This window comes from Salmo trutta, chromosome 26, assembly GCF_901001165.1.
Source record: "Salmo trutta chromosome 26, fSalTru1.1, whole genome shotgun sequence".
Lineage (NCBI taxonomy): Eukaryota > Metazoa > Chordata > Actinopteri > Salmoniformes > Salmonidae > Salmo > Salmo trutta.
In genome coordinates, this window is record NC_042982.1 from 11255373 (window position 1) to 11399551 (window position 144179).

The following is a 144179-nucleotide window of genomic DNA, read 5'->3' on the forward strand; positions in this document are numbered from 1 at the left end:
CAGATTGCGAGAAAGACAAGAAGAAGAAGAAGAAGAAGAAGAAGAAGAAGAAGACGAAGAAAAAGGTGAGTGCCGATGCATACAGATGTTATTTTGAGAAACCCAGTGTGCAGGGTTATGGTTAGAAGCCCACTGGTAAGTGAAGGAATTCCACTCTCTTCATTTTTCTTTGACAGGATTCCTGCTCATCAGACAGCGAAGACGATAAGAAGAAGAAGAAGAAGAAGAAGAAGGTACACTGTTCTACTGTTTGTCTTGGGGGAGGGTCTTTTCAATTTTGAAAGATATTGGAGATATCAAATTAAACTTGTATTGTGTGTCCAGGACGATTCTGACAGCGAGGAAGATAAGAAAAAGAAGAAGAAGAAGAAGGACAAGAAGAAAAAGAAGAAGAAGGATAAGGTGTTTTTTCAATTGTCCTGTATTGGGGAGGGTCCATGTTTTAAAGAACAGTTCATTTGAGATATCTGATGACTCCTGAATGACCAGAATATGTATCTTGTGTGTCCAGGACTCTGACAGCGAGGAAGACAAGAAAAAGAAGAAGAAGGACAAGAAGAAAAAGAAGAAGAAGGATAAGGTGTTTTTTCAATTGTCCTGTATTGGGGAGGGTCCATGTTTTAAAGAACAGTTCATTTGAGATATCTAATCATATCTGAATGACCAGCATATTTCTATTTGTGTCCAGGACTCTGACAGCGAGGAAGACAAGAAAAAGAAGAAGAAGGGCAAGAAGAAAAAGAAGGATAAGAAGGTAGGTTTTTTATTGGCTGTAAAACAAAATAATAATTGAAATAACTGTTAGTTGGAGATATCTAATGACACCTGAATGACCAGAATATTTCTTTTTTGTGTCCAGGACTCATCTGACAGCGAGGATGATAAGAAAAAGAAGAAGAAAAAGAAGAAGGTATTTTTTGAATTGACCGTCTTAGAGAGTGATCCTCAAACTAACGACAGTAACAATCAGAATGTGACTGTGGATCGTTTCTCCTGTGTACCCAGGATTCTGGTTCTGACAGCGAGGAAGATAAGAAGAAGAAGAAGAAAGACAAGAAGAAGGATAAGAAGAAGAAAGACAAGAAGAAGGATAAGAAGAAGAAAGACAAGAAGAAGAAAAAGGTATGTTACACAAATGTATTTGGAAGTAATTTATAGGCCCCTCAATGAGTTATGAGCCCAATGCACATAGTGGAGGCTAATAAAATAGGATAGTATTTCATTACCATATACTGTATTTATGTATGTCTAGGATGACTCCTCATCTGGAAGTGATGATGATAAGAAAAAGAAGAAGAAGAAGAAGGAGAAGAAGAAAGAAAAGGTAAGTCTCCATGAAGGTAAATGTTATTTGGAGATGCACAACAGTGAGATGAACACTGGAATCTGATGGACCACGTCATCTGTTTGCCCTGTAGGGTTCCTCTTCTGGAAGTGATGATGACGAGGAGAAAAAGAAGAAAGACAAGAAGGTAAATGTTATTTGGAGATGCATATGATACTGATTGGAACGCTGTCTTTCCTCCGGAAGTGACAAAGACAAGAAGAAGATACAAATAAGGGAGACAAATTCCTGGTAGACTTTTGTTATGTATACAAACATGTGATACCAAAATAGCTTATTGACTCATTCTCCTTAAATTTACATTGGTATTTTTTGGGGTCACAGGACTCCTGTTCCAATGTTGAGGGAGAATCTAAGAAAAAAACAAAGAAAGATGACAACAAGAAAGAGGTAGGTACAAGGTAGTGAATATTGGAATTGTATGCAAAGAGAAAGCCAAACCCTCAAGGTTTTCCCTGGAGTAATCCAATCATCTCCTCAATGTCTCAGCTCTAAAGCAGGTATGTAGGACAGTTTTGAAGTAAAAACCACTCATAGGTACGTGTCTGCGAGAATAGTTTCATTTAAACATATCAGTTCCATTCTAATAATATCCCATTTATTCCCTTTTAGGATGGACCTGAGAATGAAAAGTGTGGAGAGCTGAAAAAGGAGGGGAAATATGTAGGTGGCTTGGTGATGGGAGGAGGGTGCATGGATAGTAAACCATCTGACGAGGGATCAGCTATTCGCCCGAAACCCACCCTGAAGTTGGAGCCTTGGGGGCCGTCGGCAGACGCCAGACCTAACACTCGCTATGAGTCCCTTTATAGCCCTTCGCACTCTCTCAGTCCCAGGGAGAGCAGCCCCTCCCGCCCCCCACTCAGTCCCTTGGAGGCCCTGATGCGGAACCCAACCTGGACCAGCGACCGTGACCCAATGACCGGGAGAGGACCAGCCAGCAGCAGAACCACACTGCTCAAATCCAGTGATCTACTCAGGGGTCCTAAGCCTTATCAGCCTTAATTAACATGGAGATTGGAAAAGATAGGCCAAGATGATTCATGCTCATTACAATCAGGCTGAAACATGATCAAAAGGAATTCTGTCAGAAATAAATAAATAAAGGTACATTTTTGTGAATCTCTTTTCCAACTGAAGCTGGTCAACTTTTGCAATTAATACACTTTTGTCTCTTTGGAAACCTCACACGTGAGTGACATGCAATTTGTTTATCTAAAGTAAAGTGAGAAGTTTGAAAATAATTGACGCGAATGTGTCTGTGTGTACACATTCAGGAATTTCCAGCAGTGTTCATGCAGGCTTAGCTGATCAGGTGCACTATACTATGAATGTAGTTTGAGGAGTTAGTGAGGTAACTTTGGTCAACTCTGAGTTCAATCTGGGATAACCGGTACCATGAAAGTGGCTCACCTTTAAGCCAATTTGGTAAATCTGCTTCAGGGCGCAGGCTAACTCAGGGCTAACTACAATTATCTTGAATGAAGTGTCTGAGGTGTGAGTTGAGGACCAATGAAATCAGATTCTCTCCCTCTCACAAATATTATATAATATCATCATCCACTTCATTTGAGGAAGAAAACTGCTTAAATATTAATCAAATGTGGTTTTGTGTGTTAAAAAGTTACACATTTAGTAATGACAAATGCATTTGATACTTCACGTACAGTAAAAGTTTTGTATGACAATACAATTATTTTCTTTTTTAAGAGTGGGGAAAAAAGGTGCTGTGCATTGACATGCAGACCAAAAGCGACATTAACGATAAGTAATAAAATAAAGACACTTCAACAAGCCTATTTCACAACATAACCTGCTGAATTTGCAAGATCACTTTTCTTTCATTTTGATTTCGACGCAAATGAAAATGTGGCACATGGATTGATGTTTCAGTATTGTCTCAATTAAGAGTTCGGCATTCGACTAGCCACATGTGACATTAAAACAGTGTTGCCAACTCCTCAGTAAGGAAAGTAGCTATTGGCTGTCCTAAAAGTCGCTAAATGACGTTATCACCTAATTTGCATAATTGGCCATGTGCATGTAATTGTGATGGACGCTGTAGGAGAGAGGAATAACGTCATGTGAGAGACAAAAAGTGAGTAAAAAACACCCTAAATATGTTTAGAACTACAAATTAGCAAGCTGCAGAGAGTGGCACACACAGCAAATAAGAACCAGATATTTGAGGCCATACTCTTCAGCACTTTATGGACCCCATTGTTAATCCCCGTCATAACAGAGGCATTGTCAGTCCCTATCCCCAGGAGTTTCTCTTTTTTAAGACAACACTTCTCGAGGAAAGCCACAACAGCACGGGCTATAGATATGGCATCTCCTCCCTCCAACTCAACAAGCCCCAGAAATGTTGATACAATTGTCTGCTTGGTGTCACTAAAGTACCTTATCACAAGCCCCAGGTACTTAGAAACACATCTGTGGACTCATCGAGGAGGAGGCTGAAACACTGGTCACCCACATCTGCGACCAACTTTTTCAGGAAGTATGGTGCTAGAACACCATTAATCATTTCTGTGCACTTTGTCCTGTGCATTTTGAAGTGGTGTCTGAGAAAGCAGCTATACATGCTTCTCCAATGTGATCACATGCCAGCATGGAACAGTGTTCAGCGGTAGCTAATGCCATGGTGGCCTCAGCCTTTTTTGCAGAGTCAATTTTTTTAACCATAAATGGCAGCTTGTTCGATGCATGTGACAAATAAAATGTGATTTGATTGGAGACTGCTTGTGTCAATTAAATAACATTTCCTATGATTTTCTACCTGCAGCAAAGTAGTGGATAATGCCGAAAATACCAGTTAAAGAAAAAAAATACTGATGTTCATTTTATTTTATAATAAGAGCTACACCAACATAAATGTTTAATTCATAGGCCGACCTGTCCGGTAAATTGGCACAGCAATGTGGCTTTTAGTATTAGCTGACCAATCTGGACATCTGTAGTGCGGGAAAAAAGGTAGTTGTATAATTAAGAACAGTACCTTGCAGAATTCAATAGTTGGAATTGTAAGAGTTGTTGTCCTGTCCCTTTCTCTGTGATTGTCATTCTAATAGGATCCAGAAAGAACAAAACCCTGTCCTCAAACATTTACATTAAAAGTTGCAAAGTTAAAGGCAAAGACACAAAACATCCACATCAAATTAAATACTTTTCTTGATCAAATAACATGGATAACAACTTTTAGTGCAGTATTAATTGATTATCCTTACAAACCACTTCATTTCAATCAATCAATCAAATGTATTTATAAAGCCCTTTTTACATCAGTCAATGTCACAAAGTGCTATACAGAAACCCAGCCTAAAACCACAAACAGCAAGCAATGCAGATGTAGAAGCTCGGTGGCTAAGAAAAACTCCCTAGAAAGGCAAGAACCTAGGAAGAAATCTAGAGAGGAACTAGGCTCTGAGGGGTAGCCAGTCCTCTTCTGGCTGTGCCAGGTGGAGATTATAACAGTACATGGCCAAGATGTTCAAACGTTCATAGATGACCAGCAGGGTCAAATAATAATAATCACAGTGGTTGTAGAGGGTGCAACAGGTCAGCACCTCAGGAGTAAATGTCAGTTGGCTTTTCATAGCCGATCAGTTAGAGACATAAGGTGCGGTAGAGAGAGAGAGAGAGTCGAAAACAGCAGGTCAGGGACAAGGTAGCACGTCCAGTGAACAGGTCAGGGTTCCACAGCCACAGGCAGAACAGTTGAAACTGGAGCAGCAGCACGACCAGGTGGACTGGGGGACAGCAAGGAGTCATCAGGCCAGGTAGTCCTGAGGCATGGTCCTAGGGCTCAGGTCCTCAGAGAGAGAGAGAAAATTAGAGGGAGCATACTTAAATTCACATAGGACACTGGATAAATGTGCATTACTGTATTGTACATAGGCTGGTCATCTAGGTTTGGTCCCTGTAGACTTTCCATCACTATGAAGGAAAACAATTACCAATACAGTAATTGAGTACATTGAGACATCAAGTGGTTTGTTATGTGGCTCAGTTGGTACAGTATGGCGCATGCAACACTAGGGGTGTGGGTTTGATTCCCATGGGGGACCAGTACACTACTGTAAGTCGCTCTGGATAAGAACATCTACTAAAATGTAAAAGGAGTAAATAAACCATTTCAGTTTACACACAGAAATAAGTTGTGTTTGCTAAGTATTTCAAGAAACTGGAAAACATATCAAGCAAGTATTTTTATATTCCACAAGTATTATCAGATTAACTTTTGTACAGATAATTATCAGACTCAAGTTACAAATGCTGGTAAACACTCTAATACAAATACATTTAGTTTAAATGTTTTCACAAAAGTAGTGCATCGGATTTTTACTGGTCCTGTTTTTTTTTCTTCTTCTGCATGTTGCGGCCGATCGCTCCCCTACCTAGGCCTAGTGACGTCACATAATTGGCCGAAAGCCGGAAAGGAAGAGCGCCCTTCTCATATCAAACAGTGATCTGCGCCACTCGAATCTGGTCCATCGTCCACAAACATACAACATCTCTTTTCCATAAAATAAATGTTTGAATTTTTCAAACCAGTTTTCCTTGGGAAGGCAAATAAACACAGAATCCTACTCATTACTACGCGTGCTTGACTACGTCACTTTTGTGCGGTCTTTGCGGTCGGCTTGAGCCGGGCGCTGTTTCATCACTTTTCACCCGATGTAACCCGGGCCAGATAAGCGACCCCTCCCTCCGTGATGGCAGTCTCAGACTAAGTATCCTATGTAGCGAACGACACAGCAGTGGAATAATTTCGTTTGAATCGTCAGGCTAAAGGACTAAGACTCCACAAGGTCTGTTCCACACTGCCCCAACCAGGGGCACTTTCAAAACCGTAAAAAACGGGGAAGAAACATGAACATTCTTATTGGACAAAATCAGATCGTCCCGCCTCCATTTAAAAACCCTTGTGCCTTCTGAACAACACGAACGTGTTTTGGTCACGTGGTTGCGGGGTGGGGTCAACAGGTAGGTGCATCGCGTGACATTTTCCGTTTAAAGGGCAAAGTTGTTCCTGCAGGTTGTCACTACCGTTGTGTGCTCCCAAGACAACATGGATTTCGATTTGGCTTCAGGTAATTCTTGATTTCATAATTGCATTCAACTCTAAAATATTGTTTGAACTACAGTAACTACAGAGTATCCATTTCTCTATTGATTTGATGGTTATTAGTCTGATGCAAGCCAGGTCTTTTCCTATTATTTCAGCGGATTGAATGTGCATTTCACACCTGTCAAACATTGAATTATTCCAAAGACTGCCTTAGTTGAGACAATATATTTATGTTATTAATAGTAGAAGGCAAATGTGCATCAAAATGACATTATTAGTAATCTAGATTAGCAATCTAACATGGACAGGTGGAGTAGGCCTTTTGTCCTCTCACTTGAAGAAAGCATAGTGGAGAAATTGAGAAAAGGCACTGTCTACTTATTGCTGTTGAGGATGATTAACCTGTAATTTAATGAAATGGTTCTGGTCAGTTTATTAGGCTGTGATTGTTCATGTAAAGATCACTGTAAGCCTACATGTCAGGTATCTTATTTCCCACAGCTGTAGGTAAAGATGATCAGGTGAAAAAGGATGATGCCTCTGGCCAGGAACAGAATGCCCTCTTTGGATGGGGGAAGAAGAAGGACAAAGATGGGGATAAGGACAAGGTAAGAAACATACTGTTACCATTACCTAAACCAGTTGCTTTATTAGTGTGCCAATTATATTTCAGCCATCAATGGCAATCTGTGTGCAACTAATGCTGATACACACACTGCATACAAAGTATCCTGACTGTCTACCAACTTTTAGAGTGCATCCAAGGACAAAGTCAAATCAAAGGACCGCAAGGACAGTGACAAATCGAAGGACCATAAGGAGGACAAAGACAAGTCTAAGGAACATAAGGACAAGAAACATGGTGACAAGAAGGACAAAGGTCATAAGAAGAAGAAAGACAAGAAGCCCAAAGAGCATAAGGACAAAGATGATGGGCATGGGTCTTCTTCTTCCTCCTCGTCCAGCAGTGATGAGGTAGTGTACATTTAGCCTTGATTTGTTCAGTGTTTAAAAGAAAAAAGAAAAAAAACGTTTTATTATTCTTCCAAAGAATGTTCATGTATGACTGCTATAGAATGTGGTCCAACAAGCCGTGTTGACAACCACACCATTAGTTCAAGGGTTCCTTACTATCAACATGGGTAAGGCCATAGAGGCTGTACAGGCCATACCAACTGTGGTAGTTTTATCAGGCTAAATGCCCTAGTTATGTATGAGTGGTTGGCGTTGTCATTTACAACACTTGAGACTCAGAACTTTTACTATCAAATACGGTTCCGTGCACTTTATCAGCTAGTAAAACCATTTTAGAAACAGTTATCTCCTTCGCAGTCTTTATTGCTGCTGCATAGCTATCTGTTGTTGATAGGTACATGGACAAGACTGTAAGACTCATCAGACATTTTATAACCTCGGTCATGTCTTACTTTTTATGCAAACTAGGCTGACGTAAAAGAGAAAATGGACATGACTGCTCTGAGTTACTAGGTGTGTCTGTGAATACAGATCAGATAGGAGCGCAATAAAAAGGTGTTACCTGCCCTACAGTCACATATCAGGGCCTGACTGCATATTTCACTCAAAACAAGTGTTATTATTAGTACATGTAATGGTTCATACTGGCACCTTGATATTGTCATAATCGCTAGGGTTTTATGGCTTATCTTTTATTAAATGTATGTCTTTTGTCATTTTAGGATGAAGGCAAGAATAAGCATCACTGATTCTGGTGCTGTGAGGAGGTGCTACTGCCAGTCAACCCTGATCTCAATGTTTTCTACTGCAGTGTCGATGCATGATATTTACTGTGTACCGTTTCCTTGTTGTTCCTGATTTATATTTTGATGTGCCAGACTGTAAAGTAGTGTGTTTTACAACAGAACATTAAACACGACAACCAGGGTATATGGTGAATGTCAAGATTTTTTTTTTTTTAGACATCTTTCCTCCCTAGTGAAAAGTCTAAAGTCCACCAGAAGGGGGAGGTGTTTTTCATTTTAATATTTGTTTAATAGATTGAATACAATTGATTGGCAAACATTATGTTCAAGTTTTTTTGGATAAATTGTCCAGTTCAAAAGATTGAATTGCATTCTTTTTGTTTATTTTAGCACAATTTATGGGAAAACTCAATGTTCTTAGTTTGAAATATAAAGCATAAGGGAGGACAAATACCTAGGTGTCTGGTTAGACTGTGAACTCTCCTTCCAGACTCACATTAAGCATCTCCAATCCAGAATTAAATCTAGAAATGGCTTCCTTTTTCGCAACAAAGCATCCTTCACTCATGCTGCCAAACATACCCTCGTAAAACTGACTATCCTACCGATCCTTGACTTCGGCGATGTCATTTACAAAATAGCCTCCAACACTCTACTGAGCAAATTGGATGCAGTCTATCACAGTACCATCCATTTTGTCACCAAAGCCCCATATACTACCCACCACTGCAACCTGTATGCTCTCGTTGGCTGGCCCTCTCTTCATATTCGTCGCCAAAACCACTGGCTCCACGTCATCTATAAGTCTTTGCTAGGTAAAGCCCCGCCTTATCTCAACTCACTGGTCACCATAGCAGCACCCACCCGTAGCACGTGCTCCTGCAGGTACATCTCACTGGTCACCCCCAAAGCCAATTCATCCCTTGGACGTCTTTCCTTCCAGTTCTCTGTTGCCAATGACTGGAACGAACTGCAAAAATCACTGAAGCTGGAGACTCATATCTACCTCACTAGCTTTAAGCACCAGCTGTCAGAACAGATCACTGCTCCTGTACATAGCCCATCTGTAAATAGTCCATCCAACTACCTCATCCCCCATACTGTTATTTATTTTGCACCCCAGTATCTCTACTTGCACACTCATCTTCTGTACATCTATCACTCCAGTGTTTAATTGCTATATTGTAATTATTTCACCACTATGGCCTATTTTATTACCTTACCTCCCTTATCCTATCTCATTTGCACACACTGTATATAGACTTTTTCTATTGTATTATAGACTGCATGTTTGTTTATTCCATGTGTAACTCTGTGTTTGTTTGTGTCGCACTGCTTTGATTTATCTTGGCCAGGTCGCAGTTGTAAATGAGAACATGTTCTCAACTAGCCTACCTGGTTAAATAAAGGTGAAAAATATTAAATAATATATTTATATATATATATATATATATATATATATACCCAAAGGTTTCCTCAACAGGGGATAGTGTTAAAAGTGGGACATAGGTACAGTGCATGTTCAGTACAAACATATTGTACTCTGACTATGCAGTGTGAAGATAGGAGTCCATTCCTTGTCTAACCTGAATTGACCTAGTGAGCAGGTGCACTGGCCTGGAGTAAATTCATTCTACAAAACTAGGAAAAGCAAAGCTGCACAAGATGCATGACACAGCAAAAGCCAGGCAGTGTTTCCTTAACATGGCATCAATATTCAAGTGGACGTGAACTCTAACAGGGGTTGTCAGGAAAGAAGAATTAAAACATTTAACGTACATATCTTGCTTCACATTCTTAATCTTTTATATCGGACGGAAAAAGAACAATGGAGCGATTGCAAAATGTATCAATAATAAATCAGTGTCTTTGGATGCTTCCATTTCTGTATGGTAACTCCTCTATCACACTTGGCTGTATCCCGGTTGGGATGCATAGGAGTGGAGATGAACAGATGGGCTGTATATCTTCCTAGTGAACTTGTCAGCAGAACTGTAGGGTCACTTTTCATTTATGCTTTCATGGTTTATGAAATTAACATGACAAGTAGCTTCTAGTAAAAACACACAATGGTATGCTCATATGTACGGTGTCGGCTACTGTATACACTGTCACACTTGCATTTAAGAATAATTTGAGTGTTACTGCTTTCTCAAATCAGAAGGTAGTGACCAGGGGTGCTTTAAGATCCAGTATTCATAATATCTGATAACATACGTCAGGGTTCTATAAAATGGCGGCAGTATGTCAGAAATCAAACAGTCTGAATGGCCTCCGGTATAAATAGCTACTCCTTACGTTGCTCAAGTCAGGAGTGACAGACATATGCTTTGGAAACCCCTGCCAACAACCCCAGGCAGTACGGAAGCACTGGCCCTTGTCACGCCTTCTCATCTCCTCTCATACATTTTTAATGACTCAACAGTCAGAAAAGTTGAATAAGGGAAACATTTTTCATCAAATGTTTGTCTACAAAACCTTGACAGATTAAAAAAAAGCTGTTTTTTATATCTAGATTTGGCCCAGAAGTGCTCAGGCTTTATGCCTGCAGTGTTTTTAGTGAAACACAGGGAGTATTTTGTGCTGAGCTGTGTGTGGTAAGATCACGTTTTGTTCAAGAGAACACATTGACAGTTGCCCCCCTTTTGAGAGCTGTTGTTGTGTGTTGCTGGCTTTATAATATGGGCGGTGGTGACAGAAAACTGTCAGCTTGAAAAACTAAACTGTGTTGGTTTGCTGTTACAGGTATGAAGAAAACACCTTTTTTGAAATTGAATTGGGCCTGTACTTTCTGAAAAGCTTGTCACTTCTGCAGAATTAAGATGGGCATGAAAGCTGGATCAATCAATCAAGCAAAACTTTCAATAAACCAGATAAATGTTAACCTGGCAACTCCATAGCCTTTATCTACTTCATATCAGCTTTTATTCAGCACGTGAATTGCATGCATAATGCAGTACATCCTTATACATTGGAGCTGGCTTCAACCGTGCACTGCGGGATGCAGTTGCCTACCAAGCACATACAGTGGCTTTTTTTTTGTCACCAGAGGGGGGCATTACTACCTCTAGTCTAGACTGGCGTCACTGGTCTCCTGGCAACAGTACGGGCGAGTTCTCGATCAAGGTTCCAAATAGAATGCTGTACAGAAAAGGAGTGCATGTTTAGCATTGAGAACCATGGGCCTGCCTTGTACAAGAAGAAACAATTACCCTTTAAGAAATGATCACGTTTCATGTCTTCTGTGAATTTGTATATACTACATCAAGACTGCCGACAATTTTCAGAACGTGCGTAATTGATTAAATGGAAAATATCAAGTGCTGTCAGCTGACAAAATAGTGCGAGTGTGCGACCAACAAAAAAAACAACCCTGAAACGAAAAGAAAGGACGTCCAAGAAGGAGCAGCGGTTTAGTGTGGCGTTAGACTATGATGAGATGCAACCTTTAGTTGCTCTTTCTACTTTTAGAAAATGTAACATTTTGTTTTGCTACATAAAACGCATCTGATTATCGCGTAAACCACTGGGACTGTATTCATGTATGTTGTTTCGAGAGACCGTTACTTTCCATCAAATAAACTGTGAAATAACGATTTACTAAATCAAGAAGCCACACAAAACGACTTGCCAAGTACTTACGAACCATGATTAAATTCCATAATTCGGACCTATGGATTGCTTGGCTGGTTTTATTTTGCATGGAAGGTAAGACATTTATTACTTTAAAAAGTTTGTAGGCCTAACTACTTGTGTGCCATTAAACTGTCCATCCCATCGTAACACCATGAAGAAGAAAAAATATTATGAAAAAAATAATTGACCATAATTGATTATTTTTGACAAATAAGATTGGCCTACCCAACCATTTTTTAAATTAATGTTGTATTATATCAATGTGATCATGAGGAAATGATTGGGATACAATATTGCATTTGTGTAATCTATGATTGTAATATAGGCGAATTTGGAATTACAATTGTGCCATGGAAGCAACCTCGCTAAGAGCGCATGCCATGCTTGATCCTTCCCTTAATATTTGAATCTCTCTGTAAACCCCCTCCATTCCAGCACATTCTAAAGCAATGATTTAGAATTACTTTGTTTAAATATGTTTTCCCATATCGCATGAAAATCACTTTTGATTGCTTTCATATGCACACGATGGGCGTTTTTGGAACATCGGACAGGGAGCCCAAATCTGTATTCTCTTTTATAGACAATGCCGTGGATACGGACTGAAACATGTCGTGGAACATTCAGTGTTGGTCTGAGATAGAAACGAAGGTCCATCCAGACGGCAAAAAGGTGCAACCGATAATCCGCGCGATTAGGAAGAGCACTCGATTCCCTGTGACGACGCACCTTGGCCGCCTTGTTGTTGTAGCTGTTCAAGCACAACCTCATAAGAAGTTTTCAGAATATAGATGGGAACTAGGTGGGGGTAGACGACAATAATATACAAAGCTAATGATTCATATTTAATTAATCTTTATATTTTCAACAAAGTATGTCCAGAACAAATTGAAATGGCCAATGTTTGTGGAATATATTCCCAACATGTACCTGCACCCTCAGGATTCTGTCTCACATGTTTGTGTATCACAGAGAAGTGGCATTGTGAATTCTTGTTTGATCCAATTGAGTGCTAGATATTGAACATAACTACTATAGATTTAGATTTTAGTCATTTAGCAGATGCTCTTATCCAGAGCGACTTACAGTAGTGAATGCATACATTTCATACATTTTTCTTTTTCTGTGCTGGCCCTGTGTGTGATGGCTGCTGTCATCCTTATTCAATAGTGGACTGAGACAGAGCATCCTTCTCCCCATCCCTTCTAAGTCTACTCGTGTAATCAGTGTCTCACTTTATCTGCTCTGTGATCCAGTGGAAAATGCAAGAGTTCAAAGGATGAGGTGCAGCAGTTCTCCCTTGTACTCCAAAGAGATGGTTCATACTGCACAATGTATCCAAAGGAGACGCATAACTGAACATAAATTGTCAATTTACTTTTGAAATATGTTCTCTATCTAGGTGTTTGTCTCTATAAATACTCTAAACTGGCAATAGATTTCTTCTCTGATGTCTTCTTGTTTCTGCTGTATATTGATATTGACCTCCCCTGGGTGCAATGTGCATCTCACGAATCATCACTCATTGATGTGAATTGATCCGATCAACTCATTATCAACTTCCTGAGTTACATCTCTAGTATGGTAAAGCTAGGTCTGTTGATATGGTACTACTGGTTTGTTGGGGTAAAGTGTTCGGGTGAAGAGGAGAGATACAGTGCACTCTATTGGCCCGTGTTACTTCAGCGTCAATTTCCACTGGGCACAAACTGGTTGAATCAATATTGTTTCCATATCATTTCAATGTTGAACCAATGTGGAATTGACATTGAATTGACGTCTGTGTCCAGTGGGTTGTCTCCCTGTGCTGTGGTTTCTCTTCAGCTGACTGTGGCCGTTAGTTTTCGCTAGAACTGCCCTGTGTCTGGAAGAAAGCGTGTCACAAGGGAACTCTCCACGCAAGTGATGCCGGACAGTCCCCTTTACACTGTCGAGTTCACTGAAGGTCCCTTCAAACTGGCAGCCTTAGTTGGAAAAAAAGCCTGTCTTCAAGCAAAGCCTTCATACATAATGTTGCATTCCTGTCAATTAGCTAAGGCCAGGCAGACCAAGTACAGACATTCAGATACATGCAAAGCATAAAGTGATGCAGAAAAAGTTTGATGTTAAAAAATACTTTTCCAGAGCTGGTTCAAGGGACTTTTAAAAGGACAGAATAAATGGCGGATTGGTTCTGCTTGTGAAATGATGCCCAGGGCAATACCCAGAGTGTCTCTCCATGGCCGGCTCTAAAGATTTCACCAGATAGCTGGAGGGCTGGAGAACCAATCCGGCATGCTGATCAATTCTGCAAATGAAATGTATCTGAAGTTGTGTTCCTGAACTTTTCAACTAGTTGTTGTTGTTGAATATAATGCCTTTTAAATTGCCTGGTTCCACCAGTGCCCCAATGTAGTGGCTTCTCGTTTGAAGTTCTCCACACCCCATGATTTAAATGCTGTGTTGGGAAGATGAGGAGTCGGCCTAGGCGACACATACAACAAAAAAAGCAGCAATGAAAAAAACTCAATAGCAGTAAGGTACTTTATTTGCATCAATTTAACCCAGATTTCTTGGCAAAAAAGAGTTTCTCTGCAGGTACTGTAAGCTTTAACCCTCCAGATTATCAACAGGCTTTCTAAATTACCATAACCCAAGCAAAAGTAGGGGTGTTAACCGGGTGTCTTGGCTGAATTCCCTAAGCTGCCATGGCCAGTTTCCTCTACACTGCGACTCTTACCCAAGTCGTTGTGGTAATTTAGAATAAGTTCAATCAACTTACCTGCCAAAATCAAGGTAAACAAATAGAACAGACCTGAACAGAGAAATACGACTGACACGGCAGAGGTATCCCTGAAAAGAGAAGCACTCAAGGGAGAGAGCTGGGAAAGCAGTGCTCAGTGACGCAAAACAAACTGTCTCTGTAATCATCTGTGATCCTTCATGATGACTCTCCTTTCTAAATGATATTGAATATATGATTTCAATAATCAAGTACGATTTCTACTTTAGATATGTGCTCAAATAATTTGTTTGTTTTTCCCCACTAAAAAGGAGCAGCTGGAATGTGTGTAGGACAGATGGAAGTTTCCACCTCGATTATTTTAAAGCTAAAAATAGCTTCTCAAAAATTTAAAAGACCTTTGGGACTGCTTGAAAAGTTCATGTGCATGAGCGACAGAGACGAGCGAGGAGGACGAGCCTTCAAAAGAATGCTGTGATAGCTGGTTCTGGGGAAATGTATGAATTAATGATGGAGATATTTGAGAGAGAGAAAGCACTGGCAGACAGTTGCCTGCTTAGGACTTTACTAACAGTACCCAAAAGAGAAGCTTGCGGTGGTTGAGCCAAGTTAATGCCCAAACACCTCGGTCCAATGTGTGGTCATTGCTGTTTGGGATTCGAGGGTTTGGTAGCCTAGCTGTTAAGAGCTTTGGGCAAGTAACCGAAAGGTCGCTGGTTTGAATCCCCAAGCTGACAAGGTGAAAAATCTGTCGATGTGCCCTTGAGCAAGGCACTAATTGCTCCTGTAAGTCTTTCTGGATAAGAGCGTCTGCTAAATAACCAAAATGTAAATCTCATTAATGTCATCAAACCGAGCTGGGATTAAGAATACACACACTTCTATTGGCTAGAGATAGATAGGAGAGTTTGTGTCAGAAAGGCAGTGGATTCAAACCCTTGCCCGAGACGGCATGTGTGTTCTGAAGGTTGCGGCTCTAACCACTAGGCTGCATGCGTACGGTATGAGCATCTGTCCACAACTTCCTGTTTGGACGCTGTTGGGAGTGAGGTGAGGGACGCATTTGTGGTTCACACACTAACCTGTCTTTTAAATGTGGATTCCCTGTCCCCGTGCGTTGCTCCCAGGGGTTCTACATCTTTTAGGCGGATGTTGTCGTCCTGTAGTAGCATCCAGCGAATGCCCTCAACTTTCCGTTTTAGATTTCCAGCTTCAGTGGCTTGAAATTTGATGGCATTGCACGGGAGTGTTCGAGAAATGTCCCGTGTCTATCTATCTGTAGTACAGAGACAGTCTTGTACCGTGCTTTATGTAGATTGCTATTTTAGTGCTGTAACCTTGGTTCATAATTTTTAACACCAACGTAAAATGTTAAGCTTACATGGCAAGCATTTAAAGGCTATCATGAAACTTCCCAGGTACAATTCTTATTCATAACATTTAAACCTACAATGCCCATAAGACACCTTGCCTACTTGTGCGTTAGCCTATCATAATCCTCCAATAGTATCTGATAGAGGATTGTTATGTATCAGGGCATTAGCAAGGGTTGTTTGTTTAGAAACCGAGGGGTCAGGGGAATCAATGGGTCAGAAGGTAGAGTAGTGTGCTCTAATTCCCTTGGCATGGCAGTGAGTGAGCATCCCAAAGGTTTAATGCTCTCCTGCCCTGGTATGACCACATAGCTGCTGTAATCCACCTCACATACTGGCCACCAACCATCATCACTTTCTAAATGCATAGTGTCTGCATGTGAGCTTTTTCTCAGGTACAAGGAGTCATTCAAACTCAAACGTGAGTTTATTCGAATACACATTGCTACCATGAAATCCAAATCATCATAACCCTATAGACTAGAGGGAATAGAGACATGACCTCTTGAACCTGGTAGAGCTGACGATTGGAGGTTATGCCCCAGACCATAGTAATGGCTTCCAATTCCGAGAGTGATTTTATGTGGTTGAAGACCATTATGTCTGTGATGAAACAACTCAATATTACACGGCTCGAGTGAAAACAGGAAGACCAGGAAAGTGTATTGACCAGATAATTGCCATTCTCAATACATGGAGTATAATTCATATTCTTCTGAATGTAATTTAGAAAATTTGCACATAGCTGCACCCAGCGTGTCGTCTGGCGCTCTGTAACGGTGACTTCCGCGTTTCATCCCTCGAGGTACGGTTACGGACCTCCGTCAATAGCTTTCATGTGCCTGGGAAATACACTTTCACTTTAATATATTCAGTGTGCCAGCGTGAGGTGTGCAAAATTTAAAATGCTTTGAAAAGGTTTTTCTTTTTATTGTCATTTCAATGTTGGAAGCTTTTAAATGTTAACGGAGGTGGTGTGCTCTCACTGATGGCTGTTTGTCTGTATGTGATGCAGCCAATGGCTAGTGTATGTTTTCTTTTTACTCCAGAAAACCCAACTCAGGGGACACTGTAGGTCAACGTCAGTCAAGTGCCACTGCGCTACAAAATGCCTCGTTTGTCAAGATAAATATCACTTTTCAACCTCTGGAACCGGTCGTTCTATTGCAATTTCATGATGTTCCTCTGACATTAAACACAATTAATAGATATTTATACTATTCAAATTCGTATCAGATTAAACATAACACCAGTATTTTCTTTAATGTTGCTGTGATTTTCTGAAGGAAATCTGTAAAGGAATCATCTAGAGAGATCTCCAGAGAAGCAGCAGAATATAGAGACACTCTACTGCATTAAACATGCCACCAGCTTTTCACAGCCATAGGTAATTCATAACCTGACTGGGTGTTATGCCTCTCTCTCTCGCTCTCTGCTTAGCCCCATATCTTATGTTAAGCCTTACCAATCAATGCATTTGTCAAAATAAATGGTGTAGCTTTGATGTAGTGCTTCATAAAGCCATCGATTCGCAGGCTTCCACCTAAGAAGATGTATGTTTCCTAACCTAGAACTGAAGAATATATCTTCAAAAGATCTCAGAATATGTATACAGCACAGGTTCAGTCTAGTTCTTGAAATTCAAACTAAACATGAATTAGGTTGTAGCTAAGTGATAGACAGCGACTAGCAACGGTATATTTAGCATGCTGAAGAAGTTTATTACATGATATTTTACTTCTCCACAAGAGGACAGCTAGGTTAATGTGTGCTGAGTGTCTGAATTGATCCCTAGTGGTGTGTTGTCTACACAAAGTTTTCACAAGTTCCCTTTCCTCACCCACTTAAACACGAGCCAAAATGGCTTTCTTAGGCTGAGCAACATTACTAGAGTAGGAATGAGCACGTCAGGTCTGATACGTGTTAGAACAGCGGAGTGATGCTTGTTCGTCAAATTTCTGCCCTGCTACAGCTGCCCCGGTCAACTGTAAGTGCTGTTATTGTGAAGTGGTAGGCCACAAAAGCTCACAGAACGGGACCGCAGAGTGCTGAAGCACGTTGTGCGTAAAAAATAATCTGTCCTTGGTTGCAACACTCATTACCGAGTTCCAAACTGCCTCAGGAAGCAACGTCAGCACAAGAAATGTTCATTGGGAGCTTCATGAAATGGGTTTCCATGTCCGGGCAGCCGCACACAAGCCTAAGATCACAATAAGCAATGCCAAGAGTCGGCTGGAGTGGTGTAAAGCTCGCCGCCATTGGAATCTGGAGCAGTGGAAACACGTTCTCTGGAATGATGAATCACTCTTCACTATCTGGCAGTTCGACGGACGAATCTGGGTTTGGCTGTTGCCAGGAGAACGCTACCTGCCCCAATGTATAGTGCCAACTGTAAAGTTTGGTGGAGAAGGAATAATGTTCTGGGGCTGTTTTTCATGGTTATGGCTAGGCTGCTTAGTTCCAGTGAAGGGAAATCTTAACGCTACAGCATACAATGGCATTCTAGACAATTCTGTGCTTCCAACTTTGTGGCAACAGTTTGGGAAAGGACCTTTCCTGTTTCAGCATGACAATGCCCCCGTGCACAAGGCGAGATCCATACAGAAATAGTTTGTTGAGATCGGTGTGGAAGAATTTGACTGGCCTGCACAGAGCCCTGACCTCAACCTCATCAAGCACCTTTGACATGAATTGTAACGCCGACTGCGTGCCAGGCCTAATCGCCCAACATCAGTGCCCGACCTCACTAATGCTCTTGTGGCTGAATGGAAGCAATTCCCCGCAGCAATGTTCCAACATCTAGTGGAAAGTCTTCCCAGAAGAGTGTAGGCTGTTATAGCAGCAAATGGGGGACAAACTCCATATTAACGCCCATGAGTTTGGTGTGAGGTGTCCACATACTTTTGTTCATGTAGTGTATCTATCAGCTGTAATATTAGTAGTGTCCCAAATCCCTGGTCCAGTGGTGTGTTTCCTATTAGTGTGTGTTATCCCACAGCAGAAAAGATTTAGATTCAGGCTATTTGAGGGGCTTTAAGCTAACGTTGTGCACAAGTAACACATGGACGCAAGACAATGTGTAAAATATTAAAGTGCTCCTCTGTTTATTTGCCCCAAATCGTTCGCTAAGACAGGCTTTTCGGCAGATTACAACCCTCAGTTCCCCATGCAGTGATTTATAGATTATAGATAGCTTTGGGTTTATGTATTCACGAGACCCAGTGGACAGCAAGCCTCTTTGGCCCTACCTCACGTGAACTAATTATCACCTCTCTCTACCTCCCTTCGTGTTCTCCTCTTTCCCTCCATCTCTCATCTTTTCTCTCCAGCCACCATCATTTCTCTTTTTCCTCCCTCTATCGTCACACTTCCTGCTCCTCCCCTCTTCGCTCTCCTCCCTCTGAGCCATACTTCACTCCTCTTCTGTGGATCCCGAGCAAAAATGCATCACAATGTTGTGGCCGTGGGAATGAGCTAATGACTAGAGTTGAATCCCTGGTCCTGCGTGCTGTCTGTATAGGTCCTCTGTGGTTATTTTTCAGTTGTCCAACATGCAATACACAGTGTGAACAATGCAATTAACATCAATCTAGTCAATTTGGGTAATTAGCCATGCGCAATTAAGACTATCCCTGCATGTTATCACAACTGTAATTATCCCAAACCAACAATAACCATGCAATTACATTGTTGTCCCATCTTTCAATGTCAACACGGAGAGTAATTCCTCTGTTGATAGATATCGGAGGGAGTGTGTGTATCCCATCATGCATCACAACTGAGATGTCCCCTCTCCTTTTTAAAAGAGAAGACGTGTGCCCCAGTAATCTCTCCTTCTTCCTAAAGTGTGCACTCATTCACTACTGCCCACAAACTTAAAAGCATTGGATTGGTGTTGGAATGAGTTTTCATATACCTGTCATTTCCTTTTAAATCTACAAAGGGAATTTAGCAATTATTCTACTTCATATTCATCATCTCCAGCACCACCCCAATGTGAAAATGTTTATGTTTTGTAGTAAAAAAGACAATGGTTTCCAATGACATCATCAGTGTGCATCGTGTGACGTTTTTTGCCTACTAATTGGTTGATGATGTCATTGGAAATGCATCTTCCTCTATCTTTTTTACCCCAAAACATAGAAATGCACCATTTTCACATATGTTGATGTTGGAGTAGTGCTGGAGATTTTACATTTACATTTTAGTCATTTAGCAGACGCTCTTATCCAGAGCAACTTACAGTAGTGAATGCATACATTTCATTTCATACATTTTTTTTACCGTACTGGTCCCCCGTGGGAATCGAACCCACAACCCTGGTGTTGCAAACGCCATGCTCTACCAACTGAGCCACACGGGACCAACATGGCAAGATGGCGAATATGAAGTTGTACAATTTTGAAAGGTCCCTTTAAGTGCACAAGAAAGGACAGATTATTGGAACACAACCAACATCCTCATTTAGGACCTAGAGAGGAAGGCCTGTTCAGGTTCGTGGCCCATAATCAGTGAGTGAATAACAAGCGATCAATCAACCTCCCATGTGCGTACAAGGCTGACGTTTTCCCTTTTAAAAATAACATGGGTATTTCATTACACTCTCCTGATATAAAAAAAACATTGTTGTTCTGAGCAGGGTTTTCAATACATTGGAAGTTTGCTTCAGCTGTCCTATTGCAATTGCCTATTGACTTTTAGCTGTGATTAAAGCTTTAGGAGAGTGGTGGGTGGTGGGTGCAGAAAGTGATGGCTTCGCTATTAGAGGGAACATAATAGAAAATTGAGTTTAGTTGAAAACGGCAGAGAGCCCCATTGAGCCAACCGTCATTTTACTCCCACAGCCACAAGAGATGCTATTTTCAATTGTTAAAAATGGCGCCTAGATAAAAGGGTAAACGCTCGTTCAACCCAGCTATAACTGATTATATGGCTATGCATGGCAAATTTACTGCAATTTTAATGAATCCTTGTTTAACAGTCGGATGAAAAATGCATTACACATTGGTATGCAGATGAGCTCCTGTGATACTGTGTTATAGTCATAGTTAATAAACCATTAAAGGGGAGTTGGTTTTAGCTCAGGAATAAACTGCATACTTCCCTTTTGTCGTCTGACAGACACTCCTCAGGAGAGACCAGTTGATTGTAGATAGAGGTCAAAGTGAATCCTTTAGAAACGCATGCATGGTTGAGTCACCCACCGAAGCACATTTCACACACACGACTGCACAGCATGGTAAGGGCTGTACTGCCTCTCTGCCTCTATCTTGAGGAGAGTCAGTCAGTCCGTGTACTGGCACAGTGCAGCAGGATTACAAAGGAAGGAACTACAACACTTTGCTTGAGCTTCCTCTACCCACTCTACTTTCCTCCTTTGTGGTAACAGACTTGGGTTGAAATACTATCTGAAATAACTTCAAATACCTTAGCTGGGTGTCATTGAGCTTGCCTTTTTGCAAAGGAACCATTATAATAGCTTCGAAACGGCAAGCCCTGCCCATCTGGTACTCCAGGCAGGCTAAAGCAAACTCCAAACGTATTTGAATTATTTCAAATGGTATTTGAACCCAGGACCGCCGTGGTATTGGGAAAAACAACTCTAAGTAAACATCTGGAGCATACCAGCATGTGTTAAATCCTCGGCTCTAAGACCATTACCTCTCGTTTGCATGCTGTCAGCCGCCTCTGTAATTTTGGGCAGAGGGTTCCAGTCCAAATGCTTGATTATTTTTTTTGGGCCTGGGGAGCAGTGGTAAAAAATGAAAAGGCTTCATTGTCTTACACCCTGCCTACAGTACCGAGGACTCAGGTGGACTGTGCGTATAAAAATAGAAACGAACAGCCGTGACGTGTTTGGAGAAAATCACACATGCCACAGATGATATTCAAAACAGCATTCCAATACAGCCTTTTACAGTAGGAAATATACCAAGGGTAGCTGTGTGTTTTTCTTTGCTGAAAGACAGTCCTCTGGAAAGCCTCAGTTCGTTCAGAGCTTTGTGAAATCCTTAATACCCTCGCTGTCCCTTGGCACTGTCAGGGTCCCGTTCCAACTGGTCTCCTTGGCGATGGGTCTTTGAGAGAGGGCTAGCTGGTGCCAGGACACTGGGGGTTTTGATTGTCCTGCTGCATGGCTCATTATCATCTGAATACATCACGTTTCCTGCCACCATGGCACAGGAACAAGAGGCCCCCTGTTCCACTGGACAGAGCCTGGGTGAAGCCTGGACCCAGTGTGGTTGGTTGGTTTCTTGGCTGCTTGGCACTTTTTACCACATGTTTGTGAGCTGCTGCTGTATCCCGTCTCCTCCATTAATTCAACCTGTAGATCTGGTGCACAATATTAAAGGGATGGTTTGCTGTTTTGAAGTTTCAGCTTTTTCAACTTTCCTGAACTTTCCCTTTAACCTGTCTCGGTGGTGTTTCTCTGCCAAAGTGATGCTGTAAGTGCTAAAACACTACACAACCTTAACTTTAGCCTTATTAACTGAACCTACCCAGGGCCGGCTCCAGGAATAAGGTTCCCCGGCCCAAAGCCAACACTGTCTTGTTTTAGGAACTCAGTCAGGGTTTCAACTTACTGTTGAATAGTAGCAAAATGTAAGTTAGAAATTTGGTTGTGAATCAGCAATTTTTCTCTTGTTATGTCAGTCACTGACAATCACTCAATTAGTCATGTCAGCTAACAATTTTTAGATTGGTAAGTTTAGTCTAGCCAGTTTAGTCTAGCCAGTTATCTAAACTTGTAGTAATAATGGCTGTATACCAACCAGGCACGCAGGGCACGTGTCCAGGGGCCCTAACCTCCAGGGCCCCCATTGATTTTGTTAGTCACTCTCACTTAGATATCATTAACATGGCATAAGACATAGCAAAATGTGTAGAAAATTGCAGAAAATTTGCTTTAAAACTGTTAAACAATGGCAAAATGGATATAATGCAGGAAATTGGCTTTAAAACGGCAAAAATGTATCTCTGCCCCATGGCAAAATGAGTAGAATTGCATAAAATGTGTTATAAAATTGTGGGGGGGCAAAAGGCTAGAGCTGGCCCTGATCGTGCCGACAGTGACTAGTTCTCCTATACATAAGACAAACAGCAAAGTGGCCCCTGGGTACTGTGTGCATTCCCAGCCTCCATAACACTGTTCTATATATGAGGCTGTGGATTTGTAACAGATTGAAATGTTACACATGTCTGTCTACCATGCAGGTTAGATATTGGTGAAGACCGTCTATCTTGCATGCAAGGCATACAGAGTAGGCCTAAGTATTTCTTCAAAGTACCTGGATATGTTCGGTTATGTCCATGATACCAGGCAGATTTACTTCAAAATATCTTGTAGCTTTCATTCAGCAGAAAAATGGTGGGTTCCGTACAGGGAGCAAGTGGGTGGGCTTCATGTATAATTGAAAATTGTGTAGAATCATTTTATATTAACTGCAGATCTAGCACACAAGAGATAGAGGGTGAAGATGGTGCTGGAACCCAGAGACATAGGGGAGCTAGCAGGCACTGTGCATAATCATGCAGCATACACCACCCTGTGGGTTCCCTCTTTAAGCTTCATCTCCTGTGTCTGTGTGTGAGTGTGTTTGTCTGTGTGTGCGCATGCGTAGTTAAGTGCGTAAGGTTGTGTGCGCGTGCTTGTATATGTGTGTGTGTGTGTGTGTGTGTGTGTGTGTGTGTACAGCCAAGAGATTTAAAGCCCAAGGCTCTCTCATGTTCTGATCTCATGCTGTAATTAATGTTAACCTCTGATTAAGGCAAATGTAATCAGTCAGTCTGACTGGTATTGTGGGCTCCTCATCACCAGTCTTGGCAGATTACTTGTATCCCGTGTTCTCAATATTTTCCTGGCTGTGTCCAAGTCGGGGTCTCATTGACCTTTTGACATCCTTTTCCTTTTAGAGTCCTTGTTGCTGTTGATCAAATCAAACTGTATTAGTCACATGTGCCGAATAGAACAGGTGTAGACCTTACAGTGAAATGCTTACTTACGAGCCCCTAACCAACAATGCAGTTTAAAAAAATACAGATAAGAATAAGAAATAAATGTAACAAGTAATTAAAGAGTAGCAGTAAAATGACAATAGCTAGACTTTATTAGGGGGGTGCCGGTACAGAGTCAATGTGCGGGGGCACCGGTTAGTTGAGGTAATATGTACATGTAGGTAGAGTTATAAAAGTGACTATGCATAGATGATGATAACAACAAAGAGTAGCAGCGGTGTAAGAGAGGGGGAGGGGGCAATGCAAATAGTCTGGGTAGCTATTTGATTAGGTGTTCAGGAGTCGTATGGCTTGGGGGTAGAAGCTGTTTAGAAGCCTCTTAGACCTAGACTTGGCGCTCCGGTACCGCTTGCCGTGCGGTAGCAGAGAGAACAGTCCATGACCAGGGTGGCTGGAGTCTTTGACAATTTTTAGGGCCTTCTTCTGACACCGCTTGGTGTAGAGGTCCTGGATGGCAGGAAGCTTGGCCAAAGGGATGTACTGGGCCGTTCATACTACCCTCTGTAGTGCCTTGCGGTCAGAGGCCGAGCAGTTGCCATACCAGGCAGTGATGCAACCAGTCAGGATGCTCTCGATGGTGCAGCTGTAGAACCTTTTGACGATCTAAGGACCCATGCCAAATCTTTTCAGTCTACTGAGGGGGAATAGGTTTTGTTGTGCTCTCTTCACGACTGTCTTGGTGTGTTTGGACCATGATATTTTGTTGGCGATGTGGACACCAAGGAACTTGAAGCTCTCGACCTGCTCCACTGCAGCCCCGTTGATGAGAATGGGGGCGTGCTCGGTTCTCTTTTTCCTGTAGTCCATAATCATCTCCTTTGTCTTGATCATGTTGAGGGAGAGGTTGTTGTCCTGGAACCACACAGCCAGGTCTCTGACCTCCTCCCTATAGGCTGTCTCGTCGTTGTCGGTGATCTGGCCTACCACTGTTGTGTCATCGGCAAACTTAATGATGGTGTTGGAGTCGTGCCTGGCCGTGCAGTCATGGGTGAACAGGGAGTACAGGAGGGGACTGAGCACACACCCCTGAGGGGCCCCTGTGTTGAGGATCAGCGTGGCAGATGTGTTGTTACCTACCCTTACCACCTGGGGGCGGCCCGTCAGGAAGTCCCAGGATCCAGTTGCAGAGGGAGGTGTTTAGTCCCAGGGTCCTTAGCTTATTGATGAGCTTTGAGGTAACTATGGGGTTGAACGCTGAGCTGTAGTCAATGAATAGCATTCTCACATAGGTGTTCCTTTTGTCCAGCTGGGAAAGGGCAGTGTGGAGTGCAATAGAGATTGCATCATCTGTGGATCTGTTGGGGTGGTATGCAAATTGGAGTGGGTCTATGGTTTCTCAAAGCACTTCATGGCTACAGACGTGAGTGCTACAGGTCGGGAGTCATTTAGGCAGGTGGTTTGCTTAAAACATGTTGGCATTACAGACTCGGACAGGGAGAGGTTGAAAATGTCAGTGAAACAGCCTCCCGGGTGGCACAGTGGTCTAAAAGCACTGCATCGCAGTGCTAGCTGTGCCACCAGTGACTCTGGGTTCGAGCCCAGGCTCTGTCGCAGCCGGTCGCAGCTGGTTGCAGCAGGGAGGCCCATGGGGCGGCGCACAATTGGCCTAGCGTCATCCGGGTTAGGGAGGGTTTGGCCGGCAGGGATATCTTAACGACTCCTGTGGCGGGCCGGGCGCAGTGCACCCTGACCAGGTCGCTAGGTGTACGGTGTTTCCTCCGACACATTGGTGCGGCTGGCTTCCGGGTTGGATGCGTGCTGTGTTAAGAAGCAGTGCAGCTTGGTTGGGTTGTGTTTCGGAGGACGCATGGCTCTCGACCTTTGCCTCTCCCGAGTCCGTACGGGAGTTGTAGCGATGAGACAAGACAGTAAACTACTAACAATTGGATACCACGAAATTGGGGAGAAAAAGGGGGTAAAGAAAAAGGGGAAAAAAAGAAAATGTCAGTGAAGACACTTGCCAGAGTACACATCCTAGTAATCCGTCTGGCGTCCTTGTGAATGTTGACCTGTTTAAAGGTCTTACTCACATCGGCTGCGGAGAGCGTGATTGGACAGTCTTCTGGAACAGCTGGTGCTCTCATGCATGTTTCAGTGTTATTTGCCTCGAAGCGAGCATAAAAGTAGTTTAGCTCTTCTGGTAGGCTCGTGTCACTGGGCAGCTCTCGGCTGTGCTTCCCTTTGTAGTCTGTAATGCCACATCTGACGAGCATCTGAGCCAGTGTAGTACGATTCGATCTTAGTCCTGTATTGATGCTTTGCCTGTTTGATGGTTCTTCAGAGGGCATAGTGGGATTTCTTATAGGCTTCCGGGTTAGAGTCTTGCTCCTTGAAAGCGACAGCTCTAGCCTTTAGCTCAGTGTGGATGTTGCCTGTAATCCATGGCTTTTGGTTGGGGTATGTACGAACGGTCACTGTGGGGACGACGTCATCGATGCACTTATTGATGAAGCCAATGACTGATGTGGTGTACTCCTCAATGCCATCAGAGGAATCCCGGAACATATTCCAGTCTGTGCTAGCAAAACAGTCCTGTAGCTTAGCATCTGCTTCATTTGACCACTTTTTTTATTGATGTAGTCACTGGTGCTTTTTTGTTTGTAAGCAGGAATCAGGAGGATAGAATTATGATCAGATTTGCCAATGGAGGGCGAGGGAGAGCTTTGTATGCGTCTCTGTGTGTGGAGTTTTTTTCCCCCTCTGGTTGAACATTTAACATGCTGATAGAAATTTGGTATAACGGATTTAAGTTTCCCTGTGTTAAAGTCAGGAGCGCTGCCATTTTCTTGTTTGCTTATGGCGGAATACAGCTCATTCAATGCTGTCTTAATGCCAGCCTCTGACTGTGGTGGTATGTAAACGTCTACGAAAACTACAGATGAAAACTCTTTAGGTTGATAATGTGGTCTACAGCTTATCATGAGATACTTTACCTCAGGCGAGCAATAGCTCGAGACTTAGATATCATGCACCAGCTGTTATTCTCAAAAATACATAGTCCGCCGCCCCTTGTCTTACCAGATGCCGCTGTTCTATCCTGCTGGTACAGGGCATAACCAGCCAGCTGTATGTTGATAGTGTCGTCGTTCAATCACGACTCTGCGAAGCATAAAATATTACAGTTTTGAATGTCCTGTTGGTACTTTAATCTTGCGCGTAGGTCATCGATTTTATTTTCCAAAGATTGCACGTTTGCTAGCAGAATGGAAGGAAGTGGAGGTTTATTCGTTCGCCTACAAATTCTCAAAAGGCAGCCCGCCCTCTGGCCCCTTTTTTCCCACCTCCTCTTCACGCAAATCACAGGGATCTGGGCCTGTTCCAGAGAAAGCAGTATATCATTTGCGTCGGGCTCGTCAGACTCATTAAAGGAAATAAAAGGATTCTGCCAGTCCGTGGTGAGTAATTGCAGTCCTGATGTCCAGAAGTTATTTTCGGTCATAAGAGATGGTAGCGGCAACATTATGTACAAAATAAGTAAAAAAATAAGTTACAAACAAAAAAACACAATCGGTTTGGGACACGTAAAATGTCTGCCTTCTTCTCCGGCACCATTTTTCAGATCAATATCTTTTGACATTGGCAGACGATATACGGGTATTTAATGGCAGTGAAAAGGGGAAACACATGCTGTACAGTGATTTGTGTGTCTTTTGGTAGGCCTCTGGATTTACCATATTTTGCTATTTAGGATGCTTTTTATATACTGAAACATTGGCATTATGATTTTGCAGGGAATACTAGTCTGGGTGAAAGTTAATTTGGGGTGTGTTTTGGATTAAATTATTGGTGGTGCTGCCTGTCCACACAAAAACAAAGGAAATATTGCACAGTATATTTTTGTTAAATATGTATGTGTTCATTTAGGTGCAAATGTATTATATTTCAGCAATATTCAAAGGTCTGATCATCAATGATTAATAGTCGTTGTGCTGTAATCTAGGTTAGGCCCCAAGAGGGAGTGAAGATGAAAAATAAAACAAACAAATCATTGTGTATAAAGAAAATGTTTTACTATCCAGCCCAGATCCTGTTAATTATAAATAATAACATCACAATAATAAATGTACATTTGAATGATGAAATGATCAATAACGTGTTTACTGAGGGTTTCTGCATCAGACGACGTCATTACACACACACACACACACACACACACACACACACACACACAAAATTAAACAAACAAGTTAATACTTACTCCTGAAATAAACAGCTTAAATTTTGGCTCCTGAAAAAAAATCATGTGCAAACACCTTGGGTCATGAATTCATGTGTGAAACTACAATCAAGTTTTGCTAGTCTTTAAACGCTGTTGTTATTCTCAAAATATCTCCTAAGATTACAGGGGAACTTAACACGCAGGACTGTGTTTTACAGGATTCCGAACAGAAGTTGAAAAGAACTGGATGAATGAATGGCAGCATCCTACACAGTAACCAGTGGAGCATGACCCAATAGCCACTCATGCTATTGAGAAGATAGCTTTATAAACCAAACCAATGGGACTTGGTCATGTGCACCACATGGGATGTGCTTGCAGATGAGGGATGTGTGATCAGATCGGATCCATTGACAACAGGAGAGAGTGCAAGCATGAGAATGGTCTGTTTTTAGAAATGAAGGGTTCATGGACGAAGGGCATCAGGACAGGGCTGTCAATTCTGTGTTAATGACCTGCTTTAAGCTTGCAGGTCATTATACAATCTGGTCTGGAAAAGACTAAGGAACTGACCCGATAGCATCATACTGAATCTATTTATATTACTGTACCACCACACGGAATCCTGCCACTGCAGTTGTAACATGTTGATGGCCACTGTCAAGCTAAGATTTAATTTAACATGGTTTACCTGGCGGGGCGACCAACAAACACCAGTAACCTTTAAACCGTCTACCAAAGTACACTAAAGCCAGTGGCGTTCTCTACCTCTCAAATTATGTCTTTCTGTGCTGTCATTTGTTTACATTGTCTTGATTCATATGTTTTAATTTCCTTTTAAAACTTTACCTAGAGTACCTCTGTGAACCAAACAGTCAGCAAGGGATAATTTGCAAACAGATACTTGTGCTACTAATTACAGGACTGTTAAACATGAAAACAGATACTCAAAATGAAAACAAACAATATCATCAGTTTTGACGTTTCTTAATTTATCTCAGTGCTTCGTACTTGTAATTTATATTTTTATTTTTTTATTTCACCTTTATTTAACCAGGTTGGCAAGTTGAGAACAAGTTCTCATTTACAATTGTGACCTGGCCAAGATAAAGCAAAGCAGTTCGACACATACAACAACACAGTGTTACACATGGAGTGAAACAAACATACAGTCAATAATACAGTAGAAAAATAAGTCTATATACAATGTGAGCAAATGAGGTGAGATAAGGGAGGTAAAGGCAAAAAAGGCCATGGTGGCAAAGTAAATACAATATAGCAAGTAAAACAATGGAATGGTAGATTTGTAGTGGAAGAAAGTGCAAAGTAGAAATAGAAATAATGGGGTGCAAAGGAGCAAAATAAATAAATAAATACAGTAGGGGAAGAGGTAGTTGTTTGGGCTAAATTATAGATGGGCTATGTACAGGTGCAGTGATCTGTGAGCTGCTCTGACAGCTGGTGCTTAAAGCTAGTGAAGGAGATAAGTGTTTCCAGTTTCAGAGATTTTTGTAGTTCGTTCCAGTCATTGGCGGCAGAGAACTGGAAGGAGAGACGGCCAAAGGAGGAATTGGCTTTGGGGGTGACCAGAGAGATATACCTGCTGGAGCGCGTGCTACAGGTGGGTGCTACTATAGTGACCAGTGAGCTGAGATAAGGCGGGGCATTACCTAGCAGGGTCTTGTAGATGACCTGGAGCCAGTAATGTGGCGAGGAAGTTAGAGCCAGGGTTCTAGCAGCTGTCTCCATGGTAACTGACATTCTCTTTAAGGTGCTTGGCTGTTAGCGGAAAATTGTTTGCCTGGGTAATGGCTTGAAATTCTCACAAGTGCTTCAAAGGTCGGAATTAAATTCAAAAGGGAACTCCAATGAAAATTGCCTTGTTCGGTTTCTATTTAGAAGGGCTTGTGTTTCAGCCTGTGATTGTCAACTGTTTTCAAATGTTCACGTTTGCAACCCTGTTCTTTAATGTAATTTTGACCACCAGAAAAAAGCACTTTTAGACATTCTACAGTACATTCACATTAGGCATAAGACTGACACACCTGAAATAGAACAGGTCTGATGATGTAAATGCTGGAATGAGATTTACACACAAATAATTATTGAACGTTAAATCAGAATTTGTGATCTAATTCTGAGTCATACGATCACATCTCTGAATATCCAATGAAAACGACAGTGATTTCTTATGTTTCATTGCAGTTATCATTCATGGTAGAAGACAGCGTAGCTATTTGCTCGATTTGCACCCAGTAATCTACCGAGATTCCCTCTTTCCCCAGCAGCCAATGCTCTTGAAGATAGCCTATTTCAGTCAGAGCACTCTGGCCCGCATGACAGATGATGAAATGATTGCCCCTTCGTCTCTGAAATGAGAGCACTTTAGCGATACAGCAGGTACTATTAAAAGCAATGGTGATAGCCTGTGAATGTTCTCAGTATACGAGAAGCGAGGCAAAACGTCAGCTTTACATCTCGTTGCAGAAAATCTAGAAGATTATTAAAGGAGTCTGCTGTGCTTTAGGTGAATGTTCCACTCCTGGAGCCATTGGGGTTTCAAAATGCTCATTTACATCATATGGGGAATTTCTGACAGGCATCAATTGAACACTTGAAGATGCCCATGTCCAGAATATGATGCTCCAATCTTTATCCAATGGTTGACTATATTTTATTTCACATTGATTGTGTAATGGCATTTGAAGTGAGCGGGAAGCGTACCTTGCATTGGAAAATAATAACATTATCTCAAATGCAGTGTATTATTTACATTGATACCGATTTCTTTGGCTGTCGACGTGGAAAAGGGTGATGGAGAAGTCATTTGTATGATGCTCCCTCCGTTACACAATACAATAGCTGAGAGTGGAACATTTCCCTTAATAAAAACCCACAATGGCGCTCTTAGGGATCTAGAACATGCAGTGTTTAGATGGAACGCCTAATGCGCTATAGGGCTGTTATTGGTATGATGGGGCTCATTCCAGTTTCTAAGGATTCCACTCTAGGACTGTGCGTTTCAGCTCGGCAGAGAATCAAAGGTTCTGTATACTGTCCCACAGAGCAGGGTTCAGGAAAGCCAGTGTTTCACATGATTCCGTTCACTTCATCCAGGCTGCCTCGGTTAGAGCCAACCAATGTAGATGTTGTGTGTTCTCCTGGGCCGTTGGATCTATTGGCGCTGCGTGTGGGAGGGCACTTAGAGAGGTTCGTTTAACACCAGTGGAGAGAGCGGTGAAGACGTCACCATATTGCAGTCTAGTTAGAAACGTTCTAGTGTATCATAGGAGAAGAGCCTGTTATTAGCCAGATGTATCAAGCAGCATGCAAAGCTTTATAAACCACAGGAGAGCTTTATCTCTCTCTTCAGCTGTTACTGTAACTACAAGTAATATGCTGTTCGTTATAATGCATCTCTAGATTAGGGAAATGTTAATTTAGGGAAGATGGGATAAAGGGGAACGAGAAAAAATGGGGTTGAAGAAAATATCCTCCGTTGGCAACATACAGTTGAAGACGGAAGTTTACATACACTTAGGTTGGAGTCATTAAAACTCGTTTTTCAACCACTCCACACATTTCTTGTTAACAAACTATAGTTTTGGCAAGTCGGTTAGGACATCTACTTTGTAAATGACACAAGTAATTTTTCCAACAATTGTTAACAGACAGATTATTTCACTTATAATTCACTGTATCGCAATTCCAATGGGTCAGACGTTTACATACACTAAGTTGACTGTGCCTTCAAACAGCTTGGAAAATTCCAGAAAATGATGTAATGGCTTTAGAAGCTTCTGATAGGCTAATTGACATAATTTGAGTCAATTGGAAGTGTACCTGTGGATGTATTTCAAGGCCTACCTTCAAACTCAGTGCCACTTTGCTTGACATCATGGGAAAATCAAAAGAAATCAGCTAAGACCTCAGAAAATAAATTGGAGACCTCCACAAGTCTGGTTTATTTTTGGGAGCAATTTCCAAACGCCTGAAAGTACCACGTTCATCTGTACAAACAATAGTATGCAAGTATAAACACCATGGAACCGCACAGCCGTCATAACGCTCAGGAAGGAGACGCGTTCTGTCTCCTAGAGATGAACATACTTTGGTGTGGAAAGTGCAAATCAATCCCAGAACAACAGCAAAGAACCTTGTGAAGATGCTGGAGGAAACAGGTACAAAAGGATCTATATCCACAGTAAAAACAAGTCCTGTATCGACATAACCTGAAAGGCCGTTCAGCAAGGAAGAAGCCACTGCTCCAAAACCGGCATAACCGGGGGGGGGGGGGGGGGGGCAATGCTACCAAACCGGTGGGGGGGCAATGCTACCAAATACTGATTGTGTATGTAAACTTCTGACCCACTGGGAATGTGATGAAAGAAATACAAGCTGAAATAAATCATTCTCTCTACTATTATTCTGACACATTTCACATTCTTAAAATAAAGTGGTGATCCTAACTGACCTAAGACAGGACGTTTTTACTAAGATTAAATGTCAGGAATTGTGAAAAACTGAGTTTAAATGTATTTGGCTAAGGTGCATGTAAACTTCTGACTTCAACTGTAGGTGGTATTGCATTAGCTTGCATTCCTCTGCGATGCATATTAAATATGAATGTTCTAATTCCCATAGCATACATTATTAAACACTTATCAAAATGCAGATGCAATGTATGTAATAAATATTTGTTATCATTCACTTTGTGTATACAAGCTGTTGGGTAGATTGATATCAATAAGTATGATTATGAAAGCCCTCCAGTACTTATAGAAACTAGACTTCATTTCCCGGTATCATGACGCCTGACTTATGCCTGTAAGGTTAACTCACAATGTGGTCAATTGCAGCCAATCGTAATGGTGATGGCACTGGTCATTGTATTGGCACATTGTGGAAAACCAGTCAGTGGTGCCATCGAGTCATTTTGATCTGTTTGGCATACGATTCACTCAGTGGTGCTTTTTCCCCATTTGCAATGTGAGCTCTGGGATAATGCGGGTGATGGGGGCAGATCTATGAACTGTAATTACATTACCTACTGTACCGGGAGACGTTTTTAATTAAGTATCCCATGTCAAACAGCATATGGAAAATACATCTATGTATTCTGACGGCAACAAATAGAGCAGGGTGCATTGAGTTAGCCGTCAATTAGTGTTCCTTTCTTTTTCCAGGGCTCTAAAATCTGACTCCCTTGACTGCATGAGCTCAATAGAACAAGAACAATTACACTTGACAAGGTGCCCCACCAGGAATTCACTGCAGACAGGGTTGCATTGCCTTTTGAAAACCAACATCTGTTCGTGTTCTTGAAATCCATATTTGCATTACTTTATCTTTACAGTGTAAAGGCCTGAGCTCTTTTACATGCATGCTTGGGTTTGCTTCAATACTCATTACGTTATTTTCTTGTTATCTTTTCTCAGGTTCAAGATTTGATCTGCACACAGGAACAGGTACCTTTTTAAACACAGTTTTAGATTATTATTGAATAAATACCACGATGATCATTGATTGTGCAGAATCCATTCACTAAGAGTAGGGTGAAGTGGTGGAGACGCATTGGAATGCATGTCAAGATGAGAACGTCGCTCGGATGTTCAGGGTGTGACACTAGTACTGTCAAGGGCACTGTTTGAGTTAAACCCTTTTTTAGGAATGGTAACTCATTAATTTGATTAGGAATTAGTCACATTCTTCCCCTATGTAATGTTAAAGCACTAAACTTTATATAGCCAGGTCTATAATTATTGGCACTAAAAACAAAGGTCAGCAAAAAATACTTTATAAATAAATATTACAAATACTGAGCTATATTGTATGCTCAACATATAAAATAATTATATTATTTTATACTATTGCAATTGCCCAGAGCAAGATCATTTGTTTAATAAGAAGCAAAACAATATCTGGTCCTGGGGCCCTTGTTAAGGTAAACGGCATCACAAAGTTGACCTAGTATTAGGACATTTTACCCAGAAACTTGATGCTTGGTCATAAGTGGATCTTTTCCAACAAGACAATAACCCAAGCACTAATCAAAATCCACAAAGAAATGGTTAATTGACCACAAAATCTACATTTTGCAATGGTCATCTCAGTTTTTGGATATGAACTCCATTGAAAACCTCTGGTTTGAATTGAAGAGGGCAGTCCATAAGAGCAGACAACGGATCTGGAAAGATTATGTATGGAGGAATGGTCCAATATCCTTCCCAATGTGTTCTCCAATCCCATAAAACATTTTAGAAAAAGGCTCAGTGTCGTTATCCTTGCAAGGGGAGGGTGCTAGAGTATTGAAAACAGTGGTGCCAATCATTTTGACCTTTTTGAGATTCGTTTTTATTACTTGTTAAACAAAATATCTTTCTCTGAGCAATTTTATTATTATAATATAATATAATTTCCCTATTTTGTTTGTTGCATATAATATATCTCAGTATTTGTATAATTTATTTTATACAATCTTTTTTTCTCATGTTTATCAAGGGTGCCAATAATAAAGGACCTGACAGCACACATTCAGTATGTAAACAGCCATAATCAGTTAATTCACATTGACTACATAGTGTGAATCATGATGATGTTTGCTTTAGTATAGAGCTGGTCCTAATCTCAGTAAATGAAGAGAATGTTTGTGTGGATAGTTGTAATAGTGCTCTAACAATTTGTAGGGACAGTCATAATGACACTGTTGGGAATTCCCTTCCCCTCTCTGCTCTTTAGTTCCCCTGGGCACGGCTGTTATTTTCATATTATTACCATTAGTATTTATTGTCGTTAATGCCTAACATTCGTAACGATTTATTTAGGTAATGAGTCAGCACGGATGGTGTGAGGCAAAAAAATAAATAAACAACAGGAATATCTATAGACGCGGAGGCACGCTAGTCGATTTAACAGTTCGTCCTGCTTTTATGGGTATTTGTAGCAGATGGAGTCTTGTTGCGATTTATGTCTCTGGCCTCCCTCAGTGGATCCCAGAGTATTTTAGTCCCGAATAATCCCCACCATCTGCTGTCTCCTGTACTATGTTTTAGCACCCCTCTCTCTCTCTCTGTATATATACAGTTGAAGTCGGAAGTTTACATACACCTTAGCCAAACACATTTAAACTCAGTTTTTCACAATTCCTGACATTTAATCCTGGTAAAAATTCCCTGTTTTAGGTCAGTTAGGATCACCACTTTATTTTAAGAATATGAAACATCAGAATAATAGTAGAGAGATTTATTTCAGCTTGTATTTCTTTCATCACATTCCCAGTGGGTCAGAAGTTTACATACACTCAATTAGTATTTTGTAGCATTGCCTTTAAATTGTTTATCTTGGGTCAAACAATTCGGGTAGCCTTTCACAAGCTTCCCACAATAAGTTGGGTGAAGTTTGGCCCATTCCACAGAGCTGGTGACAGAGCTGGTGTAACTGAGTCAGGTTTGTAGGCCTCCTTGCTCGCACACGCTTTTTCAGTTCTGCCCACAAATTTTCTATAGGATTGAGGTCAGGGCTTTGTGATGGCCACTCCAATACCTTGACTTTGTTGTCCATAAGCCATTTTGCCACAACTTTGGAAGTATGCTTGGGGTCATTGTCCATTTGGAAGACCCATTTGCGACCTAGCTTTAACTTCCTGACTGATGTCTTGAGATGTTGCTTCAATATATACACTTACTTTTCCTCCCTCATGATGCCATCTATTCTGTGACGTGCACCAGTTTCTCCTGCAGCAAAGCACCCCCACAGCATAATGCTGCCACCCCTGCGCTTCATGGTTGGGATGGTGTTCTTGCAAGCCTCCCCCTTTTTCCTCCAAACATAATGATGGTCTTTATGGCCAAACAGTTCTATTTTTGTTTCATCAGACCAGAGGACATTTCTCCAAAAAGTATGATCTTTGTCCCCATGTGCAGCTGCAAACCGTAGTCTGGCTTTTTTAATCGCAGTTTTGGAGCAGTGGCTTTTTCCTTGCTGAGCGGCCTTTCAGGTTATGTCGATATAGGACTTGTTTTTACTGTGGATATAGATCTTTTTGTACCTGTTTCCTCCAGCATCTTCACAAGGTCCTTTGCTGTCGTTCTGGGATTGATTTGCACTTTTCGCACTAAAGTACGTTCTCTAGGAGACAGAACGTGTATCCTTCCCGAGCTGTATGACGGCTGTGTGGTCCCATGGTGTTTATACTTGCGTACTATTGTTTGTACAGATGAACGTGGTACCTTCAGGCGTTTGGAAATTGCTCCCAAGGATGAACCAGACTTGTGGATGTCACATGGAATGACGCTCGAGAGACGAAGCAGGTACGGGGGGTCAAACATTTAATAAGGAACGGACATGGAACGAGACAGGAACAGCGTCAGCAAAAGAGTAACACAAACAATTAATGCAGAAGCAGGGAACAGAGCTGGGGAACTGACAAAATGTAGGGGAGGTAATAACAGGTGATGGGTGAGTCCAATATCGCTGATGCGCGTGACGAGGGAAGGCAGGTGTGCGTAATGGATGATAGGAGTGCGTGATGCAGGGCAGCTTGGTGCCCTCAAGCGCCAGGGGGGTGAAAGCGGGAGCAGATGTGACAGTATCCCACCCCGGGGCGCCACCCGGCGTCCCACCTGGGCGAACCGGCCGAGACATGGGCGCTGGGCAAGCCGGTTGGGGCGTGGAAGCTCAACGAATCAGCAGGAGCGTGAGAGCCTGGCGAACCGGCTGAGGCAAGACGCCTGTCGATCCCGCTGCAGAGAGGGAGCCCGAAGAACCGGTGGAGTGTGACGTGGGATGGGAAGCCACCGAGGCAAGGAAATCTCTTGAGCCCGACGGACTGGTCTAGGCACCCCTGGTTTCATCGGCGGCGCAATCCACCCCGATGTCACAAAAACCCCCCAAAATCTGCTGGACCGGCTGGGCGAACAAGAACTGACGATCCAGCTGAGGCCCAACGTGGGATGGGCGCCATCCGAGCCAACCGGGGCAAGGAAACCTCTCGAGCCAGCTAGGGTGTGGAAGCCTGACGAGCTGGCTAGGCACCCCCGGTTCCATCGGTGGCGACCCAGAGCCGATGTCACCATACCAACCGGAACGCCAGTACTCCCCGATGCTTCGTGTGTTGGCTGCTGCATTCTGTCACATGGAATGACGCTGGAGAGACGAAGCAGGTACGGAGAGTCAAACATTTAATAAGGAACGGACATGGAACGAGGCAGGAACAGCGTCAGCAAAAGAGTAACAAAAACAATTAATGCAGAAGCAGGGAACAGAGCTGGGGAACTGACAAATATAGGGGAGGTAATAACAGGTGATGAGTGAGTCCAGGTGAGTCCAATATCACTGATGCGCGTGACGAGGGAAGGCAGGTGTGTGTAATGGATGATAGCGCCAGGCTGGGGGGGAGGGTGGAGCGGGAGCAGATGTGACAGTGGAGGTCTACAATTTTTCTTTCTGAGGTCTTAGCTGATTTCTTTAGATTTTCCCATGATGTGAAGCAGAGGCACTGAGTTTGAAGGTAGGCCTTGAAATACATCCACAGGTACACCTCCAATTGACTCAAATGATGTCAATTAGCCTATCAGAAGCTTCTATAGCCATGACATCATTTTCTGGAATTTTCCAAGCTGCTTAAAGGCACAGTTTACTTAGTGTATGTAAACTTCTGACCCACTGGAATTGTGATACAGTGAATTATAAGTGAAATAATCTGTCTGTAAACAATTGTTGAAAAATTACTTGTGTCATGCACAAAGTAGAGGTCCTAACCGACTTGTGAAAACTATAGTTTGTTAACAAGAAATTTGTGGAGTGGTTGAAAAACGAGTTTTAATGACTCCAGCCTAAGTGTATGTTAACTTCCGACTTCAACTGTATATATATATCTCTCTCTCTCTCTCCCTCCACCCCCATCCCATCCCATACTATTGAAGATCCAGTCTGGAAATATAATTTGGCCTCTGGTCTGAGTATTGTTTCCTCCTGCCAAACCTGTAGGCCCCTTACTCTGGGCTCCTGACCAGTAGCATGTTATTGTGCCTGGTGCTTAAGCCTAACTAATGTCTGATGTCTGTTACTGTTTTATCCAGTAGCTAGATTTCTTTTCAGAATTGAATTTAATGTTGGCTTAGTAAGCATCATTTTGCTACATTATCAAGTAAACATTTATGGCTGTCAGGGAGAAACAAAACAGTCAACAATATGACCTTATGTGTACTGCTGCAGTGTGGTTTGCATAGGCTCAACATATCAAGAGTCTGTATCAAACGTCAGACAGCACTCTAGCATGAACCTATCATAAACAATGGCTGACCATGCACAGGATTTAGTATTGTGGATTTCAAACGACCAGGGATCCAGGCCTACTGTATACACGCAATACCTTACATGTTTGTCCTCCGCGTTCATGCTCTATGGATTACTAATGGTTTTGAATGGATTATGGAGGAACGATCAAATAAACTAAGGGTGACTCCTAGGTTGGGGGCATGTGAGTATTTGATAAAGCCATCTATACCTCAACAGAGATAGACGTCTCATCATCAGACACTGCTCTGCTAATGATAGATATCCACTCACAGGGAACAGTCTCTTTGCTCCCTGTTTCACATTGGCTTTTCTCCGGATAATTTGCTTTTTCCTGAAATGATATGATAAACCAGAGACCGTCAAAGAAAAACATTAGGGCCTATAAGCTTTTGCGGTGCAGATTGTGGATTCCAACTGCCTACAGTAGCTAGCTATCCAGCGAACCCATTGCAGTTGAACAAAGGCCAATATCCAAATGACGTAATTCCGCTTGCCGTACAGCAACACGAGTTAATTATCCTTACAGTGATTTGAATGTCGGATTATTGTAATAGTCATTGGTAATTGAAAAATATGCTCCTTATTGAATGCTGAAAGGCACTTTTGAGTAATCAGCTTTCAGCTTGGATATATTATAATGTGGAAGTTCTTAGTACAAGGAACCCATTAAATCTTTATTAGGACTCAATTCAACCACATTTAATTGTGCTAATCTGCAGGGACAATGGGCACTGCTGCCAAAGTGAAGCAGTGTTGCAGTAATGAGGTGATGAATCCTCTATTCCCAAAATTGAAGTCGGAGGTGTCAGACAGCCGCTCCGCTTAACACATTGTCTGTCTGAGATTGAAATACGGCTGCAATAAGTTGCAAATTCTCTCTGTTATACAGTGTGTATCAGCACATTGGTAGAGAACAGGGGAAAGCTCCGCACAGGAGGATTTGATGATGGAAAATAAACTGTAGAAATCAGATGCTTAAAATTTACCAATAGTTTTCAGAGGAACTGTATGAGAAAGGTTAATATGGCAACATTCGTAAGGATTCGTTCCTTGGTAGCTGAAAGCCACATACCGTATCTAAATTCCTTAGCACACCATGTATTTGCTGCCATCTCTGGATGTGTCATTGGTAGTCTAGCAGACTGTTAGCAGAGGTGCTACTTGGCCGTCTCTCATACCACTCATTCCTCACAACTCTGACCCAGACTCTGGAGAGAGGAAATGTAGAGCAAGACCGCTTGACCCAACCCACAACACACTGTAGATCACAGATAGACTCGACTCCTGGGAGCCACTAAACAAAACCAACATACCACTCAACCAACCCAGCGCCAGATCCTACTGGAAGAGGTTACATACAGTAGAGAACACGACCTACATAGACAACAATACAGTTCACCACTTCCTTTTTGATTACTACTAGTGGATACAAAGATCAGATACAAAGATCAGAGAGGAAATTGATACAGGATGTATGGTGTGTGTTTAAAGGAATCACTATGGTGCTTTGTTCTCCCGGATCAATCGGTCATAGATCTCTGTTCTCAGGAGTATATGTCTGACTGGGACTTTACAGTGCATACATTTACATTTGCTTCATTAAGCAGACGCTCTTTTCCAGAGTGATTTACAATCAGTACATTCAGCTAAAGTAGGTAAAACAACCACATATATCACAATATGTGAAATGCATACCACGCATGCCACTTACAAATCAAATATTGAAGTTGTATGAGATCCCATGAACCGTAAATGGGCATCGCTAGCTAGCCATAGACCCTCTAGGCAGTGCTAATTAGCCATAGACCCTCTAGGCAGTGCTAGCTAGCCATAGACCCTCTAGGCAGTGCTAGCTAGCCATAGACCCTCTAGGCAGTGCTAGCTAGCCATAGACCCTCTAGGCAGTGCTAATTAGCCATAAACCCTCTAGGCAGTGCTAGCTAGCCATAGACCCTCTAGGCAGTGCTAGCTAGCCATAGACCCTCTAGGCAGTGCTAGCTAGCCATAGACCCTCTAGGCAGTGCTAGCTAGCCATATACCCTCTAGGCAGTGCTAGCTAGCCATAGACCCTCTAGGCAGTGCTAATTAGCACAAGCAGATACCAATGATTGCAGAGCAGAACAAAAAAATGTCCTGAATCTCATGAATCATAACACCTAAGTCTGTGTACCCACCCGAGTCAAATAACAAAGACTTGGGCCCCACTCGTTAATGAACACATAATGTACACTGTCGGAAATAAACATCTGCCTTCTGATGATTAGATGAGCAGTGGCTTCTTAAATATCCACCTTTGTATTTGGATTTTATAAAACCAGATAGCAAGTAGGCCTATAATTGAGCTTTTAGATTTATTATGTACACTATATATACAAAAGTATGTGGACACTCCTTCAAATTAGTGGATTCGATCATTTCAGCCACACCCGTTGCTGACGGGTGTATAAAATCGAGCACACAGCCATGCAATCTCCATAGACAAACATTGGCAGTAGAATGGCCTTACTGAAGAGCTCAGTGACTTTCAACGTGGCACCGTCATAGAATGTCACCTTTCCAACAAGTCAGTTAGTCAAATTTCTGCCCTGCTAGAGCTGGCCCGGTCAACTATAAGTGCTGTTATTGTGAAGTGGAAACGTCTAGGAGCAACAACGGCTCAGCCGCGAAGTGGTAGGCCACACAAGCTCACAGAATGGGACCATTGAGTGCTGATGCGCGTAATGCGTAAGAATTGTCTGTCCTCGGTTGCAACACTCACTACTGAGTTCCAAACTGCCTCAGGAAGCAACGTCAGCAGAATAACTGTTCGTTGGAAGCTTCATGAAATGGGATTCCATGGCCCAAAGGCCACACACAAGCCACACACAAGCCTAATATCACCATGCGCAAAGCCAAGAGTTGGCTGGAGTCATGTAAAGCTCGCCGCCATTGGACTCTGGAGCAGCGGAAACGTGTTCTCTGGAGTGATTACTCATCTGGCAGTCCGACAGACGAATCTGAGTTTGGCAGATGCCAGTAGAACGCTACCTACCCGAATGCATAGTGCCAACTGTAAAGTTGGGGAAGGAGGAATAATGGTCTGGGGCTGTTTTTCATGGTTCAGGCCCCTTAGTTCCAGTGAAGGGAAATCTTAACGCTACAGCATACAATGACATTCTAGACGATTCTGTGCTTCCAGCTTTGTGGCAACAGTTTGGTGTAGGCCCTTTCCTGTTTCAGCATGACACTGCCCCCGTGCACAAAGCAAAGTCCATACACAAATGGTTTGCCAATATCGGTGTGGAAGAACTTGACTGGCCTGTACAGAGCCCTAACCTCAACCCCATTGAACACCCTTGGGATATATTGGGACACCGACTGCGAGCCAGGCCTCCCCAATGCTCTTGTGATTGAATGGAAGCAAGTTCCCACAGCAATGTTCCACCATCTAGAGGAAAGCCTTCCCAGAAGAGTGGAGGCTGTTATAGCAGTAAAGAGGGGACCAACTCCATATTAATGCCCATGACTTTGGAAAGAGATGGCCGACGAGCAGGTCTCCACATACTTTTGGTCATGTAGTGTGCATTAGTATCAAATGATGACATAATGATGACATTATCAAAGACCTGGAGATGGGGTTGTCTGGCGTTCACTGGGGTGAAGGTGTACAGCTAACCATCCTGCTTACCCTCGCCCTCTTCCCTCCCCGCCCTCTCCCCCCTTACCCCTCCCCATCCTTCCCTTCTCCCCATGGGCCCCACCTGCTGCTGGTGCTGGCGGTGAGGCTTAACCTCACAGCCAGAGCTCAGAGACGATTAGCGTCGCGCTAAGGGACAGCTAATTTAGAGCCTGCCGCGTCAGAGTAATAGGATCTGTAAACAAACTGCCTCCACACATCCCCGGACAGCAGCATTTAACTGGAGCACCTCCCCCCTCCTATCCAGAGATCTGGAGGCGTCTGTCTCTGGTGCCTCTGTGGAGAGGCCTGGTAACGGTGTGCTGCAGATCACAGCTCCATTAGGAAGTTCCTAAGTGCCTCTTCCCCCTCAGGAGGTTGAAAAAGTTTGGCATGGGCCCTCAAAACCTCAAAAAGTTCTACAGCTGCACCATTGAGAGCATCTTGACTGCTTGGTATGGCAACAGCACCACCCTTGATCGCATGCTATTTTGAGGGTGGTGTGGACAGCCCAGTACATCACTGTGGCCGAGCTCCTTGCCATCCAGAACTTCTATATCAGGCGGTGTGAAAAGAAGGCCCAGAAAATCAAGTCTGACACCAACAGGCTCCTGAAAAGCTTTTGTCCCCAAGCCAAAATGACTGCTAAATAGCTAACAAAATGGCTACACAGACTATCTGAGTTGACCCTTATATTCAGTTTTTATTTTTGCACTGTTTCTATGCACACTCACAGGACTCTACACACGTACGCACACTGAAACTCCAACACACACATAACATGCACACATACTAACTCTATACACACACACACACACACACTCACATACAATCTTAATTTACTCTGTATCATATGTCCTGATGCCTATTCACCTTACCCCATATACAGTTGAAGTCAGAAGTTTACATACACCTCAGCCAAATACATTTAAACTCTTTCACAATTCCTGACATTTAATCCTAGTAAAAATTCCCTGTCTTAGGTCAGTTAGGATAACCAATTTATTTTAAGAATGTGAAATGCCAGAATAATAGTAGAGAGAATTATGTATTTCAGCTTGTATTTCTTTCATCACATTCCCAGTGGGTCAAAAGTTTACATACACTCAATTAGTATTTGGTAGTATTGCGTTTAAATTGTTTAACTTGGGTCAAACGTTTCGGGTAGCCGTCCACAAGCTTCCCACAATAAGTTGGGTGAATTTTGGCCCATTCCTCCTGACAGAGCTGGTGTAACTGAGTCAGGTTTATAGGCCTCCTTGCTCGCAACATGCTTTTTCAGTTCTGCCCACAAATTTTCTATGAGATTGGGGTCAGGGCTTTGTGATGGCCACTCCAATACCTTGACTTTGTTGTCCTTAAGCCATTTTGCCACAACTTTGGAAGTATGCTTGGGGTCATTGTCCATTTGGAAGACCCATTTGCGACCAAGCTTTAACTTCCTGACTGATGTCTTGAGATGTTGCTTCAATATATTCACATAATTTTCCTCCCTCATGATGCCATTTATTTTGTGATGTGCACCAGTCCCTCCTGCAGCAAAGCACCCCCCACAACATGGTGCTGCCACCCCCGTGCTTCACGGTTGGGATGGTGTTCTTCGGCTTGCAAGCCTCCCCCTTTTTCCTCCAAGCGTAACGAAGGTCATTAATGCCAAACAGTTCTATTTTTGTTTCATGAGACCAGAGGACATTTCTCCAAAAAGTACGATCTTTGTCCCCATGTGCGGTTGCAAACCGTAGTCTGGCTTTTTTATGGCGGTTTTGGAGCAGTGGCTTCTTTCTTGCTGAGCGGCCTTTCAAGTTATGTCGATATGACTCGTTTTACTGTGGATATAGATACTTTTGTACCTGTTTCTTCCAGCATCTTCACAAGGTCCTTTGCTGTTGTTCTTGGATTGATTTGCACTTTTCGCACTAAAGTACGTTCATCTCTAGGAGACAGCACACGTCTCCTTCCTGAGCTGTATGATGGCTACATGGTCCCATGGTGTTTATACTTGCATACTATTGTTTGTACAGTCGTGGCCAAAAGTTTTGAGAATGACACAAATATACATTTTCACAAAGTCTGCTGCCTCAGTTTGTATGATGGCAATTTGCATATACTCCAGAATGTTATGAAGAGTGATCAGATTAATTGCAATTAATTGCAAGTCCCTCTTTGCCATGCAAATTAACTGAATCCCCAAAAAACATTTCCACTGCATTCAGCCCTGCCACAAAAGGACCAGCTGACATCATGTCAGTGATTCTCTTGTTAACACAGGTGTGAGTGTTGACGAGGACAAGGCTGGAGATCACTCTGTCATGCTGATTGAGTTCGAATAACAGACTGGAAGCTTCAAAAGGAGGGTGGTGCTTGGAATCATTGTTCTTCCTCTGGGCTTCACAGGCAAGGATATTGCTGCCAGCAAGATTGCACCTAAATCAACCATTTTATTGGATGATCAAGAACTTCAAGGAGAGCGGTTAAATTGTTGTGAAGAAGGCTTCAAGGCGCCCAAGAAAGTCCAGCAAGCTCCAGGACCGTCTCCTAAAGTTGATTCAGCTGCGGGATCGGGGCACCCCCAGTACAGAGCTTGCCCAGGAATGGCAGCAGGCAGGTGTGAGTGCATCTGCACGCACAGTGAGGCAAAGACTTTTGGAGGATGGCCTGGTGTCAAGAAGGGCAGCAAAGAAGCCACTTCTCTCCAGGAAAAACATCAGGGACAGACTGATATTCTGCAAAAGGTACAGGGATTGGACTGCTGAGGACTGGGGTAAAGTCATTTTCTCTGATGAATCCCCTTTCCGATTGTTTGGGGCATCCGGAAAAAAGCTTGTCCGGAGAAGACAAGGTGAGCGCTACCATCAGTCCTGTGTCATGCCAACAGTAATGCATCCTGAAACCATTCATGTGTGGGGTTGCTTCTCAGCCAAGGGAGTGAGCTCACTCACCGTTTTGCCTAAGAACACAGCCATGAATAAAGAATGGTACCAACACATCCTCCGAGAGCAACTTCTCCCAACCATCCAGGAACAGTTTGGTGACGAACAATGCCTTTTCCAGCATGATGGAGCACCTTGCCATAAGGCAAAAGTGATAACTAAGTGGCTCGGGGAACAAACATCGATATTTTGTGTCCATGGCCAGGAAACTCCCCAGACCTTAATCCCATTGAGAATTTGTGGTCAATCCTTAAGAGGTGGTTGGACAGACAAAAACAAACTCCAAGCATTGATTATGCAAGAATGGGCTGCCATCAGTCAGGATGTGGCCCAGAAGTTAATTGACAGCATGCCAGGGTGGATTGCAGAGGTCTTGAAAAAGAAGGGTCAACACTGCAAATATTGACTCTTTGCATCAACTTCATGTAATTGTGAATAAAAGCCTTTGACACTTATGAAATGCTTGTAATTATACTTCAGCATTCCATAGTAACATCTGACAAAAATATCTAAAGATACTGAGGCAGCAGACTTTGTGAAAATTAATATTTGTGTCATTCTCAAAACTTTTAACAAAGACTGTACAGATGCACGTGGTACCTTCAGTCGTTTGGAAATTGCTCCCAAGGATGAACCAGACTTGTGGAGGTCTACAATTTTTTATTCTGAGGTCTTGGCTGATTTCTTTTGATTTTCCCATGATGTCAAGCAAATAGGCACTGAGTTTGAAGGTAGGCATTGAAATACATCCACAGGTACACCTCCAATTGACTCAACTGATATCAATTAGCCTACCAGAAGCTTCTAAAGCCATGACATAATTTTCTGGAATTTTCCAAGCTCTTTAAATGCACAGTCAACTTAATGTATGTAAACTTCTGACCCACTGGAATTGTGATACAGTGAATTATAGGTGAAATAATCTGTCTGTAAACAATTGTTGGAAAAATGACTTGTGTCGTGCAGAAATTAGATGTCCTAACCGACTTTCCAAAACTATAGTTTGTTAACAAGAAATGTGTGGAGATGTTGAAAAACGAGTCTTAATGACTCCAACCTAAGTGTATGTAAACTTCCGACTTCAGCTGTATATATCTACCTCTATCACTCCAGTATCCCTGCACATTGTAAATATGGTATTGTTGGGTTTAGAACTTGCAAGAAAGGCATTTCACTGTATTTGTGCACATGACATTGCAACTTGAAACCTTGAAACGTTGATCAAACCGTAGACCCTTCTGGAATCGGAGAGCAGTTAGCGGTAAGCTAATAGCTGTGTTCTGTTACTAGGCAGGCGGCTTAGTCCCTGGTTGTCAATATCCATGTGTTGGTGATGGATATGAATCATAGGCCACTTTACAGAGGCTTGCGGCTGGAGATTGCTGTCAGATCAATTACAGGTGAATGGGGTTTTGGTAAACCCTGGGCCATTAAGTAAGACTTGTTCTTAGGTCAGGAAGACCCACTCAGCCTTGCATCCGAGTCAGTGCACACACATCCACACTCGCGCACACACAAACAGGCTGCTCAGCGCAAGTACAGGAATAACATTTTTGCACTCCAATAAATTCCTACAAATGTTTCATAAATCCTATTATTCCAATCATTTGTATGCTTCGTACATTAATGTCCAGGCCCCGAAAGAAACCCTGTAGTGCCACAGCATAAGTAAAACACACAGAGAGGTGGTGGTGGTGGTTGTGGTCTAGCCTGTTAAGTGCCTTGCTGTAATTTCAGAAACCCAGCCAGTAGCTTTGTGCCGCCATGTGCTTTAAGCCTCAAGTCATGGTCTGCCATATCTTATCTGGGAGGGAATGAGTGATGTCAGGCAACACATTGATATACTAAGTAATTATGAAGCAATTTGTTTTGAGGATGATTTGGACCACGCCATGCCATAGTGGAATCTATGAATAATGCATGTCCTCTGCAGCACAGCAGGAGAAAAGCAATAAACATTTGTATTGTCTATTATTCTTGGTGGGAAATTAAAAAATATTCCCTTTGAAGCACAGACCCATGGATCATGTTTTCCAGTCATTGTTTTTGATAATAGCTAAACATTTGCGTGCTATAATATCTGCTCAAGGCAGGGATTGCATTTGTCAAAGTCTCTGTATAGCGAGAAAGCAGCGTTCTGTTTTAAACAAGACTATCCTCCTGTGGAATACAAATTGTACAGAAATGTGTTTTATGGATTAGTTTGGATGTCACGATATGCGGAAATTCTCATTACTCAGCAAGGTAGTTCATGTTACATAAAAGCTTTTGGGTTTTTAGGTAAAGGCTACTGAACATGTTTTATTTAGTCCCCATGCATTATTCAAGCATTATTTCTAGATGGAAGCTGCTACCATCTTTTGAATGTTATTCTGATCTTTCTCCTCTCTATGTATTAGCCATGTGCCTTTAGGCTTGAACATTTCCAGTAATCGCACAGGGAATGTATCGAAAAAGATGGTGCGATTTAGTCACTTTAGTGTGGAAGGCTGATTTGGCTCCGTTGCTTTTCCTTTCCAGCAAGGCCCGCGCGGTGCCTTGGCGTCGCCAGCCTCTCTCTGTCACTCGTGACTCCCAAGTGTATGTGTATGTGAACATTATGCGTGCATGCTCTCTCTCTCTTTCTCTCTTTCTCTCGGTTGCACTCTATTCATTTCTCTTTTCATTTCTCTACCCTCTTACTCTCCTCTCTGGCTTATTGAAACAATCTATCTCTGTCTCTCGCTCTTGATCACATTTTTCTTATTCTGTCTCTCTCTCTCTTCCATCTCTCCCTCTCATCTCTCAATCCCCTCTTTCACCCTTCCCCTCCTCTCTCTCTCCCTCCCATGTTTCTCTATCGCTTTGATACCTCTTTCCACATTTCATTTCACTAAAGGCATGCTGATCTGACCACAGGACAAGCATCTGTCAAAGAAAAAGAGCTTTACTAATGTTTTAAGTGTCCCCTCACAATCTTTTTTGAGATTTCTGTGGACAAGGGGGTATATTTTCTGATCTGTATGCACGTGGCACCAACCTGTCAAATGCCTGCACTCAGCAGTATCCTGTTGAAAGTCATCTGACAGTGAGACCTCATGCACCAATGAGATCTCGTCGAATGGCTGGTTGCTAGTTGTCGAGTAAGTGCAATTTTGCATAGCAAGTCTTAAATCAACATTTGCGGTGTAGCGTGGATATCGGAGCAATAGAGTTTGCCAAACTCCCTTTTATTGTGATACTAAAAACTGCTGGAGAATATTTCTTACCTTTTATTGTGACTATTGCATTTGTTGAATTCTGTTTGCTTCTAGATCAAGCAAATACACCTCTTATCATCAACATCTTAACCCCTTCAGACACTGAACTGGTATGATCTTCAGATGCAGCCTCTCCTCTTAATCAAACCCTCCTCCCTCTCTCCTCTCTTCTGCCTTATCCTCCCATTATCAAGCTCCTCATTCCTCAAACACTGAAAAAAGAAATATGACAGATTACCTGCTATTTTTAGGGAGTCTCACAGTGGATCATGCCATGCATCTCTCGGTGCCCCAAGCCACTGAACACGCTTTATGTTTGGATGCAATCTGTTTTTCCCAAATGCAAAACCCAAAAGCTTTCTGCAATTGCCTATCTGTCTGTAGGATTGCAAGGTCTCTTAACTCTTAACAGAGAAATACAGACAATAAGACATTCATACCATATTTCTCAGAACAACACCCTTTATAGATCATTTCATTATTGGTGATCTTGAAGGTGATATGTTTATCATTATGGTAATACAGTATAGTAGGGCAACATTTGGATTCTAATTTTCAGCGGAGTGCCGCACAAATTATTTTCCATATCAAATCTTAATCAAAAGCATTTTGTTGACCAGAAAAAGTGCAGTTATTTGAAAACGTATTAGTCCATTTGTCACGACTTCCGCCGAAGTCGGCTCCTCTCCTTGTTCGGGCGGCATTCGGCGGTCGACCTCGCCGGCATTCTAGCCATCGCCGCTCCATTCTTTTCATTGTTCTATTTGTTTTGTCTTGTTTCCTGCACACATGATTTACATTCCCTAATCACACTGCATGTATTTATTCCTCTGTTCCCCCCCATGTCTTTGTGTGAAATTGTTTTTGTCGTGTTTTGTGTTACGCGCCAGGCTGGGTTTTCCCCTGTATTTCCGTGGTATTTCACGAAGGATGTTTAATTGTTAAACATTTGCTTATTTTTGTGCCTTTCGCGTCTTGCACTTTTTACTTTTGACGCAGTGGCGTCTGTCTGTTTTATTGCCTCTGCCTAAATAAAGTGTGCGCCTGTTCACAACTCTCTGCTCTCCTGCACCTGACTCCTCCACCAGTAGCGAACAACCTTGACACCATTATAATTTCTATGCACTTTCTATCTAGGTTTAGACGTTCAAGAGTGGCATGGAGTGATTTGCAACCCCAAATAATTCCCCAGATTTTATGGGCTTTGCTTTATCTTGGCCATGTCGCAGTTGTAAATGAGAAATTGTTCTCAACTGGCCTACCTGGTTAAATAAAGGTGAAATAAAAAAATAAAAAAATAAATTACAAGGCAAAATAATTTTGCAATATTTGTCCCCCCCACCAGAACAATTTGGACAACACGAGGGATCTACTCAGTCAAAAACAGCCTCTTTTTAAACTATCAAAAAGTTTTCACCAAGGAAAAATAGGAACATATGTTGGTAATAAAACAAAGTAATAATAAGATAAAAGCTTTATAAATAGGTCATTATGGCCTCATAAACTACTTAAATCTCCAAAGATAATGGAGTGACACAACTGTACACATCATCACATCTGTTTTTTTCCTCTTTAGAGGAGCGGACAGAGCTTTTAGGAAATGATTTGTCCTGATACATTTGTGTACATGCAGGCCATTTGGCAGCAAGCGCACTACATAGCTTTTTCTGAATACGGATTATTACTTTACATTACAGACGACTTTACTGTAATGTCTGTTGTTTTACAGTCTCCCGTGTCTGTCCCCTATGGTCAGTGTATATTATGACAGTGAAGAGTCAGAGCTCGCTCATAACAGATGAGCGTACAGATGTAGGATCTTCATTTGATCACCCTGTTGCAGAACTTTCCTGCAATACAGGAAAACGTCTAACTTGTAGTGTATTTAAGGTTTAAAAAGGCTTCTGAAGTTCATAATTTCCACTTTGAAATTAGATTTTTCCTTACAAAAAATGTATCAACCCCTACAAAAATGTCCAAAATGTCCATTAATTATAATCCACATAATATCACATTTCCTGTTGTTTCAGGATTATTTTCCTGCTGTACCAAACTGTCTTGATTAAAGATCCTACATCTGTACTCATATTCCTCTCTATATGTACTTGTTAATGGTGAGGCTGCCTGTGATATTTTCTACCCTTATTTCTATTCAGCCCACATTTAGAAAATGGTGCTTGCTGGGATTTCAGAGGAGTTATTCCCCTTTGTGTCTCAGAAGAAGTATCACTCTGCACATCATCTCTACGCATTGTAATCCTCAGAGGAGTGTGTTAGACTGAAATGGAGAAACTCCCCCGGGAGGTAATTGATGTTATCGCATACATTTTCATCAAACCAAGGTAAGGCACTGTATGCCACCTTTCTCTTGGAATCCTAGAGATTAATACAATTGCTACATTTCAAATTAGATTTTTGTTCTTTGCCAGAAGCAGGGTTTCTTTTTTTCCGCCAGGATTTTGTTAGAGTGCAAGAATATGCGATGGGCCAAGAGACATATTGAAGGCATGAAACTATTCCTTTTCAGGCGACACAAGAAAGGAAGCTCTGTTAACCCTTGATTTTCAACTTAATTTGATTCATCATGGGATGCCGCACATGCACGGTATTTCCAGCTGAATACACGTACTGTCTACTTATCGAACAAGGTTCCTCAGTTCTCCATATAGGCTAGTGGTCAACACAGAGATGGTGAGCTGGGGATCCATATTCCAAATAACTGCATAGCATATTTCAGTAAATCTGTTCACTGTTGAATAGTACAGTCAGTTTCTATCCGAGGGTAGAATCAGTGTCATGGACAGTACTGATGGTACAGTACATTGGCACCAAACACAGTCTATTTGTCTGCTTGCTGTCTCATGACTCATGAACACACTCGTTTGCATGCGGAGGCTGCCAAACAGTGTCAGTTCATTTACCAGGCTGTGAAAGATCTTAGGGAGGTCCATGCAGTATGATATGACATTGGATTGAGTGTGATTGAACTTGAAGATGAGATTTGAATATTCGCTCCCCTGACTTTGATGACAAGACAATCTGTGAAATGTATCTGTATAAATGTACTTCATGTCAGTTGGACGGAAGGAAGGAAGGAAGAACCAGAAAGCAGACTGTCTTTAGGCCTCATATTGGTCAGCAGTGTCAATGGAATCAATGCACAGGGGTACTCTCTGTCACTGATCAGACATTGACAAACAACCTGTAGTGAACAATGGGGAATACAGCTTTTCAGCAGCCAGTCCATTTTCACTGTCAATATCAAACAACTTCCTGTCACTGTCATCCCAAAGAGTTAGGATGGAGAATTTGCTATTGTACTCCATGACAACCCACAAATCCATGTAATACTCAAACAGAGATAATCAGAACTAGAACTTTAGTGTGACTCTGTCTACCCTGAACCTTGTTTTTCTCATTTTGTATGTTGAATGTTTCTCTCTGTGTAAATAGAGACATGCAGTAGGCTTTATTAAATCCCAGTGGGATTTATATAAAATCAAATCAAATTGTATTAGTCACATGCACCGAGTACAACAGGTGTAGACCTTACAGTGAAATACTTACTTACAAGCAAGTATAACCAACAGTGCAGTTGAAAAAATACGAATAAGAAATAAAAGTATCTACCTGTAGGAAAATGACATGTTTTCAATTCAACCCCCAATGCTCATTTGTGGCATGGCAGGCTTCATATGGGCATCAAGGGCGCTGGTGCACAATAGAAGCCTGTTGTCATGTCTTAATCAACTCTGATCCAATGACTCCTTGTGGATCTTGTGATCTTAGGAGGACATTCACACATCATTTAACGTGTGTGTGTGTGTGTGTGTGTGTGTGTGTGTGTGTGTGTGTGTGGCGTGCATTAGCAGTACTCTGTTAGCCACTGAACCAGAAAGTGTGTGGCCTTGTAAAGTAGGACTGTCTCTTTGCTGTACAGTTCATGATGTAACACCCATGTACACCAGCCAGTCAGTGCCACACATTTAATCACTGTGACTTGAGAAATATGCTAGTTTTATCCTGTTATTTTTACTATTGACAAATTCAAATTAGGTCATTGACATCATATGAGCATTTCAATGTACATGAATAGCCTACTGTACATGTTAACGAATGACAAACTTGCATCAATTTCACAACATAATCATATCACTCTTTTGACTGTATTTTGATGTTGTGATCTCTTGCATCCTTAACACATCTAAAGCAGGGTTCCCCAACTGGTGGCCCGCGGGCAGAATTTGGCCAGCAGTGGATTGTTCGACACAAAATGACTAAAAACACCTCTCAAGTGATTTAAAGTTGGAAATATGTTCCAAAGTATTCCCACGCATAATAGAGAGACACAGTTGAAGTCGGAAGTTTACATACACTTAGGTTGGAGTCATTAAAACTCGTTTTTCAACCACTCCACAAATTTCTTGTTAAAAAACTAATAGTTTTGGCAAGTCGGTTAGGACATCTACTTTGTAAATGACACAAGTACATTTTCCAACAATTGTTTACAGACTGATTGATTTATTTCACTTATAATTCACTGTATCACAATTCCAGTCGGCCAGAGGTTTACATACACTAAGTTGACTGTGCCTTTAAACAGCTTGGAAAATTCCAGAAAGCTTCTGATGGGCTAATAGACATAATCAGAGTCAATTGGAGGTGTACCTGTGGATGTCTTTCAAGGCTTACCTTCAAACACAGTGCCTCTTTGCTTGACATTATGGGGAAATCAAAAGAAATCAGCCAAGACCTCAGAAAAAAAAATTGTAGACCTCCACAAGTCTGAATCATCCTTAGGAGCAATTTCCAAACGCCTGAAGGTACCACGTGCATCTGTACAAACAATAGTATGCAAGTATATACACCATGAGACCACGCAGCCGTCATACCGCTCAGGAAGGAGACGCATTCAGTCTCCTAGGGATGAACATACTTTGGTGAAAAAGAGCATATCAATCCCAGAACAACAGCAAAGGACCTTGTGAAGATGTTGGAGGAAACAGGTACAAAAGTATCTATATCCACAGTAAAACTAGTCCTATATCGACATGACCCGAAAGGCCACTCAGCAAGGAAGAATCCACTGCTCCAAAACCGCATAAAAAAAACAAATTACGGTTTGCAACTGCACATGGGGACAAAGATTGTACTTTTTGGATAAATTTCCTCTGGTCTGATGAAACAAAAATAGAACTGTTTGGCCATAATGACCATCGTTGTGTTTGGAGGAAAAAGGGGGAGGCTTGCAAGCCGAAGAACACCATCCCAGCCATGAAGCACAGGGGTGGCAGCATCATGTTGTGGGGGGGCTTTGCTGCAGGAGGGACTGGTGCACTTCACAAAATAGATGGCATCATGAGGGAGGAAAATTATGTGGATATATTGAAACAACATCTCAAGACATCAGTCAGGAAGTTAAAGCTTGGTTGCAAATGGGTCTTCCAAATGGACAATGACCCCAAGCATACTTCTAAAGTTGTGGCAAAATGGCTTAAGGACAACAAAGTCAAGGTATTGGAGTGGCCATCACAAAGCCCTGACCAATGCTACCAAATACTAATTGAGTGTATGTAAACTTCTGACCCACTGCGAATGTGATGAAAGAAAAAAAAGCTGAAAGAAATAAAAGCTGAAATAAATTATTCTCTCTACTATTATTCTGACATTTCACATTCTTAAAATAAAGTGGTGATCCTAACTGACCTAAGGCAGGGAATTTTTACTTGGATTAATTGTCAGGAATTGTGAAAAACTGAGTTTAAATGTATTTGGCTAAGGTGTATGTAAACTTCCGACCTCAACTGTATATGTGATTGTATACAAATGCAAGCAAGGTATGAAATGATTATCTTTGAGTCAAATGTTCTATTTGGGCTTCTTGCAGTCAATTTGCAGTCTACACATTTTTAGTATACTGAGCAAAAATATAAATGCAACATGCAACAATTGCAGCGAATTTAGTTTTTTTGTTTCATTTATTATTTTATATGTTTTATCATTTTTTTTTTTAAATTTTATATATTTTCGTTGTTCTTATTTATTTATTTATTTTTTTTTTTTTTTTATCTTCATATTTTTTTTTAAATTTTTTTTTTATTGAGTTACAGTTCATATAAGGAAATCAGTCAATAAATTCATTAGGCCCTAATCAATGGATTTCACATGACTGGGCAGGGAGGCAGCCATGGGTGTGCCTGGGGGGGCATAGGCCCACCCACTGGGGAGTCAGGCCCAGCCAATCAGAATTCGTTTTTCCCCACAAAAGGGCTTTATTACAGACAGAAATACTTGTCCGTTTCAGCAGCTGTCCGGCTGGCTGGTCTCAGACGATCACGCAGGTAAAGAAGCTGGATGTGGAGGTCCTGGGCTGGCATGGTTACACATGGTCTGCAGTTGTGAGGCTGGTTGAACGAACTGCCAAATTCTCTAAAATGACATTGAAGGCATGGTAGAGAAATTAACATTCAATTCTCTGGCAACACTTCTGGTGGACATTCATGCAGTCAGCATGCCAATTGCACGCTTTATCAAAACGTGAGACATCTGTGGCATTGGGTTATGTGACAAAACTGCACATTTTAGAGTTGCCTTTTATTGTCCCCAGCACAAGGTGAACCTGTGTAATGATCATGCTGTTTAATCAGTTTCTTGATATGCCACACCTGTCAATTGGATGGATTATCTTGGCAAAGGAGAAATACTCACTAACAGGATGTAAAACATTTGTGCACGAAATTTGAGAGAAATAGCTTTTTGTGCATAATATAGAACATTTCTGGGATCTTTTATTTCAGCTCATGAAACATGGGACCAACACTTTACATGTTGCATTTATATTTTTGTTCAGTATAATTAAATTCTATGCGCCTAAACATCCTCTCAAGAAAAAATTGCCCCACAGCTGAATCTAGTTGATGATTCCTTATCTAAAATGTTCCTCTCCCTCCTTTCACCTCCACTCAATCTTGATCTGTGCAGAGTGTGTATCTCCCACTAAGTGTATATCAGAGTCAGACAGTGGGAGTACAGACAGAAACAGCTTTCACAGTGCTATATTCATCACCTTGAAGTGTAATGAACCCAACAAGGAGGGAAAGTTATGAGAATAGCTCAGCTGTAATCTCCACAGAATGTAACAAAGTACCATTTTCACACTACTGAGCCCAGCCAAGCTGTACTAGGATGGCCTGGTTATGCATCCAACGTAGTGGCTGAAGAGGGCATGAAGAAAAGAAAATATCTGAGCCAGCACAGTACAGTTCGGGTCAGCCCTATAGTGGGAATCAAGCACAGGAGAATGGATAAGCTGCAGCCTATTCTCTGTAATAGCAGGAGTTGAGGGTCAGGTGAGGACTCCAGCTGGTTCTCCAGTTCTAGATGAAAGGCATCGTAGATGACAGGATATGCACAGCTGGTTAAGCCTCCATCTTTTTTTCTGTTGGTGTCAGCTTGACGTCAGCTCACGCATGGCCTCCTCTCAACAAGTCCCCCAAACTGAAACATGGCACAAAGAGCAAAGTAAGTTCTTAAAAGCAGCTCTATTTGTTTTTAGTTTTTTTAACGCATTGTGTTTTTTGATTTGTTACACACAGTTGAAGTCAGAAGTTTACATACACCTTAGCCAAATACATTTAAACTCAGGTTTTCACAATTCCTGACATTTAATCCTAGTAAAAATTCCCTGTCTTAGGTCAGTTAGGATCACCACTTATTTTAAGAATGTCAAATGTCAGAATAATAGTAGAGAGAATTATTTATTTCAGCTTTTATTTATTTCATCACAATCCCAGTGGGTCAGAAGTTTACATACACTCAATTAGTATTTGGTATCATTGCCTTTAAATTGTTCAACTTGGGTCAAACATTTTGGGTAGCCTTCCACAAGCTTCCCACAATAAGTTGGGTGAATTTTGGCCAATTCCTCCTGACAGAGCTGGTGTAACTGAGTCAGGTTTGTAGGCCTCCTTGCTTGCACATGCTTTTTCAGTTCTGCCCACAACTTTTCTATAGGATTGAGGTCAGGGCTTTGTGATGGCCACTTTGTGATGGCCACAAATACCTTGACTTTGTTGTCCTTAAGCCATTTTGCCACAACTTTGGAAGTATGCTTGGGGTCATTGTCCATTTGGAAGACCCATTTGCGACCAAGCTTTAACTTCCTGACTGATGTCTTGATATGCTGCTTCAATATATCCACTTAATTTTCCTGCCTCATGATGCCATCTATTTTGTGAAGTGCACCAGTTCCTCCTGCAGCAAAGCACCCCCCACAACATGATGCTGCCACCCCCTTTTTTCTCCAAACGTAACGATGGTCATTATGGCCAAACAGTTCTATTTTTGTTTCATCAGACCAGAGGACATTTCTCCAAAAAGTACAATCTTTGTCCCCATGTGCAGTTGCAAACCGTAGTCTGGCTGTTTTATGGCGGTTTTGTAGCAGTGGCTTCTTCCTTGCTGAGTGGCTTTTCAGGTTATGTCGATGTAGGACTCGTTTTACTGTGGATATAGATCCTTTTGCACCTGTTTCCTCCAGCATCTTCACATGGTCCTTTGCTGTTGTTTGGGATTGATTTGCACTTTTCGCACCAAAGTACGCTCTCTAGGAGACAGAACGCGTCTCCTTCCTGAGCTGTATGACGGCTGAGTGGTCCCATGGTGTTTATACTTGCGTACTATTGTTTGTACAGATGAACGTGGTACCTTCTGGCGTTTTGGAAATTGCTCCCAAGGATGAACCAGACTTGTGGAGGTCTACAATTTTTTTTCTGAGGTCTTGGCTGATTTCTTTTGATTTTACCATGATGTCAAGCAAAGAGGCACTGAGTTTGAAGGTAAGTCTTGAAATACATTCACAGGTACACCTTCAATTGACTCAAATTATGTCAATTAGCCTATCAGAAGCTTCTAAAGCCATGGCATCATTTTCTGGAATTTTCCAAGCTGTTTAAAGGCACAGTAAACTTAGTGTATGTAAACTTCTGACCCACTGGAATTGTGATACAGTGAATTATAAGTGAAATAATCTGTCTGTAAACAATTGTTGGAAAAATGACTTGTGTCATGCACAAAGTAGATGTCCTAACCGACTTGCGAAATTTATAGTTTGTTAACAATACATTTGTGGAGTGGTTGAAAAACGAGTCTTAAGGACTCCAACCTAAGTGTATGTAAACTTCCGACTTCAACTGTATGTCTTGTTTATGTCAGCGTGTTTTATATACTGTACAGTAGGGATAGAAAGCCACCACCCCTTTTCAAAATGTTCACCTTTTGTTGCCTTACAGCCTGAAATGAAAACGCATCAAATCAGACTACACAAAGTAATCCACAATATCCAATTGAATAAAAAAATATCTAAATAAAACAGAAAAATGTATTACAATTAAAACAGTGAACACCCCCCTGAGTTAATACTTGGTGGAACCACCTTTTGCTTGAATTACAGCCACGAGTCTCTTTGAATACGACTCGACTGACTTTGCACACCTAGACTGTGCAATATTTGCCCATTCTTCCTTGCCTAATTGTTCTAGCTCAGTCAAATTGCATGGTGACCGCTCATGGACTGCATTCTTGAAGTCTTTCCACAGATCAATGGGATTTAGGTCGGACCACTGACTAGGCCACTCAAGGACATTCACCTTCTTGTCCTTCAGCCACTGTACGGTTGCTTTGGCGGTGTGCTTTGGGTCATGTTGAAGCGTGAACCATCTTCCCATTTTCAACTTCCTGGCAGAGGGCTGCAGGTTATCCTCAAGAATCCGTCAGTATTTTGCACTGTCCATTTTCCCTTCTATCCTGACAAGTGCTCCAGTCCCTGCTGAAGATAAACACCCCCACAACAGAATGCTTCCACCGCCTTGTTTTACTGTAGGCATGGTGTTCTTAGGGTGGAAAGATGGTGTCGGGTTTTCGCCATACATACCGTTTTGCGTTCAGGCCAAAAAGTTCAATTTTGGTCTTATCTGACCACAGCACCTTTTGCCATTTGGCAAAGCTCAAACAAGACTTGATGTTGCTTTTTATGAGAAGTGTTTTTTTTTCTTGCCACCCTCTCATAGGGGCCAGATTTGTGGAGCTTGTGATATTGTGGTCACATGCAGACATTCACCAGTCTTTGCCATAAAGGCCTGAAGCTCCTTCAAAGTCACCATTGGCTTCTTGGTAGCCTCTGATCAGTTTCCTACTTGCCCGGTCATCCAGTTTGGAGGGACGGCCTGATCTATACAGGGTCTGGATGGTGCCATACGCCTTCCACTTCTTAATAATGGCCAGAACTGCTCTGAGGGATAGACAAAGCCTTTGAAATCTTTTTATATCCATCCCCTAACTTTATCTCGTAGATCTTTTGAAAGTACCTTTCCTACCCATAGTGGATTCTTTGCTTTGAATTGCACTACTAAACAGTGGAGTCCTCTATGAACAACATGTTTTTATTCTGAACTAATTAAAATCACTACTGATGGAAGCCAATTAGCTTGATTTGTGATCTGGAAGGTGGTTGGTTATACTATAGCAAGTTTGCAATTGCAATTCTAAGGGGGGGGGGGTTCACTTATCAAAATAGGGTTATTTACTGTTTTATTTTAATACATTTTCAGAGTTTTTTTTATTTGTATTTTATTTTTGCACTTGGAAATATGTTGGGTTACTGTGTGTAAATAAAGCAGGAAAAAGTCTACTTTTATGTGTTTTCATTTCAGACTGTAAGGCAACAAAAGGTGAACATTTTGAAAGGGGGTGGTGACTTTCGATACCCGCCTTGTCTGTGGTTGCTCATGGCTTTTATTTAGTGGGCTATGGAATGGAGCGATGCCCAGCTCTGTCAGGGTGTGTTGGGTAATATACACACACAGTCGTCTGTCTTGCTGGAGGCATTTCTTCTGCTTGAAGTGCTTGTCCTCTAACTTGCTCGATGGAGACATGTCGTTTTACAAATTCATTCTACGATAACCCTGTTTACTCTACCTCTCCTTCAAGTGAGACAGACTCTAACCCAATCCCATACAGAACTCTAAATAGATCTGAACAAAGTCGTTGTCTGCAGTGAGTCTGTTCTCTATTATACTTCCTACCACTTTTGCGTTTGATCAGAATTCTAAATGTAAAAATAGAAAATGAAAATGTAAAAATAGCTAATAGCTCTCTTTCTCACTCGCAAACGCACACAGACACACACACATACCTTGAATGACTGTTCTCTCTAATTACAATTGCATCCTTATTCCTTGCCTTGCTGTGGTGTGCCAGACAAATATCATTGAGAGTTTCACACCTGAGCATTTCATTACTTTTGCTCGACAAGTGGTTCTGTTTATAGCTAAATCCCCACTTGATCACACGTGTGTATATATAGCCTAGTTGACAATATTTTGAAAGCGGTTCAGTCCAGCCAAGTTTATAACCAAGGCAGACTTTTACATATTTTGCCTGATGTTAGCGCACAATAATAAAGTGCCCTGAATTTCAACAAGTACATGTTAGATTGAAAATGAACACTTATTTCATGGGCATGTTCTCCTGGCCTATTTAATACCCACGGGACAATTTTGAAGTTTGCACTTAAGCTGCAAGTTGTCATCGCTTCATACTTAGTTTTTCCTCAGTCAGATGCTAGACTCTATATCCTGACTATTTCTCATCAACCCTCAGATGCTAGACTCTATATCCTGACTATTTCTCATCAACCCTCAGATGCTAGACTCTATATCCTGACTATTTCTCATCAACCCTCAGATGCTAGACTCTATATCCTGACTATTTCTCATCAACCCTCAGATGCTAGACTCTATATCCTGACTATTTCTCATCAACCCTCAGATGCTAGACTCTATATCCAGACTATTTCTCATCAACCCTCAGATGCTAGACTCTATATCCTGACTATTTCTCATCAACCCTCAGATGCTAGACTCTATATCCTGACTATTTCTCATCAACCCTCAGATGCTAGACTCTATATCCTGACTTTCTCATCAACCCTCAGATGCTAGACTCTATATCCAGACTATTTCTCATCAACCCTCAGATGCTAGACTCTATATCCTGACTATTTCTCATCAACCCTCAGATGCTAGACTCTATATACAGACTGTTTCTCATCAACCCTCAGATGCTAGACTTTGTTTGCTGACTGTTTCTCATCAATCATCAAGCTGGGAAGGTAGTGAATTCTGTATGTGGCACATGGAGCTCCAAAATGCATTTACAGAGGATAGTCTAAAACCGCTCGTTTGTACCGATGTGGCCCTCCAGCTATGAGACTAGTGTGTACGGTATTGTAGAGTACATCAAAAGTACAACTGAATCTTGCCCATGAATAGCTTTTGTGGCTGTGTATAGCTCTGCCAAAGATGTCCGGGGAGGGGAGTGGAACAAATATTAATTAATTGGCAAGTGTTCCATTCCAACTTTGGAATGCACTTCAAAGACTAGGGCTCATGTGTTAAACAATTAGTGCCTAAAGTGAAATAGGTTGAGAGAGCACACACTTGAGGATGACTGCTGCGCTTGTAGGGGAAAGGCAGAACACACGCGGCTGTTGTTGTTGTTATTGTTGGAAAAGCCTTCAGGAGGCATGAATTTGCTCGCTACATGGATCATTTAACGCCACTGAAGCGGCAGCAACTTAAAGCACTTATATTGAGTTATTGGTTAACTAAATATGCATGTGGGTAATAGAATGTTTTGTACGGAATGATTTGTTTTAGAGATGACTGTTTTACGTAGTTTTGTAGTGGAATTTGAAAAGGAGGTCAAAGTTAAGGAACGTTTGTATACTGGTATAACAGCTGCCCTATGCTATTTGACAAAGAACAACATTCCATACAGAATTAACCCAATTATACAAAATATTTAAAGGTCAAAACATTTAGGATACTAATGCATGTGATGATTTACATTGATTCCCTAGAATGTAGTTAGGGAGAAATGATCTACTTCATTGTATAGAGAGAATGGCTTAGCTGTAGCCTCTTTTTCAGCAAGAGCCAGTTCCGTCTTTCTGGCAGTCAAGAGGTTACTCCAATTTCCCTACCATTAGCCTACTGTTCCTGCTTCGTGTTTCCCTGTCTGTACCTCTGACCCAGCTGTCCCATGTCCCTGGCCTCTCTCTCTGGCTGTGGCTCAGAGTGGCTCTGTGTTACCATCACACCTGGGTTCAAATACAATTTCAAATAATTTCAAATACCATATCTGTGCTTGATTGAGCTTGCCTGAGGCAATGGCACCAATAGAAAAGTCTCAAAAGTGCAAACCCCGCCCACATGGCATTCCAGGCAGGCTAAAGCAAACGCTCAAAGTATTTGAACATTTTTGAATAGTATTTGAACCCAGGTGTTGTTACGATAGAACTGTTTTAGCTGGGCGTTGGCGCACATCTATTCCAGGGATCTGAAGAAAAAGGTCAGCCACGTAATCTACAGTCTGGGCAACTGACTGACGTGGGTCACATAATTGGTCACATGACCTTTGATCCCTCCTCAGTCCACTGCCTGTCCAGTGGTGCCAGCTGTCGCTTTAGTGTGAAATAGAAACAGGCCAAAAGCGAACATCTCTCTCCCTCTCTCTCTCTCAATCCTCAGCACACGCTCTTCTTCATAACTCACTATAATTTCATTCTCTCTCTTTAATTCCTCAGTGCACGCTCTTCATCATAACTTACTCTAACTTCCCTCTCGCTCTCTATGTCTCTCTCTCTCTCGCTCTCGCTCTCTCGCTCGCTCAGTATAGACTCTCCACTCTGGGCTTAATTTCCTCTTACCCCTGCCTGACAGACCCTCTCTAGATTTGTTGGCTTCTCAGATGACTATTGGTCTTCTCCCTTCTGCTCAATGAAAACTCTTTCCCTGAAACCTCATCAGAGCAGAGAGTGATTACTACTCTAGGGCTGGAGGGGTTTATTTTTAAAATATATGAATATACATAAATAATTGTTGATTTGTCTGTTCAACACACCCCAATCAAGTAAGAACCTTAAATAACAGGTGTTAAGTGCATATGTTTTTAACAGTTTAATATTTAAGCCATAACTATATATTTTGTGGTTTGTAGAGCTGGCAGATAAGCTCCAACTGATTTAGACAGCCTTCAGGAGATTAGCCAGATATATCTTCCACAATTCGTAATGGACATTCCAGGAACGGTATTAGTATGTCAGGTTTTAGGTAGCCATTTGATTTAGTCCACATTTATCAAACTCTGCATGTTTTCTCTCCTCTCTTGTACTTGATGAATTAAGGTCACTGATTTAGTAAGGAACTCCCCTCACCTGGTTGTCTAGGACTTAATTGAAAGGAAAAACCGAAAACAAGCAGACACTAGGTCCTCCATGGAATGAGTTTGACACCCCTGATTTAGTCCAACAACTATTCCAAAACAACTGGAACTGAGGATCATGAAGCATGTTGATCCATTCTATTTCTACCCATTCTACTTCTACCCATTCTATTTCTATACATTCTGTTTCTATACATTCTATTTCTACACGTTCAATGCTGGTGACCTCTCGATTGCCCTGTGGTGCATTTTGCTTATCTTTTGGAATGCACAGAGTAACACTAACAGGAATAAGCTTGATATAACAGACAGGTTATCAACTGATTTCATGCGAGTATAAGCTGCAAACACAGCACACAGTGTATTGGAGAAAGCCAGTATGGTCCTGTGCATGCATTTTCATCCCGGCAAGCTAAGTTACCATGCGTAGCGTTGCCTTTCAACTGTAAGTGACAGTGTAAGCTTCACAAGATAACAGAGAATGATGAAAGATGATCAAACGCATCTCATTTCAGCTAGCTACTAGCCCGAAAAGAGATCAGATATATTTAATGAAGTAGCATTCTATCATCTCCTTATGTGTGACTTAGCCTAACATTTTCGAGACACCTCAAGACCGTTTTTTTTTATCCCAACAGCTGTGCCATTTGAAAGATTGAGAAATTGTGTCAACAGTTATTTACAGGAAAGGCAACCAGGAAGGCAGGGATCAGACTTTGCAGGCCAAACCACTGGGGTAGGACCAGTGACTAGTGACTCCCCTGCCCGGCCTGTTATGTGAAGCCAGGGAAGATGGAGTGTCCCATGTCTCTGAGTGAGGGGGCTATTCCAAGAGCCCCACGATACGGTTTCATCTTTGTAATGTTCAAATACCAAGGCTCTCTCAAGAAGTGAGTTCTAATTCGGAGCCCCTTCTCAGACAGTGTTACATGCCAGTGGGTGCGTGTTAAAAGGAGTTGTCTCTTTCCGGGAATTGCACTTTATGAGAACGAGTCCGAGTGGGGGAATTGAGGGCGTCAGTCATAGTGTGTCAAGGTGCTCTTGGTCGGTTCCTAATTGAAATGTAATCCGTGAATATCGCCTAGCTGTAGCCATTATATGTGCCGTTACATTTTAGGATCTTGAGTGGCGCAGCTACAGACCCGGGTTCGATCCTGGGCTGTATCACAACTGGCCGTGTTCGGGAGTCCCATAGGGCGGTGCACAATTGGACCAGCGTCGTCCGGGTTAGTGGAGGGTTTAGCTGGGGTAGGCCGTCATTGTAAATCATAATTTGTTCTTAACTGACTTGCCCATGAGGCCTAACAAGCAGAAATGATTCTGATACGTGTGGAACAGTAATACATAAGTAGGTTGTTCAATAGGCCTATATCCTTCCCCATATACTCGGCCTATACCATGATCAGCCAGATTGTGCTACAGTATTGTGCATGTAATCAGGTCACGCTTGTGGCATGTCATAATGGAATAACCAATCTGCATGTCATGGTTGATGCGATTGTACGACTACTCCCCTCTGGGCGCAGGTACAGGGCACCCGTCAGCAGGAAAAACACAACTGTGCCAGGTGTGATATCCCTCCTAAATAGCTTGGGCTACTGTTCCTATCGACTCAGTAAGGCCAGCAGGGTAGTCTTTACAAAAAATTATGTTTTATTGGCATGTAACTGTTATGAAAGTTGTATTGTCAATTTTGTTTAAACGTGTACATGACACTGCAACAACATTTCCCTATGGGGACAATAACGTCAGTAAGTACGTATGTAAATATTGCAACTTAAAGCCCCGTATTTGTCAATTAATGGACAATTGCCTTGATAAAATCCGTCTTGTACTGAATAGGAGCCTTTTGACATGATCCATTCTGTTGTTTGATGATTATGACAAAGCTGTGAGAATTGTTTTCTTGGATTGATCCTCTCTTTAGGTCTTTGAGAACTGCGGTGCATATGATACGATTTGCAAGCGAGCGCTTTTAACCATTTGCGCTGCATAGACAGAGGTAGCATTATGCACCTCACGTCAGCGGCAATTAAGCCAGTGCATACTGGAGCCCCTTAAGTGTGATTTTTCAGAGGGAGCGTGAAATCCCGAGGATTAGATCCAAATTACACCAAATCTATATTCAGACCCTAAACCTAGCTACTGCTCTTATACCTCCGCATGCCTATGAGTCAATATTCCCCACATGTCCTTCTTGAAGCCCCTCACTACCATAAAAGTATATCTGCTCTGCTCTCTGGTGACACCCTGGATGAATGGTCTGACAGGTTCTATGGATAGTTTTCCAGCAGATTCACTGGATGGATATTCTCAAGTCTTTTCATGTTGGTAACTCCGTGTGTATTGTGGTTAGCTGCGTTGGAAACTGACAGTATTTTTAGACACCGTTTCTTCTCAGATATCTGATTGCACTAACGGTGTTCACGCCAGTGGTATCACACACCGAAGGGTGAAGGTCTGAGCCAGGTGTGTGTACACAGTACGTGTTTCCAGAGAGAGACGGGACTCAACATGTGATTAGGAACTAAAGTGTCTTAAATGATTTCTGTACTGTTGTGAGTGATCGTACAAGGCTCGTTAAATTGTGAGGAGACACGTTTTCCTATTTGAAATAGTATCAATAACAAACAGCCTTTAATAGTTGACCTTTGCCTGAAATAAAAAAAAGACATTTGTCTTAATGTTCTGTCCGGTGTATAGGAGGTCATACAGGCTGAAGAAGTCTTATCTTCTTCCTCTGCCCATTCATTACAGCAAACCGTAGACTTTCTATTGGGAAGATTCCGGCAGGTCCCTCCCAGTTTCATCCTGTTTGCGTTCCTTTGTCCAAGTGAATACATCCCAGAACTGTGTTCTTTAATAAGACGGCATAGCCCTGTCGAATAGACTGAATCATGGGACAGTCATGACCCAGTCTGGCACCATGAATGAAGACAACAGAACTATTAACCAAAGAGGACAGTGGGACTGTCATGTGGAAAGAGAAAAGGACTCTATGGGCTTTTGTGTTCATTCTTGGCTTGGATTTCAAACCAGTGAATATGCTGCTGAGTGCTTGTCACAGATGTGTGGTATGATGGAGTATCCAATAAGCAACAGAAACCCTTGTAAAGATGAAACTCTAGTCTGCCTTATGTTGATCAAGATAGGAGTGCAGCGGATGTGCTGTTTACATAAATTCCTATTAAAACTGCTGATCCTTTTGGTCTCCCTCCTTCTCACGGTGTAATATGTGTTGGCCAGATTCATAATCCTCACTCTTAGTACCGTAACTGTGGCGTTCTTGCGATAACCCATGGGTCAATCATGTGAATGATCTTTCATTTAAGAAGAGTGGCCTCATTGTCCGACACCCACACATCCAAAATACATTAGTTACAGTCCACAGTTTTCAAATACTTTTTTCTTAAAATACAAAAAACTCTCCAAACCTCTTCTCGTTATTTAAAATGGGTGGAGGACAGAATTGAAGAGAATCAGATTATGCTAATTGATATTCTAAATTTGCACACCCCATGCCGTAGGCAAGGCCAATTTCTATTAAATTATTTAAGATAACTACCAAAACTCTTTTTTTGTCTATCTAAGCATACTTTTAGATTGCACTACTTGAGTTCTTCTTAGCAGACTACCTCCAGAGGACAGAGTCCTTCACTTATTTCTCTCAACAGAGTTATCATCAAGTTTTAGGAAACAATCTTGAAAATAGACACTGAAATGGCAAGTTACAAGTTACCTTATAACTGGCAAAACCATGACGAATAAAAAAAAAGCAACCTTTATTTAACTAGGCAAGTCAGTTAAGAACAAATTCTTATTTACAATGACGGCCTACCGGCGAACAGTGGGTTAACTGCCTTGTTCAGGGGCAGAACGACAGATTTTTACCTTGTCAGCTCAGGGATTCGATCCAGCAACCTTTCGGTTACTGGCCCAATGCTCTAACCACTAGGTTACCTGCCACCCCTAAATAGCCAGATAAATGCTTGAGTATTGTAATATGAGTCCAAAGTTCACCTCAACATAGCCCACATGCAGTAAACAAGTTGCTGTAGTTGAAGAAAACAATAGATTTTCTTGTACTGTAATGTCGTTTCCTAAAGTCTGAGAAAGACCTTCTGGCCAGAGTCTTGGCTATAGCTGTGGGCCAATCTGTGCCATTATAGTGATTTCCAACGTGATCATTAGCCTGCTAGAATAGATAGGTAGCTATTTTGGTAAGACACTGATGCCATATATTCAGTTAGTGTAATTTTAGTGTAATTTCACTATGCGTGGATGGCCTTATTGCCTTCCCAAGCTATCTCCAGCTGACTCTTTCTAGGACTATCCCCAAGACAAGCCCTCTCCAGCTGACTCTTTCTAGGACTATCCCCAAGACAAGCCCTCTCCAGCTGACTCTTTCTAGGACTATCCCCAAGACAAGCCCTCTCCAGCTGACTCTTTCTAGGACTATCCCCAAGACAAGCCCTCTCCAGCTGACTCTTTCTAGGACTATCCCCAAGACAAGCCCTCTCCAGCTGACTCTTTCTAGGACTATCCCCAAGACAAGCCCTCTCCAGCTGACTCTTTCTAGGACTATCCCCAAGACAAGCCATCTCCAGCTGACTCTTTCTAGGACTATCCCCAAGACAAGCCATCTCCAGCTGACTCTTTCTAGGACTATCCCCAAGACAAGCCCTCTCCAGCTGACTCTTTCTAGGACTATCCCCAAGACATGACCTCTCTCCCAACTGTTCCAAGGTCATCCATTTTCTTGCTGCCTTGACAGCTCCGTGGTAATGATATGGGTCAGGGTGTTAGAGCATGTGCATTCTACCCACTTTCTCTGACCTCACAAGTGCCAGCGTAAAAAATCAAATCTATTTTTGGTCTCTGGATTTCCTGATTGGTGTAAATTTAGACTCTGGTTCACCTGCATTAATTGGAAAGGAGATCTGGAAAATCTCATTGGTTTTGATAATGAAGCAAATTTTATTGACATACTATGGTGTCAAGACATGCTCCTACCATAGAAATTCTAATTTGACATGTCCCACTAGATTTCCTGCATGTCATTGTCCATCATCCCTCAAATCCATCTTTACCAATGGCATCTGTCATTTAGCCACACACTCATTGTGGTTGTTATTAATCAATGATGTAATGCACACTAAACAGTGATTTCAACACTAGACTGTAGTGTTGACTCGTCTTCTGTCTTACCACATAATAGACACACAGTACCCATGAGTCCATTATTAGAGAGCAGTGAATGGAGACGATATAGCCACGCACATTCCAGCTTGTTTGTTTAGTCCATTTGTCATTGTCCAAAGCCGTAGATACCCGTGTGTTCACGTAACTCTGTGAATTTAATCAGTTTGTCTCTTTTTAACAAGTAGTGTACTTGGATGAATGTGAATACACTATTATGGTAGTCTATCGTATAACCATTGGGCTAAAAGGGAAGATTCATCCATTTTGAATGTTATATTGTTTTTTGTCCATCTCTGAGCGATGTTCTATCGATTCCCGGGGTCATTTCATGTTTTCATGACGTGGCACTGTGAGAAGTCGCTCTCACTACACTGGAAGTTAATAGAAATATGACTTTTAGATTGCGAAAAACATCTATCATACATGTCAGATTTCAATACTGGCCAATGTCATAATGTGGGAGGTTGTCTTCTCTCGAATGAGCCATTGATCATGTTTTTGCGAAGTTCCTACCTTGAGAAATGTATAATTTAACAGAGGGTTCACCACATTTGTCCTATTTGTCTGCCTCTTCAGTCCAGGGTGCATTGCATGGTGCCATTGTGAATGTCAGACTTCAATCTGCGAGGCACATTGATCTGCAGGTTGAACATGGTGAGATTGTAGGCTCCTAAATTAGTGCAGTTTGTTTAGGTGATTTTACATGCTGATATTGAATTTGGTATTTTTGTTTGTAGCTACGTTTGCTTGTTTGCTTGCTTGTTGCTTGCCAGCCAGCATTGCATTGTGGGTTTTGTAGTTGACATTAGCTGCAACTGATTTCCACAACAATTTTCACGTTGCTACCAACCTTATTATAACGACAAAATGAAACATTTGTTCATAAAAAATATTGTTTTCACATTAAAGGAATAAGTGGTTTGGGGTGGATTCTTCCTTTAAGATTGATCCTAATAAGTATAAACTTTAACAAACTCGTTTACAGTCTTATCATATCCATATACAGTGCATTATTTTAGGGTAAATCCTCATTTGCATCACTAAGTAGAGGAATTTTAATATTTGCTTGAATTATAGTGAAATATTTTTTCCTTAAATGTCCACTTAAAGAAGTTTTGTCACATGGAGGGGGGTGTATCGTAAAACAATCCAATTAAATATCTATGGATTATCTTAGAATATCATTAAAGGCACACGTGAATGATTCATTTCGGAGTCTCTCTGAACATAAATACCATTCTTCTCCATAGCCTCAGTTTCTAAATTAAACCAGCATCTATCGATTCAATAGACTTGAGTATGAAATGGAAATGAAATCCTCATTGAGTAGCTAGCTGATTGTTATCGTGCAGATGGATGGTGGGAAGATTGAATAGCAGATAATTGCCTGTTCCTGTGTGCATCTGGCTCTTAGGCCTGGGCCTATTCTCTGGTTCTCCAAGAGCAGATTTGTACTGTAGCCTCTTGTCCTGGTTCTGTAGTGACTCAGAGTGGTTCTTTGTGTTCTTAGTGTTTTTCAGAGGGAACCGAGTCTAATGGTGAGTCTAATATGTTCTTGTTTATTACCCTCTACGATCATGCAGAAAAACCCTATTAAGATCTTGGAGAGCGCCTTATCTTTCACATTCCTTGTTCTGCTCAGGATGGACTATGTAGAGTATGTATGGATTGAATGCGATATGCTGAATAACCAAGTACGCAGTGTAGAAATGCTTGTAATATGTATTTTTTTGTCATTTAACTAGGCAAGTCAGTTAAGGACAAATTCTTATTTACAATGACGGCCTACCCCAGCCAAACCTGGACGACGCTGGGCCAATTGTGCACAGCCCTATAGACTCCCAATCACAGCCAGATGTGATACAGCCTGGATTTGAACTCTAGTTCGGACTGTAGTGACGCCTCTAGCACTGAAACGCAGTGCCTTAGACCGTTGCAACACTCGGGAGCCCATGTTTGATTCAGATGTTGTCAGTGATCTTGGAAGAAAGCATTTTATTTCACTGGAAGTGGGTTTGTGTATACTGAACAAAAATATAAATGCAACAATTTATAATATTTTACTGAGTTACAGTTCATATAAGGACATTGAAGTCAATTGAAATAAATACATTCATTAGACCCTAATCTATGGATTTCAAATGACTGGGAATACAGATATGCATCTGTTGATCACAGATACCTTAAGAAAAGGTATGGGTGTGGATCAGAAAACCCGTCAGTATCTGGTGTGACCACCATTTGGCTCATGCAGCGCAACACATCTCCTTTGCATGAAATTGATCAGGCTGTTGATTTTGGCCTGTGGAATGTTGTTCCACTCCTCTTAAATGGCTGTGCAAAGTTGCTGAATATTGGCGGGAACTGGAACACACTGTCGTACACGTCGATCCAGAGCATCCCAAATATGCTCAACGGGTGACATGTCTGGTGAGAATGCAGGCCATGAAAGAACTGGGACATTTTCAGCTTCCAGGAATTGTCTACAGATCCTTGTAACATGGGGTCGTGCATTATCATGCTGAAACATGAGGCAATGGCGTCGGATGAATGGCACAACAATGGGCCTCAGGATCTCGTCACGCTACCTCTGTGCACAACATTGGATGATAAAATGCAATTGTGTTTGTTGTCTGTAGCTTATGCCTGCCCATACTATAACCCCACTGCCACTATGTGGCACTCTGTTCACAACATTGACATCAGCCAACCGCTCGCCCACACAACGCCATACGCGTGGTCTGCGGTTGTGTGGCTGGTTGGACGTATTGCCAAATTCTCTAAAACGACGTTGGACGCGGCTTATGGTAGAGAAATTAATATTCAATTCGCTGGCAACAGCTCTGGTGGACATTCCTGCAGTTAGCATGCCAATTGCACTTCCCTCAAAACTTGAGACTGTGGCATTGTGCTGTGTGACAACACTCTATATTTTAGAGTGGCCTTTTATTGTCCACAGCACAAGGTGGACCTGTGTAATGAGTATACTGTTTAATCAGCTTCTTGATATGCCACACCTGTCAGGTCGATGGATTATCTTGGCAAAGGAAAAATGCTCACGAACAGGGATGTAAAGAAATTTGTGAAAAAAATGTTGCATAAACTTTTAAGTAACATTTCTGGGCACAGACATGGGACAAACACTTTACATGTTGCGTTTATATTTTTGTTCAGTGTATTTTGGCATTTTGAAGATGTATTTTGAAGTTTGAGGAGGCATATACATGCTTTTGTTCTTATCATATTGTTATCTGTCATCTATTTAGGCATATTTTATAGCATACTGAACTTTTATGCGATCCTAACTCAGAAAGCATGTTCCGAGTTACGTAACCTAGAGTTAACTTCACCATATCAATTTGCAACCTCATCCATAATCCAAAGGAAAAACATTAGCTAGCTCTCTCATGTCTAACTAGACTACGTTCAGACTCTCTGACTGCCTCTGCACTGTCCCAGGCAGTGGGGATCCAGAGGAGGAAACATAGGAGTAGGAATGGATCTTCACTCAGTTATCCAAAACATTATGAAGGGGGGGAGACAGGTTAAATATGTTTTTTTTTTTTAATTCTTCAGACAATTGAGACATGGATTGTGTATGCGTGCCATTCAGAAGGTGAATGGGTAAGACAAAAAATGTAAGTGTCTTTGAACAGGGTATGGTAGTAAGTGCCAGACGCAAAGGTTTGTGTCAAGAATTGCAACGCTGCTGGGTTTTTCACGCTTAACAGTTTCCCGTGTGTTCCAAGACTGGTCCACCACCCAATGGACATCCAGCCAACTTGACACAACTGTGGGATGCATTGGCGTCAATGTGGGCCAGCATCCCTGTGGAATGCTTTCGACACCTTGTAGTTCATGTCCCGATGGATTGAGGCTGTTCTGAGGGCAAAAGGGGGGAGGTGTGTAACTCAATATTAGGATGCCGTTCCTAATGTTTGGTAAACTCAGTGTAGGTGTTCACTATGTCAGTGATTAAACCTCTCTCTCTGTGTGGTGTGCTCCTGTGGATCCGGGTTGGTTGGGCATCCCTCCCTACACACTCCAGGGTGACTGCACGTTCCCAGCTATGATGAGATTACGTAACAACAACGTTGCGGAACCTTAATAGTTGGTAAACCCAGCTTACCGTGGATTATTTTCCGCAGCCCCCCCCTCCCCTCTCAGTGGTCCTCTGTATGGGGAGGAGGTGGAGGGGGAGGGGGGGGGTGGGCCCGGTGGTGAATGACGCCGTAAACACGAAAGCCAGATGGGACAGGCCTAAGCTGCTTAGAGTCACATTAATCATGGGGCTAAGTTGCCATCAACGGTCTGGCATCTCATGCTAGAAGGGGTACACAGTACTCACACTCCCATGTCAGTAGAATGCTAGAGAGAGGGAAAGGGAGCAGCGCAGAGTGGCGGTAGGTACAATCAAGACACTGTATTAGTGTGTGAAAGAGAGAGAGAGGGACAAAAGAGACAGTATTATGCTGATCCTCATGCTACCAAGATATGAGACACAACAGTGTGGGAATTCCGTGGTGGGTGTCACGCTAGAAGGATGAAGACCTTAGGGAATGGACAAAATCAATAATGTTTTGTCAATAGCAATCTGTTCTGATTTTTGGTTGGAGATAGAACGTTGAAAAAAAATCCAATGAAATGTCCTGTGACTCCAGTCCTCCATCCATTCCACAAATAGACAGCGGACATGGAACATCAAATCACAAGTCGTGTTTTTATGTGCCGACTTCGTTGCATAGACACATGAACTATAACATTTCATAACATGGGTAGCTTTAAAACATGTTTTTTTTACGTGCATACCTGCTCTGAGAGCTTTCGCCATGGAAAAGCTGCAATATCCACGAGACTGCGTTGCATGAATGGATTTACCTACATCAATATTCAAAAACAAGGCAGTAGCACTTCACAAAGGGAAGTAATCACTCATTTATTTATTAGTGTTTTTGACATGCCATGCAATCACACATCACTGTCCTCAAGCTCCCCAAAAGCAGTATAGGAAATACGGGGGTTCACAGTAAACTGACCGATGTAAACAGCACTATAGTCTATACTACTATAGCCCGCTAAATTTATAGCACTTTTTAATGGTCTGTGTTTATAGTGACTGAGCTGCCGGAGAGTGTCGTAGTCTTTGAAGGTAGGATGACGACAACCACTCCCCTCTCCCCTCATTAAATATGCAGCTTGCTTTTGATGCTATTCATTTGAATACAAATGTCCACCTGATGAAAAGCTCTCATTGCCTGGGTTAAAATGTTACCGCAGTAATAGTAACACACTCATTATCCTGGAGCTATTGGAGATGTAATCTCACATTCGTTAGCAATGTCCTCAAGCAGACAATTTGATTGAAAATCAACAATCTGTATTGGAATTAGTGAACCCATTAACGCGCCTTTTGTAATGAAATACCTTATCAGTCAATAGAATTGGTCAATTAATGAATCAATAAATGTTTGAGTGTTATTTCTTAATTTTCTCTCACAAAGCCATAGGGTCTAGATGACATTTTGTCTGTATCAAAATCCCCAGGGAAAGATAATATGAAATGTCACAGTGCTGCTGTTCACTGTTACATAGAATACCTATTGCTAGCTAGCTACATTGCTTGGTTGTTGTAAGTGAAGAGGTTGAAGTAGGTGTTAGTATGCAGTTGTCAACATTTTATTAGTAAGTTCCCCATTTCCTACCATTCTGTGTAAAACGACTACAGTACTCCTGGAGGTTTTCTAAATCTTTCAGTTGACTCCTGAATTCAAAGCTCTCAGGTGTTCTGTACTTTTCATCCTAAGGCTTTATCCCCCCTTCCTCACCTCCCTTCATGTCTTACCTAGCCCTCAGGAGTTCTGTCCCCTGTGTCGTCTTCTTCTTCTTTGCCCTCTTTCACTCCCTCCTCAACTTGCTGCTTAGTAGAGCGCTTTTCTTATTGGGCTTAGGTTGCATGCTAACTTGCATTTCACCCCCACTTCACCTATGTTATCTATCCTCCGCTCCCTCCTTTCTCTCACTCCCTCACTCTCTAGGGTCTCCTTCTAGATTATATTGTGGTTATATCAAATTCGATCATATACAATTTATATTTGAAGAAGTGTATCCTTCTATAACCACAATGTATCACTATGTATGTTCATTTGATTGTAGGAGTCATCCTTCTGACCTGCTGGGGATCCAGCCAACAGGATATAAGGACTCTCATATAGTCTGCTGCACCCCAGGCTTGTCTCTTACCTATATTGATTCCACCTATCATCAGGTGGTGAAAGCACTCCCCTATTCACCCCACCCTCATATATCACCTGGCATGTAGCCTTCACATCTCATATCTCCTCCGTTATGTCATCATATCTTCAGGATGATGGGCCCTTCACTTTTTACCTCCATATTTCATGTGAAAGTATCACACTTCCTGAATCTACTCTTTTTAATCCGTCCAAAAACTGAAGGTATTGAACATAACCCTTTTTATAGTTCAGTCAACATTATAAAGTCTTACATCTGCAGTTATTTTTTCATTTCCAACGCTATGGATTTCCATTAGATAAATAAATGAGGGGAAATGGTAAATGAATGAATTTGGACTGAATCCTCAACGTTGATACTCAGACTTGCTACTGAAGAGGCTACGTCCTTGATATCCTATAGACCAGGGATCATTAACTAGATAATTTTTTTCTTGAGCGTATGGTCGGGGGGCCGGAACATGATTTGTAGACCGCACAAAGCCCAAACAGATATGATATTTAACTAAAACTAAATCATTTCAAACCTTGCTTACGTTTGTATAATATCACGTGTCTCTCTATTAGGCGTGGGAATACTTGGGAACATATTTCCAAAATAGCTGATTTCCTGGTGTTTTTAGTTTTTTATGTCCAACAATGAACAAATATCCCCCAAAATTATTGGGCTCAGAACTTTGGGGGCCAAATAAAACCACCCCCAGTTGGGGTACCCTGCTATATACATTTTTTAAGCGATTGCGTTTGTTCTCTCTGGCATACGAGACAGAAATAGAATGTGGAGAGTGACTGTGTGTATGGTAATTACAGTATGAATGCTTTCACTCCTGCAGGAGATGAGTGTGAATAGCTCAAGTGATTATTGAAGACTGTGTGATTTGAAGGAGATGAAAACAAAAGGATTTGTTGAGACTTGTTGAGAGCACAGTCAGCCACAGCAGTGTTAGCAGGCACAGCTAACACAGTAACTGGCTTGGTCATCTTACGGTCAACCATCAATGCGGTGCAGTTATAAAGTGTCATAGACATCTTATGAGTGGTCATAGAGCCCTCTGACTTTAATATCCCACCACAGTGCTGTTTATATCTATTGAAACATATGCATGATTTGTAGCAGCACAGGTCTTGTACTTGTGTAAAAGGGTGTAACATATCACGCCTTCAACATTTAATCCCCAGATTGGATTGAAGCCACATTGATAATATCAGCGAAGCATAGCTGCTCGCTCACTATAGATTTTCCTTCAAAAGGTGGGTGAAATAGTAGCCCCAACTCTGGTGGAGGGCTTGGAGGGCTTGGTGCCTGGCCTAATAGGGGCCTATATAATGGGATTCTGTCAGCTCTGACAGGTGCGTTTGGCAGGTGATAAGCTAACTACCTGTGGAGGCTATGAATGCTGGGTAGGGAGGTTTAAGAGCCAGATCCTGCTTTCTGGGACCCCCAGGGCCCTACATCAGCATTCCTAGCCACCCGTCTCTCGTCTCCCTCATCCCCAACCCCCAAGCTCTCAGTCCAACAAGCTCTCACAATCTCACTGCAGAATTAGACGTTTATCCACTTTTCTCCAGACATCAAATTTCAAAGTGTTTTTGACACCCTGGGTTGCTCTGTATTGTCCCATTTCTCCAAACTCAAATTCTGGAGTTGAGGGTTAAGTTTAGGCTCTCATTACACGTGGTTAAGGTTTGGGATAGGGTAAACACACTGGGATTGAATATGCAACCTTCTGATCCAGACTCATGGGATTACGCCCATCCACCATCCCCATCCACAATGCCCTAGCAAAATAGTGCTCACTGTTGCCCATAGTGGTGGGTTTTGAAGGCATTTTCCGACGTCAGTCTTGAATGATCTTCCTGCTCAGCCCCGTCTTTCTGCCTGTCAGTGAGATCCAGACCCTCAGTGGATCTGAATCCTCCGTCCCTCACTCCGCTCATCCACCTTGGGGCGGATCGATGGAGATGAGCCTGCGTTTATCCAGCCCTCACTGCCCATCCTCGACAGCGGCGGCTGCTTATTGATCTCGGCAGCGTCTTCATCGTGAGCCCTGGGGCTACAGAGGGAGGAATGGTTACACACACCACCATTGATAGAACTGCACTTCAAAAATATAGTCAAAATAAATGGCGAACATAAAGGTCGATACACACTCTATTTTTTTTTCTCCTTCTAAATGGATTGTTCTAATGTATGTGCATAGGGTCCTTTGAGGGGGGATGGTTGGGTGGGCAGGTGGGTACAGTAGATGTAATTTAGACAACCTTTGATTCATCTGGGCTACAAATTACAGGAAATTGGAGGAGCGTTTGTCTATTTCAAAGTGAATACAGGTTACTCAGGTTCCTGTTTCCTCTCTCTCATTCTCTCTCTCGCTCTCTCTTCACCCCCTTCCCCCCTCTCTTCCCCTCTCGTCTCCCCCCTCTACCCCCCCCCCCCCCCCCTCTGTCTCTTATGCGGTTGAGGAGTGCTTGCCAGCCATATGGCCTTGCCACAGGCTCCGGAGCAGATGTGCTTGGCATAGGGCTCCACAACCCTGTGCTGCACGCCTGTTACCGACTGCAGAGGTCACCCACTGACAAAAGCCCATACTACTCCACTGCACAACTTGTCATGTTCATGCAGAGCAAAGCACATAGTGGCCAACACTCATTAGCTAGCGTCATAACAGGAAGCATTTTCCTCCTCTAATAGAAGGCTATACACTGAACATAATAGACAGTCAGACGCAGGAAATTGTGTGCCAGTGAGTGTGCCAGTGAGTGAGTGGTTTATGATGTACCCGGGAATTGGACGTCTACTTTCTGTGTTGGCTCCATACAGTGTTTTCTCATTCAGTTTGGGTTGTAGGCTAACAGGCTAACTCATTTCTGGTGGGTATGTTTTAGAAAATATCCAAAGAAAGTGTTGGTAGTTTCCCTGTACTTAGAGTAACAACCAGTGCAGTCAGAGAGATAGCCGAGTCAGCTTATTTGTGTTGATTTTCATCCCTGCATATTGCTGAATACTGGAGGGAAAGGAATGCAAATTTTGACCAGCGTGTGGAATGAGAAAATTTCCCTGAGCCGTTTGCTGAGGCAGCATTTGGCCTGCAGAACCCCAGAGCAGGTAGGGTGCTAAAAACCTTAAAAACCTCCTCATGGTAACATTACATTTACATTTAAGTCATTTAGCAGACGCTCTTATCCAGAGCGACTTACAAATTGGTGCATTCACCTTATGATATCCAGTGGAACAACCACTTTACAATAGTGCATCTAAATCTTTTGGGGGGGGGGGGGTTAGAAGGATTACTTTATCCTATCCCAGGTATTCCTTAAAGAGGTGGGGTTTCAGGTGTCTCAGGAAGGTGGTGATTGACTCCGCTGTCCTGGCGTCGTGAGGGAGCTTGTTCCACCATAGGGGTGCCAGAGCAGTGAACAGTTTTGACTGGGCTGAGCGGGAACTGTGCTTCCTCAGAGGTAGGGGAGCCAGCAGGCCAGAGGTGGATGAGCGCAGTGCCCTCGTTTGGGTGTAGGGACTGATCAGAGCCTGAAGGTACGGAGGTGCCGTTCCCCTCACGGCTACGTAGGCAAGCACCATGGTCTTGTAGCGGATGCGAGCTTCAACTGGAAGCCAGTGGAGAGAGCGGAGGAGCGGGGTGACGTGAGAGAACTTGGGAAGGTTGAACACCAGACGGGCTGCGGCGTTCTGGATGAGTTGTAGGGGTTTAATGGCACAGGCAGGGAGCCCAGCCAACAGCGAGTTGCAGTAATCCAGACGGGAGATGACAAGTCTGGATTACTGCAAAGGGAAAGCCAGGCCTCAATCTAACATCACTTGCTGTACATACACTATGCACTCATGTCGTAGAAATATTGGTCCAATAATATTTCTCAGATACCGGAACTTGTGAATTCAAAGTAGACTTTATTACAAGGTAACAAGCCGAGCTGGTCCATGGATCAACTGTTTTTCCCAGCCTCAGCACACTCCTTTTATACAGTTTCATCTTTACATCACATACATAGTTACTCCTCTTTATGTTAATGATCAACTCTTTTTGGCTTCGCGCCACTATTGTTTCCCACCCTAAGTTCTTTCTTTGAGGTGGGCTTTTTCCCACCTCTACAAATCGTTAGAGACTTTACAAATCACTGAACAGATTATATTGGTGGCACAACTGTGACAGTTTGGTTGAAAAATAATATGGTCCCCTACCAGGCTGCAGTCACAAGTACATTCATTATATAGATTATATCAGCACCCACCAGGCTATAGTCATAACTACATTCATTATATTGATTATGCCATTTCTTATCCAGGCATGCATCTGGATTACAATGTGTGTCTATTTATTTTGTATATTGGCTTTTCTTATGCTATACAGGTTTGGTTACAGGTTCTTTTAAAGCTTTTAATGATTTTGTTTTATTTCATTATTATTTCACAATATGCTACTGAAAAATCACCATAACTTCCATCAAGTAGCGATCATATACTGTACATTGCCCGTTATATGTACTATATAAAGTGCATTCTGAAAGTATTCAGAGCCCTTGTCTTTTTCCACATTTTGTTACATTACATCCTTATTCTAAAATGGATTAAATCATTTTTCCCCCTCATCAATCTACACACAATACTCCATAATGACGAAGCTAAAACAGGGTGTTAGACATGAAATATTACATTTACATAAGTTTTCAGACCCTTTACTCTGTACTTTGTTGAAACACCTTGTCACGGATCCCTCTGGAACTTTCATTGGGCACACCTGGCCCCTATTCCCACCGATTGTATTTGTATAGTTTGCAGACAACACTACAGTGGTAGGCTTGATTACCAACAACGACGAGACGGCCTACAGGGAGGAGGTGGGGGCCCTCGGAGTGTGGTGTCAGGAAAATAACCTCGCACTCAATGTCAACAAAACAAAAGAGATGATCATTGACTTCAGGAAACAGCAGAGGGACCAGCCCCCTATCTACTGTGGTGGCTAATTTCTGCATTACCAAATGAGGAGAGTTACAAACACACCAGTCCGAGTTAAACTACATCTTTAATACTTAAGATACTTTTGCAAAAATACTTGATCCCCAATAATGCACTCTCTCGAATGAATCATTGAATGAGGTAATGACACAATGGCTACAGAGATCTTTTATAGCAACAATACACCCCCTTCAACGTACATTGACAAACCACAGATACTTTGTAACAGTTCACAAAGGTTAGGTTTTGTATGACAGATATCCATAAAACACATCAGACAGTACCTGCTATGTCAACAGGATTAATGGTATAGCCCAGTATCTGGTCTCCTTAGAACCGTCCCTCCCTGGTATGGTATAGAACAAAAACACAATTTCATCCAATGGCATATATCAATTGTCAACTCTAGATACTCCCATCTCAAGCAAACCCCCTCTTGACCCTACTCCTGGACAGGCTCACTGGGGAGTGAGTCTCTAGGCCATATATTATCACAGGATAAGTGCGAGATCTAAGAGAGGACATACAAGGGTCCATTTACTGCCATAATCCTCCCCACAATAAAGAAAAGGAGGGAGTGACTTGCTCACAGACATTGTGGAGACAAGTCATTGGTTCCCCATTAATCACGCCATCCCTTCACATGGTTTAAGAATAAGTAAAGACACATTCCCATGACGGCAAATCTGACCTCTCCCCTCTCTGGGCCCCAAGTGTCTGAGCCCCAGCTAAGGTAGACATGCAACTGAAAAGACACCAGAGTCCAATGGACACTTTCTAATGACAAGTACCTCAAATAAGCATATTATACTAATAAAACATCTTAATTATCTTTGTTACCCAACTAATTCTGATTCGTCCACGACACTATATTGACAGGACAGTAGTGGAGAGGGTAGAGAGTTTTAAGTTCCTCGGCGTACACATCACGGACAAACTGAAATGGTCCACCCACACAGACAGCGTGGTGAAGAAGGCACAGCAGCGCCTCTTCAACCTCAGGAGGCTGAAGAAATTCGGCTTGCCACCAAAAACACTCAAAAACTTTTAGATGCACAATCGAGAGCATCCTGTCGGGCTGTATCACCGCCTGGTAAGGCAGCTGCTCCGCCCATAATCGGAAGGCTCTCCAGAGGGTAGTGAGGTCTGCACAACGCATCACAGGGTGCAAATTACCTGCCCTCCAGGACACCTACACCACCCGATGTCACAGGAAGGCCAAAAAGATCATCAAGGACAGCAACCACCCGAGCCACTGCCTGTTCACCCCGCTAACATCCAGAAGGCGAGGTCAGTACAGGTGCATCAAAGCTGGAACCGAGAGACTGAAAAACAGCTTCTATCTCAAGGCCATCAAACTGTTAAACAGCCATCACCAACATTGAGTGGCTGCTGCCAACATACTGACTCAACTCAAGCCACTTTAATAATGGGAAAATTGATGTAATCAATTTATCACTAGCCACTTTATATTATTTATATTAGGTAATGTTTACATAACCTACATTATTCATCTCATATGTATATACTGTACGCTATACCATCTACTGCATCTTGCCATCCTGATGTAATGTATCACTAGCCACCTTAAACAATGCCGCTTTATATGTTTTCGTACCCTACAATACTCATCTCATGTATATACTGTACTCTATACCATCTACTGCATCTTGCCTATGCCGTTCGGCCATCACTCATTTATATATTTTTATGTACATATTCGTATTCATTCCTTTACACTTGTGTGTAAAAGGTAGTTGTTGTGGAATTGGTAGATTACTTGTTAGATATTACTGCATGGTCGGAACTAGAAGCACAAGCGTTTCGCTACACTTGCATTAACACCTGCTAACCATGTGTATGTGACAAATACATTTGATTTATATATGTGCCCTTTGTTCACCATGGTGCTGTCGATTATTGTTACAATGTGCGTTGATGCGTGTGAGTACCTGTGCCCTGTGTTTTGGGCGTTCGTGCCCTTGTGGATTGCGCAGATGATTACGGGTCTCATCCTGTGTGATAATCATTGTGCACGTGTGAATTTATTCGAGGTTCTCCTCGCTCTTTTGTTAGGGTTTCAACCCTGTGTTTTGTGTACGTGTTTTGGTTTTTATTAAGCCCAAATTACGGCGTACCGTGTAAAGGCACGGGAACGAAGACCAAACAAACACGTAACAAAACACAGGGTAGAAACCCAAAACAAAAGAGCGAGGAGTTCCTCGAATAAATAACACTCGCGCAAAATGATTAACACACGGGTGTCACGACGTCCACCGAAGGTGGCTCCTCTCCCTGTTCGGGCGGTGCTCGGCGGTCGTCGTCGCCGGCCTACTAGCATTTTTCCTTTTCGTTTGTGTCTGTTTGTTTTGTCACACCTGTGTTTCATTTAGTTGATTTCGGTGGGTTTATTTACCTCCACTGCCTGCTAGTCTTTGTGCGGGATTGTTTGTATGTGTTACTATGTTAGGGGTGCGTGTCTGTACCAAGGGGTTTTCTTTTCTTTCGGTAGTGTTACCGTTTAGATATTTGTTTAGGAGTAGAGGTTTCTCCTCCGTGTGTTGCATTACTTTCCCTGAGTGTGGCGACTTCGTTTTGAGCGTGTTTTCCCCCATGTTGTTGTTGAGTGGGACTGCTTTAATAAACGTTTGTGCCATTGGGACTTCCTTGCTCTCCTGCTCCTGATTCCTGCACCTCCCTCCTACTTGGAGGCTCGCAACAACGGGACGAGATCTGCCTCCCGAATCATTTATACCAGCGTGACACACCTTTGGCTGGCAGTGATTACAGCCTCGAGTCTTCTTGGGTATGACGCTACAAGCTTGGCACACCTGTATTTGGGGGGTTTGTCCCATTTTTCTCTGCAGATCCTCTCAAGCTCTGTCAGGTTCTATGGGGAGCGTCGCTGCACAGCTATTTTCAGGTCTCTCCAGAGATGTTCGATCGTGATCAAGTCCGGGATCTGGCCGGGCCAATCAAGGACATTGAGAGACTTGTCCCAAAGCCACTCCTGCACTGTCTTGGCTATGTCATTGTCCTGTTGGAAGGTGAACCTTCGCCCCAGTCTGAGGTCCTGAGTGCTATGGAGCAGGTTTTCATCAAGGATCTCTCTGTACTTTGGTCCGTTCATCTTTCCCTCAATCCTGACTAGTCTCCCAGTCCCTGCCGCTGAAAAACATCCCCAAGGCATAATGCTGCCACCACCATGCTTCACCATAGGGATGGTGCCAGATTTCAAAAAGGCTTTACGGCGAAAGCATACCATGTGATTATCTGAGGACAGCGCCCCACACCAAAATACTTTTTCAACCAGCACAGGCGTCACAAAATCACAAATAGCGATTAAATAAATCACTTACCTTTTGAAGATCTTCCTCTGTTTGCAATCCCAAGGGTCCCAGCTACACAATGAATGGTCGTTTTGTTTGATAAAGTCCTTTTTTATATCCAAAAAAGTCTGTTTAGTTGGCGCCAATGATCTCAGTAATCCACTCGTTCAACATGCATACAAACGAATCCAAAAAGTTACATGTAAAGTTCGTCCAAACGAGTCAAACGATGTTTCTAATTAATCCTCAGTTACTCTAATATCGCCCTCTCTTCGGCAAATCAGATCCCGACTCCATTTAGCACCTCCCTTCCTATAGGCAGAAACTCAAACAGGTAGTACCCGTGCTAAGGTCTATTCAACGCTGGTCTGACGAATCTGAATCCATGCTTCAAGATTGTTTTGATCACGCGGACTGGGATATGTTCTGGGTAGCCGAGAATAACATTGACAGTTACACGGACCCGGTGACTAAGTTCATCAGGAAGTGTATAAGGGATATAGTTCCCTTGGTGACTATTAAAACCTACCCGAACCAGAAACCGTGGACAGATGGCAGCATTCGCGCAAAACAGAAAGCGCGAACCACCGCATTTAACTACGACAAGGTGACTGGGAATATGGTTGAATAAAAACAGTGTAGTTATTCCCTCAGTAAGGAAATCAAACTGGCATAACGTCAGTACAGAGACAAAGTGGAGTCGCAACTCAACGGCTCAGACACAAGATGTATGTGGCAAGGTCTACAGACATTCATGGATTACAAAGGGAAAACCAGCCAAGTCGCGGTCTCCGACGTTTTACTCCCAGACAAGCTAAACACCTTCTTCGTTCGCTTTGAGGATAACATAGTGCCACCGATGCGGCCCGCTCCCAAGGACTGTGGGCTCTCATTCTCCGTGGCCGACGTGAGTAAGACATTTAAGCATGTTAACCCTCACAAGGCTGCCGGCCCAGATGGCATCCATAGCCGCGTTCTCAGAGCATGCGCAGACCAGCTGGCTGGAGTGTTTACGGACATATTCAATCTCTCCCTATTCCAGTCTGCTGTCCCCACTTGCTTCAAGATGTCCATCATCGTTCCTGTACCCAAGAAAGCAAAGCTATCTGAACTAAATTACTCTTCGCCCTGTAGCTTTGAGAGGCTGTTTAAGGATCATATCACCTCTACCTTACCTGACGCCCTAGACCCACTTCAATTTGTTTACCGCCACAATAGATTCACAGACGATGCAATCACCATCGCACTGCACACTGCCCTATCCCATCTGGACAAGAAGAATACCTACGTCAGATTGCTGTTCATTGACTATAGCTCAGCCTTCAACACCGTAGTACCCTCCAAGCTCATCATTAAGCTTGGGGCCCTGGGTCTGAACCCCGCCCTGTGCAACTGGGTCCTGGACTTCCTGACAGTCTGACCCCAGGTGGTGAAGGTAGGAAACAGCACCTCCACTGTGCTGATCCTCAACACAGGGTCCCCACAAGGGTGCGTGCTCAGCCCTTTCCTGTACTCCCTGTTCACCCATAACTGCCTGGCCACGCACGCCTCCAACTCAATCATCAAGTTTGCAGACGACACAACAGTAGTAGGCCTGATTACCAACAATAACGAGACAGCCTACAGGGAGGAGGTGAGGGCCCTGGCGGAGTGGTGCCAGGAAAATAACCTCTCCCTCAACGTCAACAAAATAAAGGAGCTGATCGTGGACTTCAGGAAACAACAGAGGGAGCACGCCCCCTATCCACATCGACTGGACCGCAGTGGAGAAGGTGGAAAGTTTCAAGTTCCTCGTCGTACACATCACTGACAATCTGAATTGGTCCACCCACACAGACAGTGTGGTGAAGAAGGCGCAACAGTGCCTCTTCAACTTCAGGAGGCTGAAAAAAATTGTCTTGGCCCCCTAAGACCCTCAGAAACTTTTACAGATGCACAATTGAGAGCATACTGTCAGGCTGTATCAGTGCCTGGTACGGCAACTGCACCGCCCGCAAGCGCAGGGCTCTCCAGAGGGTGGTACGGTCTGACCAATGCATCACCGGGGGCACACTGCCTGCCCTCCAGGACAACTACAGGAAGGCCAAAAAGATCATCAAGGACATCAACCACCCAAGCCACGACCTGTTCACCCCGCTATCATCCAGAAGGCGAGGTCAGTACAGGTGCATCAAAGCGGGGACCGAGAGACTTAGAAGCTGTTTTTATCTTAAATAGCCATCACTAGCCGGCTACCACCCTGCTACTCAACCCTGCACCTTAGTGGCTACTGCCCTCTATACATAGACATGGAATCAATGGCCATTTTAATAATGGAACACTAGTCACTTTAATAATGTTTACGTACTGCTTTACTAATCTTAAATGTATATACTGTATTCTATTCTTGTCACGACTTCCACCGAAGGTGGTTCCTCTCCTTGTTCGGGCGGTACTCGGCGGTCGGCGTCGCCGGCCTACTAGCCATCACCGATCCATTTTTCTTTTTCCGTTTGTTTTGTCTTTGGTTCATGCACACCTGGTTTTCATTTGCTGTAATTCCTGTGTGTATGTTTACCCCTGTTTCCCCGCTTAGGTTTGTGCGGGATTATCATCATGTTGCTTGTGGAGGCTTTCCTCAGTTTATTCACGTGTGTTTATATTAGTAAGGAGCGTTGGTTTATTCTCCTTCCGTGAGTAACTGTGAGTTCTCATTGTCTTGGGTATTTTTTTTTTGGTGATTGTGCCTGTACCGTTTTTTTGGATTTGCCTATTAAAAGAAACGCTACATTGACATCTCTGCTCTCCTGCGCTTGACAATTCTACTGTATTTAGTCAATGCCACTCTGACATTATTCATCCTACTATTTATATATTTCTTAATTCCATTCTTTACTTTTAGATTTGTGTGTATTGTTGTGAATTGTTAGATGCTACTGCACTGTTGGAGCTAGGAACACAAGCATTTCACTACACCCGCAATAACATCTGCTAAATACTTGGATGTGACCAATTCATTTGATTTGATTTGATGACCTTTGCACTCTGTACATTTAATCAGAGGACTAGATGGCAGTCAGAGACGCAGACAGCCTTTTGCTTTCTACCTGCTACCTACCTTGAAATGATCACTGATCTGATGTAATTGAGCGAGGTTACTACAATACCAAATTACTTTGACTAGTTGAGTCAAGTCAGATGAGTGGGTTGTTACCTCAATGAACGAATGAACGGAGAAGGCATTGTAATAGTATCTGAACAGGGCCGGTGATTTCCTCTCTGGGGTTGAATAGTGATGACCGTTGGGATTAAATGGTAATGTCCATTGTCAGATTATTTGGTTGGTGGCGTTGCCCTTGTCTGACCAACAGTACCTGTGCACTTTTCAGTCCTCTGACTCTCTTCTGATCTTGTCCTGTACACTCTCAGCCTCTTTTCCATTCTCTCAGTCAATTTCTCTGTCACTCAGTCAATTTATTTTTCTCTCAAAATAATAAAAAGCTGCGACCTTCGTTACAGGCATTTTCTCCCCAACTTCCCCCCTCTGTCCTGCTTTTGACATCTAGTGCATTCACAGGCTCTGTCTAACAATCACTTACATTTTTCCCCCGTTTGACAGAGCGTGGGGATCAGATAGCTACTCCTCCTGACTTATACAGTAGTTTCCTCTTGTCTTACTCATGTATCTTATGCCATTGTTTCAGGTGTCTAGTAGCTAGATCACTAGCAGTTTACCCGTCATGGAAGTTAAGAGAAACAACTTCGACATGCATGCTAGGCTTGACTAGTCCATGAATGTGCTGTTACAATGCATAAAATAAGCAGGAGTTGAGATTGAGTTCATCGAAGAGTTAATGTAAGATGCCGATCAATTCTGTTGGTTCTAACAACTTGAGCACTACTGATCAACTCACCTGCAGACAGACAGCCAGTGCTGTGCCATCCCAGGCAGGCAGAGCTCTTTATCGGAGGCAGTGAGAGGGAGAGACGAGAGGTCTTTTACAAGAGGGGCTATTATCTTCAGGCAGTATGGAGGCCAGCCAGAAAGGGAGGGAGGGTTTACCTGCAGGTCAGGCAGCAAGGAAGGAATAGCCCCTTATCTGCAGGTGGTGTGAGGGCATGCCAGGCCAAGAGTCGAGAAGAAGTGGCTTACCTGTCCTGTCCTGCAGACAGACAGTGTGGAGGGGAGGCCCTATCAGTTACCAATGGCAGAAGCCCCAGTCCTGGAGTGGTTGGCTTGGCAGTGATATAGGGAAGTCCTTATACCGACCAGCCATTGGAGGAGGAGACGGAGCTACTTTAGTCACGTCACAGATGACGCAAAAGCCGTGCTGACCACTGCTAGCTGCTAGGATAATGCTGTGCTTGTTCAAGGCATGGCCTCTCTAGAGACCCAGGAGCGCAAGGCACCAACACGTTTGTTTTTCTGTTGTTGGGTTGCCTCACTGTTCTGATACAGTGGTTGTATGTAGGCCTATTGTTTTATATGTTGTATGTATTAGCTGTATTACAGTATGTACTACTCTACCCTGTTTGCCTTCTGTAGGTGGGGCTGAAGATTGGTGACAAATGTGGTGGTCTTATAGTGATAACTGTACACTGTACCACTGCACAAAAGCAACGTAGTCAAGGTAATAATGCTCATGCACACAGACAATGTGTGGCTGTGCTCTGTCCAAGTTGCGCTCCCAGTGTCAACAGTAGTGCTAAGTAGCACTGGCCTACTGCTGTGTGTGTAAAGCCGCAGACACTCTCTGGCCAGGCTGCATCTGCGGGTGACCGAGCCATCTGTCTGCAGCTTTAGCCTTCTTCTTTTCCAGCGCTAGCTAGCTGGGGTTAATCCGGCCATGAGGGGCCCTGGCCTACTTAAACGTTCTGCTCACACACTGTCGCTGGTCACTCACTGTCCCTCGCTGCAAGGCTCTTGTGTTCACAGTCACACAGGCCTGGAGTGCTGAGAAAGACCAGGACAGAGTGGCTGGCTGGATGCAGTCCCCTGGGAGAGACTGTACAGTTTGGAGAGAGCTCTGTCTCGTTCCACCCGGGCTTGTGTTTACACATAAACAACATCGCTCACAAATGCTCCTCTTGTCACTGATTGTCAATAATATCAGTGAAAGGGGACATCATGGTCGAGTCCTGCACTAGTAGGCTACGTTTAACTGCAGTGATGCTTCAGTTCTATCCTGTGCATGGCTACCAGCACTTTCTCACCAACCACCACTGCCTGTTTTCTCTGACCTGTGTGGAGACTGGGGAAGATAGCCTTCTCAGTCCTGTGAGGGCTAGCACAGTGGTGTGTATTAGCGTGTGGGCTACTGTGGAGCGGGCTACTTTCAGTGTAGGTGGAGCGGAGTGTCTGTGTTAAGGACTGGTTGGTCATTTGGTCTTACTGCTGAGTAGTAGTAGTTGTACTGCAGTGTAAGGTGAGGTAATATGGGGCAGTGACAGTGTTTACAGTAGCAGTGTAGGGCAGTATTACCCTAAGCTATGTTGAGCAGGCTGCTTCAGCGTGGAGCAGGATAGGGCAGGCAGTATGTGGGCTGGTAAGGGGGATGGCTGTGGCTGGGGTTCACGCGGGCCAGGGCCGGGCGGGGGAGGGTGGAGAGGGTTTATGGTTCTTTCATTGGGCTGGGCTCAGCGGGAAGAGAGGGGCAGCTGGATTAGGCCTGGACAGTCATGTGAAAAGTTCTGGCAGACAGCTGACATCATCCGGTGACCAGCTGAAATCCCCAGCCAATCAGCAATGATGTTTTGCAGGGCAGACTGAAGACACTAGGCTAGGCTAAGCTGTTTTGCTACAACCCAGCCGAGGTTGTGTGCAGAAGCTATGGGGACACCTTGTTAAAATATGAATTTGTCTCTTCAATGTAGTCCCTCAGGTGGCTTCAGAGGCTTGAGTCTCATCCCGACACTGTTCTGTTCTCCACATCATGCAAGGAGCTGTATGTTCCTCAGAAACAGCCTCAAAACAGCTTCTAGAACATTGTTTTTCATGTCAAACATTTATGCCACTTTACTGTGGAGGAATTCTATGATGAGGAATTAACAGGTTTCAAAATCAGGGACAAGATGGGTAGTTGTAGTCCATTCATGGAGAAGTTCCTTTATATAGAGGACATCTTAAAGGTTAGCCAGAAAAGGACCAGTGAAAAGGTTTGAAAGACGTTAGCTAAAGCAGAGACGAAGCAAACAGTGTTGCTTGTTAGAAGAGTGCCATTTCAGAGAACTCTTGTGTTTTTTGCCCCTCTCTGCAATGCTTTGAGCGGAGTCATTTTGATAGTTGCCAAGAAGCAGCTGGGCCCAGCTACCACCTGAGTTTCACATGGTAGGGCCTTGCGGGGCTCTCACAGATCACAGGCTCTCTGTGTGAAAGCACCACGCTGTGAAGCCCCTGGGGCCCCAATAAAGCCAGGGACAAATAACCCTCTGTTTGTGTGTGGCTCCATATTTCTGTCTCATACTGACTTTTTTTGTCTTTAGGAATGCTTTGGTCTGGTTGCTGTCGTTCTGTTGCTGTCCAGAGGTTCAACAGTCATGGCAAGGCCACTGGGAGTGTGTATGAATTCGGAATTGGTGTATATGTGAGAAAGTATTGGGAAGATAGGGATGTACCCTACACAAGCAACGTGCTGCCATTCACATACTTATGCACATCTCTCCTTCCTTTCAGGAGAATTAGAATAGCACTCATTTTTGCCATGCTGGTAAAGACATCCCAAAAGGGACTGCGTTTCATAAATGAATCAAAAAGGGACTATGTTTCCCAGCTGTGTGATGAGGTCAGATCTTTCCTCCATCCTCGAGTGCAGAGTGTTTGTTTTAGCCTCAGGCCACCCAGTGATGTTACAGCCGCAGTGTTCGCCAGCCAGCCCAGCAGCAGTAGATCAGAGCATCAGGGCATCTGTTTGAAACAGAAATAAAAGTAGCGACATGAATAAAAGAAAGACATGAGTAAAAGCACGGGCCTGGGATGCAAATGAGTCGGCTGGGAGTAGAGGACTTTAGAGTGAGGCTGGCTCGCACAGACAGAGGTGCTACTGTGATGGCGTGGAGAGCTGCACACAGAGAGAGAATTACATGCTTTCAATTCTGCCCCCTATGCTCATTTGTAGCATGGCAGGCTTCCTATAGGCATCAAGGGCACTGGTGCACAATAGAAGCCTGTTGTCATGTCTTAATCAACTCTGATCCAATGACTCCTTGTGGACTTGTGATCCTAGGAGGACATTCTCACATCATTTAACCACTGTGTGTGTAAGAGAGAGACAGAGAGACAGATCTACTCTCAGTGGTATGGTTCCCATGCATTAATAAACAGGAACTTTTAACACACGGCTCCTGGATGAAAGGAGAAAGCTGTTTTAAGCGAGCTGCTCGCTGCAGGCTCTTTTAGGACTGCCTAAGGTGCCTTTTTCCATTAGAGTTCCCTAGGAACACAAACACAGCCTCCCTCCCACTGTCACTGAATGAACATATATATAAAGTACAGTCGGCCTCCAGTGAAGAGGGGTAGTGCATAGTAAAGTCCAGTTAACGGTAGTAGTGGTGTCCTCCACATCCTTCCAGGCTGGCTCCGTGGCTTTAGTGGTGGAATGGAAGACAGGATGTCTATTAAAAAATCATGGGACGAGTGGGGTAAACAAAATGGGTGTGACATTTTAGCTCATTAGCATTACACACTGTCCTACATAAGCCGAGAGAGGGGGAGCACATCGAGGTAAAGTACTTAGGACTCAAGCGTGAGTGGTTCAACTCCAAACTACAAGACTCGGTTGAGCAATTCAACATGTACACCAATGCTTTTTCATAAAAGGACGGTTCCCTTACTCTTTCTGTGGACAGTTTTATTTACGCATGAGCATTTATTTCCGAGCCTTTTGGAGCTTCCCCACTGGGCACTGACATCAACTAACGTGAATTCAAAGTGAAATCAACAACAAATGTCACCATGTCAGTAGATTTAGGTTAAATGTTGTGTGAAAAAATAAATACAAATTCTTACGATTACTTTTTGCAAATCCAATCAGTTTTCCACATTGATTCAATGTCATCACATAGAATTTTTGGGTTGAAATTACGTGGAAACAGTAGGTCTGGTGCAGCGCTCTCTCTCACAGAAAAGAGATACATAAAAAACAAACACGTGTGAAGTGGTCAACTGATTATTCATGTCGTTTTTGAAACAAACATTCACATACATTTTCACATTCTGGTGACCTTATGAGGGCTTAATAAAATGGGCCTACAGGATCCATTTCCAAACTATAAAATTCTATTTTTTTCAGGTGGTTCTTTACATTTCTCCTTAGATGGTCTCTTATCTAAGGATGGCGGGGGAATGGGTGTGGGGGTGTATTCTGGCAGGTATGCTGGGGCTGTTCTGACTCATCATCAGCCCATTACATTTTAAGACATACCACTAAGTACTTTTAGTAGTCCATTATCAACCATTAAGTACTCAAGTTTTGGTATACCATTTTACAGTCCTGGATATGACCATTTCACTTTTCCACCAACAGGTTAAGCACTGCAACACTATCAGGCATGCCAGCCGATCACTTTGCCTTCCTTTGGCGAGAGATAATGGCCATCTAGCAACTCAAATAACACTCAATTTCCCCAATGCTTTGTCTGTCCCCAAGGGATGGCCAGGCCATGTGCATACATCACTCCAGGCAGTAAGATTTGAGTATGGTGCATTCTGCAGTCACGAGGGCTTAGGCTCTTGAGCACTTGTCCCGTAATCCAGTGTTTTGAAAAGGAGACTCCAGCTGTTCAGGGCAGAAAGCTGCAGCCTTGGAGGAGTTTGGGGAGATAAGCGTTTGTGCCTTCCATTTTGCCTCAAGGGCCTTTTTCTTCTCGCGCTACTTCCTTTCTTTGCACTGCTATAGCTACGATATAGAGTTGAGCAAGTTTAAAAAAAAGTATGTACATCATGTCGTTTGGGTTCAGAACAGACCTGGGTTCAGATATTATTTGAAATCGTTGAAATACTTTGAGCATTTGATTGAGGCTGCCTGGAGTGCAAGATGGGTTGGGTTTGCACTTTTGGGACAATATTGTTGGCTCCTTTGCACCAGGCTAGCTCACTAAGTGCAGCTAAAGTATTTGAAAGAAAACAAATTCTACTAGAATCCAGTTTGGTTGTTTGGGTTCAGAGGTTTGTTGTTCCATTGAAATGGGACCTCCATGGCTTTGAAAAAGTCTCCAATAATAGCCTCCTGACAACCACGTTGTAAAGTAGAAGCAAAGCTTGAGAGCAATTTAGTGGCAGTAGCCACAACATCTTAATATAGCTTATGTCATCGCAGAGAAGGGTTTCATTTACACACCCATTGGATTCAAAGGCCCAATGCAGACGTTTTTATCTAAATATGAAATCATTTCTGGTTAACAATTTAGTACATTACTGTAATAGTTTTCCATTCAAATGGTCAAAAATAAACAAAAATAGCTTTTTAGCAAACAAATATTTCTTAAGCAAGAATTTCACCAGGACTGTCTGGGACTGGTCTGAGTGGGGAGGGGAGATCTGAAAACGAGTTATTATTGGCAAAGCGGTTTGGAACTCTCTTTGTTATTGGTCTATTAAAACCTATACCGCCTGGTGTTGGCACCAGGCAAGAAAAACTCCCTCATGCAAAACCTGCTGATTATAACATCTTGTGTAGATTGTATTTTCAACCAACAACTATCAGGAAATAACACTGATATAATGTTTTCACACTTTCACAGTGTTAGTTTCAGCAGATGTACAATATGATACAAAACCAAGAAAAAACACTTTTGACTGCACTGGGCCTTTAAAACTCTGTTGCTAGCCTGTGTGGTACACTATCTCTCAAGACGCGCTCACTGAGATTCTCCTGTTTCTCTCCTTCTGGAGCTTGGGCTGCGGGCTGAAGTGTGCTTGCCAGCGGAACAACGCGTAGGAAGTGGTTTTAGTCAGACAAGGAAGGAGCAACGAGCAATGTGTCAGTGATAATAACGTGACAGCTGGCTACATGCATACTCCTACCTATATCATTGGTTTATGTCAGTATCATCATCCTGCATTATGGCAGACAAGGACTCAGGACATGCCTAATTTCTTTAAGTTGATTATGGGCATTGTGTTCCTCACTATGTTCAGATAAGATTACTCCCACTGGGCGTTGAACATAGATGGATGCATTTTACGGTAGGGTGTAACCCAATTGAGGCTTTAATATGTTTAGTGGTTCCAGAAATAGGTTGTTGTATATCCTTTCCCCCCATCTATCTATTTCATGACATATAAACAGGATAACGATTGGTTCATTTGGGATGATAGCACCTTATCAGTATTAGACATGTTCTTCCAAACCAATCCTACTGTTAGTATAGATAGCAAGATCAAATTGTATTTGTCATATGCGCCGAATACAACAGGTGTAGACGTTACAGTGAAATGCTTGCTTACAAGCCCTTAACCAACAATGCAGTTTTAACAAAAAAAGTGTTAAGGTATTTACTCAAATAAACTGAAGTAAAAAAAAATACAAATAATAATAATTAAGGAGCAACAATAAAATAACAGTAGCGAGGCTATATACAGGGGGAACCCGTACAGAGTCATTGTACGGGGGCACTCGTTGAGGTAATTGAGGTAATATGTACATGTAGGTAGAGGTAAAGTGACTATGCAGGGATAATAAACAGAGACTAGCAGCAGTGTAAAATGGGGGGTGGGGTGGAGACAATGCAAATAGTCCGAGTAGCCATTTGATTAGCTGTTCAGTCTAATGGCTTGGGGGTAGAAGCTGTTAAGAAGCCTTTTGGACCTAGACTTGGCACTCCAGGTACCGCTTGCCGTGCAGTAGCAGAGAGAACAGTCTATGACTAGGGTGGCTAGAGTCTTTGGCAATTTTTGGGCCTTCCTCTGACACCGCCTGGTATAGAGGTCCTGGATGTCTGGAAGCTTGGCCCCAGTGATGTACTGGGCGGTACGCACTACCCCCTGTAGTGCCTTGCGGTCAGAGGCCGAGCAGTTGCCATACCAGGCGGTGATGCAACCAGTCAGCATGCTCTCGATGGTGCAGCTGTAGAACCTTTTGAGGATCTGTGGATCCATGCTATATCTTTTCAGTCTCCTGAGGGGGAATAGGCTTTGTCTTGGTGTGTTTGGATCATGATAGTTTGTTGGTGATGTGGACACCAAGGAACTTGAAGCTCTCATCCTGCTCCACTACAGCCCCTTCGGTGAGAATGGGCGCGTGCTCGGTCCTCCTTTTTCTGTAGTTCACAATCATCTCCTTTGTCTTGATCATGTTGAGGGGGAGGTTATCCTGGCACCACATTGCCAGGTCTCTGACCTCCTCCCTATAGGCTGTCTCATCGTTGTCAGTGATCAGGCCTATTGCAGTTGTGCTTGGCCATGCAGTCATGGGTGAACAGGGAGTACAGGAGGGGACTGAGCACTCACCCCTGAGGGGCCACTGTGTTGAGGATCAGCATGGCAGATGTGTTGTTACCTACCCTTACCACCTGGGGGCGGCCCGTCAGAAGGTCCAGGATCCATTTGCAGAGGGAGGTGTATAGTCCCAGGGACCTTAGCTTAGTGATGAGCTTTGAGGGCACTATGGTGTTGAATGCTGAGCTGTAGTCAATGAATAGCATTCTCACATACAGTGGGGGAAAAAAGTATTTGATCCCCTGCTGATTTTGTACGTTTGCCCACAGACAAAGAAATGATCAGTCTATAAGTTTAATAGTAGGTTTATTTGAACAGTGAGAGACAGAATAACAACAAAAAAATCCAGAAAAACGCATGTCAAAAATGTTAGAAAATGATTTGCATTTTAATGAGGGAAATAAGTATTTGACCCCTCTGCAAAACATAACTTAGTACTTGGTGGAAAAACCCTTGTTGGCAATCACAGACGTCAGACGTTTCTTGTAGTTGGCCACCAGGTTTGCACACATCTCAGGAGGGATTTTGTCCCACTCCTCTATGCACTCCTCTATGCAGATCTTCTCCAAGTCATTAAGGTTTCAAGGCTGACGTTTGGCAACTCGAACTTTTAGCTCCCTCCACAGATTTTCTATGGTATTATGGTCTGGAGACTGGCTAGGCCACTCCAGGACCTTAATGTGCTTCTTCTTGAGCCACTCCTTTGTTGCCTTGGCCGTGTGTTTTGGTTCATTGTCATGCTGGAATACCCATCCACGACCCATTTTCAATGCCCTGGCTGAGGGAAGGAGGTTCTCACCCAAGATTTGACGGTACATGGCCCCGTCCATCGTCCCTTTGATGCGGTGAAGTTGTCCTGTCCCCTTAGCAGAAAAACACCCCCAAAGCATAATGTTTCCACCTCCATGTTTGACGGTGGAGAGTTGATGTCAAAGAGCTCCATTTTGGTCTCATCTGACCACAACACTTTCACCAGTTGTCCTCTGAGTCATTCAGATGTTCATTGGCAAACTTCAGACGGGCATGTATATGTATTCTTGAGCAGGGGGACCTTGCGGGCGCTGCAGGATTTCAGTCCTTCACGGCGTAGTGTGTTACCAATTGTTTTCTTGGTGACTATGGTCCCAGCTGCCGTGAGATCATTGACAAGATCCTCCCGTGTAGTTCTGGGCTGATTCCTCACCCTTCTCATGATCATTGCAACTCCACGAGGTAAGATCTTGCATGGAGCCCTAGGCCGAGGGATATGGACAGTTCTTTTGTGTTTCTTTCATTTGCGAATAATCGCACCAAATGTTGTCACCTTCTCACCAAGCTGCTTGACGAACGTTTTGTAGCCCATTCCAGCCTTGTGTAGGTCTACAATCTTGTCCCTGACATTCTTGAAGAGCTCTTTGGTCTTGGCCATGGTGGAGAGTTTGGGATCTGATTGATTGATTGCTTCTGTGGACAGGTGTCTTTTTTTACAGGTAACAAACTGCGGTTAGGAGCACACCCTTTAAGAGTGTGCTCCTAATCTGAGCTCGTTACCTGTATAAAAGACACCTGTCCACAAAAATCTTTCTGATTGAGAGGGGGTCAAATACTTATTTCACTCATTAAACTGCAAATCAATTTATAACATTTCTGGCATGCGTTTTTCTGGATATTTTTGTTGTTATTCTGTCTCTCACTGTTCAAATAAACCTACCATTAAAATTATAGACTGATCCTTTCTTTGTCAGTGGGTAAACGTACAAAATCAGCAGGGGATCAAATATTTTTTTCCCCCAGGTGTTCCTTTTGTCCAGGTGGGAAGGGCAGTGTGGAGTGCAGTGTGGAGTGCAATAGAGATTACATCATCTGTGGATCTGTTGGGGTGGTATGCAAATTGGAGTGGGTCTAAGGTATCTGGGATAATGGTGTTGATGTGAGCCATGACCAGCCTTTCAAAGCCCTTCATGTCTACAGACGTGAGTGCTACCGGTCGGTAGTCATTTTGGCAGATTACCTTGGTGTTCTTGGGCACAGGGACTATGATGGTCTGCTTGAAACATGTTGGTATTACAGACTCAGTCAGGGACAGGTTGAAATTGTCAGTGAAGACACTTGCCAGTTGGTCAGCGCATGCTCGGTGTACACGTCCTGGTAATCCGCCTTGTGAATGTTGACCTGTTTAAAGGTCTTATTCAAATCAAATCAATTCAAATGTTATTTGTCACATGCGCCGAATACAACAGGTGTAGACCTTAAAGTGAAATGCTTACTTACAAGCCTGGCTACCGAGAGCGTGATCACACAGTCATCCAGAACAGCTGATGCTCTCATGCATGCTTCAGTGTTACTTGCCTCGAAGCGAGCATTGAAGTTGTTTAGCTTGTCTGGTAGGCTCGTATGACTGGGCAGCTCGTGGCTGTGCTTCCCTTTGTACTCTGTAATAATTTGCAAGCCCTGCCACATCCGACGAGCGTCGGAGCTGGTGTAGTACGATTCAATCTTAGTCCTGTATTGACGCTTTGTTGGCCTATAGAGGGATGGGAACAGTACACATGATGTAGTCATTAGTATTCTTGCGTTTCTTGTATGTATTTAGTTAGTAAATATTTTAATGTGATATTTCAAATTAAGATGTTTAGCTGCGGAGAACAATTCAAAAGAGTAGCTTCGATATTACTTTGTCTTTATTTTGCTGTGCAGATGGAAATGTTGAGATGGGGTTGGGTATGACTTTGTACCATTAGATTAAACGTGACCTTTTGGTTTGAAATATACTGCATATCCATTTAAAGGTACAATATGCTGGAACTCTACTCTTCAACCATAGGAGATTTGAGAAACACTTTCTTGAAGGGAGAGTGGAGAACATCATGCAGCCCTACTTTCTGCCCACGATTCACCAATAACTCCAAGAGCAGGGATTTCAGTGATCATTTAGTCTAAATGAGTTAACCTTAATTTTAGGCTATATCAAAAGCATTTAAATGCTTTCGAGTATGACTTTCTGTTAAATATTTCAGATACAGAAAATGTCTCTATCCACAGTAAATGTTTACGGGAAATGTTTCTATCCACCCACTAAATCTCTCTGTATGTTTTTCTCTGTAGTGAGCGTGAGGGCGTTGGATGTCACAGTGACCCAGAGCAGCATCCAGGTAGCCCGCGGCCAGGCGGCCATCTTGCCCTGCTCCTTCTCCACCAGCGCTGCCCTCAACAACCTCAACATTATCTGGATGGTCATCCCGCTGTCCAATGCCAACCAGCCCGAACAGGTAACCCTCCTCTAAACATGTGTATATGATCTGTGTAGTCTGTGTGCCTCAAAACCGTGTTAACCCTCTGAGCTAAAGCCTAGGCATTAGCTGTTGAAAGTCTAAAGGTCTCAGACAAGGTTACCGGCCCAAACACCACCATCACATCCCTCTCCACAGATCCATACACCTACGCCCTCTCCTTAACCAACAAAATCTCTCAACACAACGTTATTGACGGGCCAGACTGGTCACCTCAATGAGGATTTGTGAATATACTGTACTGTATTCCCATGTGACCCACATCAGTCGCACTTCGGACAATAATCACACCGCACGCATCTGTGCCAGGCCCCTGGGTATTGAAGTGTTTTCAGCGTGGCGTACGGCACTTACAACACACACTTGGCCCACCAGACTAATCCGTGTGAATACGACGCATGTGCAGACTTTATCTATAGCCGAGCCAGAACCGGATGTAAGCGACTGCTCCTGCATGCCCAAAGAAGGTCGCTGTTGTGTTGTAAGGCCATGAAACAAAGCACGCAGGTTTCTCCTGGCCCTTTGATTCGGTCTGATTTCCTCTCATCTGCAGCTGCAGGCGTCACAACCTCACCTGCCTCCAACACGTTTAACCTCATCCACATAACGTAATAATTTTCTGCACTAATTAACCTGGAGCAGCTGTTCACACCACACACACACACAGGCACACACACACACAATCAGGCAGTCAAGCACACATATGCGTGAAAACACACACACATACATACATACATACATACATGCATACATACATACATACATACATGCATGCATGCATGCATGCATGCATGCATGCATACATACAATGAGAAGTAATAAACACACTTACATGACACACACACTGTAACCACACTCAGGAAAACATACATAGAGGTGCATGCAGCTGAAAAAAATACAATCTTATCCAAATGTGCACACACACGCACCATGCTCACACACCACACCTACACACAAGGTTGCACTGCACAGGTATGTACACAGAGGCTGTTTTGACACAGTCAAAATGCACAGATGGAGAGTGATTTGCTAACGTAGAGCCATCGGCTGTCTTAACCTCCTTCACGCCTGTCTGAGCACCCTTTTGGTGTAAACGGCGAGGCTCGGGAAACATTGTGTCTGGATGATTCTAGCAGGAAGGAATTATTCCACCACATTCATTTGGTGATGTAGTCTCAGTGGAGTACAGATGTGCTGTGTGTGTGTGTGTGTGCGCCACCTCAGGCTTTCAGGCACCACTACAACAGGAAGAAGACACAGTCAGCTCTAGGCTAGCACGACAACACCTCATCAGAGCTACAGTATAGGTACAGTAAAGTATTGAAGACACCTACACTCATCAACTTGGGTAAAGTAGTTTGAGTGCAACACAAGCATGTGAAATTCGCCACTCGTTGCAATAGATACAGTATGTTTTGAGTCAATACCAGTAGAATATTTACTCGGTAACAAGCTAGTAAATACATACAATTATGACCTAATAAACCTCTTAACTCTAACTTAAGATCTAACTTTTTTGTATTTTCTTGCAAAACAGAATTAACATGGGCAAGAACTGTGTCATTGTCTGTAGTTGCCATGCTTATTAAAGGTTAGTTACAGAAGTTGTTCCCTAAGAGTTATATTGGAATAGTCCCAATAATATAAGCTATTGCCGTAATCCATACCAGCATTTTGTGCCTGTGCAAGAGTTCAGTATATGTTTGAAACATGGAGAAACTTCTATTACAAGCGTGCTAGTACTGCTTCTTCATGTTGTCTGGTGGGCTGTCTGAAAAGTTCACTGTGGTTTGAATGTACACCGCTGCCAGTGTTGCGACAGCACAAGGTCACTGTAGGAAATGGCTGTCATGAATGATTATGTTTCGAGCCATACACCATGCATAATTTCTGAAATGATCTCATAAATGTAAGTTTGACATACATTATTCCTGGTAGAAAACAGACTACAATGAAAAGCGTACAGTCATTTAAAGTCCTACGGTTTGTCACGTGTTAAGTTTGATCACAGTATTCCATTCCAGGATTTTTAGATGATATAAAAATGATATGATTTTATATTCATTTATAGGATTTGTCTTTCTAAAAGAACCACGGGAGTCTTTTGGGCGTCAACATTCTAATTTTGGGACTATGGAATGAAAGGCAGCCTTTACAATGCACACTAACTCTTCCTCACTTACCAGACATAGGCCTATGCATACTTGTTTGTTTACTAGTGCAGACTCTCCCTGACTGCTTCATGTATTTGGTATCTTTTAGACCATCCCTGAGGTTATAAATAAGATAGAAATAAGTCGTTGGGAGTTTAGTTCACCCAGCTCTAGATTAAAACACTCGACACTCATAAACCATCAACATTTTAGGCTGACTGACGATGTGATGCCTCTGCTCACTTCGTAAAGAGAGCTCTTCTAATTCTTCTGTTTAGAGTAAACAATCTTCCATGTTTAGTCTCAGATTAAACGGGCAATCTGCAGTCGCTACATACATTGTTGGACTGATATGTACCCATTTGATTCTTGAAGAATATCACTTATTAATGCCTCATGAGCTTAGTTCAACTGTCGTACCCCATCAGGACCCAAAATAGAAGCAGTTTTTATTCCAATGTTTATAAAACAGAGTAAATGTAAACAAAGTCAGTATAGCCTCAAAATATGGTTTAAACTATACATTTGATAGCATTGATGGTCAGTACTTGTGTCCATAGCTCTGTCTGTGAATTTCAGAGTGGTTACATTTCTCCAACTCTCAGCTTTTTAACGAAACAGTGGTGGGGAGAACGCTTTGTTGTTGTTTCAACTGCTGATTGACGCTTTAATGCAGAAAGCGTGCAGATGGTGAGGCCTGGTGTGTAGAGCCTTGGAAATGAATCTGTCCATTCTTCTTGACTCCCTAATAAAACACTGCTGTATCCTGATGCTAGGTGTTACAGGAAGTATAGGAGATGATCCAGACCAGGGTCCTATTCACTAGGCATGAAACGGAAAAAAATGGGCTGAAACTATCTGAACTTGCCCAATAAGAAACGCTTGTTTTTAACTTTTTGCAATGTTTTGCTTTACGTTGTGCCCTAATAAATACAACCCATGTCATGGCTGATGAGTGTTGGGAGGGGGGTTGTTCAGTGGTTAACAGGCTGGTAGACGGGATGGGAAGGCAGAGGGATATGGCAGTGGACATGATCTTTGGGGCCAGGCCAGTTCTTACTAGGGATCACCGCCATCTGCACACTGTCCATGACCTCTTTTCCTGGCTACGCGTTAGGTCACCAATGAGGTCACACGAGAGTGAAGGGTGATCTCACGCACACACACACACATAGATACACAGTGGCTGCTGCGGTTGCGGGTGCGTTTGGGTCTCATCACAGCTGAAGGGCTGCCTATTCATCTGCACATAAGAGGACAAAGCGTACAGCGCTCAGGAAATTGCGGCTCCGCAATTTACATGCAGTAAAGCAGCAGTGTGGAGGGAGAGATGGAGGGAGGAAGGGAGAGGGGAGAACATCAGCCCTACTGAGACGGTTCTGTGGCTCCCTGGGTCCTTTGAACAGAACAGTTCAATGGGGTTTCTTTCAAACAACGCTGAATAGCCTCCCTGATTCCCCAGCATGCTTTTGTGTGCCTGGCTGAAGGGTTAGGTGTTTTTTTTATTTAGAAGGTGCGCACAAATGGCTGCTTCTATCAGAGTTCAAAGCAACAAAAAGCTTTTGAACATCCCCGACTCTCAAACATGCAGCTCGGAAGAGCTCAAATCAACACGAGGTTTCATTTCAATAGTACTTATATTTTTCGGGATGTTTTTCCACTTTGGCATCACTTTTCTGAAGAGAAATTGCGTTGCTGATAAATTGATCATGTCAATGGCGTTAGGCTTCTTCATATTATTACCATAGTTACCATAGTTTGGTGTTTTAGTTCCTTGTTGTGTATCATTGTAACAGTATGTTGACCACTGAGCTGTGCATGGAAGTTGCTCTTAATTCATGTTTGTTGTAATGTAAAATACATGTATAGTTCAGGACATTTTGAAATGATCATATTCTGTGTATTATCATCCAAGAACAGCCATGTTATACATGGATGGACCACCTTCCATCCTTTCAGCTGTCAAATGATGCTTCAGTTTATACTGCAACACTATGTCGCCCTCTTGTGAAAGTTTGTTGCACCTGCACTCTTTAATGTCCAGAATCCTCATGCACTCGTCTGGCTGTTGATTCTCTGTTGTTTGGTTTTATTTAACCCTGGGATGAAGTATTGCATTTTAATTAACTTAATTAAACATTACTTGTTGACTTATCTCTAGTGTGTACCGGAGAAAGGCTTTTTAAACTTTATACGATTACATTACTTGGGCTCCCGAGTGGAGCAGCGGTCTAAGGCACTTCATCTCAGTGCTAGAGGCGTCACTACAGACACCCTGGTTCCATTCCAGGCTGTATCACAACCGGCCGGGATTGGGAGTCCCATAAGGAGGAACATAATTGGCCCAGGTTTGGCCGGTGTAGGCCGTAATTGTAAATAAGATTTTGTTCTTAACTGACTTGCCTAGTTAAATAAAAGTTAAATAAAAAAGCAATGATTGTTTTTCCATTCAGATTTAAGATACTGTCATTACGTTTATTTCCTCAAGATCCAACAATTCAGACATTATGTTTGTGCATCAATTGACATCAAGGTAATGCATTTTCCCCTGCTGACCCAGTATGGACACAGTTGGCCACAGTTTCCTAAAGTCACACCTGGATGTACAGTGACAGGAAACGACTGATGTTCCATAGAAATAGAAGTAGGTCTTTGGCACATCCTAGAAAAAGAACAGAAAGACCTGCACACTGTACGTTCCTAATCACCACCTAATGACCAACATATCGATCCATAGGTCTCTTCGTTAGGTCAAACTAATGATATTCCATAGAAACGGCGTGAGTGAATCTCTGCCTTTTTGTCTTTCTCATCTCAGGTGATCATCTACCAAGGTGGCCAAGTGTTCAGTCTAGCCAACCACTTAAATGGCCGGGTGGGTTTTGTGGCCACCATGCCCAGCACAAGTGCCTCTATCTTCATCAACAACACCCAGCTGTCAGACACGGGGACCTACCAGTGCCTGGTCAACAACCTCCCCGACAGAGGGGGGCGCAACATCGGGGTCATTGGCCTCACCGTGCTGGGTAAAACACTCACTGCGGCATTAGAATTACAATTAAGGAGTTGCATACTATGCATATATAGCCTGTTGACCAGGCTACGGTGCATAGCCTAATGTGATACAAATGGATGCATTAAAACTAGGAAGTGTAATAGCATTGCATATTGTAAGAATTCTGTTGTATGACATGAGCTTTTATTTTGACTAATGAGTCTCCTAAGCTGGTTTTAAAGATGATTCTTATAGCATGTTGGGACACCACAGTTCTGTATGTGTATGCTATAAAAACAAGACCTGCTTTGGATAAGAGAATCTATTAAATTACAAAAATGTAAAATGTAGGAGGCTAGGATCTGTCTGTGCTGATCGATAAGGTACTAACCATACCCCTCTATCTCACTCCTGTCTCTCCAGTGCCCCCCTCGGTGCCCGCATGCCGTATCCAGGGCACACTGGATGTGGGCGCTGACATCATGCTGATGTGCAGCAGCGAGGAGGGGATTCCCACGCCCACCTACGCCTGGGAGAAGCTGGAGTCGCTGCCCAAGCTGCCCCACACCGCCATGCAAGGTATTAAACCCCTGGCCGTGGGCGTGCCCTTTTGCCCCACCTTCGCTGGTAAATCAACAAGTATCTTTGGTAACGTCATCGTGGCTCAGCCTGCCCGCCCCCAACTCTGCCCCTCAGAGTGCCACCACCCACCCTTGTCCAGTTCAGGGCCTGCATTCACAAAGCATCTCAGAGTAGGAGCTGGTCACGAGTTCCTGTCATTTTATTCATTATGATCTACAAGGCAAACTGATCCTAGATCAGCACTCCGACTCTGAGAAGTGTTTTATTTAATGCGGACCCAGTTGTGTGTGTGAGCCGTGCATTGGCCTCTCCTCTCTCTCTCCAGCTGTCATCACAGCACAGTGTGATTCTTACCGTACTACACTACTGCTCACTTCAACACAAGGCTACCCTCCACAAGGACCAATCGGCTTAGGTTTCCTTCATTTCTCCTCCTACTGTCGGTCTTTGTTGTTTTACACAGTAGATATCAACTGCACCAACACTGCCACCATAATATCTGTCTGCAAAACAGCCCATGTTGCAGAGAAGAGGGTACTGGTGAAATCTAGACCAGTAATCTGGATTTAGTGCTTATGTGGTTTGTTCCATGCTCTTGTGGTAGCCTTTTCTTAAAGGCAGTGGTGTAATATAACATAATACTCCATAAAGTATCAGACGTATGAACGATGGCACTGTAACCGGGTTTATATCAGAAAGGTACTGTATAGTGTACAAAATATACACCAGCCATTTTACAGTAACTGATTTGGCACCCTCTATTGGGTTTTTGCCAGTAGTCCAAGTTACAGTACCATATCCTAAAGCAAGTTGAATAATACTGTTACTTGAAGTAACATATCTGCATAATTCTGAATAAGCTTTGCTCAACAATTATTTCAACTGCCTAAATGATTAGAAATTATTTTGGTTATTTCAATTATGTAAGTAATGTATGAATGTTTTGGAACACTTTACAAACAAATATTTACATTAATCATTAGCCCTAAAGGAATTTCATGCATATTTAATCCCAATGCATTTTAATGAGATGTTTTTGTGTCTTGTCTATTTGTTCTGGGGTTGTGGATGGTGTTCCCCAGTGATGTTTTAACCCCAGACTGGCATGGTTTGTGTTTAAACCCCAGACCAGATGCAAGGGACCGTAACACTGAGGAACATCAGTACCAGTACTTCTGGTCTGTACCAGTGTACAGCCTCCAACGCCATCGCCAAGAGCACCTGTCTACTCAGCCTGCAGGTTGTGGCACGTAAGTACCCAACATAATGATGACATGAGTACAGCTTTGTGCAGTACCATTCTAAATAAAATAAAATAAAATAAACACTCTTGGAACGTATCAATGTTAAATCCTTTGAATAGACATAAATACACAATAAATTGGCTTCTACTTCCAGTTTATACATACTACATACATTTCACAGACAGTATATTTTATATTTGTTATGTTTTGTTTGTTTTTAGTCCCAGCATTCAGCTACTCTAGGAAAACGTTGTTCCCAACGCTCCCCCTCTCCCAATTCCACCCCTGCCAGTAGGTAGTAACACTGTCACCTGAGTTAGTATGCTGCTACTGCACTTGCCTGACCCTGCCTTTGAGTAGACAGTCACTGACACCAGTGACAACTTTAGTGAGTGGCTCGTTTGGGGTTTGTGATTGTTTAAAGGAGTAAATGGCATGTCACCGGTTGTCACTGGCGGGGCGACTGTGGCTGTGGTGAGTGCTCTGACTGAGGCTCGGAGGCTGTCTGTTTGTCAGGGAGGGGACCCACTGTTAGATCAGGAGAGTGATCCTATAAAATCTTTATCGCCACTCAGCCATCTGTTCAGCCTTAAACAATGAAAGCATCAGTCTCCCAGTGTATGTTGCAGCATGTATGATTAAACACCTGCCACTGTACTATTCTCTCTGAGTTGTAGGACAACAGACTGACCAAAATGGCCCTCAGTGGAAATGGCTAGTATTAATACACGTTTTTGTGGTTTTTAAAACGCAAACAAATAATTTCCTGATAAAAGCACAATGGTATAGGTATCATAGGTTTTATGGTACAGATAGTATGGTCAAATTCAAACATCCTAATAGACATACAGCCAAATTAAATCACACTTCAGTCCACTTCAATCTTTCCCCCAATACACTATGGTAGCATAATAGAACCATTTGCATCCATGGATATTGTAACGGCTGTCGTATAGAGGGGACCAAGGCGCAGCGTGTTGAGTGCTCATAATTATTTTTTATTTAAACTCAGAGCACTAAAGAAAATGACAAAGAGAAAACAATCAGCTTACAGTTCTGTTAGGTACTGAAGGCTACACAGGATACAACTAAACAGAAAGCAACTGCCCACAAAAACACTAGAAAACACCCCAACATAAATATGATCTCCAATTAGAGACAACGCGAACCAGCTGCCTCTAATTGGAGATCATCCCAAAAACCTCCAACATAGAAATAGAATACTAGAACAAAACATAGAAATAGAAAACATAGACAAAACACCCCCTGTCATGCCCTGACCTACTCTACTATAGAAAATGACATCTTACTAGGGTCAGGACATGACAGATATATTCAATGTACTGTATTATCATATTAGTACAATGTACTGTATTATCAAGTACCTTTGATGATGCAGACGAAAAGCTACCTGATCAAATAAACAGTGGCCACTGTGTGTATTTAACTCATTATGAAAAATGCAGACAGTACAAACACAGCTTTTCCTCCCCCTCCATCTCTCTTCAAAGTGTTTACCTGGGAGGGTACATCATTACGTCCTGGAGAACCACGACGCATGTGGTTGGCATTCAACCAAAGCTCCTCAATGTTTTATTCATGTCATAATGCAGGCCTTACTCGAGTGGCTTCATTCCACAGATGAATAGGTGTTTGTGCTGTGGTTCAGGAGCTAGCCGTATTGAAAGTAGCTGTTGTAGAGGCATGACCGGTCGTTTGTGATCTGGGTCCCGTTCATCAGTGCACACCGTAGCAAAACGTTTTGTATTGGAAAACAAGTCTTTCATATTGGAGAAGTTCATCCCCGTTTCAGTCCATTTTCTTCTATTTTGTACTTAATGAACATGACTTAGTCTCTCTCTCTTTCTCCCCTGGTCCTTCAGCCCAGCCCCAGAGTGTGGGTCTCATAGCTGGCACCATTGCCACGGGCGTGCTGGCTGTCATCATCTGCTCCCTACTGGTGCTGGTGACACTCTTCTACTGGAAGAACAAGAACAAATATGAGGAGGAGGAGATACCCAACGAGATCAGGTGGGTCTTTCATTGGCTTCCTGCTTTCTTCCGTTTCCCATACATCTCTGTCAACACACTAGTCTAAACATTAGAACCTGAACTCACCATAACTGTTCTGGTGCTGTGCATTTGATAGGCTACATAGAGTATGTAGTAGATAAATCTTGAAAACGGAGATATACTGTATCCTTGAAATTGTACGATTACCCATTTGTAGTCAGTTTTATCCATTTGTTAAGGCGTTCAAACTTCAAACTCACCAACTTTTCTTCATCATACCCCAATTTTTCATTTCAAAACACTGTGAATTCTCTGTCGCTTGTTTAAATGGCCTGCTATTCTTCCCCTAAATGAGTTCATAAATCAATTTGAAGATAAATCATTGTTGAAATGTTTCAGCTCTGAGCTAGTGGGATAACATCTGCCTCATTTGGGTGTTGATAATGTCCCTGAATTGAAATGTGGTCTGTGTGTGTTACCGCTTCACGTATACCACCGACATTTAACATGTTCTCTAACTCTATTTTCCAAAAGGTGCCCCCTAGCTGTTTAACTATTCATTTCTAAGTCCTAAATAAGATAAGTCATGCATATTGCATGCTAATTTAATACACTGTCTCACTTACATCCCTTTTTATATCTCCATCGCTATCAGGTCCACTAAATTTCATCTGCAAAGAGAGAGCGTTCCAAACACTGTTAGTGGAGATCAAACACAAAATCTTCTTCAAAATGTTTTTTCCATGAAACATTCACAGTAAGGAACACTGACTGCTCAGACTGGTGTTACAAATAGATAGATTTTCCTATTTAAAAACATCGTTTTTTTAAACCGATCCCAATATTTGCAATTATGAGTCCATTTTGAGTCCATTTTCATTTGCAGCTCAGTCAAACATGAAGAAGAAGAAAACCCAGTGGAATTTAAGCAGCAGATTACATCATAGGGCATTGACTAAACAGTCAGAATTGGAAGAGAAACCTAATTGAGTATTAAGATGATATTTGGATGTTCCAACACACTTGGTAATGTAAAAGCACCAAATACGTACGTCACATATTATGATATTGATGGAAATACTTTAAAAGAGTGACGTATTACTTAAGAGATTGGGTTGGATATGAAAACCTCTTAACACTGAATTTTAACCTCCTGTAATTTCTGTAGTCCCTATAGTGATCTCCCCTTGCTTTTTTGCTTTACAGAGAGGACGACCTGCCCCCTAAGAGGTCGTCGTCAGTAAAAGCGTTTCACGCCGATGCCTCATCCTCGGAGAACGACACCCTGACGTCCACCAACACCTACAACAGCCGCTATTGGCACAACCCCAAGCCCAACTACGACACCAACTCCTACACCCGCTACAATGGCGACACACGCCAGACGTTCCCTACGGGGCAGGCGGGTCACACAGGTCAAACGGGGGGACATGCAGCTCACACAGGACACGGGACACTGGCGCCGCCGGGCTCCGCCCCCTTGGCATGTCAAGCCTACTCCAATGGTAGCCACACCCTCCCCCCGCCCAAGACTCTGGTGGTCACCACCAACTCCGCCCCCTCCCCGCCCACCATGGTGCGCAACAATGGCTCGGTCAGCCTGAAGCCTGTGACGGTGGCATCGCACGGCGGGTACACGCACTCGTACGCCGTAAGCCAGGCCACGCTGGAGCGCATGGGCGCCGTGCCCGTCTTGGTGCCAGCCCAGAGCAGAGCAGGCTCTCTGGTCTAAAGTAAACTGTTACTGGGTTGAACCAGCCTGCCTCCCCACTTCGTCTCTGTTTCTCTCTCTCTGTTTCTCCCTTTTTTACTCATAAACGGGATTTTACATTACCGACTTCATCTAATGCCAACGTCTCCAAGTACAGGATCCCGTTTGAAAGCAGCACCAGGTGTTCTATTCCTATTGGTTGGTTTTGTATCTCTTCTTGGGTATGGTTTTCTCTCACTGGTTCCTTGCATTAAATGGCTGTAATCAGTGGGATTATCGTACAAAAGTCACACATAATCATCTGACGTTTCAGGGGATTGGGACTGTGGGTTTTGGACTCATCACGACAGTGAGCATTAACCGTTTAATCTCTGTGTTTTAACCACATCTAGACGCTCTGAACCCTGCAAGTCCCATAAAGAAGCATCCAAACGCGCATGTACTGTATATTCCATTGAAAACGAACAACCAGATTCTTGCTATTATTTCATATCCCTCAGCTATAGCGGTGATAATAATTGTTTTGTATCTTTTAAAAAATTAAAGAGATGTTCTTTGATTCACTGCAGTGGTCTTACATGAACAGATCCATAGTGGTGGAAATGGCCTTAGAAGAGCAGAAAGTTCCGGAAGGGATTTCTGGTGAAGTACCAAATGGCAAAGACAACAGAATGGCACAACACAGTAGGCTGGTCCTGTGACTGGACAGGGGGTTTCTGGTTCTGTCCATTAGCTCCGACTTCAACATGTTCATTCGTTTTTGCACGGTAACACACTTTCATCAAAAACTCCTCTGAAGAAATGCCATTACAAACAGTACAGTCAATATATTTCTATGTCTTTATTATAGAACGGTCTTACTTATGCATCCCGTTACCTCTACAGTGTTACAAATGGGAGAGATGGAGTCTCTCCAGCACAAACTGGTGAGGGTTCAGCATTTACATTGATTAGGTCCAGTATTGATAACTATGGTCTTACCTCAAGATTCCATTATGTTAAAACAACTTTCCCTGAAACTTGAATCTGCAGTTTGAGACGTACTGACGGTGTTTATGGAAGTACGTGCTATTGTACTATTTGTTTTAACAAAATCCAATCTCACATCAGTGCTGTTGGACAAGAAAATATGGGGGACATCTTATTTCATACATCCTTTCTAAGAAAATGTATATTTAAAGGGGATTTCCCTTGAGAATGCTAACAATTACTGTTTTGTACCTACTGGAATTATTGTAACTACTGGTAGGCTAGGTTGTGAATTTAAGAAAAATACTTTTATTTCCAATGGATGCATATTTTACAACTCATGTGTCTTAATTTAAGATGTCTATTCATTTCTGTTAACAGACACTAAACTGTGTTTTGTAGACTGTTGTATTGCGTTAGTAAAGAAGGGATGTCGTTCCTCTGTGGGTGCAGCTGCAAGTTCGGGCAGTGCAGTTCATATAAACTGTGAAAGTATCACAGAAACCCGTATACTAAAATGACTGTCTGCATCTGTTGATTGTAATAATGATTTAACCCTAGTGTTAACAAATACATACTCTACCAATTGTTTTCCAGGGCACTTGGATTTTTTTCACAGCTCCAAATTCCAACATTAAAGTAAGTTACTTAAGTATCCCCAATGATAGTTGAAAATGAAATGAATACCACCTGTAATGAAAAATCTAGGTTTGTTCCAGCAGTGTTGTAAAATGTTCCTATTGAGGTAAGAATCAGAACATTTTGAGGGCCATGTTTTTTATACCTGAAACTAACTGCTGATTTAGGTTTTTATATTCATTTTACAAAATGATCTATCCTGCTCTTTGCATTTAAAGTCTTATTAATATTCAACTTAATCTTTCACTTGAAAGACAAATTGTTTTGATATTGTGTGATATTACATAAAAAAAAATGTACTATTCATTTAAAAAAAAAAAAAAACACTTCACTCCTGAGGAAAACATCTCCTGTATTTGATGTCAGGATCTTTCTCATTCAGTCTCTACATATACTGTACCCAATGATAGCTGTGGTCTCTACAGTATGAATTTGGCCATTCAATGTGCTCAAGTTAGGTGTTATTGAAGTTCATTGAAATATGCTTCAGTGAGAATCCATTAGACGTATTCAATTAAACCTCCTCAAGTAAAGCAATATGGATGGTGAGCAGAACTTTGTCCTGGAGCAATAAAGACCAACCAGGTGAACCACATTAGGAGGACTGTTGATGTACAAGATAGACCTTTATCAAACTGTTCCTTTTCTGTCACTCACTCAGCTCATTGGCTTATGTGTTGTCTCATTCCCTCCATCAGGGAACCAAGATTATATTCATAACTTAATCATTTAAAAAAATGTGCTTAATGCAGCCATGAGACTAAAACACTGTTCAGTATTATCAGGTAATACTCACAACTTTGGAGAGTATTCTTTGAGTGTGTTTGGTGTTCAGAGACTTGTTTCAACGTCAGAGTGCATCCATATGATTCATGTATGTACTCTTTTATGTACAGTGCCTTCAGAAAGTATGCATAATCCACGACTTATTACGCATGTTGTGTTACAGCCTGAATTTATTGAAAATGGAATACAGAAATATCTATTTACATAAGTATTCACACCCCTGAGTCAATACATGTTAGAATCACCTTTGGCAGTGATTACAGCTGTCAATCTTCAAGAGCTTTGCACACCTGGATTGTTCAATATTTGCCCATTATTCTTTTGAAAATTCTTCAAGCTCTGTCAAGTTGGTTATTGATCATTGCTACACAGCCATTTTAAAGTATTGCCATAGATTTTCAAGCAGATTTAAGTCAGAACTGTAACTCGACCACTCAGGAACATTCACTGTCTTCTTGGTAAGCAACTCCAGTGTAGATTTCTGGCCTTGTGTTTTAAGTTATTGTCCTGCTGAAAGGTGAATTATTTCCCAGTGTCTGGTGGAAAGCAGACTGAACCAAGTTTTCCTCTAGAATTTTGCCTGTGCTTGGCTCCATTCCATTTATGTTTTTATCCTGAAAAACTCCCTAGCCTTTAATGATTACAAACATACCCATAACATGATGCAGCCACCACTATGCTTGAAAATGTGTTGTATTGGATTTGCCCCAAACGTAACACTTTGTATTCAGGATGAAAAGTAAATTGCTTTGCCACGTCGTAGTAGTACTTTAGTGCTTTGTTGCAAACAGGATGCATGTTTGGAATATTTGTATTCTGTACAGGCTTCCTTCTTTTCACTCTGCCAATTAATATTGTGGAGTAACTACAATGTTGTTGATCCATCCTCAGTTTTCTCTTATCACAGCCATTAAAAACTCTGTAACTGGTTTAAAGTCACCATTGGCCTCATTGGGAAATCCCTGAGCGGTTTCCTTCCTCTCCGGCAACTGAGTTAGGAAGGACACCTGTATCTTTGCAGTGACTGGGGTGTATTGATACACCATCCAAAGTGTAATTAATAACTTCACCATGCTCGAAGGGATATTCAAGGTCAGCTTCTTTTTTTTACCCATTTACCAATAGGTGCCCTTCTTTGCGTGGCATTGGAAAACCTCCCTGGTCTTTGTGGTTGAATCTTTTTGAAATTCACTGCTCGACTGAGGGACCTTACAGATAATTGTATGTGTGGGGTAAAGAGATGAGGTAGTCATAAAAAATAATGTTAAACACTATTATTGCACACAGAGTGAGTCCATGCAACTTATGTGACTTGTTGAGCACATTTTTACTCCTGAACTTATTTAGGCTTGCCATAACAAAGGGTTGAATACTTATTGACTCAAGACATTTCAGCTTTTCAGTTATAAATAATTTGTAAAAATGTTGAAAAACATAATTCCACTTTGTGGGGTATTGTGTTTAGGCCAATACCAAAAAAAACATTTTAAATTCAGGCTGTAACACAACAAAATGTGGAAAAAGTCAAGGGGTGTGAATACTTTCTGAATGCACTGTGTATGTACTCTGCTGATAACCCCGGGGTTGTTCACTAGCTTGTTGTGTTTGGTCACAGACAAGCACACAACTGATCTTTAACAATTATTAAAGAGCCACAGGTTTAGGTCAGATGAGCTGAGGGCATCTGTTTCCTCTGTTAGACATCTCTTGGGACCAATCCTAACTTCCACTTACATGTTTACTTAGTCATGCATTGATGTCAGTGGGGAGACAAAGTGAAAATTCAACTTAAAAGTTAGGATTTGTCCCATAATGACCCTGGCCCGAAACGCAACTGCTTGAACTGGAAATAGAGAGGTGGGATAACCATACAACCCAGACAAGTGATGGTGCGGTGTCTACTGTGGCCATAAGTTCAACAGGTTGTGTTTATATAGATATTATATTGCCAATAGTAAACAATGTAAATATGTAAAATATGTATTGTACTTAACAGTTTGATTGATATGAAATATGACATTAACACTGGAAGTTGTAGTGAATAAATATTGTTAATACATTCTACATTCTAACTGTAGTTGTGCTCATTGACTTAGTAATTTTAAGACTTTTATTATTTTATGAATACAGATCTTATTGGTAATAAACATTAGGAACTCCTTCCTAATATTGAGTTGCAAACCCCCCTGGGTTCACCTGGTCAGTCTGTCATGGAAAGAGCAGATGTTCCTAATGTTTTGTACACTCGGTGTATATCATTCTGTTCAGTTGACCAGCTGGCAAGTGTCACGGACATTTTCAACCTATCCCTGACCTGGTCTGTAATACCAACTTGTGTCAAGCAGACCACCATAGTCACTGTGCCCAAGAACACCAAGGTAACCTGCCTTAATGACTATCGCCCCGTAGCACTCACATCTATCGTCATGAAATGCTTTGAAAGGCTGGACATGGCTCACATCATCACCACAGACACCCTGGACCACTCCAATTTGCATACCGCAACCAACACATTCACAGATGACGCAATCTCTATTGCACTCCATACCTTTGTAAGAATGCTGTTCATAGACGACAGCTTAGCATTCAACACCATAGTCCCCTCCCAGACAATGAGGGTAAGCAACAACACAGCTGCCACGCTGACTGCAAGACGCTACATAGGGTAGTGAATATGGCCCAGTACATCACTGGGGCCAAACTCCCTGCCATCCAGGACCTCTATACCAGGCGGTGTCAGAAGAAGGCCCCCAAAATTGTCAAAGACTCCAGACACACAAGCCATAGACTGTTCACTCTGCTACCGCACGGCAACCTGTACCAGCCTGGAACCAACATGATCCTGGACAGCTTCTACACCGAAGCCATAAGACTGCTAAATATCATTTCAAAAGACTGCCCTGACTACCTACATTGACCTTTTTTTGCACTGACAATGCACACACACTGGACTCTGCTCACACATACAGTACCAGTCAAAAGTTTGGACACACATACTCATTCAAGTTTTTGGTATACAGAAGATAGCCCTATTTGGTAAAAGACCTAGTCCATATTATGGCAAGAACAGCTCAAATAAGCAAAGAGAAGCGGCAGTCCATCATTACTTTCAGACATGAAGGTCAGTCAATCTTGAAAATTTCAAGAACTTTGAAAGTTTCTTCAAGTGCAGTTGCAAAAACCATCAAGCATTATGATGAAACTGACTCTCATGAGGACCGCCACAGGAAAGGAAGACCCAGAGTTACCTCTGCTGAGGAGGATAAGTTCATTAGAGTTACCAAACTCAGATTTTGGCCCAAATAAATGCTTCACATTTATTAAAGTAACAGACACATCTCAACATCAACTGTTCAGAGGAGACTGTGTGAATCAGGCCTTCATGGTCGAATTGCTGCAAAGAAACCACTACTAAAGAACTCCAATAAGAAGAAGAGACTTGCTTTGGACAAGAAACATGAGCAATGGACATTAGACCGGTGGAAATCTGCATTTGGTCTGATGAGTCTAAATTTGAGATTTTTGGTTCCAACCATTGTCTCTTTGTGAGACGCAGAGTAGGTGAACAAATGACCTCCACATGTGTGGCTCCCACCGTGAAGCATGGAGGAGGTGTGATGGTGTAGGGGTGCTTTGCTGGTGACACTGTCGGATTTATTTATAATTCAAGTCACACTTAACCAGCATGTCTACCACAGCATTCTGCCTCCACAATCACCCAAACTCAACCCAGTTGAGATGGTTTGGGAAGAGTTGGACCGCAGAGTGAAAGAAAATCAGCTAACAAGTGTTCAGCATAAGTGGGAACTCCTTGAAGACTGTTGGAAAATAATTCCAGGTGAAGTTGGTTGAGTGAATGCCAAGAGTGTGCAAAGCTGTTGGTTACTACATGATTCCATGTGTGTTATTTCATAGTTTTGATGTCTTCACTATTATTCTACAATGTAGGTAATAGTCAAAATAAAAACTCTTGAATGAGTAGGTTTGTCCAAACCTTTGACTGGTACTTTACTTACACTGACACCCCAACACACCACATAACATGTGCACACATGCATACAGATGACACACACACAAACTTTCACACTCACCACATGCACTGCTGTCTATTATCATTTTTATTTATTTATTTATTTATTTTACCGTTATTTTACCAGGTAAGTTGACTGAGAACACATTCTCATTTACAGCAACGACCTGGGGAATAGTTACAGGGGAGAGGAGGGGGATGAATGAGCCAATTGTAAGCTGGGGATGATTAGACAGCCGTGATGGTATGAGTGCCAGATTGGGAATTTAGCCAGGACACCGGGGTTAACACCCCTACTCTTACGATAAGTGCAATGGGATCTTTAATGACCTCAGAGAGTCAGGACACCCGTTTAACGTCCCATCCGAAAGACGGCACCCTACACAGGGCAGTGTCCTGGGGCATTGGGATATTTTTTAGACCAGAGGAAAGAGTGCCTCCTACTGGCCCTCCAATACCACTTCCAGCAGCATCTGGTCTCCCATCCAGGGACTGACCAGGACCAACCCTGCTTAGCATCAGAAGCAAGCCAGCAGTTGGATGCCTAGTCACTTTAACCCTACCTATATGTACATTGCTACCTCATTTACACAGGAGGTTTCTGGCCCCTTAATTGGGGAGGACAGGCTGGTAGTAATGGCTAGAGCGGAATATGTGGAATGGTATCAAATACGTCAAACGCGTGGTTTCAATGTGTTTGATGCCATTCCATTCACTCCATTCCAGCCATTGTTATTAGGTGTCCTCTCAGCAGTCTTCTGTGCTCAATTACCTCATACCCCTGCACATCGACTGTATACTGGTACTCCCTGTATACAACATTATGGGTATATACAGGGTATAAAACATTAGGAACACTTTTCCATCACAGACTGACCAGGTGAATCCATGTGAAATGTCACATGTCAAATCAGTCTAGATGAAGAGGCAGGTGAAAGAAGGATTTTTAAGCCTTGAGACAACAGACATGGATTGTGTACAGTATGTGTGCCATTTAGAGGGTGAATGGGCAAGACAAAAGTTTGAAGTGCCTTTGAACGGGGGTATGGTAGTTGGTGCCAGGCACACCGGTTTGTGTCTGGGGTTTTAACGCTCAACAGTTTCCTGTGTGCATCAATAATGGTCCACCACCCAAAAAACATCCAACCAACTTGACACAACTTTGGGAAGCATTGTTGTCAACATAGATCAGCATCCCTGTGGAATGCTGTCCACACCTTGTACAGTCCATACCCCGATGAATGTTTCTAATGTTTGGTATAGTCAGTGTATAGCCAGGTTATTTTTACTTGTTATTCACTGTGTATTTATTAATCGTGTCACTATTTTAATTTCATTTTTTATCTTCATCTCTGCATTGTTGGAAAAGTACCCGTAAGCAAGAATTTACTGTTAGTCTACACCTGTTGTTTATGAAGCGTTTGACAAATGCCGTTTTATTTTAAATGTAATCCTTCAACAGCCCATTGGGAGGCAGAGCCGACTCACTGATCCATGCCCCATCCAAACTCCTTGGAGAGGTAAGCTATGTATTTCCTCAGCAAAGCTGATCTTCCAAAATAAGAACATATCGTCATGATCCAATGAGCCGGTTGGACAAAAAAAAAAACGAAAACATAAACAAATAATTACAAATTAATCTTGAGCTGCAATAACTCTGAATAATTAAGTTAGACTTAAACAGTGAAATTGGTCATTTAAATGCACCAATACTGTTATTCAATGTTAAAGGCCTTTAGGGTTTGAATGGTTGTTGCTCATCGATTGAGATTAGATAAATACTCTGCAGTTTGAATAATCAACTATTTTCATCTATTGGTGCAATGTTCAATTAGCATATTTTAAATCACAATAATCCTCAAGGTGTTGCTCGCCATATACTCTGTCCTTAGTCTTTTTCTACTTTCCTCCTCCAAAGGAATCCTATGAGGAATGGTTTGTAATAGATAAATTGTGTTAAGATAAATTGAATTTGGTTTTAGAAATCGCTCAATTAGTGAATTTGTGGTGTGCACTTTTTTTTTTGGGGGGGGGGGATGTTGTACCAAAAATATTGGGGACTTGGATAGCATGAAGCACTACATATTGTCAACCTCCACATTGGGCCATGGCTCTAAAAGATTGGCTATGACTGTGTTTTTATGATTGGTCTCCCTGCTCTCTCCTTCTAAACCTGATAAATGTCTTTACAGCCAGGAATGACAATCTGGAGTATATATTTTCTGCGCCTGCCACTGTTGATCACTGCAGAAACCTTTTAACTTCATGAAACGGTCGGAGTACCCCCATGCTTTATGCCTGGCCATGGACATAGTGTTTTACATGAGATGACATAAATTTGGCCTTAAACTGCTGCTATAAATGAGACTGATGGGACACTGCATATGGGGCTTTCTACATTGGCTGGATAATATGCATTTTCTGTAGGTCTCATAGTGTATCATATCTTTTAAATATATAACTCAGGATTTACAAGTGAATGACAGACTTTCTTGATATTTTCACAAAGGCACAAAATATGTTTTGCTTATCAATGTTGATCTATAACACCTTTCCTGATGTTGAATGAATGTTTAGATGACATTCTCAAAACTCTAAAGGCCACATTGAACAGCATTTCCACGTATTCCTTTTTCCTGGAGAAAAGTGTTTACGTTTGATTTGGTTTAAATATACATTTCTTCCATCCTGAGGACATTGGAGAGCGATGGCTGAATTCAAACAAATGGCAAACTCTTTCATTTGTTCTCCCAAATGTTCATTCCAACATTTCTTGAATAACTTTCTATTTAATGGACATATTTTGTATTGTAATACTGTGCATTACCATGTGGGAAGTCAAAATATGCCCAACTCCTAATGCCTTCCTATAGTAAGGTAGTTGATGCTAAGTTGAATGTGGAACATTGTAATATTCCCAAAACACTAGCCCAAATGTGATACACCTGTTGGTTCCACTTTTCTGGGCTTCATTATTTACTTAACAAATAATGAATACTCAATGTACACTTATAAATCATATCAATTTTAATCAAAATACAGCTGTAGACAGAAGTCAAGGATACAAATCATGTCTCTCCTGAGTTCTGCAAAATAGGAAAAGTACAAGTTGCTTTTAATATGCTTGCAGTCAACCCCTAGTGATGTAATTTCCTACATCAACACCTTCTACTCATGAGACCAAGCCCATGCATATACAGTTATACAAACTTGCAGGAGAGAACAATAGTTACAGTGTTTTCTAAGGGCTCAGCAGTAATTTTCCACTCCCGTGTGGCTTTATAGTGGTATGTCTGACTTGTCTCTTATCTCTTTCACTCCCCTGCAGGGTTCTGTGTCTATGAATCTCTTTTAGCCTTGAGACGCTTTCTCACAGACACCCTGTTTTGACTGCAATGACTCACACATTTCTAAGCCCATTTCTTATAAGAGGCAGAGACTAGAAAAGAACTGGGCAACAATATTAAACCTTATAATGCATATATATATATATATATTGCTAATCTGTACTCCAGGACCCTATAAATGTAGTGGGGGAGGGGTCTTATAGCCCTTCCCCTTCTATTAATACAACATAAGCATAATCAATTATTATAATACATCAAACATTTGGTGCAGCCCCTATCACGACCCCAAGGTGATCCCGTCACACCCTATCTTCATCCATCACACGATCTCAAAGACAAATGGGTAACCATGGAAGAGCGGGGAAAAAAAGAGCCAATTTGAATGCCAGTGGTTCTCTCAGGAAAGCACTTGGACATCCATTACATGCCCAAATCCGAATTGATTTCTGCTAGCAACATTGGTGTGACTACAGAACACCCAGCACATAATAGCCCGCCCAGAGCTAGGGTTGCATTTGTATTCTCCTGGCTGGCTGTCTGGGTGTCTACTTTGGACCCATTTAGGCCTTTGTTATTCATGACATGGGGATCCTGACAGAGGAAGCCCGGTGCCTGATGATGCAGGGACAAAATAATTGGCCTCTAAATGAAATGGTCATATAAGAATAAACTCTGAATACCTCATCAACCCACGGTGCAACCCACATACATTTAACAGCAAGGTGGATACAAAGTACAAGTGGTTTGCTTGGGGGAGAAATATATTTGTTCAGTATTTGTCTTAGCTGGCATGTCATAATGTGATAATACAATGCTTTATACAAATGTGACTAGTTACAATATCCTATTGTAATTTTTGACAAAAACTGTTCTTTATAGTTTGTAAAAGTCCAGACTCAGACATTCAAAATGGCATATCATACGCTGCAATTGGAAAAAAGTGATAGGAAAGTTATGCTGCTATGAAAGAAGGCGAGGTCAGTACAGGTAAATCAAAGCTGGGACCGAGAAACTGAAAAAACAGCTTCTAAATCAAGGCCATCAGACTGTTAAATAGCCATCACTAGCCGTCCTCCACCCAGTAACCTGCCCTGAACTTAGTCACTGTCACTAGCCGGCTACCACCCAATGACTTCACGCTTCACCTTAGAGGCTGCTGCCCAATATACATAGAAATGGAATCACTGGTCATTTTAATAACTTTAATTATGTTTACATACTGTTTTACTCATTTAATATGTATATACTGTATTCTAGTCAATGCCATCCTATTCTACTATTGCTGTGTGTGTGTGTGTATATATATATATATATATATATACACTATTCTATCCTACGTATTCTACAGATATACTCTATTCACCTACTGTCCATAATGTCTATAAATTCAATAACAGTACCAGTCAAAAGTTTGGACACACCTACTCATTCAAGAGTTTTTCTTTATTTTTACTGTTTTCTACATTGTAAAATAATTGTGAAGACATCAACACTATGAAATAACATATATGGAATCACATAGTAACCAAAAAAAGTGTTAAACAAATCAAAATACATTTTATATTTGAGATTCTTCAAAGTAGCCACCCTTTGCCATGATGACAGCTTTGCACACTCTTGGCATTCTCTCAACCAGGTTCATGAGGTAGTCACCTAGAATGCATTTCAATTAACAGGTGTGCCTTGTTAAAAGTTCATCTATGGAATTTCTTTCCTTCTTAATGCGTTTGAGCCAATCAGTTGTGTTGTGACAAGGTAGGGGGGATATACAGAAGATAGCCCTCTTTGATAAAAGACCAAATCCATATTATGGCAAGAACAGTTCAAATAAGTAAAGATAAATGACAGTACATTATTACTTTAAGACATGAAGGTCAGTGAATACGGAAATCTTCAAGTGCAGTCGCAAAAACTATCAAGCACTATGATGAAACTGGCTCTCACAAGGACTGCCACAGGAAAGTAAGACCCTGAGTTACCTCTGCTGCAGAGGATAAGTTCATTAGAGTTACCAGCCTCAGAAATTGCAGCCCAAATAAATGCTTCAGAGTTCAAGTAACAGACACATCTCATTGTCAACTGTTCAGAGGAGACTGCATGAATCAAGCCTTCATGGTCGAATTGCTGCAAAGAAACCACTACTAAAGGACACCAATAAGAAGAAGAGACTTGCTTGGGCCAAGAAACACGAGCAATGGACATTAGACCGGTGGATATCTGTCCTTTGGTCTGATGAGTCCAAATTAGAGATTTTTGGTTCCAACCGCCGTGTCTTTTTGAGATGCAGAGTAGGTGAACAGATGATCTCCGCATGTGTGGTTTCCACCGTGAAGAATGGAGGAGGAGGTGTGATGGTGTCGGGGTGCTTTGCTGGTGACACTGTCAGTGATTTATTTAGAATTCAAGGCACACTTAACCAGCATGGCTACCACAGCATTCTGCAGCGATACGCCATCCCATCTGGTTTGCGCTTAGTGAGACTATCATTTGTTTATCAACAGGACAATGACCCAACACACCTCCAGGCTGTGTAAGGGCTATTTGACCAAGAAGGAGAGTGATGGAGTGCTGCCTCCCAATTGAGATGGTTTGAGATGAGTTGGACCGCAGAGTGAAGGAAAAGCAGCCAACGGGTGCTCTGCATCTCAAGGGATTTCTTTGAAGGCAGCATCCGGAGAACCACGCTTCTATATACAGTATGCAATATATGCATTCCGAGTATCCCGGATAGAGACATCCCAGCCTACTCATCTTTAACTCACAACTGATCAACAGTTCATTACCTTGTGCCTGCTCTATGAATATGGATTGTAGCTGCAATTATTAATTGAAATGTAACACTATTCTGTTTTGAAAAACCAGTGGAGCAGAAAGAGCACTTTGGAATTACTCTTCTTAAACTAACTTTTAATTCTGGCTTCTTTCTTCCCCTTAGGCTGATTTCTCCCGCCTGGACTGAAGCAGAGCAGACAAACCCCTATAGTCTAAAGCACGGTGACAGGTAACACAGCACTGTGACTTCAATTGAAATGGAGCCGTAATGGCCGCCTAAACCCTCTAGAGAGCCGTGTGAAACTGTCTAACTGTTGGAGCTGCTGCATGCGGCCGTTGCTGAGACCAGAAGTGGTGCAAAGTGTCCAAGTATAACAAGAGCAAAAGATGAATTAATCAAATGCTCTCAACAGAGTCTGAAATCATCAACTGTGGGGGTCATGTGACCGAGCCCACGGGGTAGTGCCACTGAAAATAGACAAAGGAATGCTTTATGGAGGACATAGAATAAGTGTTGCAACTGGAACTGGAGCTCCAACAATCAAGTCGCATGTAAGTGTCAAGTGTAGACACAGCCTTAGTGTTATGCTCTAACTACTGTGTGTCTCTGAGAGGAACATGCAAAGTATTCACTTTGGTCATAAATTACACATTTTCAGGGTCAGCACATACAGTGGCAAGAAAAATGATGTGAACCCTTTGGAATTACCTGGATTTCTGCATAAATTGGCCATAAAATGTGATCTGCTCTTCATCTAAGTTACAACAATAGACAAACACAGTTTGCTTAAACTAATAACACACAAACAATGATACATTTTCATGTCTTTATTGAACACACCGTGTAAACATTCACAGTGCAGGGTGGGAAAAGTATGTGAACCCTTGGATTTAATAGCTGGTTGACCCTCCTTTGGCAGCAATAACCTCAACCAAATGTTTTCTGTAGTTGCGGATCAGACCTGCCCGAAGGTCAGGAGGAATTTTGGACCATTTCTCTTTAAAAAACTGTTTCAGTTCAGCAATAATTCTTGGGATGCCTGGTGTGACCCGCTCTCGAGGTCATGTCACAGCATCTCAAATCGGGTTGAGGTCAGGACTCTGACTGGGCCACTCCAGAAGGTGTATTTTCTTCTGTTGAAGCCAGCCTGTTGTTGATTTACTTCTGTGTTTTGGGTCGTTGTCCTGTTGCATCACCCAACTTCTGTTGAGCTTCAATTGGCGAACAGATAGCCATACATTCTCCTGCAAAATGTCTTGATAAACTTGCAAATTCATTTTTCCGTCAATGATTTTTCCGTGGACTATTAGAGATAGTTTTGTAACTCTTTCCAGCTTTATGCAAGTCAACAATTCTTTATCATAGGTCTTCCGAAATCTTGTTTATTCGAGGCAAGGTTCACATCAGGCAATGTGTCTTGTGAATAGCAAACTCAAATTTTGTGAGTATTTTTATGGGGCAGGGCAGCTCTAACCAACATCACCCATCTTGTCTCATTGATTGGACTCCAGGTTAGCTGACTCCTGACTCCAATTCGCTTTTGACGAAGTCATTTACCTAGGGGTTCACATACATTTTCCAACCTACACTGTGAATACATGTACATATTACCCCCGCACATTGACTCTGTAACAGTACCCCCTGTATATAGTCTCGCTATTGTTATTTTACTGCTGCACTTTAATTACTTGTTACTTTTTTTTCTTATCCGTATTTTTTTAAACTGCATTGTTGGTTAGGGGCTCGTCAGTAAGCATTTCACTGTAAGGTCTACACCTGGCGCATGTGACTAAATGATGTATTCAATATAGACAAGAAAAATACAAAAATGTGTGTGTTATTAGTTGAAGCAGACTGTGTTTGTCTATTGTTATGACTTAGATGAAGATCAGATCAAATTGTATGACCAATTTATGCATAAGTCCAGGTAATTCCAAAGGGTTCACATACTTTTTCTTGCCACTGTACGCTGAATGTATAAGTACGAATCTAGGTCATGTGTTTCTCAGGCTTTAAAAAAGTTCCTAGTTATTCTAAAGCACATTTTTTTAACCTGTGATACGTTTTAATGATGACATTGTTTATTGATGAGGTTGCTATATTAGCAATGCAATTCAGACGCGGTATGTAAATCAAAGTCGAACCGTACAATGACGAAGAGGAGGATCTAGAGATCCATCAGCTAGACAAGAGACATACAGCCAATGTCAAACCGAAGGCAGCAGAAAACTACTTTCAGGGCATCGAGGTAAAGCATTTTACGTTGCCTTTCAAGTCTGACTGACACAATGAATAAATTGATTTAATATCAATTTACAAGCGTTGTTTACATGAGGGCATGCACCACCAATCTGTATCTTTAATTGCAAACGGGAAGTGGAAGACAGACATCTTTAAATTAGGAAATATATTTGTTGAATTTGTTTTTTCATTAATAGTGGGGGAAAGTTGCAACGAAAAAGAATGTGGGATAAATAAAATGTAAAAAAAGCAACAACCAGTCTTCCAGCGAGCTTTCGCATGAGGTGGCAAAAAAAGTTTGTCTTTTCCTACTTGCACTGATAAATGCGTTGTTGAGGGAAATGTACTTTGTACGATTGTGATGTGTTGTAATCTAACCTGGCTATTTTAAGATTAATGCACCAATTGTAAGTCGCTATGGTTAAGAGCATCTGCTAAATGACTAAAATGTAAAATATATATATATATATATATATATATATATATATATATATATATATATATATTAACAACCATGAAGTCTTCAGCGAGCCTTCAGTTGAGGTGGATGATGTGTTGAGAGAGAGAAAATAATCACCTCTACAGCAGGAGCAACAGAAGTCAGTGAGATAAGAGTATCTCCTGGCTGTTTTTAAAATGGCAGGCCCATGAAAGCCTTGTCTCTCAAAACAGACTGGGTATAAAGCATGCACAATGATATGGACTTGATAACACAAAAAAAGTAGTGATTTTCAGTGATTGGATTGTATGGTTATGAGCAGGGGACAGAGGGGTGTCAGGTACACGTCTATTTGAAGGCGGTGGAAAAGCTATGGCGTTTCATGTTTTTGATTTGGAAACCGATTGATTGTAATGCCCAGGGGAGTTTCTACTCAGAGTTAGGCAGCCAAACAACGTTCCTATAATGCAGACATACAGTAGAAAGGAATGTTACATCAACCAACAGCACAAGCAGCCCGACATAAGGCCCATACCCACTCAAGTTGTACATCTGATGTACAACTCATTTGGCACAATGGTTGTGATACAACAGAGTTTTTCTGCAGAAAAATGACTACACAAACATTCTGGAGACACCGGCCAATAGTTAAACATTTTTGTGCAGACAAACTCCAAACTATCCATTACAAAATATCAGTTGTATCACAACCATTGTGTCAAATGCATTGTACATCAGTTGAACAACCTGAGTGTGTACAAGGGCACAGTGTAGACCTCCTTTCAGCGGCATTTTATTATGTATAATGTCCTGTTTCCTTGATACATGTGCATAAATGGGAAGTAGATTCATAAATGGACAGCAGTTCATCCCAGCTTTGTATTGAAGGCCTACTTGTAGGTCTAAAAACTATTCTATTAGCTATTCAAGATGTCTGTGAGTTTTATGAGTTTCTGCACATCTGTGACGTTTGAATACGTCGCAACTCACAAGTGGTCTGCTCTGGCTTGATTTTAGCTAGCTTCTGGAGCATGTGAGTGCCAAGGAGTGGTGCTTCATTATACACAGTCTGCTCCAGAAGCTTTAAAGCCCAGTAATAAATGAATAACTTATTTCAAAGACAGCGGCTGACCTATTGATGAATCAGTATCATTTCATCTTGCCACGAGTCTTGCCTCAAAACATGTTGCCTCAACACACCAGTCTCAATGTCAACAGTGAAGAGGCGACTCCGGGATGCTGGCCTTCAAGGCAGAGTTGCAAAGAAAAAGCCATATCTCAGACTGGCTAATAAAAATAAAAGATTAAGATGGACAAAAGAACACAGACACTGGACAGAGGAACTCTGCCATTGTCTGTCGCCTCTTCACTGTTGACGTAGAGACTGGTGTTTTGCAGGTACTATTTAATGAAGCTGCCAGTTGAGGACTTGTGAGGCTTCTGTTTCTCAAACTAGACACTAATGTACTTGTCCTTTTGCTCAGTTGTGCACTGTGGCCCCCCACTCCTCTTTCTATTCTGGTTAGAGCCAATTTGCGCTGTTCTGTGAAGGGAGTAGTACACAGCGTTGTACGAGATCTTCAGTTTCTTGCCAATTTCTTGCATGGAATAGCCTTCATTTATCAGATCAAGAATAGACTGACGAGTTTCAGATGAAAGTTTTTTTTGTTTCTGGCCATTTTGAGCCTGTAATCGAACCCACAAATGCTGATGCTCCAGATACTCAAATAGTCTAAAGAAGGCCAGTTTTATTGCTTCTTTAATCAGAACAACCGTTTTTAGCTGTGCTAACATAGTTGCAGAAGGGTTTTCTAATGATCAATTAGCCTTTTAAAATGATCAACTTGGATTAACTAACAACGTGCCATTGGAACACAGGAATGATGGTTACTGATAATGGGCCTCTGTACGCCTATGTAGATATTCCATAAAAAATAAATAAAAAGCCGTTTACTGCTACAATAGTCATTTACAACATTAACCCATGTCTATCTACACTGTATTTCTGATCAATTTGATGTTATTTTAAATGGACAAAAAATGTGCTTTTCTTTCAAAAACAAGGACATGTCTAAGTGACCCCAAACTTTTGAACGGTAGTGTACATAAAAACAAACTTGGTTACACGTCTTTCTTAAATAAGGTGCAGAAATAGAAATAAGCTGAACTATATACAAATGGCATTCGTGTTCATTTTATATCCCAGGTGTAGATGACTAGATTTCACTTTCACCATAGCTTGTGCATATCGTGATTAAAAAGCAAACTGGCATTACGGACAGAAGATCTGGCATTTCACCCTCCCCCACCCTGTGTTTTGTGCAATGCTTGCAGTTCTTCTTTTTGCCGTTTGGCATATGTGTTGGATAGTGGCGCTCACCTTGAGTGGGGGGTCTTGTGATTGTTGGCCCCCAATTCAGTCATTTCCAACACAGCTGCTCTCAGAAGGCCAACTGGGAGAGAGGGGTTTGACCTTTTGCTTTGGCCATCTGTTTGCGGAGAATGTAAGCATTTACTGTAGCAATGTCCACAAAGTGGTAAAAAAAAGTATTATACCCACTTCCTGGTCTTGTGGAGGACCTGGTAGTAGCCTATCAGAGCATCAGATAGGTCGATACCCCCCATGCTGGCATTGTAGTCCTTCACAGAAACAGAAATGGGGACATTCTTCCTCACCCATGCCCCAATTGCATTTTTCACCCTCCTTGAGACATGGTCATTATTGAATGCCTTATGCTGTGTGGTGAGCATGGTTACTTCCCTAGTGTCCTTCCATTTCACAAAAAGCAGCTCGTATGGTCCCCCTCTCCTCTATATTTGTCATGTCGTTTACTTTGGTCTTGGGGAAACCGATTCAGTTAGGATGAATGGTGCACAAGCCCCTATTTTCTTTTTTTTAAGAGGTCTATGTACCCACTGCCAAGTAAGGGGAAGTCCATCAGCTGCATGACAGAGTCATAACTAAGGCTCTTCCAAGTGGGTGTGCCTTGCCTTCATAGATAAAAAAGATCCATGTGTAGGCAGAGGCTGAATCGGCACAAAGAGCATGTAGCCACATTTGGTCTGCTTATTTTGAATATATTACTTCAAGCCAATTCGAGCATTTGAGGCAACCATGCGCTCATCTATAGATAGATTTTGATCCGGTTGGAAGTAAATGTTGTATGCCTCCACCATGTCATGATAAAGGGGCTTGACTCTTGCAAGACGATCATACCCTGCATTCCCCTTCTTCTGGTCATTTTACTGATCCTTTTGTGGGTCACTCATGTGAAGAGTACAGTTGATGGCCAATAATTGGTTTGCACTCATGATGGAGGTGAGGAACTCAAACCGAAAGAGTGGGGACTTGCTCCAGTTGTCAGCTAGTCTTTATACCTTTACCAGTCCCATGTAAATCACCAAGGAAATGTAGTTGAGCATGTCACCCATGGTATCTTCCTTCCCCCCTGCTGCTTCTTGTTGGTATTACTAATTAGTGTTCTCAGTACAGAGGTGGTAAAGTAGAGCTGAAACAGCTGTAACTGGGTGTATGTTTCATCACTAACCAACTGTGGGCCTTCAGGTCATTTGGATTTATACCTAAATTGTTCTGGCTCCTCATCATCTTCAAGGATGTATGCCACCTGTCCTCAGTTTCTTCTCCCTCTGTTGTGTTGCTTCCACTCCTCTCCTCCTGCCTCTCCCTCTGTTGAGGGCTCGATCTCATCCCTGTCCCCGCACCTCCAGATTAACTTGCAGAGAGGGGAGTGGTGCCAGGGCCTGCAGTGAGTGTGGTTGAAGAGGAGTGGGGCCTTTGTCGAGTGGGAGATGTAGAACTATCAGACGGGGTGATCTACATAGCAGTGGGGGGTGAAGACCTTGACTGGCGGGGGCGCTTCCTGGGGAGGGGTGGCTCCCAAACATCATCCAAATCCTCTGCATCCTCCCTACTGTGGTGAATAAAATAAAGGGATATATTGTTGTAAGACACATAGAATTACAGTTGGCTAAATTACTGTAAAGTAAAAACACCAAGCCTAAACTTTGTCTGTACAGTGACTCACATAGAAGGTGTGAAGCACACACACAATGCAAACAGTACCACTTTGGAGAGAAAGGCAGAGGTGAGAACCACAAATAAACAATGGCCATGAGAGTATAGTGGCCTCCCCAAAGTTACAAGAATGAAACTTAGAACAGCAAACTAATATGAAACATAGACAATAACTGCTTTGGAATTATATGACATTGAAATTACTTGTTACATAGGCCTATGTAAACTAAATCCAAAGCACAAAATGCAGACAACTTATAAAAAACAAAATACATATAGTAAATTAGCTAGATAAAGTAATGAAAATAATTTACTTACAGATCTAAAAGCGGAACCAATCCTTCTAGAAAGCAATCTTCGTCGGCTGAGTGAAAATCCTCGTTGTCCAAATCGCTGCCGTGATTCGAATCCTACTCCAGTATTTTATTCAAAGCTTCTATATCGGTATACTTATTCATAGCTGCCTTCTTTTTAGGTCCCTGTTTAATATTCTTCGTTTTTCCCTTTTTTCCCCCTAGACAAGCCATCTTTTATGCTAAAGTGATTAAATTCAAGTGATGAAAATCGGCTCGGCCTGCCCTTATAAATGTGTATGCCCATATACAGTTGAAGTCGAAAGTTTACATACACCTTAGCCAAATACATTTAAACTCAGTTTTTCACAATTCCTGACATTTAATCCTAGTAAGAATTCCCTGTCTTAGGTCAATTAGGATCACCACTTTATTTTAAGAATGAAATTTCAGAATTAATAGTAGAGTGATTTATTTCTGCTTTTATTTCCTTCATCACATTCCCAGTGGGTCAGAAGTTTACATACACTCAATTAGTATTTGGTAGCATTGCCTTTAAAATGTTTATCTTGGGTCAAACATTTCAGGTTGCCTTCTACAAGCTTCCCACAATAAGTTGGGTGAATTTTGGCCCATTCCTCCTGACAGAGCTGGTGTAACTGAGTCAGGTTTGTAGGCCTTCTTGCTCGCACACACGTTTTCAGTTCTGCCCAAACATGTTCTATAGGACTGAGGTCAGGGATTTGTGATGGCCACTCCAATACCTTGACTTTGTTGTCCTTAAGCCATTTTGCAACAACTTCGGAAGTATGCTTGGGGTCATTGTCCATTTGGAAGACCCATTTGCGACCAAGCTTTAACTTCCTGACTGATGTCTTGAGATGTTGCTTGAATATATCCACATCATTTTCCCTCGTCATGATGCCATCGATTTTGTTCACCAGTCCCTCCTGCAGCAAAGCACCCCCACAACATGATGCTGCCACCCCTGTGCTTCACAGTTGGGATGGTGTTCTTCGGCTTGCAAGCATCCCCTTTTTCCTCCAAATATAACAATAGTCATTATGGCCAAACAGTTCTATGTTTGTTTCATCAGAACAGCAGACATTTCTCCAAAAAGTACGATCTTTGTCCCCATGTGCAGTGGCAAACCTCATGTTCAGTCTGGCTTTTTTTATGGCAGTTTTGTAGCAGTGGCTTCTTCCTTGCTGAGCGGCCTTTCAGGTTATGTCGATATAGGACTCGTTTTTACTGTGGATATAGATACTTTTTTGTACCTGTTTCCTCCAGCATCTTCACGAGTTCCTTTGATGTTGTTCTGGGATTGATTTGCACTTTTCACACCAAAGTACGTTCATCTCTAGGAGACTGAATGGGTCTCCTTCCTGAGTGGTATGACGGCCATGGTGTTTATACTTGCGTACTATTGTTTGTACAGATGAACGTGGTACCTTCAGGCTTTTGGAAATTGCTCCCAAGGATGAACCAGACTTGTGGAGGTCTGAATCTTTTTTTTCTGAGGTCTTGGCTGAGTTGATTTTTCGCATTATGTCAAGCAAAGAGGCATTGAGTTTGAAGGTAGGCCTTGAAATACATCTACAGGTACACCTCCATTTGACTCAAATGATGCCAATTAGTCTTTCAGAAGTTTCTAAAGCCATGACGTCATTTTCTGGAATTTTCCAAGCTGTTTAAAGGCACAGTCAACTTAGTGTATGTGAACTTATAAGTGAAATAATCTGTCTGTTAACAATTGTTGGGAAAATTACGTTATACATAAAGTAGATGTCCTAACCGACATGCCAAAACTATAGTTTGTTAACAAGACATTTGTGGAGTGGTTGAAAAACGAGTTTTAATGACTGCAACCTAAGTGTATGTAAACTTCCGACTTCAACTGTATGATAGTAAGTCACACCAAAGATTTGAAGGCACCGATCAATAGCCAAGATACTCAGCTTTCCGCAGACTCTCTGCTTTGCAGATAGGGGCTACTGTTCTCATACCAGACTGAATTGAATAAAACAAATCTAATAAGGTTCCCAATGGTGTTTACTTTACATTTCAGGAGGTTAAGAAACTCAACATTCGCCTCTCCCGAGCCCGTTGGGAGTAGCATCGATGTGACAAAATTGTAATTGGATCGCAATCGGATATGACAAAATTGGGGAGAATTTTTTGTTATTTATGGGTGTATTCTTGCAGTAAGGCTAACTTACTGCACTCGCTAAGTCGCCGAGTGAAGTTAATCAATCAAATGTATTTATAAAGTCCTTTTTACATCAGCAGATGCCACATAGTGCTTATACAGAAACATAGCCTAAAACCCCAAAGAGCAAGCAATGCAGATGTAGAAGCACGGTGGCAAGGAAAAACTCGACCAGCCTCATTATTGCAATAATTAAATCGATATTAAATAAAGATGATTGTTTGAAGAAATGACCAAATCTCTGAGCACTGAATTTTTACGACACACGCCATCTGCAACTTGAAATGTATTGATGAATTAACTATTCCTTATCTAATTCAATATGCCCTTAACCTGCCAGTGATTGTTATCCCCCCTCCCAGCCTCTCAAGATGAAATACTATAGACACATGGTTAGTATTGACTTAGGAGTACTCGCATGTTGCAGAATCGGTAAACCTCAGAGGCCACACACATTATGTTACAACCGTGACTGTGTGGTGAACCAAAGCTAATTAACTTTAGAAGAATGGTGATATTCCTTCTGGGATGAGGATTTATGGAGCGCTCTGCCAATTGATTGCTGACAACAAGCAAAAGTATTCCCGTCATCAAGTGAATAATATATACGGTGACAGAATACACAGTGACAAAATTAAGGAAGACGCATGGACCAATATTTGACAATATGGTCCCGGTCAGTCATTTACATAACCTTCCATATTAACAGGCTGTTGTTAGTCAGCACACTGAGTGAAGGAAGGTCCATACCCGTCCGACATATCAGACAGCCTGAGAGTAAAACAGCAGGTGAGTGGAGATGTTAAAGGTGAACAAATGTGCTGGTGCAGTGGCTGGTAATCATGGCAGAGCATCTGAGGAACACGACAGGCTCCAGAGTAAACCTGGTGACAAGCGCCATCCCCAGTTAGTCCCCATAGACAGCCTGCTAATTAACGCTAGCGTGTGTGTGTGTGTGTGTGTGTGTGTGTGTGTGTGTGTGTGTGTGTGTAGATCCTAGAGTGGATGCTATGTGGGCTAGCCACCTTAGGGACGCTGATAAATTGTGACACCAGAATAGCGCTCCCCACCTGACAGGGCCACATCTGCCACGGCCCCCTCTGACAGTGCTAAGCACTCAATTTTTCATACATACACATACACTCTGACATGCACACACTCATGCACCTGCAAATACACACGCATAGACACACACGCACGCGTGTAGCCATACACTCACACTTTTGTACTCACAGTATCTCCCATAATCTAACAGCCTATACTGTACATCCTTTCAGTCCTATACCTTCTCTCATGTACACTGCCATGACCCAAACACATGTATGCTCACACAATCTCCCCTGCACTCACTGACAAACACACAAAAGCCTCACACATCTGTCACTCTGGGATCTATCACCATCGGTCAGCCTTGACACTTTTGTTTACTGAGAGGAGATCTGAAACAAACCTGCCAGGATCCCAGGGAGGATTTTAACAGCCATCCATCTTAACCAGGAGTCTTCCAGAAGAGGGACACAGGCGATTAGAACATCAGACGGTGCCCAGGCATGACTGTTGACACTGACAGAAGAGAGGTGCTCGGCGGTGGCTGGCGGCGGGTGGCGTTCCTTCTGTATGTGGTCAAAGTAGATACGTTTCAGAAAGTCACACTGACCGCTTAACTATGTAGGCAGTGACACGGCCGGCCTGCATCTATATGTGTGAACTGAGGAAGGGACTGGTGATGTGCTTGTCTGTTATCATTAGTGACTTGACTCTGTTGGCTCCTCTCCCATACAGAGGGAGTCTGGCGTCTGGCCCGTCTGTTTGAGCCTCACTGTGTGTCTGTGATAAACACACAGCTAACATCAATACAAAGAATCAACCTTGTCATTGACAGGAGGACCAAGCCCCGGGGCTTGTGTTTACATCCTTACAAACTCAAACACATACACTACATGACCAAAAGAATGTGGACACCTTCTCGTCAAACATCTCATTCTAACATCATGGGCATTAATATGGAGTTGGTCCCCCTTTGCTGCTATAACAGCCTCCACTCTTCTGATAAGGCTTTCCACTAGATATTGGAACATTGCTGCGGGGACTTGCTTCCATTCAGCCACAAGAGCATTAATGAGGTCGGGCAAGGATGTTGGGCGATTAGGCCTGGCTCGCTGTCGTTGTTCCAATTCATACCAAAGGTGTTCGAGGGGGTTGAAGAGGACCATGTTTACATCCTTACAAACTCAAACATATCTGGATCCACACACACGCATGCATAAACGCATACCCACGCATGCATACACACATGCAAACACACAAACACTGCTTAGGTGTCTGCCCTCTAGATGTTCTTCACTTTCCCCTCGTTACCCTGCTTGTGATAATTCAGTTTGTCTCCTCAACAAGGTGAAATGAAAATAATTAACAGTAAAGCGTCAGCCTAGCAACAGATGCCTATCGGCAACCTCCATAAATATATTGTAGTTGAACTATAAGTCGTGCCTTTAGTCACATGGTGCTTATTGTAGAAGGATTTACAGTATTTTACACCTCACTAATACTGCCCCTTTATCTTATTGCCTGCAGCCAAAAACGACCATGGCTAATGTCACCGCGGCAGTGTGGGGAGACTGGAGAGAGGTGACAATCTCTCTCCTCTCTTTGAGCAGCCCATGGTTTATGAGGTGTGACAAGAGGCAGACTGGGTCACTGTTAGGGCCATTGTCAGCTACCAAGATCTGGGGCCGAATAGCATGAAGACGCCCCGGGGTCTGTCACGGCAGCGGCCTAATGGCCCCTCAACAGCCATGCACAGGGTAACTAGTTCAATCATGGACATATGCTGTCTGCCAGAGAAGCCGCCTGCACAAATCAACATGGGCAGGAACGTTGCTCAGGCTATTTTAGCCCCACACAATAGTCGTAAATTCAACCTGCTTGCTGTGGCATGTTGCAGAGTTAAGCTGTATTCTCCAGTCGATATACTGCTTCTCTGGCTAATGGCGATGATGGAGCTGGTTCAGGCCAGATGCGCTGACTGGCTGCATAAGTCCTTGTCATAACATGACAGGGATGAAATATGAGGAGGACTGTGTTCGGGAGTTTATTCAGGGGGTGTCTGAATAGCATGGGTCAATATGTATACAGGACACAATGACTGGGCAGCCTTGATGTGCCAACCATGGTTGAATTATAAATAGCCAATGAGATATCGGATAGAAATAGTTCTGGGTACATTTTTTAGCTATGATTCAGTCAATGTATGAGGGGTGAGTAATTTAAATGACAGCTCTTTTGTCATCCAGCAAAAACAAATTAAATTGATAACTTGAAAAGGCCATCTCTCTCTGGCTGTGGAATTTAGTGCCATTTTTTTCCATACCGTATAATCATAATCTACCGTTTTTACACCATTTAAGTAGTCCCCTTTGACTTGGGGGGGGTCAGATTTATTTGGGAAAGGTGGTTTAAGGCAAGCTCTGCATAATGCAAGCTGAAATGACTGCATGGATTACACAGAAGGCTCGTTGTTCTTGTCATAAAATATCTAATTGAAAATCTTGACTGTTGGGGATTGTGACACCCTGAGACACAATGGAGCTGTTTGAAATTGGATTGCAGACTTCTAGCGCTTGCTTTGTCAGGCAGGATTGGATTCCACTTTAAGCTGCGGTGGAAAATACACTGAAAGGTACAAAGAGGACTGTACTTAAGTAACTCTTGAGGCAGTTGAACAACAGCTTCATCAATGCATTTAGAAGTTCTCTCCATTGGAGCAGGCAGACACACTTTCATTATATGACCCGACAAGGGTGCCCGTTGTCTCAGTGATTGTAATCATTTTGTGTAAACATAAAAACTGGTAAGGAATAATAATATTGATTACAATATCTCGCCTTTAAAACGAGTGGGTAAGCCTAACAATGACAACAACGCACTAAAAAAGTTTCTGATTCATCGTCATTCCTAGACCCTCTGGTATCTAACAGTGCTTATAATAGCTGCTGCATTCGTCGAACCACTTCAGCAATTCAGTCTGACTACATCCAACTCTGTCAAAACTACCTTTGTGCCTGTCAGAATGAGTTGAAGTCCTTTAGGTATCAGTCATAGCACTACCCTGGATGCATTGACACTAGAACAATTTGGAATATTTTGGACAGATGTTTTTTTGGCAACCATATGATGGCACTGTTGTCTCCGGGTTCCCCTTCTGTAGAGTGTCGAACAGGTTAACTTGAGAAAAGAGGTTGAGAAAGTCCATGTGAAGCCTGAGATTAAATGGAATAAAATTAGATGGGATAAACAAATTCAGCGCAGGAATGAACAAGACAATAGTTTCGGAGAGATTGCCTCTATAAGATAGAACTATTCCAAACTGTGCAACAAGGAACTTTGGAATAATTCTATCGTTGCTGTTCACAGATTTGAATTGCAGATGACCGTTACGTGGAAGACTAGTTACTCAATAATTCATATATCTACCACTGCTGACTACAGAGTGACCTAATAAACACTTGCTGCATCTGAAATGGCATCTTTTCCCTATATATTGCACTACTTTTGACCATTAGTATTGGGAATACGGTGCCATTTCGGACACAGACAGAGTGTGCACTGATTTCCGGAGCTGCATGATTACGGTCTGTGTACATCAAGGGCAGCAGCTCTGTTGCTTTTAGCTATGCAGGGAAAGAGATGTGGGAATGTATTTTGTCTTAAATAGATACAGTGAAAGGGTTGACTGAGTTTATTATGGACATTTACAAGATCAGTGACAAGGTTAATTTGACTTTTACCTTTCTTAGAGAAACGGAAGAATGTGACACGCAATCATATTGCAGATTAAGATATCAGTACAAGAATAGTAACTCTTAGTCAACATGGTATTATTAGAATGTCAAAATAGTGACATTTAACCATTGTAGTTATCACCTGCGTTGACATTACTTATAGTGAGTTATTACATTATGCCTCAAGCTACACTGAGTGTACAAAACATTAGGAACACCTGCTCTTTCCATGAGACTGACCAGGTGAATGCTATGATCTTTTGTTGTCACCTGCTAAATCCACTTCAATCAGTGCAGATTAAGGGGAGGAGACAGGTTAAGGATTTATAAGCCTTGAGACACGGATTGTGTCTGAGGCCAGCCAAATCTTAGAGAGGAGTGCTAATTACGGTAGCCTGTGATGTAGCGCGTGTGTGTGTATGTGTGTGTGTCCACCATCTCCAAACACTTTTTGCTTATTATAAATCAGACTGCCAAGCTGGGCTGTTCAAGCTCAAAGTCTATATCAAGGTTCCCCAACTGGTGGCCAGGCCCACAGTAATTTATTTGGCACCCCAAGTTCAGAAAAAACTAAAAAGTATTTTTTTTAATTATTGGACTGAAAAACAAATCAGCTCCAAGTGATTTTAATAGAATGATATGTAAACATATACAAACGTAAGCAAGGTTTGAAATTGTTTTAGTCAAATATATCAGTTTGGGCTTCTTGCGGTCAATTTGCAGTCTACAAATTATTTGTAATTACACTGCATTTGGAAAGTGTTTAGACCCCTTGACTTTTTCCACATTTTGACGTTACAGCCGTATTATAAAACTGATAAAAAATTTTTTATCCATCTACACACAATACCCCATAATGACAAAGTGAAAAAAGGTAGATTTTTTTGCAAATGTATTAAATAAACTGAAATACCTTATTTACATAAGAATTCAGACCCTTTGCTATGAGACTCGAAATTGAGCTCAGTTGCATCATGTTTCCATTGATCATCCTTGAGATGTTTCTACAACTTGATTGGAGTCTACCTTTGGTAAATTCACTTGATTGGACATGATTTGGAAAGGCACACACCTGTCTACATAAGGTCCCACAGTTGACAGTGCATGCCAGAGCAAAAACCAAACCATGAGGAAAAGTTTGTAGTTCTCCGAGACACGATTGTGTCGAGGAACAGATTTGGGGAAGGGTACCAAAAAATGGCTGCAGCATTGAAGAGCCACAAGAACACAGTGGCCTCCATCAATCTTAAAATGGAAGAAGTTTGGAACCACTAAGATTTTTCCTAGAGCTGAGCAATTGGGGGAGAAGGGCCTTGGTCAGGGAGGTGACCAAGAACCCAATGGTCACTCTGACAGAGCTTCTCTATGGAGATGGGAGAAACATACCAGAAGGACAACCATCTCTGCAGCACTCTACCAATCAGGCCTTTTTGGTAGAGTGGCCAGATGGAAGCCACTCCTCAGTAAAAGGCACATGACAGCCTGCTTGGAGTTTTCCCAAAAGGGACCTAAAGGACTCGGACAATGAGAAACAAGATTCTCTGGTGAGACAATGAGAACCAAGATTGAACCCTTTGGCCTGAATGCCAAGCGTCACGTCTGGAGGAAACCTGGCCCCATCATCATGCTGTGGGGATGTTTTTCAGCGACTGGGAGACTAGTCAGGACTGAGAGACTAGTCAGGATCGGGGGAAATAGGAACGGAGCAAAGTACAGAAAGATCCTTGATGAAAACCTGCTCCAGAGCACTCAGGACCTCAGACTGGGGAAAAGGTTCTCCTTCCAACAGGACAACGACACTAAGCACACAGCCAAGACAACGCAGGAGTCCTGCTATTGTCCTTCCTAGCGATAGGAAAGGACGATAGCATAAATATGACTGACGAATGGCTCTTGAAAATAGACATTTCTACTTAGACTATGATAAAAGAATTGTCATCCAACGTTTGTCAGTGTAATTTAGATGTTTAGCCCAGTATATGCTATGACTCATTGACTTAAGTCTTGCTTGAATAAAAACTTTCTGACATTTCTACATTTAAGCAGATGCTTAAAGTGAATGCATACATTTCATTTCATGCATTTTTTTTTTGTACTGGCCCCCCATGGGAATCGAACCCACAACCCTGGCGTTGTGGGTTCGATTCCCATGGGGGGCCAGTACACCATGCTGGCGTTGCAAACACCATGCTCTACCAACTGAGCCACAGGGAAGGCCCAGAAACTGCATTTCTGTTTAGAAGTTTTCCAAGAACACAGGCACTACGTAATGTCGATACATTTTATGAAAATGTAATGTTTCTTCATTTAGGATAAAATAAACCCTCCAAATGCGCGGCAATATTATTGAAGCTTTATGGGTTTAAATCATAGCATTTAAGTTATGCTCATTAAATTAAGTGTTCACAACAGTATTATAGTGCCCTGGATGAGACTCCCTGTACAAAATCTTAAAGATCCTAACTAAGGTTCAGTGTTGTTTATCACTGAGGGGCAGACATGTAGCTACTGTAAATTGCTGAATTTAATGGCTTTCACATTCAAATGGCATATTTTCAGGATGGTTTGTTTAGAATCCAGACACAAGGTCTTTACTTTTCACAGTAAAAACAGACCACGGAGTCTTTTTACCACCACATTTTCATCAGAAATAGTATACTACTATACTTGTAACACCTACTGACTCAATCAATTGAATTGTCCAAATTGTGGCAGTATAAGACAGCACATTCACATTCAGCCCAATGGAAGTGACAGACGTACAGAGGGTACACAATTGATGTTGAGAAGCTTTCCCCCGAAGAAAATAATAATGACTTACATTAACTTCCTAAAGTCTACTTGATTACCTTCAACCCCTGACTGACCTGGGGGGAAATCATGTCTTTGATAGAGCTAGAATCCAACTCCAAGAGGAAGTTCTCAGTCACATTCACAGCCAGTGCAGGTACATTTATCTGTCTCTGTCAAGTCCACCACATTACAGAGAGCTTCATCTCAGCATGAGAGATGCTTTGGGGCAGATCAATGACCCATGGCTGACTTCTTTACAGGCACATTGTGCCCACCACTTCCAATCAGTCAAACAGCGGTGTGGGACAATGCCGTTGCTCAGTTGTATGAGAGACACTCCAGTGCAGTTCATTTCCTGTTTGTGTTCACCTTCTTTCTTTCCTTCAATGGTAAGCCCAACACACACAAAACATTTCTTTTTTTCCCAGGGAGGAGTGCAGAGAGAAGTTGTTGCCTATACACAAACTAGATTAAAGGATTGGTAAAAGGAACATCTAGGTATTTGTTTGCCGCAAATGAAATCTTTAATTTATGTTTTATATTCAGTAGCCATATCTGCCTGGCAACATAAAATATAATTTTTTTGTCCTTAAATATCTTGTATTGTTGGGCTTTTGTTTACTATGATGTGTCTACTGGCCAGCAGCTGCCTGTTGATGGCTGGTTGGCGCTTAGCTAGCTGACTGATACCTAACTATGGGCTGTGGTAGGGCTTGGCTAATTCCCACATATTGCTTGGCTAATTACAGATACATTTGGGTTTAATATTAAATCCCTTGTGTGCTTAGTAACGTGGGGCTGGGTCTATTATAATTTGCTTTTGATTATAACATTATTATGGGCAGGATGACTGGCTCTGGCTAATGTTTGCTTGCAAGGCTGACAATTTGCTTGGTTTTTCTTAGCTAACTTTGGCTACTTAGCTAGCTGTACTAACGTTAACTTATGCTAACTTAACCTTTTATATTCAGTCTCCTTATCTGATTGGTAATATGATTTTTACAAAAATATTTCTCTTTCTTTAATATGTTATGTTGGGCTTTTTGGCTATTGTTAATCATTATATGGCTACTAGCTGTTGATGGCTGTTTAGTGCAGCTTAGGATGTTGGTACCTAACAATGGTCTGCGGTTGGGCTAAGCTGATTCTCACATACGGGCTGACTAGTTTCAAGTTTAAAAGTCACATGCACAAGTACAGTGAAATGCCTTTCTTGCATACTCAAAACCCAACTATGCAATAGTCAATAACAATATAATATTTAAAAAAACACAAGAAATACGAAAAAGAAACACACAATAAAGTAAGCATACTATATACAGGAAATATTTCAAGTCAGTTCCAATACCATATTGGAAGGAAGCCTCCTCCCTAAGTTTGTTTTACTCACTGCTTTAGCACACTCCACCAACCCTGATGTCCTTGCCGTGTCTGAATCCTGGCTTAGGAAGGCCACCAAAAAAATCTGAGATTTCCATACCCAACTACAACATTTTCCGTCAAGATAGAACTGCCAAAGGGGGAGGAGTTGCAATCTACTCCAGAGATTGACAGAACTTTCCAGGCTTACTTTCCAGGTCTATGCCCAAACAGTTCGAGCTTCTAATTTTAAAGATTAATCTCTCCAGAAATGTGTCTCTCATTGTTGCTGCCTGTTATAGACCCCCCTCAGCTCCCAGCTGTGCCCTGGACACCATAAGTGAATTGATCGCCCCCCATCTATCTTCAGAGTTCGTTCTGTTAGGTGACCTAAACTGGGATATGCTTAACACCCCGACAGTCCTACAATCTAAGCTAGATGCCCTCAATCTCTCACAAATTATCAAGGAACCCACCAGGTACAACCCTAAATCCGTAAACATGGGCACCCTCATAGATATTATCCTGACCAACTTGCCCTCCAAATACACCTCTACTGTTTTCAATCGGGATCTCAGCGATCACTGCCTCATTGCCTGCATCCGCTAGGGGTCCGCGGTCAAACGACCACCCCTCATCACTGTCAAACGCTCCCTAAACACTTCTGCGAGCAGGTCTTTCTAATCGACCTGGCCCGGGTATCCTGGAAGGATATTGACCTCATCCCGTCAGTCGAGGATGTATGGTCGTTCTTTAAAAGTAATTTCCTCACCATCTTAAATAAGCATGCCCCTTTCAAAAAATGTAGAACTAAGAACAGATATAGCCCTTGGTTCACTCCAGACCTGACTGCCCTCGACCAGCACATAAACATCCTGTGGCGGACTGCACTAGCATTGAATATTCCCCGCGATATGCAACTTTTCAGGGAAGTCAGGAACCAACACACGCAGTCAGTCAGGAAAGCAAAGGCTAGCTTTTTCAAACAGAAATTTGCATCCTGTAGCTCTAACTCCAAAAAAGTTTTGGGACACTGTAAAGTCCATGGAGAACAAGAGCACTTCCTCCCAGCTGCCCACTGCACTGAGGCTAGGTAACACTGTCACCACCGATAAATCCATGATAATCGAGAATTTCAATAAGCATTTCTCTACGGCTGGCCATGCTTTCCTCCTGGCTACCCCAACCCCGGCCAACAGCTCCGCACTTCCTGCAGCTACTTGCCCAAGCCTCCCCAGCTTCTCCTTCACCCAAATCCAGATAGCAGATGTTCTGAAAGAGCTGCAAAACCTGGACCCGTACAAGTCAGCTGGGCTAGACAATCTGGACCCTCTCTTTCTAAAATTATCCACCGCCATTGTTGCAACCCCTATTACCAGTCTGTTCAACCTCTCTTTCGTATTGTCCGAGATCCCTAAAGATTGGAAAGCTGCCGTGGCCATCCCCCTCTTCAAAGGGGGTGACACGCTAGACCCAAATTGTTATAGACCTATATCCATCCTGCCCTGCCTTTCTAAAGTCTTTGAAAGCCAAGTTAATTAACAGATCACTGACCATTTCGAATCCTACCGTACCTTCGCTGTGCAATCCGGTTTTCGAGCTGGTCACGGATGCACCTCAGCCACGCTCAAGGTACTAAACGATATCATAACCACCATCGATAAAAGATTGTACTGTGCAGCCGTACTGTGCAGCTGTATTCATCAACCTGGCCAAGGTTTTCGACTCTGTCAATCACCGTATTCTTATCGGCAGACTCAACAGCCTTGGTTTCTCAAATGACCTCCTCGCCTGGTTCAGATTGAGTTCAGTGTGTCAAATCGGAGGGCCTGTTGTCCGGTCCTCTGGCAGTCTCTATCCGACTCTTTTCTCTGTATATATATCAAGGATGTTGCTCTTGCTGCGGGTGATTCCCTGATCCACCTCTATGCAGACGATACCATTTTGTATACATCTGGCCCTTCTTTGGACATTTAACTAACCTCCAGATGAGCTTCAATGCCATACAACACTCCTTCCATGGCCTCCAACTGCTCTTAAACACTAGTAAAACCAAATGCATGCTTTTCAACCGTTCGCTGCCCGCACCCGCCTGCCCCACTAGCATCACTACTCTGGACGGTTCAGACTCTGGACTGCATCCAGTTTGCTGAGTAGAGTATTGGAAGCTATTTTGTAGATCAAATTTATTTATTAAGCCCTTCTTACATCAGCTGATATCTCAAAGTGCTGTACAGAAACCCAGTCTAAAACCCCAAACAGCAAGCAATGCAGGTGTAGAAGCACGGTGGATAGGAAAAACTCCCTAGAAAGGCCAGAACCTAGGAAGAAACCTAGAGAGGAACCAGGCTTTGAGGGGTGGCCAGTCCTCTTCTGGCTGTGCCGGGTAGAGATTATAACAGCACATGGCCAAGATGTTCAAATGTTCATAGATGACCAGCAGGGTCAAATAATAATAATCACAATGGTTGTCGAGGGTGCAACAGGTCAGCACCTCAGGAGTAAATGTCAGTTCGCTTTTCATAGCATCTCTACCGCTCCTGCTGTCTTTAGAGAGTTGAAAACAGCAGGTTTGAGACAGGTAGCACGTCCGGTGAACAGGTCAGTGTTCCATAGTCGCAGGCAAAACAGTTGAAACTGGAGCAGCAGCACGGCCAGGTGGACTGTGGACAGCAAGGAGTCATCAGGCCAGGTAGTCCTGAGGCATGATCCTAGGGCTCAGGTCCTCCGAGAGAGCGAAAGAAAGGAAAGAGAAAGAAAAAGAATTAGAGAGAGCATACTTAAATTCACACTGGCTCCAGGTCATCTATAAGTCTATGCTAGGTAAAGCTCTGCCTTATCTCAGCTCACTGGTCACAATAACGACACCCACCCGTAGCACGCGCTCCAGCAGGTATATCTCACTGGTCATCCCCAAAGCCAACACCTTCTTTGGCCGCCTTTCCTTCCAGTTCTCTGCTGCCAAGGACTGGAACGAATTGCAAAAATTGCATAAGCTGGAGACTTATATTTCCCTCACTAACTTTAAACATCAGCAATCTGAGCAGCTAACCGATCGCTGCAGCTGTACATAGCCTATCTGTAAATAGCCCACCCATCTACCTACCTCATCCCCATATTGTTTTATTTACTTTTCTGCTCTTCTGCACACCAGAATTTCTACTTGCACATCACTATCTGCTCATTTATCACTCCAGTGTTAATTTGCTAAATTGTAATTACTTCGCTACTATGGCCTATTTATTGCCTTACCTCTTCACGCCATTTGTACACACTGTATATAGACGTTCTTTTTTTCTATTGTGACTGTACACTTGTTTATTCCATGTGTAACTCTGTGTTGTTGTTTTTTGTGTCGCACTGCTTTGCTTTATCTTGGCCAGGTCACAGTTGGAAATGAGAACTTGTTCTCAACTAGCTTACCTGGTTAAATAAAGGTGATATTTTTTTTTATGTGCAGGGATCCTGGAGTGATGGAGGTAGATATGTAAAGTGGTAAGGGGACTAGACAACAGGATATTCGATAAACGGAGTGGCAGCAGCTTGCATGTGAGTGGATGTGCGGGCATGTAGAGTCAGTATAAATGTATGTGCGAATGAGCAAATGATGGAGTGAGTGTTTGTGTTGGAGTGCCAGTGTGTGTGTGTGTGTGTAGGGCCCTGTGAGTGTGCATAGACATTGCAAATAAAGAGGTCAATACATTTGGGTTTAATATTGTGTTTAGCAACTTGGGGCCAGGTGTATTATAATTTGTTATTCCTCTTCTTTTGCTTGAGAATTTACTTAGTTTCTCCTAATTACTTATACTATATATTTATAAAGCGCTTCTTTTAAAACTACCTCCATATATATCATCATTAATTTCCACTAGATATACACATTTTAAAACCAGATCACAGATGTGGATTACATTAGAGACTCCTGCGGTCTCCACAGAGTTGGGTAGGACTGCCTTTAGTTCCTTTGCGCCTTATTTATGGAACAAACTGCAGATCCAACTTAAGTTAGACACTCTGGTGTCCCTTGCCCATTTAAAAAATGTTATGGAGGATCAATATGATGTTATCTGTGATTGTTTCTGTTGAATTGTGTCTTTGTTTTGTATGTTTGAAATGTTCTTGTCTGTATACCTAAAACTGTATATGTCAACATGTTTACACAGGGCACAGCCATAAAAGAGATCCAGGTCTCAGTCTGTTTTCCCTGTTAAAATAAAGATTAAAAAAAATAAAAAAAAATAAAAAAATACCAACACCGGCATTCTACTGTTTGGGGTTTCCAGCCAACTATAACTTAAACACAAACTGTCTGGCTAAATAGAAATGTGACATGTATAACCTTATACATCATAGATGACGTTTCATTTCTTGTTGAGGATTTACCATTAGTTCTAGATATAAAGCAGTAAAGCCAATGCAAATGGTAACATGCAGGGAGGTGTAAGCAAAACGCTTCACCTATTGGGCCAGCAAGGGGCTTGCCTTCTGCCTGTATATTATAGTTTGTCTTAATATATTGTTAGTCAACAGAGGTGGCAATAGACAATGACATTTTTAAAATATTTATCCATTTACCTCAGGGACGCTATACATAGCAGAGTTAGGTAAAGTGGGAATGTGTTACCACTTAGCTGTAATAGCGTCAATAGGCTTGGGATGTTTTACTCTGTTGGGGAGAGTAGAGGGAGATTGGGAGTGGAATTGATACTAGCTCGCACAGGTTCGGGAGATATGGGCTTATATTGTACCTTTTCATTTGTTTTACGTTTTGGTCCCCACTCAATATATTTAGGTCTCTCATTCTAATATGCTCTAATCTAAACCCTAAACATGGCTGCCCCTAATACTCAATCTCATAACTTGGAATGTGAAGGGTATAAACAGCCCTGTGAAACGTAAGCACATCTTAAGCAGCAGGTGGATATAGCCCTTCTACAGGAGACTCATTTAACAGACCCTGAACACAGCAAGCTTAGAGAATAATGGGTTGGTCAGGTAGCCATACTAGTCAACAAGCACTGTACCTTTCAGTTACAATTTATTTATATTATTTCCCCTTTATTTAACCAGGTAGGCTAGTTGAGAACAAGTTCTCATTTACAACTGCGACCTGGCCAAGATAAAGCAAAGCAGCATACTTGAGGTCCAAAGGTAAGGCAATAAATAGGCCATAGTGGCGAAATATTTACAATATAGCAATTAAACACTGGAGTGATAGATGTGCAGAAGATGAATGTACAAGTGGAGATACTGGGGAGCAAAGGAGCAAAATAAATAAATAACAGTATGGGGATGAGGTAGTTGGATGGGCTATTTACAGATAGGCTATGTACAGGTGCAGTGATCTGTGAGCTGCTCTGACAGCTGGTGCTTAACCTCTCTAGGGTAGGGGGCAGTATTTGCACGGCCGGATAAAAAACATACCCGATTTAATCTGGTTATTACTACTGCCCAGAAACTAGAATATGCATATAATTGTTTGATTTGGATAGAAAACACCCTAAAGTTTCTAAAACTGTTTGAATGGTGTCTGTGAGTATAACAGAACTCATATGGCAGGCAAAAACCTGAGAAGATTCCAAACAGGAAGTGCCCTCTCTGACCATTTCTTGGCCTTCTACACTCTCTTTATTGAAAACTGAAGATCTCTGCTGTAACGTGACACTTCCTACGGCTCCCATAGGCTCTCAGAGAGCGCCAGAACGTTGAATGATGACTTTGCAGGCCATGGCTGAAAAACAGTAGCGCATTTGGTAAGTGGTCGATCAGAGAACAATGAGACGGGGGTGCGCGTGATCGTGAAGAGTCCATTTTAGATTTTTAGTCTTTGAACGAAAACAGGGTTTCCCGGTCGGAATATTATCGCTTTTTTTGCGAGAAAAATCCCATAAAAATAGA

The 144179-nt window shown here is 42.3% G+C and overlaps 3 protein-coding genes across 9 annotated transcripts in view; all 3 read left to right on the plus strand.

Moving 5' to 3' along the window:
- LOC115163121 (cylicin-2) overlaps positions 1-2586 on the plus strand; it is an 11435-nt gene extending 8849 nt beyond the window's left edge. For 2 of the 6 annotated variants that reach the window (XM_029714744.1, XM_029714745.1), the window contains exons 16-26: positions 1-65; positions 177-233; positions 325-402; positions 512-580; positions 689-754; positions 860-910; positions 1006-1122; positions 1253-1324; positions 1419-1472; positions 1670-1735; positions 1958-2586. The exon at positions 1-65 is cut by the window's left edge and continues 19 nt beyond it. In XM_029714744.1, coding sequence (XP_029570604.1) covers positions 1-65; positions 177-233; positions 325-402; positions 512-580; positions 689-754; positions 860-910; positions 1006-1122; positions 1253-1324; positions 1419-1472; positions 1670-1735; positions 1958-2350 — 1088 coding nt within the window. In that variant the 3' untranslated portion in view covers positions 2351-2586. Of the gene's footprint in view, positions 66-176; positions 234-322; positions 403-511; positions 581-688; positions 755-859; positions 911-1005; positions 1123-1252; positions 1325-1418; positions 1473-1669; positions 1736-1957 lie in introns of all 6 variants that reach the window. The other 4 variants (XM_029714748.1, XM_029714746.1, XM_029714749.1 and 1 more) reach the window with 4 other exon arrangements.
- Positions 2587-6318: 3732 nt separating this feature from the next.
- LOC115163122 (protein PXR1) lies at positions 6319-8499 on the plus strand. The gene is made up of 4 exons (XM_029714751.1): positions 6319-6441; positions 6921-7027; positions 7173-7394; positions 8117-8499. Exons 1-4 carry the CDS (start codon positions 6420-6422, stop codon positions 8141-8143), a joined length of 378 nt encoding a protein of 125 aa, XP_029570611.1. The 5' UTR covers positions 6319-6419; the 3' UTR covers positions 8144-8499.
- A 3051-nt stretch (positions 8500-11550) lies between these two features.
- Positions 11551-109502, plus strand: LOC115163123 (immunoglobulin superfamily member 11). 2 transcript variants are annotated; one of them, XM_029714752.1, is made up of 8 exons: positions 11551-11848; positions 33485-33514; positions 96704-96867; positions 101860-102067; positions 102460-102615; positions 103746-103868; positions 105746-105893; positions 107082-109502. In XM_029714752.1, the coding sequence occupies exons 1-8, from the start codon at positions 11788-11790 to the stop codon at positions 107605-107607; spliced, it is 1416 nt and encodes a 471-aa protein (XP_029570612.1). In that variant the 5' UTR covers positions 11551-11787; the 3' UTR covers positions 107608-109502. The 2 variants fall into 2 exon arrangements, with proteins under 2 accessions (XP_029570612.1, XP_029570613.1); XM_029714753.1 differs by lacking the exon at positions 33485-33514.
- Positions 109503-144179: the final 34677 nt, after the last annotated feature.

Coding starts and splice junctions, on each gene's coding strand:
- LOC115163123 (XM_029714752.1), top strand. CDS start 11,788: ATGATTAAATTCCATAATTCGGACCTATGGATTGCTTGGCTGGTTTTA. Junction 11,849..33,484: donor GGTTTTATTTTGCATGGAAG/GTAAGACATTTA, acceptor ATCTTTTCTCAG/GTTCAAGATTTGATCTGCAC. Junction 105,894..107,081: donor GAGATACCCAACGAGATCAG/GTGGGTCTTTCA, acceptor TTTGCTTTACAG/AGAGGACGACCTGCCCCCTA.
- LOC115163122 (XM_029714751.1), top strand. CDS start 6,420: ATGGATTTCGATTTGGCTTCAG. Junction 6,442..6,920: donor GGATTTCGATTTGGCTTCAG/GTAATTCTTGAT, acceptor TATTTCCCACAG/CTGTAGGTAAAGATGATCAG. Junction 7,028..7,172: donor AAGATGGGGATAAGGACAAG/GTAAGAAACATA, acceptor ACCAACTTTTAG/AGTGCATCCAAGGACAAAGT.